A 143,445-nucleotide genomic window follows, 5' to 3' on the forward strand; every position below is an offset into this window, starting at 1 on the left:
TGCAGAAGGCCGGTCTCCATCCGCAGCCCTGTCTGGTCCCTGCTGGAAGGAGCGTTAACCCCCACTCAGGGACATGGCCCTGCGTCTCAAAAGCTAAGTATTGAGACGTTTTTTCAGGGGTCCCGGGTACTTTTATTGGGGGGACAGTATGTGCTTTAGCGTTACTGTTAATTCCGGCCGGTTCTGGGGGTTTCCCCTGAGAACCGCGCCGAACGTGGCTGCTCGTCGGCCGCATTTTAAAATCTAGGCCCCGGCTTCAGTTTGGGCCTAGTTTCGGTTTTGGCTTCTCTGCATGTTTTGCATACAGCGCCGCCCACCGCCCGACCAGCAGAGGGGAGGGCACTCCTCTCTGGGGAGATGTTCCCTCCCCTGTATTTCTTCCTGTATCTCTCTGCCCTCCGTTTTTCCCGCTCTTGGGCTTATACACGCCCCCCCTCTTTCTCCCAGCGCCATTTTCTCAGCGTTCTTACACTGGAGGGCGCTGGATGCTGCAGCTGCATACTGTTAGGAAGGCTGACGCTTCACAGGAGAGCGGTGGAATCCGGAGGGCACACAGAGAGCACGGGCTGGTAAGCCACAACCTCTGGTTGTGGACTTTTATTACACTCTCAGGCATTCTACAGGAGTGTATTCTGGCTGCAGAGCTTCCACCTCAGCAGCATGTCTGTCACTAGGAGCAAGGCTGCAAACATGTACGCTATATGCACTGCATGTAAGCTCATTCTGCCAGAGCCAAGCACATACCCACATTGTGATTCCTGTGCTAACATGTTTGTGTCTCAGCCTGGAGCCGCCTCAGGGGTCCCTCTGGCTGCTCCGGCCCAGGTGGCTGAACCCCCGGCTTGGGTAGCTTCCTTTTCACAAGCTATTTCCCAGTCTTTTGCCGACTCCATGGGGCAGCTGTCCCGGACACTGCTGTCCATGCATCAGCCCCCCTCTCAGGGTGTCTCTGCGGCTCCTAGCTCTGCAGAGCCCTCAGAGCATGTCCTAGGACCCCGTCCCCCTAAACGGAGACGCAGGGAACCTTCTCCTTCCTCGTCCCACGGCTCTGATTCACAGGCCGAGGTGCAGGGCGAGGAAGATTCGTTTACTGTGGGCTCAGACGCTGCCTCTATGTACCCCATTGACTTGTCTGAGGGTGATGCGGATGTTAGTGACTTGATTGCGTCCATTAACTCCGTACTGAACCTCAACCCACAAGAGTCAGAGGAACAACCCTCTGTGGTAGAGGTACACCAGTTTACCTCTCCTAAGAAACCTAGGAGTATGTTTTTTAACCACTCCAGCTTTCAGACCACTGTTAACAAGCCCAGGGCCTGTCCTGACAAACATTTTCCGAAGCGTAGTTCAGATGACCGTTTTCCTTTTCCACCGGAGGTGGTTAAGGACTGGGCCCAGTCCCCAAAGGTAGACCCTCCGGTGTCCAGAATCTCAGCCCGCACAGTCGTAGCTGTGGCTGATGGCACTTCTCTTAAGGATCCCACTGACCGCCAGGTTGACCTTCTGGCCAAGTCTGTATATGAGGCGGCAGGAGCCTCGTTCTCCCCGTCTTTTGCGGCAGTGTGGGCTCTTAAGGCAGTCTCTGCCTCTCTGGCGGAGATTCATTCCCTCTCCAGGGACTCTATTCCTGAGACGGATGCCTTAACTTCTCAAGCTTCGGCTTTTGCATCCTACGCCATGTCTGCCATCCTGGAGGCTTCTCACCGCACTGCGGTGGCCTCCGCTAACTCCCTCGCGATCCGCAGGATCTTGTGGCTTCGAGAGTGGAAAGCAGATGCTTCCTCTAAGAAGTACCTTGCGAGTCTCCCTTTTGCTGGGTCCCGGCTGTTTGGGGAACAGCTGGATGACATAATTAAGGAAGCTACAGGCGGGAAGAGTACTTCCCTGCCACAAGCTAAACCCAAGAAACCTGTCCAGGGCAGGAACCAATCGAGGTTTCGTTCCTTTCGTTCCTCTAACTGGTCGTCCTCTAAGCCCTCGGCCTCGTCCACTACCGCAGCCAAGGATCGTAAATCGAACTGGCGCGCAAAGCCGCGTCCTCAAAAGACCGGAGGAGCCGCTGCCACTAAGGCAGCCTCCTCGTGACTATCTAGCCGCGCCAGCAACGTCCTTGGTCGGTGGCAGGCTCTCCCACTTTGGCGACGTGTGGTTGCAACACGTCTCCGATCAGTGGGTGCGGGATATCATCTCCCACGGCTACAGGATAGAATTTTCTTCAAGCCCGCCAAACAGATTTTTTCTGTCCACCCCCCCTGCTCCAAAGCCGCCGCCTTCTCTCAGGCCGTGGCATCCCTGCAGGCCAACGGTGTAATTGTTCCGGTTCCCGCCCGGGAACGGTTCAGCGGTTTCTACTCAAACCTCTTTCTAGTCCCCAAAAAGGACGGTTCCTTCCGACCCATCCTGGATCTCAAGCTTCTCAACAAGCATGTTCAGGTGCGGCACTTTCGCATGGAATCTCTGAGATCGGTCATTGCATCAATGACCCAAGGAGATTTTCTGGCATCCATCGACATCAGAGATGCCTATCTGCATGTGCCTATTGCGGTTTCACACCAGCGTTGGCTACGCTTTGCGATCGGAGAGGAACATTTCCAATTCGTGGCTCTCCCCTTCGGCTTAGCCACGGCCCCTCGAGTATTCACCAAGGTCATGGCAGCAGTGGTTGCGGTCCTGCACCTCCAGGGGTTGGCAGTGATTCCTTACCTGGACGACCTTCTAGTCAAGGCCTCATCCAGTACAGACTGCCAGCGGAGTGTCTCTCTCACTCTCGCCACGCTAGTTCAGTTCGGGTGGCTTGTCAACCTGCCCAAGTCCACTCTGATCCCGACCCAGGTGCTTTTGTACCTAGGGATGCAATTCGAGACTCTGACGGCACTTGTCAAGTTGCCCTTAGTCAAACAGCAGTCCCTTCGTCTGGCGGTGCGCTCTCTGCTGAGGCACCGCCGTCATTCCATCAGACACCTCATGCAGGTGCTGGGTCAGATGGTGGCGTCCATGGAAGCGGTTCCCTTTGCTCAGTTCCATCTGCGTCCCCTGCAGCTGGACATTCTCCGCTGTTGGGACAAGCGGATCTCTTCCTTGCACAGGCAGGTGGCTCTGTCGTCACAGACCAGGAGCTCCCTTCAGTGGTGGCTTCGGCCCCTCTCTCTGTCTCAGGGACGCTCCTTCCTGACTCCGTCCTGGGTGATCCTCACCACGGATGCCAGCCTCTCCGGTTGGGGAGCAGTATTTCTCCATCACCGAGCACAGGGCACTTGGACTCCGTCCGAATCAGCCCTCTCGATCAATGTGCTGGAGATCAGAGCTGTGTTTCTAGCTCTCCTAGCCTTTCACCACCTGTTGGCGGGCAAGCACATTCGAGTTCAGTCGGACAACGCGACAGCGGTTGCCTACATCAATCACCAGGGCGGGACTCACAGCCGTCTGGCGATGTTGGAGGTTCAACGAATCCTCCAGTGGACGGAGGACTCCAAGTCCACCATGTCTGCAGTCCACATCCCAGGCGTGGAAAACTGGGAGGCCGATTACCTCAGCCGTCAAACCGTGGACAGCGGCGAGTGGGCCCTGCACCCGTCAGTGTTCAGATCAATCTGCCGCAAGTGGGGCACTCCGGAAGTGGACCTAATGGCATCCCGGCACAACAACAAGGTTCCGGTTTACGTGGCTCGCTCCCACGATCCTCAAGCCTTCGCAGCAGACGCACTGGTTCAAGATTGGTCTCAGTTCTGTCTGGCCTATGTGTTTCCCCCTCTAGCGCTCTTGCCCAGGGTTCTGCGCAAGATCAGAATGGAGGGCCGTCGAGTCATACTCATTGCTCCGGACTGGCCCAGGCGAGCTTGGTACCCAGACCTGCTCCGTCTGTCCGTAGAGGTGCCGTGGCATCTCCCGGACCGCCCAGACCTTCTCTCTCAAGGTCCGTTCTTCCGCCAGAATTCTGCGGCTCTCAGATTGACGGCGTGGCTCTTGAGTCCTGGATCCTAACGGCTTCAGGCATTCCCTCTGAGGTCATCTCCACCATGACTCAGGCTCGGAAGTCTTCCTCGGCCAAGATTTACCACAGGACTTGGAGGATTTTCCTGTCCTGGTGTCGCTCTTCCGACCATGCTCCTTGGCCGTTCTCCTTGCCGACCATCCTGTCTTTTCTACAGTCCGGTCTACAGCTAGGACTGTCCCTCAATTCCCTCAAGGGACAGGTGTCGGCTCTGTCGGTATTGTTCCAGCGGCGTATCGCCCGACTGGCTCAGGTGCGCACTTTCATGCAGGGCGCATCTCACATCATTCCTCCTTACCGGCGGCCCTTGGATCCCTGGGACCTTAATCTGGTCCTCACGGCCTTACAGAAACCCCCCTTTGAGCCTCTCAGGGAGGTTCCCTTGTTTCGACTTTCACAGAAAGTTGTTTTTCTAGTAGCCATAACTTCTCTCAGGAGAGTCTCTGATTTGGCTGCGCTCTCTTCGGAATCCCCCTTTTTGGTGTTTCACCAAGACAAGGTGGTTCTTCGTCCGTCTCCGGACTTTCTCCCTAAGGTGGTGTCTCCTTTCCACCTTAACCAGGACATTTCATTGCCTTCTCTTTGTCCGGCCCCTGTGCATCCCTTTGAGAAGGCGTTGCATACCTTGGATTTGGTGCGGGCGCTCCGAATCTATGTGTCACGCACCGCCGTTTTTAGGCGGTGCACCTCACTTTTTGTGCTAACCACTGGTCAGCGCAAGGGTCTCGCTGCTTCTAAACCGACCCTAGCTCGTTGGATCAGGTCGGCTATCACCGATGCCTACCAGTGTTCTCAGGTGCCTCCCCCGCCAGGGATTAAGGCGCACTCGACCAGAGCTGTCGGTGCCTCCTGGGCTTTCAGGCACCAGGCTACGGCTCAGCAGGTTTGTCAGGCTGCCACGTGGTCCAGTCTGCACACTTTTTCGAAGCACTACCAAGTGCATGCTCATGCTTCGGCAGATGCGAGCTTGGGCAGACGCATTCTTCAGGCGGCTGTCGCCCATTTGTGAAGTTAGGTTTTGCCTACTTCTCAGTTGGTTTATTCCCACCCATGGACTGCTTTGGAACGTCCCATGGTTTGGGTCTCCCATAAGGAACGATAAAGAAAAAGAGAATTTTGTTTACTTACCGTAAATTCTTTTTCTTATAGTTCCGACATGGGAGACCCAGCACCCTCCCTGTTGCCTGTTGGCAGTTTTTTTGTTCCGTGTGTTTCACCGGCTGTTGTTAGTAGTCAGAGTTACGGTTATTCCGAGTTTTACTCTATCTCTACTTATGGGTGGATGTCCTCCTTCAGCTTTTGCACTGAACTGGGTAGATTGTCATCCAGGGGGTGTATATAGCCCAGAGGGAGGAGCTACACGTTTGAGTGTAGTACTTTGTGTGTCCTCCGGAGGCAGAAGCTATACACCCATGGTTTGGGTCTCCCATGTCGGAACTATAAGAAAAAGAATTTACGGTAAGTAAACAAAATTCTCTTTTTCTTATAGTTCCGTATTGGGAGACCCAGCACCCTCCCTGTTGCCTGTTGGCAGTTTCTTGTTCCGCGTGTTATCACCGGCTGTTGTCGTGGACAGAGTCTCCGGTTGTTCCGGTTCTTGCGCTGTCTTTACTTGTGGGTGGCTATTCTCCTTCAGCTTTTGCACTAAACTGGCTAGATCTGGTTATCCAGGGGGTGTATATGCTCAGAGGGAGGAGCTACACTTTTTAGTGTAGTACTTTGTGTGTCCTCCGGAGGCAGAAGCTATACACCCAATGTCTGGGTCTCCCAATACGGAACTATAAGAAAAAGAATTTACGGTAAGTAAACAAAATTCTCATTTTCTGCATTTTTCCGGAAGATTTCCTAGAACAATGCTCAAGTTCCCAATTGACTTCCATTATACTTGGTACTCGAGTCGCACCCATCCCAGCATCCGTCCACTCGTTAAGAGTACCGTGCACCTGAGCATGATACTGCTTGCTCATAGCTAGTTATCAACTATCCTATGGATAGGCGATAATGCCTTTCACCAAACAACCTCTGTCAGTAAGATCAGCCGTCCTAAGCATTTATTATGGGCATGTAGGTCATAAAAAGGTGAATAAAATTACACCATGATATCTGCATTTCAATGTTTTATTTTAAAGAAATCCATATTTTTCTTCTGCTGAAGAAGATCCTGTCTCAATGATTCTCTTGTAAATGGTTCATAGGAGATTGTGGTTTCTGCTATACACAGCGGTGCTGATGCACTGGTGTGTATAGCATGGGCGAATACACGATCGCAACTTTAAGTCCCCAAAAGAGGACTATTAAATACAATTAAGAAAAAAAAAAAGTTTTTAAAAATATGAAAAAAATACAAACTTAAAAGCACTTCCCTTTTGCCCCATTAAAAATAAAACCATATTAAAGTATAAAATAACATGTCAGAAATGCATGATCTACCAAAATATAAAATAAATTAATCCGATCAGTAAACAACGTAAAGAGAAAATAATTAAAATGCCAGAATTACGTTTTTTTTCGGCGCCGCAACATTGCAATAACATGCAATACGAGGTGATCAAAACATTATCCCAAAACAGTAGTGCAGGACGCAAAAACAAGTCCTTACAGAGCCCCAGATTCTGGAAAATGAAAACGTTTCGGGTCACAGAAAATGGCGACACAAACAAAAACATTTTTTATTTCAAAATGTTCCGATTTTTTTTTTTTTTTTTTCCACCACTGAAATAAAAAACAAACAAACATACATGTTTAGTATCTCCACACTCGAAATGACCCCGAGAATCATATTGCCAGGTCAATTTCAACATATAGTGAACATGGTAAATAAAAGAAATGATTGTGAACTTGTAATTTTTTATTTTTTTTTGCAATTTCAAATTGCTTCAATTTTTTCCCCCCAGTTTTCCAGTACATTATATGGTAAAATGAATGGTGGTATCAAAAGTATAACTTGTCTTGGGAAAAAAAAAAACAAAACAAGGGCTCATACGGCTATATTGCCAGAAAAATAAAAAAAGGTGCGGAGGAAAAACTGAAATGGAAAATGATGTGTAGGGGTTAAATGATCCAATTCTGGCTGCATTTCGGTCACCACTAGAGGGCGCTTTCTGCATACTGTTTTACTACAGTGTTCAATGTGTAAGCAATAAGCGTAATGTCCCACAATGCTTGTATAGAAGTATCTGCTGCAGATTTTTGTGTATAGAATGTGTTTCACGTTCAAATCATAAAGATTTGACTTTTTAATAAAATATACAGTATATACAGTCATATGAAAAAGTTTGGGCACCCCTATTAATGTTAACCTTTTTTCTTTATAACAATTTGGGTTTTTGCAACAGCTATTTCAGTTTCATATATCTAATAACTGATGGACTGAGTAATATTTCTGGATTGAAATGAGGTTTATTGTACTAACAGAAAATGTGCAATCCGCATTTAAACAAAATCTGACCGGTGCAAAAGTATGGGCACCCTTATCAATTTCTTGATTTGAACACTCCTAACTACTTTTTACTGACTTACTAAAGCACTAAATTGGTTTTGTAACCTCTTTGAGCTTTGAACTTCATAGGCAGGTGTATCCAATCATGAGAAAAGGTATTTAAGGTAGCTACTTGCAAATTTGAATCTCCTATGAAGAGTGGCATCATGGGCTCCTCAAAACAACTCTCAAATGATCTGAAAACAAAGATTATTCAACATAGTTGTTCAGGGGAAGGATACAAAAAGTTGACTCAGAGATTTAAACTGTCAATTTCCACTGTGAGGAACATAGTAAGGAAATGGAAGAACACAGGTACAGTTCTTGTTAAGCCCAGAAGTGGCAGGCCAAGAAAAATATCAGAAAGGCAGAGAAGAAGAATGGTGAGAACAGTCAAGGACAATTCACAGACCACCTCCAAATACCTGCAGCATCATCTTGCTGCAGATGGTGTCAATGTGCATCGGTCAACAATACAGCGCACGTTGCACAAGGAGAAGCTGTATGGGAGAGTGATGCGAAAGAAGCAGTTTCTGCAAGCACGCCACAAACAGAGTCGCCTGAGGTATGCAAAAGCACATTTGGACAAGCCAGTTACATTTTGGAAGAAGGTCCTGTGGACTGATGAAACAAAGATTGAGTTGTTTGGTCATACAAAAAAGCGTTCTGCATGGAGGCAAAAAAACACGGCATTCCAAGAAAAGCACTTGCTATCCACAGTAAAATTTGGTGGAGGTTCCATCATGCTTTGGGGCTGTGTGGCCAATGCCTGCACCGGGAATTTTGTTAAAGTTGAGGGTCGCATGGATTCAACTCAATATCAGCAGATTCTTGACAATAATGTGCAAGAATCAGTGACGAAGTTGAAGTTACGCAGGGGATGGATATTTCAGCAAGACAATGATCGAAAATACTGCTCCAAATCTACTCAGGCATTCATGCAGAGGAACAATTACAATGTTCTGGAATGGCCATCCCAGTCCCCAGACCTGAATATCATTGAACATCTGTGGGATGATTTGAAGCGTGCTGTCCATGCTCGGCGACCATCAAACTTAACTGAACTGGAATTGTTTTGTAAACAGGAATGGTCACATATACCTTCATCCAGGAACTCATTAAAAGCTACAGGAAGCGACTAGAGGCTGTGATTTTTTGCAAAAGGAGGATCTACAAAATATTAATGTCACTTTTATGTTGAGGTGCCCATACTTTTGCACCGGTCAAATTTTGTTTAAATGCGGATTGCACATTTTCTGTTAGTACAATAAACCTCATTTCAATCCAGAAATATTACTCAGTCCATCAGTTACTAGATATATGAAACTGAAATAGCTGTAGCAAAAACCCAAATTGTTATAAAGAAAAAAGGTTAACATTAATAGGGGTGCCCAAACTTTTTCATATGACTGTATCACATCATAGAACAGTTCTGGAATATCTTGCAGGTCTTAATAGTAAAATCACGAATAATAAAATAGCCACATAATACAGACTTGACGTGTTCACACCTTGTGTGTTGCTGACTTGCCTAGGGCTGGAGACACTTCTCATCCATTGATGGATTGGCGCTCTCCTTCATTCATAGTGCGGCGACTACCAGACAGACTGGTGGAACAAGTGTCCACAAACCATCACCTTCCAGGGCTTATCAGCGCTCTAGTTTTTCTTCTTCTCGTTGTTATCTGGATTTTCCAGTCTTAAGTAAATGAAGATTAATTCTCTACGTTTGTAATATACTTTGGCCCTGATTCATCATTTGTGATTTATTGAACTCTCTTCTTTTTTGACAAAAGAACAAATTACTCCAGAAAAGTGCAGACTCTGCAATGGTGAATCATTTCAGCTTCTCACAATTGTTCAGACGTCTGCTTGCTGTCACTGAATGTGTTTATAGTCCCATACTTTTGGTAAAGCTCAAATCTATTCATGTTTGGTAATACATTTGAAAATACGGTAATTTGCCACCATCATCCTCATTATTTTTAGCTCAAAACTGCTGTATGGTAATTGTGATATCTTTGTAATGTAGAAGACCTTTTAGATGATATAGTCATCTGTATTTGACTTACCTCTTCCAACGGGTCTTCTGTGCTGACTGATCCTGCGGATGACGACATCCTGCGGATGGTGCCTATCCTCTCTATAATCACTAGTCCTGGGGATGGTGGCTAATCCTGTGGATGCGGGTGGTGACTGATCCTGCGGATGGTAATGGATCCTGCGGGTGGTGACTGATCCTGCGGATGGTGACTGATCCTGCGGATGGTGACTGATCCTCTCTATAATCACTGATCCTGCGGATGGTGACTGATCCTGCGGATGGTGACTGATCCTGCAGATGGTGACTGAATCCTGCGGGTGGTGACTGATCCTGCGGGTGGTGACTGATCCTGCGTCTGGTGATTGATCCTCTCTATAATCACTGCTCCTGTGGATGGTGACTGATCCTGCGGGTGGTGACTGATCCTGCGGATGGTGACTGATCCTGCGGATGGTGACTGATCCTGCGGATGGTGACTGATCCTGCATATGGTGATTGATCCTCTCTATAATCACTGCTCCTGTGGATGGTGACTGATCCTGCAGATGGTGACTGATCCTGCGGGTGGTGACTGATACTCTCTATAATCACTGCTCCTGTGGATGGTGACTGATCTGTGGATGGTGACTGATCCTCTCTATAATCACTGCTCCTGTGGATGGTGACTGATCTGCGGGTGGTGACTGAATCCTGCAGATGGAGACTGATCCTGCGGGTGGTGACTGATCCTGCAGGTGGTGACTGATCCTGCGGGTGGTGACTGATCCTGCGTATGGTGATTGATCCTCTCTATAATCACTGCTCCTGCGGATGGTGACTGATCCTGCGGATGGTGACTGATCCTGCAGATGGTGACTGATCCTGCAGGTGGTGACTGATCCTGCGGATGGTGACTGATCCTCTATAATCACTGCTCCTGTGGATGGTGGCTGATCCTGTGAATGGTGACTTATCCTCTCTATAATCACTGGTCCTGGGGATGGTGACTGATCCTGCGGATGTTGACTGATCCTGCGGATGGTGGCTGATCCGGTGGATGGCGACTTATACTCTCTATGATCCATGCTCATGGAACTGATTACTTATCCTGTTGATGGTGGCGATGATGATTAATGCCATGTACACACAATCCCTGTGGAAAATAAAAATCTATGATTATTCATTGTTAACATTGTCTTTAGAATGTGTTCTTTATATTGTCTTTTCGTTATATTTGCCTCTTTTATGTATTTAATATGCACTTGTTATAATGTATATAAATATTCACCTTATTTTACAAGTACACGCTATTTATTCCCTTATGCAGACTTGTATGCAACATGTAGGCAATATATTTTTTTTATATGTAGCTAATCATGTGGTATACAACCTTTTTATGTTGGTATCACTATGATTTGATTGAATATTTATACTTTATATACTCACAGTTTATATTACTGTGTACATACTCTCTATCTTAATACATTCACTTTCCAGCCAAGCAGTTTAGTGTAAGTATGCCGGGATGGCTATCATACATTGTAGGCGTAGAGGCATAACTCTCCCCACTGGTCAGGTGCCATCTAACATACTGGCATCGTGTACTGCTACACCTGGTGGAGGGACGTGACCTGCACTGTGTTAGTAGACCATATGGCCATGGGACGGATGCATTCCACACTCGTAATACACATGTTATTTTCTAGTTTGGAGATCTTTCTACAATGCCTTGAGTTTCCTTCCTAAGCTTCCTGGTGGGATTACACTGCTCTGATGAGACCTTATCCCCTGGCACAATGTGAATGAGGTTATACTGAAATATCTCTACTTTGGCTTCCCCTTTGACTTAGTTTATGAAGCAGCAAGGGGAGTAGTCCATCCATTTCCCTCTCCACCCTTCCTTCAGGGAGGAGATTGTATTAGCTGTAACTTGTCTGGGGAAACTGAACAAAATCTTTCTATCCGCTGGAGCAAAGCTGCAGCTCGGCAGTGCCAGGGAGATGCCTGTAGGTGTGAAGTGCCCCTGGCATAGCACAGCAGCATGGCGGCTGACGGCGAGGGCTAGTCACTCCACGCTCCCGGTGAGATCTGACGGCAATGGGATGCAGCGAGGCCTCCTCATTGGCTGATAGTCCGCACTTTGGAGGTAAGATTCTTTTTTTTTTTTTTTTCTCCAGTACATTTTGGCAAGTAAAGGCTTGCTTACCTGTCACAGCCAGCGATTGTGATATATAGAACACGCCGGATGATACTGTGACCGTACACACATTGTAATGCCACGTGACATTTCATTGATTACTAATTAATTTAGGTGTTTGGATTTTTTCCCATTTTTCACCAAATTACTAGTGTATTAAAATTGTTGCTTGTGTGATCCGTGGATAAAACTCAACTTTTTTGCCTATTAAAATGTTAACGAGTATAAGGACTAAAATGAATAGAATAGCAATAAGGTCATTAGTTGTGCCATAAAACACATTGTAATCAATCAATAAAGTAAATTATTATTTATTATTATAGCGCCATTAATTCCATGGCGCTTTACAAGTGAAAAAGGGTATACATAAAACTAGTACAACAATCATTAACAGTACAAAACAGACTGGTACAGGAGGAGAGAGGAAATCTTGCCCATAGGCGTTTACAGCAGTGTCAGACAGGGAGAGGATGTAAAGGGTATAGGGATAAGTAACAGTTCCCCGTGTAAGATCATGTAATTGATATGGACTAAAGGGTGAAATGAGTGGGTTCATACAGCTGTGATATTGCGTCCATGATTGGATCGTAATACTTGGCCCGACCGGCGGGTCTCCTGACCAGAACTAAAGCCTCATACGTGCCCGTAAAACAGCTTAGGTTAGGAGACATGTGCTCAGCCTTGACATGAAGTATGGCCCTCTGATCCCTAAATCTGACCGTAGGACCTTACACTCCCTAAACAGTAAGTAGATTCAATGGCTAAAGGTTTAGACACTCAGGTTCTATATGTAGGAAATGTACCGTAAAAAAATTTTTGTAGAAAAAAATCTGAGTATTCTAGCGGCAGTGTTAATAACTTATGAAATCTCATCCAAGCTCTGCAAAGAAAATCCGCACCTTAAATTAACAGATGGTGCAATTTTCAATTTCTGTGTCTGGTTTCACCCTCTGCACTGTAAATCTGTACGATATGGTTTACTATATGCTATAACGTCCCGCAAGCCACAGCCGGTCCTCTAGCAGTTCCGGTTCGGCCTGTGGACCAAGAGAGACAAAGGGCTGAAAACAGTGCATTGCAGGATGGACCATGCCCTCCGTCGCCCATGTCACCGCTATCTGCATTCTTAGGATGTGGGTAACTGTGAATACATTGTTAGAGGAGAGGCCGCCAGGTACTTCTACCAATCACCATGTGAGAAAGCAGACATGATCACATCACAGAAGTGCGTCTGTTGTGCGGACGGTCAGTGCAGTAGAGCGCTGGGAGAATGAAACCAAGGTGAGAATGGGGGGAGGATTTTTTTATTTATTTATTTTTTTTTTTTACATATGGGCATGGGTTCATACTGTATATAGGAGGTTATGTGGGGCTCATAAAGTATATACAGTGGAAATCAAAATTCAAGAATAATGTATGATAACTTGCTTTTTTTCAGAAATAATGTAATCTACATTGATCAACATTTGAAGGGTTTGGGGTTTTTTTTGTAAGGGGTACACCATGCCGCTAGAACAGTGTTTTACAAAAGATCCAAAGCTTATCACCATAAAACCTTTATGTTGCCTAAAACGTGATGATCATAATTAGAGAACAGCAATGACTGCAGCACAGAGATTATAACTAAATTTTCTGAAGGTAACAACAGTCACCAATCAGTAGGAATTATATAGTCTCTCACACTGCTCTGGTGTGATTTTGGTCCACTCCTCTTCCAATCTCTTCCACAGTTCTTTGACTATTGTGGGTTTCTTGGCCATAACTTCTGGAAAATTCTTGGTGATAAAGTTTTCTATTGGGTTTAGATCAGGACTCTGGGCCGGCCATTTCATTGTTTCAGTGTTTTTTTGTATCAAGGAACGATTTTATCCAATTTGCTGTGTCGGGGCATTGTCCTGCATGAAAATTGCTGGCTGATGAACGCAAGAAAGGAGCCACGTGTTGTTGAAGGTTCTGATACACACTTTCATTCACTCTGCCATGTAGCTGTATGAGAGGTCCAACTCCTCCTGCAGAAAGCATTCCCGAAACCACGACTCTTCCTCCACCACCTTTCACTGGCTTCTTAGCACACTTTGGGTTCAGTCTTTCCCCAGTTTGTCGACGAACATAATGCTTCCCATCAGGCCCAAATAAATTAACTTGCTTTTGTCACTAAAATGAACTGTGGAGTACTTCTCCTCTGTCCTCACTACATGCTCCTTTTGATTCTTTCTGGTAATGAGAGGTTTGGTTTCTGCAGAGTGGGCTTTCAGTCCAAATGCTCTTAAACATCGTGGCTCTGTATAATGAGACAGATCCTTACCCTGTTCAGTGCTGAACTGGCGAGCAATTCCAGCTGCAGTGTTAAAACTATTACCCATGGAGATTCTCCACATTATCCTGTACTGTCTTGCATTTTTCTTTCGAGGGTGACCAGCCTTCTTGGGGGACTTGAAAGAGTTTGTGATGTTGTAAAGATGCAATATTCCCGAAATCAGACTTGGAACGCCCAACTTCTCTTGCTATGGCTGATAGGGTCACCCCTTTGGCCATCATCTGGACAACCTGCTACCAGAGGGTTTCAGTCACTTTGTAATGGCACACCATTTTTGCAAAGTCAATGCAAGTTAGGCTGTCTGTTACATAGGGTTTGTCAAATCATTAAGGAAATTAGCACCAGGTGCCAGATTAACAGCAATACCTTGCAGGCATCTGAAAGTGTTCTCTAATTTTGATCAGTGCTCTTTTATATTTATCTCGTATACATTTTTATTATGTGCTTTACAATAAATTCAGTTTATGAAATAAGCTTAAAATACTAAGAGTTTCCTCATGTTGGGATATAATCATATAGGACGACACAATGACCGCAACATTTAGGAAATTGTGGTGTTCTCTAATTTTGATCTCCAGTGTAGGAGGCTATATGGAGCTCATAATGTATGCAGTTATTGGAGGCACAAAGTATGTAGGGGCTATGTGGGGCTCATAAAGTGTATAGGAAGCTATGTGAGGCTCAAAATGTATATGACAGGTTATTTGAGGGCTCATCATACACATAAGCTATTTGGGGGCTCATAATATGTGTGAGGCTAGATGGGTCTCATGCTGTATATAGGAGGCTATGTGGGGCTCTTAATGTATATAGGAGCATACATGGGGCTTATAGTGTATATAGGCTCATATTTAGTGTTGAGCAGACCCAGACTGGAAAAATCCGGATCTGCGCGGTTTCAGCGGTAGATCCGGGTCCGACCCGGACGCGGGATTCCGGGTGCACGATCCAGATTCGTTTTGGTTTTTTTTCCCCCTTTTTTTTTTTATCTCCCTCTCTCCTTTTCTCTCTCCCTCTCTCCGTTTCTCTCCCCCTCTCTTCGTTCCTCTCTCCCTCTCTGTTTCTCTCTCCCTCTCTCCGTTTCTCTCCCCCTCTCTTCATTTCTCTCCCCCTCTCTTCGTTTCTCTCCCCCTCTCTTCGTTTCTCTCCCCCTCTCTTCGTTTCTCTCTCCCTCTCTCCGTTTCTCTCTCCCTCTCTCCGTTTTTCTCTCATTATCTCCGTTTCGCTCTCTCGCTCTCTCTGTTTCTCTCTCTCTCTCCGTTTCTCTCTCCTCTCTCCGTCTCTCTCTCTCTCTCTCTCCGTCTCTCTCTCTCCATTTCTCTCTCTCTCTCCGTTTCTCTCTCTCCGTTTCTCTCTCTCTCTCCGTTTCTCTCTCTCCGTTTCTCTCTCTCTCTCCGTTTCTCTCTCTCTCCGTTTCTCTCTCTTTCTCTCTCTGTTTCTCTCTTTCTCTCTCTCCGATTCTCTCTCTCTCCATTTCTCTCTCACCGTTTTTCTCTCTATCTCTGTTTCTCTCTCTCTCCGTTTCTCTCTCTCTCTTTCTCTCTCTCTCTCCGTTTCTCTCTCTCTCGTTTCTCTCTCTCTCGTTTCTCTCTCTCTCGTTTCTCTCTCTCTCCGTTTCTCTCTCTCTCGTTTCTCTCTCTCCGTTTCTCTCTCTCCGTTTCTCTCTCTCTCGCGCGTTTCTCTCTCTCTCCGTTTCTCTCTTTCTCTCTCTCTCCGTTTCTCTCTCTCTCCGTTTCTCTCTCTCCGTTTCTCTCTCTCTCGCGTTTCTCTCTCTCTCCGTTTCTCTGTTTCTCTCTCTCTCTCGTTTCTCTCTCTAGTTTCTCTCTCTCTCTCTCGTTTCTCTCTCTCTCGTTTCTCTCTCTCTCCGTTTCTCTCTCTCTCCGTTTCTCTCTCTCTCCGTTTCTCTCTCTCCGTTTCTCTCTCTCTTCGGTTTCTCTCTCTCTTCGGTTTCTCTCTATCTTCGGTTTCTCTCCCTCTTCGGTTTCTCTCTCTCCCTCTTCGGTTTCTCTCTCTCTCCCTCTTCGGTTTCTCTCTCTCTCTTCGGTTTCTCTCTCTCTCTTCGGTTTCTCTCTCTCTCTCTCTTCGGTTTCTCTCTCTCGTTTCTCTCTCTCTCGTTTCTCTCTCTCTCTCGTTTCTCTCTCTCTCTCGTTTCTCTCTCTCTCTCGTTTCTCTCTCTCTCTCGTTTCTCTCTTCGGTTTCTCTCTCGTTTCTCTCTCTCTCCGTTTCTCTCTCTCTCTCCGTTTCTCTCTCTCTCTCCTTTCTCTCTCTCTCCGTTTCTCTCTGTTTCTCTCTCTCGCCGTTTCTCTCTCTCTCAGTTTCTCTCTTCGGTTTCTCTCTCTCTCTCCGTTTCTCTCTCTCTCGTTTCTCTCTCTCTCCGTTTCTCTCTCCGTTTCTCTCTCTCTCCGTTTCTCTCTCTCTCCGTTTCTCTCTCTCTCCCTCTTCGGTTTCTCTCTCTCTCCCTCTTCGGTTTCTCTCTCTCTCCCTCTTCGGTTTCTCTCTCTCTCCCTCTTCGGTTTCTCTCTCTCTCCCTCTTCGGTTTCTCTCTCTCTCTTCGGTTTCTCTCTCTCTCTTCGGTTTCTCTCTCTCTCTCTCTTCGGTTTCTCTCTCTCGTTTCTCTCTCTCTCGTTTCTCTCTCTCTCTCGTTTCTCTCTCTCTCTCGTTTCTCTCTCTCTCTCGTTTCTCTCTCTCTCTCGTTTCTCTCTCTCTCTCGTTTCTCTCTTCGGTTTCTCTCTCGTTTCTCTCTCTCTCCGTTTCTCTCTCTCTCTCCGTTTCTCTCTCTCTCTCCTTTCTCTCTCTCTCCGTTTCTCTCTGTTTCTCTCTCTCGCCGTTTCTCTCTCTCTCAGTTTCTCTCTTCGGTTTCTCTCTCTCTCTCCGTTTCTCTCTCTCTCGTTTCTCTCTCTCTCCGTTTCTCTCTCCGTTTCTCTCTCTCTCCGTTTCTCTCTCTCTCCGTTTCTCTCTCTCTCCCTCTTCGGTTTCTCTCTCTCTCCCTCTTCGGTTTCTCTCTCTCTCCCTCTTCGGTTTCTCTCTCTCTCCCTCTTCGGTTTCTCTCTCTCCCTCTTCGGTTTCTCTCTCTCCCTCTTCGGTTTCTCTCTCTCCCTCTTCGGTTTCTCTCTCAAATTCAAATTCAAATTCAAATATGCTTTATTGGCAGGACCAAAATACAATTAGTGTTGCCAAAGCAAGAGAAATACAGTAAGTGTGGTGGGAGGGGATCAGGGTTATGGGGAGTTGGGGGGCACAATTTGGGCTCTGACAGTCCATTTAGGGGTCTTAGGTTCCCCTCAGCTTATGACATGTGGTGACATATTGGGCGGCGATCTCCACCATTGATTCCTCTTCCCCCAGTAGGAAGCGGAGTTTCATGTCCTCATCCATGGATGGAAAGCCCGGGCTATGGGTGGTAAATTTCTGGAAGTGGGAGCCCCTCACTGCTGAGTATTTGTCACAGTGCAGTAGGAAATGCGTCTCGTCCTCCAGAGCCCCCTGCTGGCAGTGCTGGCACAGTCTGTTCTCTCGCAGCTTGTATGTCTGTCGGTGCCGCCCTGTTTCCACCTCTAGGCTGTGGGCACTCAGTCTGTACAGGCTCAGGGTCTGCCTGTCTTTGGGGTGGCGTAGCCTTTCCAGATATGGGGCCAGAGTGTAGTCCCTCCGCAGTGACCGGTAGATGGTGAGTTTCTGGGAGTTCTCTAATTCACTCTTCCAGTCCTCTATGTATTGCATCTTGCAGCTCTCTGAGATCTCTTTTATTTGGGCTTTTGTCAGGGGGTGTTGCTGACTTTGGCTGGACTGGCTGCCGGGGTTCCTGGCTTGCTCTGGGCTCCGGCTCAGCAGGGCTTTATGATGGTAGGAGCTGGGGTTGCTGTTCTGTGTGTGTGCCTGGTGTGATAGCGCCCTCTTGTGTATAGTGAACCATAAGGGGAATCGGCCCAGCTCTGCCCTACAGGCTATGTTTGAGGTGCTGCGATGGACTTGGAGGAGATATTTACAGAACTCCATGTGGAAGACTTCGGTAGGGCTGGAATCCCACTTTGTGTGGTCTGGGTAGGTCACTGGGCCCCATACCTCGCTGCCATATAGCAGTATAGGGGTGATGACGCTGTCAAATATCTTGAGCCAGACTCTCACAGGTGGTTTGAGGTGGTACAGTTGTCTTCTGATGGCATAGAAGGTTCTGCATGCTTTTCCTTTCAGGGCTTCTGCTGCTTGCTTGAGGCTCCCGTTATTGCTTAGCTCCAGACCGAGGTAGGTGTAGCTGCTGGTGTTCTCCAGCGTGGAGCCATTTAATGTGAAGGAGGGAGTGTTTATTTTGTTCTGGTTCCTCTTCTGAAACACCATGACTTTGGTCTTCTTTTGGTTGATGGGAAGCGCCCATGTGGTGCTGAATGTTTCCAGTACTGCCAGGCTATCTTGGAGGCCTCTTTCAGTTGGGGAGAGTAGCAGGAGGTCATCTGCGTACAGCAGGAACTTCACCTCTCGGTCATGCAGACTGAGGCCTGGAGTGGGGGAGGACTCTAGAGCTGTTGCTAGTCCATTTATATAGATGTTGAATAGAGTTGGACTCAGGCTGCAGCCCTGTCTGACCCCACGGCCCTGTCGGAAGAAAGCCGTCCTCTTTCCGTTCACCTTCACGCTGCACCGGTTCTCAGTGTATGAGCTCTTGATCACGTCGTAGGTCCTGCCACCTATTCCGCTCTCCAGGAGTTTCAGGAACAGGCCTGGATGCCACACTGAGTCAAAGGCCTTTTTGAAGTCCACGAAACATGCAAATATTTTCCCCTGTTTTTTGTCGTGGACGTGGGTCTTGATGAGGCTTTGCAGGGTGTAAATGTGGTCCGTGGTGCGGTGGTTTGGCATGAACCCAGCTTGGCTTCTGCTGAGGACGTCACCCTGGGTGAGGAAGGCGATAATCCTTTTATTAATGATGCTGTTAAACAGTTTTCCCAGAATGCTGTTAACACAGATCCCTCTGTAGTTTGCTGGGTCATATCGGTCTCCATCCTTGTAGATGGGCGTTATGAGACCTTGATTCCAGCTTTGAGGGAAGTAGCCGGCACTCAGGACGTGGGTGAATAGTTTAGCCAGTGCTGCATGAATATCTGGGGAACTGTATTTGATCATCTCTGGCAGGATGCCGTCACTGCCCGCGGCCTTCTTAGATTTTAGCAGTTTGATTCTGTCTTTTATTTCCAGCACACTGATTGGTATGTCCAGAGGATTTTGAAAGTCCTTGATTGTCTCCTCCATGTCCCTCAGTTTAGTCATTATATGCTCTTGTTCTGGGGTTAGGTCGTCTTCTGGGATATTCTTGTAGAGGCTCTTGAAGTAGCTGTGCCAGATGTTGCCATTTTGAATGTGGAGGGTACTTTGCTTGGGACTTGTACCGATATGGCTCCATGTCTCCCAGAATGAGTTATCCTGGAGGGAGTCTTCGAGCTGCTGCAGTTTGTGGGAGATGTGCTTTTGTTTTTTCTCCTTGAGGGTTCGCTTGTATTGCCTCTGTAGGGTGTCATGGACCACTCTTAGCTCCTTGTTGTCCGGGTCTCTGTGTTTTTGATTTGAGGCTATCCTTAGGGAGTTGCGCAGTGTCTTGCATTCTTTATCAAACCATTTTTGGCCTTGTTTATTTGTAGGTCTCTTGGAGTTGGTCCTTCTGAGGCCTGCTAGCTCTGCCATGGTATATAGGATGTTATTAAAGTCGTTTACTGCCAGGTTGACCCCTTGCTGGTTTGATGTATAGGATTTTGTGTGAAAGTTTACAAGCAGCTCTTTAATCTCTGTTCTGTTGGTCGTGTTGGTGTATTCAATGGCTAAATGTTTGGACCACTTGAAGGATGGTGGCAAATTGTGGAGACCGCTCAAGTGGGGCTTTTGTGTGGGTGACTTGTCCGTGGATCTCAGGTACAGCAGTGTCTGGTTGTGGTCTGACATGTGGGTGTCGGGGGTGACTATGAAGGCATTCATGTTTGCTGGGTCCATGTCTGTTATGGCATAATCCACTACACTACTGCCCGTGTGGGAGTTTAGTGTAAATCTCCCTAATGAGTCCCCCCTGGTGCGCCCGTTCAGTATATGCAGCCCCAAGCTCCGGCACAGGTTCAGCAGTTTTCTGCCGCTTTTATTCACCACTCTGTCATAGCTGTTTCTTGTTGTCTGTACTGAGTCTCTGTAGAAGGGCTCATCTCCCAGGACGTATGTGTTTCCGTCAGGTGACAGGTAGTCCTTCTCTGTACCTGTCCTGGCGTTCAGGTCTCCACAGATGAGCACCTTACCTTTGGACTGGAATTGGGCAGCCTCCCTCTGAAGTTCCTCGTAGATGTCCGGCTTATAGTATGGGGATTCTGATGGAGGGATGTAGGCTGCGCAGAGGTAGATGTCCTGCTGAGAGGTGAGGATGGAGCTGCTTATCTGCATCCAGATATGGCTTTCTCCTCTTTTTATTGCCTTGATATGTTCTTGGATCTCCTCCTTGTACCATATTAGTATGCCCCCTGAGCAGCGGCCATGTTTGGTGTTCTTGTTTTTCTGGGCGGAGACAGAAAATTCCTTGTATCCCATGGGTGCGAGAGATTCCTCCTCTGCCCGGGCCCATGTCTCCAGGAGGATCTGGATGTCAATGTTCTTTAGCCTTTGTTTGAAGTCTGGGTCATTTGTCTTGGACCCAAAAGCTGAGGCATTCAATCCTTGAATGTTCCAGCTGCTGATAACTAAGGATGTCATATTTAGTTGATATACCTTATAATACCTCTCTCTCTTCGGTTTCTCTCTGTCTCCCTCTTCGGTTTCTCTCTCTCTCCCTCTTCGGTTTCTCTCTCTCTCCCTCTTCGGTTTCTCTCTCTCTCCCTCTTCTGTTTCTCTCTCCCTCCCTCTTCGGTTTCTCTCTCCCTCTTCGGTTTCTCTCTCTCTCTCTTCTCTCTCTCTCTCTCTCGTTTCTCTCTCTCTCGTTTCTCTCTCTCTCTCTCGTTTCTCTCTCTGTCTCTCGTTTCTCTCTCTCTCTCGTTTCTCTTTCTCTCCGTTTCTCTCTTCGGTTTCTCTCTCGTTTCTCTCTCTCTCCGTTTCTCTCTCTCTGTTTCTCTCTCTCCTTTCTCTCTCTCTCTCCGTTTCTCTCTGTTTCTCTCTCTCTCCGTTTCTCTCTCTCTCCGTTTCTCTCTTCGGTTTCTCTCTCTCTCGTTTCTCTCTCTCTCATTTCTCTCTCTCTCCGTTTCTCTCTCTCTCCGTTTCTCTCTCTCGTTTCTCTCTCTCCGTTTCTCTCTTCGGTTTCTCTCTCTCTCGTTTCTCTCTCTCTCTCGTTTCTCTCTCTCTCCGTTTCTCTCTCTCTCGTTTCTCTCTCTCTCCGTTTCTCTCTCTCTCAGTTTCTCTCTCTCTCTCTCTCCGTTTCTCTCTCTCTCCGTTTCTCTCTCTCTCCGTTTCTCTCTCTCTCCGTTTCTCTCTCTCTCGTTTCTCTCTCTCTTCGGTTTCTCTCTCTCTTTGGTTTCTCTCTCTTCGGTTTCTCTCTCTCCCTCTTCGGTTTCTCTCTCTCCCTCTTCGGTTTCTCTCTCTCCCTCTTCGGTTTCTCTCTCTCCCTCTTCGGTTTCTCTCTCTCTCTCTCTTCGGTTTCTCTCTCTCTCTTCGGTTTCTCTCTCTCTCTCTCGTTTCTCTCTCGCTCTCGTTTCTCTCTCTCTCGTTTCTCGCTCTCTCTCGTTTCTCTCTCTCTCTCGTTTCGCTCTCTCTCGTTTCTCTCTCTCTCTCGTTTCTCTCTCTCTCTCTCATTTCTCTCTCTCTCGCTCTCGTTTCTCTCTAGTTTCTCTCTCGTTTCTCTCTCTCTCGTTTCTCTCTCTCGTTTCTCTCTCTCTCGTTTCTCTCTCTCTCGTTTCTCTCTCGTTTCTCTCTCGTTTCTCTCTCGTTTCTCTCTCTCTCGTTTCGCTCTCGTTTCTCTCTCTCTCTCGTTTCTCTCTCTCTCGTTTCGCTCTCTCTCTCGTTTCTCGCTCTCTCTCGTTTCGCTCTCTCTCTCGTTTCGCTCTCTCTCTCGTTTCTCGCTCATATTTCTCTCTCTCTCGTTTCTCTCTCTCTCTCGTTTCTCTCTCTCTCTCTCTCTCTCGTTTCTCTCTCTCTCGTTTCTCTTGTGACCCCTTGGGAAAATTAATTGCCCACCCCTGTGCTATAGGATTCTTATTTAAATTTTACCTGAAATACAGAATATAAAAATTGAATTTGTGGGTTACTTTCCTCTGTATAGGAACTTACAATCTAAAACCAGTAAGGAGAAGCTATAAATGGAGATCATGTTTATACAGTTTGCACAGGGAGCTAACAAACCTATCAATTACCAAGTCCCAATAACACAGATATTATTGCCATATAGTATTCGTGCATTGTTGTATTACATTTTTGACATACTGCACTATCTCTGATGACGTGAGCACATTGTATTTCCATAGTATGTGACATGTACAGGTATGCTGCTGCATAATTAGTGCCTGCTCTGAAATATACAAAGCTGAGACGTGGGGGAGATCTGCAGACATTGCTAAAGAATTATATACTTAAAAACGTAAAAAAATGTATTCTTTGGTTGTGTACATGGATATTCTTTTGCTCAGGATTTCAATTTCTGGAGGATCTGATGAGAAATGTGTATCAGAGAAAAGAACCTGGTTATGTCTATTGTGTTTGTGGAGATACTATAGAGATATAGTTTTTTTTAGCGGTCATAAAACAAATTAACCTAAAGCCAATGATCCTCATTTATCGAAACTCTTTAATAAGAAAACTTCCTTTATTGTCCACAGAAACCAATCAGAGCTCAGCTTTTGATTGAAAAAAAATAACATGAAAGAAAATGTCATAAATTCCAAAAACCTTTTAAATTAGCAAATCAACTCTTCTGAGATGTAAATTGGAGATAACTTATACCATGTATTGTCAAGCTTTCTCCAGGGCACAGCAGCCGCTCATCAGGCAGAAAGACAGAGTGGATAGCAGAGTGAGCAGCCTCTTCTGACTTAAGCGTCCGTGGTATCTCCAGTATTAGATCAGGAACACAGGGAGGAAAGTGGTGTGAGCAGCCTCTTCTAACCTCAGCATCCTTGGTATCTCCAGTATTTCATCAGAAAGACAGGATGGACAGCAGTGTGAGAAGCCTATTTTTAGCTCAGCACCATTCTTAACTCCAGTATTATAATAGAAAGACTGGATGTACAGCAGTGTAAGCAGCCTCCTCTTACTTCAGCACTCTTGATATCTCCAGTATTAAATAAGAAAGATAGGGAGGATAGCAGTATCATCAACCTCTCCTTATCCAAGTCCTCTTTGTATCTCCAATATTAGATCAGAAAGACAGGGTGGACAGCAGTGTGAACAGCCTCTTCTTACGTAAGCACTCTTGATATCTCCAGTATTAGATGAGATTGACCGGGTAGACAGCAGGATGACTTGCTGCCTCTTCCTTTCTTGACTCAACACCCTTGGTATCTCCAGTATTACATCAGAAAGACTGGATGAACAGCAGAGTGAGCAGCCTCTTCATACTTCAGCACCACTGATAACTACTGTATAAGATTAGAAAGACAGGATAGCCAACAGTCTGAGCAGCCGTTTTTTGGGGTTTTTTTTTACCTCCGTTCAGTAGTGTGAGCAGCCTCTTCTTACCTCGGCTGCACTGATCATTCCAGTATTACATCAGAAAGACATGATGGACAATCTTGTATGGGACCTCTTTTTTTATGGCAACATCTGTAGTATCTTCAATATTACATCAGAAAGACTTGGGGCACAGCAGTTGGAGCAGCCTATACTTGCTTAAAATGAAAGCTGACTTCTGGTTGCTATGGACAACAAATAAAGTTCTGCTATTAGACAGTTTAGATAAATTAGGCCCGATTACACTGAATTCCCTGAAAAGTACCAAACCCCTGAGATCCATCTTGTACTCTGTAAGCCTCGTTTATACAATGCAAAATGACGGACGTGAAGCAGTTACTCATACCAACCAATTAGATGTCTTTTTTTTTTTTTAACTAAACTAAACTGAATGTGGTTGCTATAGGCAACAACTCCACTTTTGATTTTTGTACTTGAGGGGAATAAACCAGAGCAAGGCCTGTCCATGGAATCTGAGGGTTATAACACCAGGTACTATTCATAATTCCTATGACAAGTAATAGGTTGGCACTCAAGCCTGCTTTACACGGGACGACCGATTGTGCGATTTCACAATCGATCGTACCCGCCCCCGTCGTTTTTGCGTCACGGGCAAATCGCTGCCCGTGGCGCACAAACTCGTTTAATCCCCGTCAGATGCACTTACCTTCTGGATGACCTCACTGTGGGCGACGAACGTCCACTTCCTGAAGTGGGAGGGACGTTCGGCGTCACAGCGACGTCACACAGCCACCGGCCAATAGAGGCGGAGGGGCGGAGATGAGCGGGACATAAACGTCCCGCCCACCTCCTTCCTTCCGCATAGCCGGCAGGTGCCACGGGACGGAGGTAAGCTGCTGTTTATCGTTCCCGGGGTGTCACACGGAGCGGCGTGTGCTACCCTGGGAACGATGAGCAACCGGCGCCATTTCAATTAAACGAGATTATGGAACCGAGCGACGAGTACACGACTTATGATTTGTGACCGATACTGCGTCGCTCGGAGGTGTCACAGCCCGATGTCGCAAGCGATGCCGGATGTACGTCACAAAAACCGTGACCCCGACGATCTATCGTACGATAGATCGTCTCGTGTAAAGCACCCTTTATAGTTATCTTTAATTATTGTTCATCTATTCCAAAGTCCAAAGTAACGCGTTTCGGCTTACAACATAAAGCCTTTCTCAGTTTCTCTTACACTGGTTGAGAAAAGCGTTATGTTTTAAGCCAAAACGCGTCACTTTGAAATATGGAATAAATGAACAATAATTAAAGATAATTGTGAGAGCTGATCTCTTTCTGCATTTGGGGTTGCCACCCCAGGATCCGTGCACCACAGCGAAGGAAGTTCCTGCCTGATTATCTCCATATAGCAAGTAATCGGGACAAAAATGTACTGTACAACAAGCATTTCTAGGCTGTGGATCATTGGCTATGCTGATTTACACTGTGGCTATCTGGTCCGTATATGCCCTGTGGCCGTTAGTTTGAAATGAGTGGTGATGTATAATTCACATTTGTCTTTGTGTAGGTAACGCGTCATGGAGTGATATTTCCAGCTAATAACAGGATGAGACTGAGCAGCTTCTCTTACCTATCTCTGCTTCTTGTCTGGGACTCTGGTAAGTTCTGCCATTGGAATTGTTCTCCCGGAGATCGCCCAACCTTTTCATTCAGCTCTTTACTTGAAGAATGCTGGATAAGTAAGTTGTCAAAGAACACTAACAAAACACTCTATCTTATAAAAGAAAGTCAACTTAAAAAGTAACCCAAATTGTGTAGAGGATAACACGCAGCGACGTATCTAACGATATATCGCCGGGGTCATGGATTCCGTGACGCACATCCGGCATCGTCAGCGACGCCGTTGCGTGTGACAGCAAGGAACGACCGTTAACAATGGAAAATACTCACCTTATCGTCCATCGTTGACACGTCGTTCCTTTTTAAAAAAATCGTTGATTGTGGAGGACGCAGGTTGTTCGTTGTTCCTGCGGCAGCACACATCTCTACGTGTGACACCTCAGGAACGACTAACTACAGCTTACCTTTGGCCGCCGGCAATGAGGAAGGAAGGAGGTGGGCGGGATGTTACGTCCCGCTCATCTCCCCTCCGCTTCTATTGGGCGGTCGCTTAGTGACGCCGCTGTAACGCCGCACGAACCGCCCCCTTAGAAAGGAGGCGGTTTGCCAGCAACAGCGACCTCGCTAGGCAGGTAAGTACGTGTGACGGCTCCAAACTATTTTGTGCGCCACGGGCAGCGATTTGCCTGTGACGCACAAACGACGGGGGTGGGTGCTTTCACCAGCGATACCGCTAGCGATATCGCTGCGTGTAACACCCCCTTTAGGAAGAAATATGCTGAAAAGGAGGAAGGTACTCAAGACAATTGGAGGAACAGTAATGATGAATCGGACTCCAAGCACTTCCTTGGGCAGGATCGCTGATAGTACGGTAGTAACCAGAGGCGTAACTAGATGTTCAGCTCGGGGGACAAAACATCTGAGTGGGCCCCTAACCAGGTTACAGTTACAAATGGAGACTTAGAGCTAATGTTCTTTCTGATGGGACCGTTCAGTTTTCCAGTCTTTTCTACCTGGCTCAGACCGACATGACAACTTCTCCAACCACAACTCATCTGCAGAGAATACAACAAAGATTAGAGATGAGAGGACCTGTGGAAGTTCGGTTCAGCGGGTTCATCCAGACTTTAGATAAAGTTTGGTTTAGGACCCGGACTTAACCTGAACCAAAATGGAAATCACTAATTAGGCTGGTCCGGTCTCTTTATCAGGCATGGTTTGAGGGACTTGGGAGAGACAGCAATCTGGTGAATGAACATTTGGCTGCCAGCTTTCTCCTGTCTATGGCTAGCTTTAATCCTCAGACTATGTTCACACATGGAAGGCTATGAGATTTCAGAAATCACATGCACTGAATTTGGGAACGGCATAATTTTACAAATCTCCATGTCAGCCCTTGCAGCGTTTTTTTTTCACTCATAGAAAGCAATGTGAAAGTTAGAAAGCGCTGCAAAAATTTAGCAAACAGGTTTTTCTGCATTTTTGGTGAATAAAACGAACTTTATTACAAAAAAAGCAGCAAAGAGTGGTTTATATGCAGCGTTTTTACTGCCAAAAGGAGAGTATTTGGCTGCAGACAAAAAAGGTAGCTAAAATGTCATGTGTTTAACCTTCCCAACAATGAAATCCACAACCCTGTCAGCCATTGTTGGAATTGAGTTACTTGGCTCACCAGAGGAAATGATACCGAATGTCCATCCTCCACCCATACAGAACATGTCCATGTTTACTTGCATTAGTAATGTCATCTTTACACTGTATAACGCCTGCCTGGAGCCACAGACTCAGACTGGCTGTAAGGGGAGGCTAGAGAAAAGCCGCTCACAAAGCAGGACCCTGAGAACTCTGAAACCCTTTAACCCCTATACAGGGATTTGGAATTACACAGAGCCCCAGAGATCACTTCCTGTGGTAGGCTGTAGTCCGTAGTGGTCAGGCAGGGTCAAAAACCTGGAAATGCTAAACAGGAACAGAATCGGCAGGCAAGGACGTAGTGAGGAGACAAAGCAGAGGTCAAATCCGGAACTGGCAGCAAGGTACAAAAATGACAGGCAGGAGGGTAGTCAAAAAACAAGCAAAAGTCAGCGCACAGGCATAAACATACAAACAGCACATGAACCAGGAGTACAGAACTATCTCTGGCAGTGGTCACATGACAGGAGGGGGAATAAGAAGGGTATGGTGTCTTCCCATTGGCTGCAGGTGAATGATGGCAACTTCAGCTGGAAGACACATGCCACCTACAGTCATCCAGTGGTACTGCAGGTTCTAGGGAAACCCAGCCTAGTGGATGAGCGGAGCCTGTGCTCAGCAGAGCCACGGGCACCGACTCCTCTCCCATCATCAGCACTATCCATGGTGGGAACACGGCGTCGCCTGGCGATCGAAGCAGAAGTCGCACGTGCGGACTCCGGTGGGGACATGACAACAGGTTTGGGCGGCACACCATGTGAATCTTGTAACTACTGTAGGTTCACGTCCCACCATGGCTTCTAGTTCACTTGAGCCAACAAAAAGTGCAGAAGAAAGAAATGAGACTGCACCTCCACTGTAATAAATCCACTGATAAGCAAATATGATCAATATGCAATATTTTGACTAATAACCTAGCTTTTTTTTTCATTAGCCATGACAAATGGTTGGTTGCAAAGTTCCTTTTCAATGTAACAGACTATATAGAGGGGTTCAATTCAGTAACCTAGTTTCTAAAAAGTTAGTCTTCAGCTTGAATTTTGCAGCACATTATTGTGTCTAATATGTGGGCTTAGTGGTAACATGATGAACCAATGGTAGACTCGGTGCCAGCCAAAGATATTAGAGAGTGTGTTCTCCAAATCCATGCTAGTCACAGCATTCCAATGACTACATCATCCACAGATCTCTGTAAGTGCTTTCATACTGCATTTTGTCAGTGGTCTTCGTACATCTGAACCCCCCCGCAAAACAGGATTTGGACATATGCGCTGACAGGGCCATTGTCTATAATGGTACAGACGTAGTCACCATGCACACCATTTTTGGGCATTTATGCTTATTGGAGGTGGACATCAAAACATAGTACATTACGTCTGGGTGTCCGCCTCTAGTAGGCGTATACACTCGAAAATAGAGCATGACCGAGCACATGATGACTCCCTTCTCCACCAGTCTAGTCAATGGCTCTGTCGGCCCATATGTTCGAATCCTGTTCATATGCCCCAACAGGACCACTGAATGGTGACAAAGCGCAGTGTGAAAGCGGCCTAAAATGGTATTATCCACATCCTGAACTAAAATAAAAGCTGCAACCTCCATTAATTGATCTCAGATTCCCATGATATGTCTGTGAAGGTGGTCAATATTTGTTCCATGTTTGGCCTATACTGCAATAATGAAATCTCATTCTACAAAACGCTGGTGTTGCCAAAATTATATTTGGGGGTAAATGGAAGATGATGGTTATTAAATCCAATACTACAGGTCTACAGCTTAGGATTGTAGAGAAATACAAAGTCCAGTCTTTGTTCCGCCACATACAAAAATCAAACCCCCAAAGTCAGAAAAACCTGCCAAATATATTATGTGAATGGGGGCCTCCTGATTATTCCGCCACAAAAATTATATCTCGGCATTAAGGAGCAGAAAAGTTGAATTTTAGCATTCAATTCTTTTGTTTTCAGTGGACATAGAGAAGCCACCACCTAAGTCTGGCAGTGGCTTATTCATTTCCCTCCTTTAAAAAACACACAAACTAATGCAAAGCTTTATTTGTGGGAGTTAAAACTAGTCATCGAATGGGCATGTAGCTGACCATTATATAAAGTATGTGGACATCCTTAGTCAGGAGTTATAGAGGCAACACAAGTGGCCATAACTGTTGTCTCCTAGTCAAGAGGAGATTTTTGGTTTTTTTCTAGATTTACAGGTCTATATTTTACAGTCCGTAATTCCAGTCTTTGGTCTACAAACCTGATTTAATGGCCTTGTAGGCATATAGAAAGTTGTTCATGGGCGGACATGTCGCGGTCGGCGGCGGAGACCACGTCAGGGGGGCTACTCGAGGCGCTCGGATCCGGGGTTTGTGCAGCAGCCCGTCGCCCACAACTTAATAAAGGGGTTATTTACAGGGGAGAGTTTGTCAGTGACGCCACCCGTGGGTTGCGGTGATAGATTGGTGACACCGCCGCTGCCTTGGTATGGGGCGCCCGGGGCTGATGGAGCGGGGCAGCAGGATGGTATCCCCTCCTCTGGTAGGGGAGGTGTGTTCCCGGGGCCCAGGTGTAGGTGGAGTGCAGTGCTGGGGCTCAGTCTGCAGGCTGGACCGGATGACATTGGTGTACTCACTGTTGATTGAATAAACCACACAAAGTCCAAGCGGTAAACCAAGTGCCGGATACCAGTAGCCTCCGGAGGGGTGTGCTCGGGTCCCGCACACCGGTGAACAGATCAGTGGCCCTTCCTCCTGCACTTCTAGTTTTTGTGTCTTGTTTGTTGACTAGTCCGCATGGAATGGGAAAAGTCCACTCCCGGTGTCTTTGGTGTGGGAGCTGTTGCCCGCGAGAGCTGACCCTTGGGATTTTTACAGGCACTTGTAGATGCCCTATCCCCCCCGTTGGGCTTCCGTCTCGCTCTATCTGGGCTGCTTGTGGGACAAGATCTGGAACCTTGTACCCTGTTGGTTAATTGACAAGGTGCTTGCGGCTGTCCTCGCCCTTGGGTCCAAGTACCCCGACTGTGCACGGCCTCCGAACCGGATTCCTGCTGTTGGCACCGGTCGGCTACAACCCTGTCCCGGTCCACTTAAGGTCTCCCGCGACCGGATCTCCGTCGCCTGTGGCCCTGCTCTGCCGTCTGCCACCTAGTCAGCTTAGGTAGTCCGGGAGCTACAACCCCCATCTACCACTTCACTCCTCTCACTTCCTCTGTCTCCTCTAGACTATTGTGTTCCCTCCCCTGACACCCCATGACCCCTAGGTGGGCGTCACCATCTGCCTGGCCCCACCCACTGGTGTGTCCCTATTGTCCTGGGGGGGTGACTAGACTTTTTGGCTGGTGTTTGTACCTGTGCGTGGGGTTGTGTTGGTAGGCTGAGGAGGAAGGAATCAGGCATCTGGAAGATGGATGCATTCTCCTGTGACAACCTGGTTTTGTCAGGGCGTCACAGACCTATCATTGGGGCAACCTGTGCAGCTATGTAGAAGCTCAAGAGGTTAGTGGGCCCATCACCACGTCCAAAACAGGTGGAATTGTACATTATTAGGTGCTATTGCACTGCAGAAGACCCATATACTATTCTTGCACAAGGGTCTTCTTCTGTCTGTCTGCCACCGAGGTTGTTAGTTCAGATCCAAGACAGGAATTACGTTTTTTTATATGGAATATAAAATACGAATGTGTGAATATGGCCTTAGTCATCTGAGTTTTACTAATCATTATGTTCTTTTTTTTTTCATTCAGTTTTCAGTGAGCCTGGCTATCTTCTCCTGAAACAATCTCACCACAAAGCCCTAAGTAAATCTCCTGTCTATGTGGACTTCAGTATTCAAGGCAATTACAGCTCAACAAATGTTTCAGTCACTCTTCTGGATGTAAAGAGCAACCAAATGATTACAAGTAAAGAGCTTCCGGCAAACCAGTCACAGGGTGAGCTGGAATTTGAGTGTATCCATTTCATTTCAGTCGGAATCTATCAGTTTCAAATGAACCTGGAGGCAGAAAATGATAGCTCCATTACTTTCGTGAGCAGCCTCCTAAACGTCACCTGGCCAATTTTTCACATTGACTTGAACAGGACGATCAAAGATACGCTGAGATTTTTCCAGATTGGAGTCTTCACTAATGAACAGCTATGCTCTGGATTTCCCAATCAAGAGCCCATACTTCTCCTGGAGGTTGAGCACACTCACAGCTTTCAGGAGATAGAGGAACCAAGTGCTGACAGATTCATGCTGTATAAGACATACAAGGAGGTCCTATTGTCCTCCTCTCAGTGGGTAGAGTTTGAATGTGCATCAGTACGACCTGAAGCTTTCATTACAGTATCCCTTAAAACCATGCTTTCCGAGTCGGTCATTGCTCATATGGGACCCGTTGACCTTGTAAAGACCTTTAAATATAAACTTGTTACCATGATGGAAAAAAAATGTGATACGTCTTTGGCTATTTCCATTATAGCTCCTCCATGTAATTATGCTGAAGGGAAACTAATTGTGTACAAAGAATCGCCCAGAAGCCCGGGTGAAGGTATTACTACAATAGCAGAAAGTGCTCTACAAAAAGGAGACAAGAGCTCCCACTTCAACTGCACCTTGTTTGAGATTGGGAAAAATAAATACTGCTTCGAATTTTTGGTGTCTTCTACTGACACTCTGAGCAACTCAGTACCACGAGCCAAGCAGTGCGTGGAGATTCGGAGAGAAATAGGTGAGTAAATATATTTTTGGAGTTCATACATGTAAGTGTTTTGAGAGGTGTAAGGGTTTTCCTGTAAGAAGAATGCCCAACCAGAAGAAATGGCTTAAGTGAACCTGTTAGGTGCAATATGCACCCAGAACCATGAGCAGTCCTGGGTGCATATTGCTAATCCCTACCTAGCTGTCCCTGCCTATAGTAGCATACATAGTGATCTTTAGAATAAGTATTTCTAAAGATCCTTTATAATATGCTAATGACCACTGGGACTAGTTGCAAGGGCGTTAGTTCCCTTGGCTAGTCAGTCCTCTTAGCATGTAAGCACGCTCTTGTGGGTGTGCTAACATGCTAATGAATGTACAGCATCAGGGGCTTGGTCGATCTCACTGCTCTCTGCTGCCACCGCGCCTGATGCTGGATTTCAGCTCAGTATACATGATCAGGAGTTCCGGACTTCCGGTCAGACGTACTATGAAGCTGGGTGTACGCGTCACGGCTTCAAACTGATGTAGTGCGCATGACCGGAGGTCCAGTCACATTCTGATCATGTACACTGAGCTGAAATCCATGCCTCTGACGCTGCGCATTCATTAGCTTGTTAGGACGCCCACACGGACATGCTTACATGCTAAGGGGGCCAACTAGTCAAGGGAATTAACGCCCTTGAGTCCATGGCCTCATTAATATATCATGAAATATCTTTAAAAATACGTCTCCTAAAGATCTCTTTATCTATGCTACTAGATACAGGGACGGTTAGGCAGAGATTAGCAATATGCACCCAGAACTGCTCTTGGTTCTAGGTGCATATAGGACCTGACAGGTTCCCTTTAAAATGAAGAAATAGCATAGACTCACCTATTTTCTGGTGGTGCTGCCAGTCTCTACGTAGCTGCACCTGCAGTGATGACTTGACTTTTACTATGGTTTTCACCCTTGTGTGAAATACTAGACAGCTTGTTTAGAGGACTCCTGAATAAGTTCTATGTACAAGCTTTGTATTCCTGAATCACTAAATAGTTTAGATCACTATCTGACTTTTAATCAATATTGTTTTTTCTTTAATAGAGACGTGGAGTATGTGGCAACCATGGAGCTCCTGCAGTGTGACTTGTGGTGATGGTCACAGAGAACGGTACAGAAGTTGCCTTTCATCATCACCTGTAAATGCTCAATGCAATGGGAACACAAAGGAGACATCTCTCTGCTCCCTAGAGGACTGCTTGTGTATGTCAGCTACTCTCTGCAATATTATGATTTTGCCTAGGTGGTGGGTCGGACACATAAAGGCCTATAATCTCCTGCTTGAGGTCCAAATTCTCATCCCTCAGTCAATCTGGCCCTCCATCTTCCCCCATGCTTCACTGATTGACAGCTTTGGCTTTTCTAGGGCCACCATTGTCTCGAGAAAAGCTGATCTAAATGGAGATGTGCTTGGTAGAGTTAGGCCAAAAGATTCATAGTTAATAGATTGTGGCTGCTGGATCAAAGCCTTGCAAACTGCCTCCTACCTGCTGTCATTATTGGTACCGCTTATGTTTAGTAGACACAGATCCACCCCATCGTTGTATGCTGCATACAAGCCACCATGAAAAGCCTGCTAATCCTTAGAGTTGCCAGGAAGGACAGCCTGTAGAAGGGAGTTCACCGGACTCCATGGGCTACCTACAGACACTGAACCAGAGTCTTGCAAATGTTTTTGCTCAACTCTAGGGCTTATTTCATAACATAATTTTGCCCTGATGGACTCCATTTTTAATACAGTGGATAAAAGAAGTATTGAACACTTCATCAATTTTCTAAGTAAATATATTCCTAAAGGTTCTATTGACATTAATTTCTCACCAGATGTCGGTAACCACCCATCCAATCCACACAGGCAAAGAAATCATAATGTCCATAAATTTAGGAATGTGCAATAATGGAAAATGACACAGGGAGAAAGTATTAAACACACTTATTGAAATTTATTTAATACTTCGTACAAAAGCCTTTGTTGGTAAAAACCACTTAGACACCTCCTGTATGGATAAACTAGTCACATCCATTGCTCAAGTGTGATTTTGGCCCATTCTTCCACACAATCACTCTTCAAATCGTGAAGGTTCTGTGGCTTCTTCTGTGAGCTCTGAGCTTTAGTTCCTTCCATAAATTGTCTATTGGATTCAGGTCAGGTGATTGGCTGGGTCATTCTAGTAGCTTTATTTTCTTTCTCTGAACCCAGCTGAATTTCCTTGGCTGTGTGTTTGGGATCATTCTTTTGCTGAAATGTCCACCTTTGTTTCATCTTCATCATCCTGGTAGATGGCAGCAGATTTTTATGAACAATGTCTTGGTACATTTGTCCATTCATCCTTCCTTCAACTATATGAAGTTTGCCAGTGCGTATGCAGAAAAACAGCCTCACACCATGATGTTCCCACCTCCAAACTTCACTATTGTTATGATGTTTGTGGCCTCCAAACATTGTGTATAATATTGCAACTAAAGAGTTCAACTTTGGTATCATCTTACCAGATTATATTCTCTCAGTATTTCAAAGGCTTGTCTAAATGTTGTTGAGAAAACTTTAAACGCAGCTAAATGTGCTTTTTTGTGGAGTCTTGCGTAGTGAGCGTGCATACAGGCCATGGAGGTGGAGTGCATTACTTATTGTTTTCTTTGAAACAATTGTACCTGCTGATTTCAGGTCTTTCTGTTGCTCTACACCGCTTGGACAACTCTTCTGATTCTGTTCACGCCTCTGTCTGAAATCTGAAGCACTTAGTTGTGGCCGGTTTATGGTGACATTATGTTCTTTTCAATTCTAGATTATGGCCCCCAACAGTGCTCACTAGAACCTTCAGTAGTTTAGAAATTTTTCTGTAACCAATGCGATCAGTATGTTTTACAAAAATAAGGTTGTGAAGGTCTTGAGACCGCTCACTAGTTTTACCATCATGAGATGTTTCTTGTGTGTCACCTTGGTAATGAGACACTTTTTTTTACACCATCAGTTGAACCAGCTGATATTCTCTTTCAATAATTGTCAGGATTGCTTTCTAATTAAGGATATATTTCAGCTGGTGCCTGACTTTCCAGACCTCTTTCTTTCTGCATGTGTACTATACTTATTCCCTGTCTCATTGGACATGAGTACATTTATGGACATCTGTGGTTTGATTTCTTTGCCTGTGTGGATTGGATGGGTTGTCATGACTTCAGGTGAGAAATTCATGTTATTAGAACTCTTAGAAATATAATTACTTAGAAAATTGGTGACGTGTTTAATACTTATTTCACCGGAAGTATGTTTTTGTAGTGTAGGGTTTATCAAATAAATGTATCATATTAAATGTATTCTTAAATCATATTAAAAAAAAATATATATATATATATATATATATATAAAAATATATAATATGTACGGAAAGTATTCAGACCCCTTTAAGTTTTTAACTTTGTTTCAAAAAACAGAAATGTAGAAATTTTTGCAAATTTATTAAACATGAAAAACTGAAATATCACATGGCCATAAGTATTCTGACCCTTTGCTTCAGCATTGAGTAGAAGCAACCTTTTGAGCTAGTACAGCCCTGAGTCTTCTTGGGAAGGATGCAACAAGTTTTTCACACCTGGATTTGGGGATCCTCTGCCATTCTTCCTTGCAGATCCTCCCCAGTTCTGTCAGGTTGGATGGTGAACGTTGGAGGATGCCATTTTCAGGTCTCTCCAGAGATGCTCAATTGGGTTTCGGTCAGAGCTCTGGCTGGGCCAGTCAAAAATGGTCACAGAGTTGTTTGGAGACCACTCCTTTGTTATTTTAGCTGTGTGCTTAGGGTCATTGTCTTGTTGGAAGGTGAACCTTCGGCCAAGTGTGAGGTCCAGAGCACTCTGGAAGACTTTTTTTTCCAGGATATCTCTGCACTTGGCCGCATTCATCTTTCCTTCAATTGCAACCAGTTGTCCAGGCCCTGCAGCTGAAAAACACCCCCATAGCATGATGCTGCCACCACCATGTTTCACTGTTGGGATTGTATTGGACAGGTGATAAGCAGTGCCTGGTTTTCTCCAAACATACCGCTTAGAATTTTCACCAAAATGTTCTATCTTCGTCTCATCAGACCAGAGAATCTTATTTCTCATAGTCTGGGAGTCCTTCATGTATTTTTTGCAAACTCTATGCGGACTTTGATATGTCTTGCACTGAGGAGAGGCTTCTCTCAGGCCACTCTGCAATGATAGTTGACTTTATGGAAATTTCTCCCATCTCCCTATTGCATCTCTGGAGCTCAGCCACAGTGATCTTTGGGTTCTTCTTTACCTCTCTCACCAAGGCTCTTCTCCCACTATTGCTCAGTTTGGCTGGACGGCCAGGTCTAGGAAGAGTTCTGGTGGTCTCAAACTTCTTCCATTTAAGAATTATAGAGGCCACTGTGCTCTTAGGAGCCTTCAGTACTTCAGAAATTCTTTTGTAACCTTGGCCAGATCTGTGCCTTGCCACAATTCTGTCTCTGAGCTCCTTGGGCAGTTCCTTTGACCTCATGATTCTCATTTGGTCTGACATGTACTGTGACCTTTGAGGTCTTATATAGACAGATTTCCAAATCAAGTCCTATCAGTTTAATTAAACACAGATGGACTCTAATCAAGGAGTAGAACCATCTCAAGGAGGATCACAAGGAAATGGATAACATGTGACTTAAATATGAGTGTCTGAGCAAAAAAGTCTGAATACTTATGACCATGTGTTATTTCAGTTTTTCTTGTTTAATAAATTAGCAAAAATTTCTACATTTGTTTTTTTCCTGACAAGATGGGTGCAGACTGTATATTAATGAGAAAAAAAATGAACTTTTTTGAATTTACCAAATGGCTGCAATGAAACAGAGTGGAAAAGTTAAAGGTGTCTGAATACTTTGAATACTTTCCGTACCCACTGTATGTTATTTATATATATATATATATATATATATATATATGTATATATATATATATATATATATATATATATATATGTACTGTATATTATTATGCTTTGCTTATACAGCACGATCATATTTCACAGCACATTACAGATATTCTGATCACTTTCCCAATTACTGTTAATAATCTAAATTTCTCATCTGTATTTCTTTGGAGTTTGGGGGGAACCTAACGATCCTGGAGGAAACCCAAACAATCATGGGGAGAACTTACAAAACAAATTGCAGATGTCCTTGTTGGGATTTGAACCCAGGACTTCACTGCTGCAAGGCAACTGTGCTGTTTAATTGCCATATTTGTTTTTTAAGGAAAACTCATCGGGAAATCCACTGTTGCCCTCTCCTGATTTTTTTTTTTTTTTACTTTTTTTTGTAATATTCGAAATGAGAGTAATTGTCCTAATTGTGGCTAGATGGTACAACTGTTGATAAAAACGATACATTGATATACTGTAACTTCATACAGATTTGCACAAAGAGCTTGGAAAATAATCTACTTCAAAGTACCATGGTTCTGCCATGCAGTGCAATATTGAGGGATAAAAAGTTAAGGTTTAATTAAGTGTGTACCAGAAATGGATTGCAAAGTTAGTCATACACGTACGGTAGGTCGGGGCAACACGGGGCACTTGTGTGATCCTCACATGACACTCAGCTCACGCTGTCAGTACAGCAGAGCCGAGTGTCATGCGAGTGTCCCTGCAACTGAGGTCCGATCGTGTGAGTGGATCTCAGCTGCGGGGGTAAGCCGGCTTTGAGGAGGGGCGGACCGGCACTGAGGAGGGAAGGGAGGGATTTATCTCCCTCTCTCCTCCGCTGCCAGCTATTGCGATTCTCGCTCTGCACTCGCGGTACACCGGTGTACTGCGAGTGCAGTGCGATTTTTCTCTCGCCCCATAGACTTGAATGGGTGCGAGAGAAAGAGTCTTGCATTACAATCGCAGCATGCTGCGATTGTTTTCTCGGTCCAATTAGAGCTGAGAAAATAATTGCTCATGTGTGCTGACACACAGGCTAATATTGGTCTGAGTGGAATGCGATGTTTTATCGCACTCCACGTGCACCGTTTTTCTCGCCGTGTGGCTTACGCCTTAACATGTGACTTGCTTACACATATTTTAGTTATATATGCCATGTTTGGTAATAAAATGTGCGATTTTGCTGTATATCTCATTGTGTATGGTGTCTACAGACTTATATATTTTATTTTCTTCCTTTTGTTATAGCAGTAAAACCTTCAAGCAAATCTACCACAAATACCAATGACAATCCCAAAACAAGCAACACCGTTACTATCACTGGGATTTCTCTCTGTCTTTTCATCATCTTCATCACCATTGTGATCACAGTCTGGAGGAGGTTCACTAAGGCGGGCAAGTGCAGTACGGCGGCCAGACATAGCTCTTCTCATTCAGCCAGCTGTCGTAAAAACTCTGATGAAGAAAATATCTACCAAGTGAGGGAAAGCTTCTCGGATGCAGGAGATGGTCAACAGGAAAGTATGGAGGAAGAAGTCCATATACCATTGAACTATAGGCAAAGCACCCGTGTGACTGAGGATGAAAACATGGCAGAGAATGACTGTACACAACCAAATAGTCAAAAATTAATTCCACCCATCTTTGGTTACCGTCTTGCTCAACAACAGCTGAAAGAGATGAAACAGAAGGGTCTCAAGGAGGCCACTAAAGTGTATCACGTATCTCAGAACCCAATGGCAGATACTGCAGTAGATGTTTCACTGGCTCCTCCATTGGTCCCTGAAAATGTAGACGAAATGGCAGGAAATAAGTTCAGAATACAGTCTCCATTCTTAGAAGCAAAGAACAACCATATCCGAAATGCCAGTGAGAGGCATAGCCCAAGGTCTATCTTTTCACCAACACATGGCCCAAGTCAAACACTACCTAAAATATCCCATGTTAGGAACAGTGACGCTAAAGGAAGATATGACCGAGGTTATCAAAAAAATAACTTCCGAAGAACTTGTAGTTTTCATGAAACCAAACACATTAAACCTTATAGAGAAAGAAGTCTGACATCCCTAACACCGAGGCAAACAATGGTGTATAATTCAAGGAGCAAGATGTGGGAATATTCCACAGTTGACAGAGTTAAGCATAAACCAGCAAGACTAGAGAGGAGTCCAGAAAATCTTACAAGGGGCATCTCTTTCCCTCTTGATGCTACTGCACAGTCACCAAAAAGTCAATATCTGCGACCAGGAGAGAGTAAACCGGATTTAGTATGTAGCAGGTACACTGCCGGTAAATCAAAACCAGAGAGATCAGAGCAAAACCGAATACGAAAAGGTCCTTCACCAGTGGAGAAGTCCTGGAACCAAGGTCAGGAGGCCTCTCCTTCCCCTAATGAGAATTACCAAAGGAACCCTGTCCATAGTCCAACACGTTACCGGAGGGAGAAATGTCAGAGTTTTCCATGGGGGAATGAATATTCCTTCTACGATAATTCCACTTTTAGACTTACAGATGCCGAACAACAGATGCTCGACTTACCTGGATATTTTGCCTCTAATGAAGAAGATGACACCAGTACTCTAAGCATTGAAAGACTTGTCCTCTGATTATACAGTCATGGAATAGACATTGTGATTGTTTGTATATTTTGCACATTTACAGACAGGGTTGTCATTGGTCACATTGTACTGTGGTGACCTCTCATCATCATGTTAATGGAACATTAAACATATCCCCAATATAAACAGTTTAGCAGAAATATGTCACAACATTTTTTTCCTATCCCCTTCTATCATCAAGGTATCTTCATTGCTCTAGAATAGAAGGGGTTAAAGCTGCACTGTCGCCAAAGGATGATAAAAAAATTTGTTGATTTAATGAAAGATTATTTTATTTCATAGGTCTACGCATTTCGAAGTGAGGACCTCTTCTTCAGGACCACAAAAATCTGAAAAATCAACAATATGTATGTATTTTTCTAATTTTTGTGGTCCTGAAGAAGAGGTCCTCACCTCGAAACGCGTAGACCTATGGAATAAAAATAAATTGTTGATTTAATGAAAGATTATTTGATCATCCTTTGGCGACAGTGCGGCATTATTACTTTCTACTCTCCAGTATTGAAGATATCCACATGTGGGGCTGCGGCAGCCGCCTATTATCTGTGTGCTTTATGTGTTGGTTGTGACTTTCACAACCACACTAGGTCAGTGTACAGTAACAAACTTTTATTTTAATATCTGGTAAGAAACTATTTTGCGCTCTCTTTCGCTTAGTTTTACTTCCATCATCAAGAAGCAGTGTTGGGAAGGGGCTTAACTAAAGGGCAGCACTAGGTAGACAAAAAAGTGGAGGGGGAGAGCTCCTGCTGCAGCTCGTTGACTTATCGCCGTGCACAGGTCACGGGTTCAAATCCATGTAGTGCGCATGACCGAAAGTTCGGGGTCATGCGCCCAGAGCTGAAATCCAGGACTCGGATGCGATGGCAGCAGAGAGGTGAGTGAATCATCCTCTGACGCTGCACATTCATTAGCATCTTAGCACCCCCACATGGGTGTACTAATATACTAAAGGGCCGACTATCCAAGGGAACTAACGCCCAGGGGACTAGTCCCTGTGCTCATTAGCATATCATAAAGGGTCTTTAGAAATACTCTTTCTAAAGATCTCTTTATCTATGCTGCTTGATACAGGCACTGTTAGGCAGGTAATAGCAATATGCACAGAACTGCTCGTGGTCCTGTGTACATATTGCACCTGACAGGTTTCCTTATGGTGGTGTAGATTCTTAAAGGGGAGTCATTTCGCTATAAACTCAGTATTAAACCATTCAACTGCCTTAACCAGAATCTACATAGATAATGACACATACGGGAATATGCTTAATGATTTATTTTTTAATTCCTTAATTTTGATTATTTATCACATATTTCAAATATATCGATATTATTAGTCATCTTTATTAATAACCTCTTTTTAGTGCATTACAATGTAAATCTTGCGTCCCTCTTTTGGACAATATGTTCCTGGTCATCCTCTTCTTATCCATCCATGTGCACTAGAAGCTTCCAATATTCCACAACCGGTGATAACAAAACATAGACTATTACAATGACATCAAAGTAGATCTTTTTTTAATTTCTTACAATGTGACTGTAGTAGTGCATTTAGTATATCTCAGAAGCTATGGAGTTATAGGAAACATGTCATCTGCTAATCTGAGACCAGAATAATGTGGGGGCAGAGACCCTGATTCCAGTGATGTCACTTACTGGGCTGCTTGGTATGGATTTTATAAACAGTAGATTATCACTAGTGGACTAGTAAACATGCTACTATGTAGTCCTCCATATTCACGAGCTCGGTATAATCCCACATGTACCACTGATTAGCAGCTTTCTACAAAATTCAGAGCCATTGTAGATCTACAGCTGCAAAACTATGATTTTATCCAAACAGCCCAGTAAGTAACACATCACTAGAATTGTTGTCTCTTCTCCTACGCCAAGTTGCTCTCAGTCAGGGAAGCAATAACCTAGTGGCAAATTCCCTTTTAAGAAATATTATTGTCATGATCTAAGACGGCTTTTCCCTGCTGCTGGTTACACCCAGCTATGGCCTGGTCATGTCAGGGGTTAACTTCCCTTGCCTTGTTCTGGATCCCAGGATGCTATATATTGCCTCTCTACCTATGGTTCAGTGCCAGTGACATTTCTGCCTTGCAGCGTGTGTACTGGTTCTGGTGAGTATTCCTGATCTGCTCTGCCTCCCTGCTACTGTGTCCTGACTTTGACTCTCCCCCATTCGTCTGCCTGTCCCAGTCCCTGACGTCCCGCTCCTGTCTGTTGTTTCTGTTCCCCTCTGCATACCTGATCTCCCAGCTTCTGACTCTGTTCTGTTTTCTGACTTGATATTGATCCTCCCTTTGCAGTGACATAACTCTCCTGGCTAGACCCTGACTGTTTGACTACTCTATTGCCCCCTTGTGGTTCGCCTGTTAACTATCTGCTGAAGTTACTCTGCTGTACTTCAGCTGACTTTCCCTTACAGTGTTTCTTTGTCTCTCCTTCACTACTCTGCTGCCACCTAGTGAGGATTATGCTGTACTACGTCTTACTAGCCTTTGTACAGCATGACATTTATGGTAATAAGAAGTTTTCATCTATCAACAGGACAGGGGTTAATTTTTAGATCAGTAGGGATCTGAATGCTGAGACCTCCACGATCACCAGATTGGGGCACTTTTGTCACCTGTTTCACTGTGGATAGCTGATAGCTTCCCCTGAATATTCCGTACAATTATAGGAGGCTGTAGGATTATCTAGGACCATCCTCTAGTATTAGCGCAAGTGTCTCCCATTATTCAGAAGTTAGTAGTCACATTTCAAGGAGGTTGTATTAGGTTAGGACAAAATGGCATATTTTTTTTCTACAAATGTGAATATTATTTAATACATCATCAATCCATTCATATCACTGAGTTATACAGTATATAACCCTTCATCTGGTTGTTGGCAATGGTAAATGACGGTCCACCACCATTGCTAGATGAAGGGTTGAAGCCGTCAGCTTATATCATATTTGGTGTGAATTCAAATTACGTTGATTTATAGAATACATTCCTTACATATACATTCATATTTTTGGACTGACAGGCAAAATATACATTCTGTTAAATGCCATTGACAAGTTTACACATTCATTCCATCTCCACTTCCAGTATCCAGAAAAGATGGACGCCGGATCTTCATAGTGGTGAATTTTAGAGAGTACCACAGCCCATGCCAAGTGGACCATACAATGCCATTGTCATATTGACCTGTATAATTGCCATTTTTATAATACAAGCCATTAAGGTTTGCTGTATGACACCTGTGAGAAAAAAAGGAAAAATAAGATGTAGGATGATTGTACAGCAACATGGTTATGTGTTCATAACATCTATGATCAGCTCACCTCAGCTTTACAGATTCTTCAAACCATGGCTCTAGTTTTAGGAATGCTTAACGTTTCATTTTATATATATATATATATATATATATATATATATATATATATATACTAGAAGGTGGCCCCATTCTACGCATCGGGTATTCTAGAATTTACGTATTGTGTAGTTCATGTATGATTTTCGTTATATATATATATATATATATATATATATATATATATATATATATATATGTTGTTGTGTGTAGTTACCAAGTGTTTGTGTAGGGCGCTGTACATGTTCTGGGTGTTGTCTGGGTGTGGCGGGGGGTGAGAGCGGTGTTGTTTGTGTGTTGCGTTGTCTGTAGCGTTGTGTGTGTGTTGCGTGGTTTGTGTGTGTGTGGTGTGTTTTGGGGGGAGGTATGTTTTGTGCAATGTGTGTGTTGTGCGGTATGTGCGTATATTTGTGTGTGCAGCGTTGTCTGTGTGTGGGTGTCTGTGTAGGGCAGTTGTTTGTGGTTCCCAGTGTGTGTGTGTGGTGTGTTGTGCAGTGCGCGCGCGCATGTGTGTGTTGGGGGGAGGTGTGCACTTCCCATCGTGCTCCATCCCCCATGCAACGCACTCACCATCGTGCTCCATCCCCTATGCTGCGCACCCCCCATCGTGCTCCATCTCCCATCCTGCGCACTCGTAAATGTGCTCCATCCCCCATGCTGCGCACTCCCAAACGTGCTCCATCCGCCATGCTGCGCACTCCGAAACGTGCTCCATCCGCGATGCTGCGCACTCCCAAACGTGCTCCATCCGCCATACTCCGCACTCCCCATCGTGCTCCATCCGCCATGCAGCGCACTCCCCATCGTGCTCCATCCCCCATGCTGCGCACTCCCAAACGTGCTCCATCCGCCATGCTGCGCACTCCCCATCGTGCTCCATCTCCCATGCTGCGCACTCCCAAACGTGCTCCATCCGCCATGCTGCGCACTCTCAAACGTGCTCCATCCGCCATGCTGCGCACTCCCAAACGTGCTCCATCCGCCATACTCCGCACTCCCTATCATGCTCCATCCCCCATGCAGCGCACTCCCCATCGTGCTCCATCTCTCATGCTGCGCACTCCCAAACGTGCTGCATCCGCCATGCTGCGCACTCCCAAACGTGGTCCTTCCGCCATGCTGCGCACTCCCAAACGTGCTACATCCGCCATACTCCGCACTCCCCATCGTGCTGCATCCCCCATGCTGCGCACTCAGAAATGTGCTCCATCCGCCATGCTGCGCACTCCCAAACGTGCTCCATCCCCTATGCTGCGCACCCCCCATCGTGCTCCATCTCCCATCCTGCGCACTCCCAAACGTGGTCCATCCGCCATGCTGCGCACTCCCAAACGTGCTCTATCCGCCATGCTGCGCACTCCCAAACGTGCTCCATCCGCCATGCTCCGCACTCCCAAACGTGCTCCATCCGCCATGCTCCGCACTCCCAAACGTGCTCCATCCGCCATGCTGCGCACTCCCAAACGTGCTCCATCCGCCATGCTGCGCACTCCCAAACGTGCTCCATCCGCCATGCTGCGCACTCCCAAACGTGCTCCATCCGCCATGCTGCGCACTCCCAAACGTGCTCCATCCGCCATGCTGCGCACTCCCAAACGTGCTCCATCCGCCATGCTGCGCACTCCCAAACGTGCTCCATCCGACATGCTGCGCACTCCCAAACGTGCTCCATCCGCCATGCTGCGCACTCCAAAACGTGCTCCATCCGCCATGCTGCGCCAGCATCAGCCTCTCTACCCGCAGCATCAGCCTCTCTCCTCCCAGCATCAGCCTCTCTCCCCGCAGCATCAGCCTCTCTGTCCCCAGCATCAGCCTCTCTGTCCCCAGCATCAGCCTCTCTGTCCCCGGCATCAGCCTCTCTGTCCCCAGCATCAGCCTCTCTGTCCCCAGCATCAGCCTCTCTGTCCCCAGCATCAGCCTCTCTGTCCCCAGCATCAGCCTCTCTGTCCCTAGCATCAGCCTCTCTGTCCCTAGCATCAGCCTCTCTGTCCCCAGCATCAGCCTCTCTGTCCCCAGCATCAGCCTCTCTGTCCCCAGCATCAGCCTCTCTGTCCCCAGCATCAGCCTCTCTGTCCCCAGCATCAGCCTCTCTGTCCCCAGCATCAGCCTCTCTGTCCCCAGCATCAGCCTCTCCGTCCCAGCCTTCCCCTGGATCAGCCTCTCTCATCCCAGCATCAGCCTCTCTGTCCCCAGCATCAGCCTCTCTGTCCCCAGCATCAGCCTCTCTGTCCCCAGCATCAGCCTCTCTGTCCCCAGCATCAGCCTCTCTGTCCCCAGCATCAGCCTCTCCATCCCAGCCTTCCCCTGGATCAGCCTCTCTCATCCCAGCATCAGCCTCTCTCATCCCAGCATCAGCCTCTCTGTCCCCAGCATCAGCCTCTCTGTCCCCAGCATCAGCCTCTCTGTCCCCAGCATCAGCCTCTCTGTCCCCAGCATCAGCCTCTCCATCCCAGCCTTCCCCAGGATCAGCCTCTCTCATCCCAGCATCAGCCTCTCTGTCCCCAGCATCAGCCTCTCTGTCCCCAGCATCAGCCTCTCTGTCCCCAGCATCAGCCTCTCTGTCCCCAGCATCAGCCTCTCTGTCCCCAGCATCAGCCTCTCTCATCCCAGCATCAGCCTCTCTGTCCCCAGCATCAGCCTCTCTGTCCCCAGCATCAGCCTCTCTCATCCCAGCATCAGCCTCTCTCATCCCAGCATCAGCCTCCCCATCCCAGCCTTCCCCAGGATCAGCCTCTCTCCTCCCAGCCTCCTCCAGCACGCCATGCTCCTCTGCCGACACTCACAGATCCGATCGCATACACTCACACACACCGACACACACCCGATCGCATACACTCACACACACCGACACACACCCGATCGCATACACTCACACACACCAACACACACCCGATCGCATACACTCACACACACACACATTGACTATATTGCACATACGCGCTCATACTCTCAACATCCGGAGATACCACATGCTTCTGGCCATGTGATCCTCCGGCAGGTCCTGGAAGGTCACAACAGCACAGTATCGAGGCCGAGAATCAAGCTATATCGCCGGATGCTGTGAGTGTGTGGATGCGATGTGTGTGTGTGAGGTGTTTGTGAGAGTGAGTGTGAGCTGATGTGTGTGTATGTGTGTGTGCTGTTGTGTGTGCGTGTGGATCTTCCGCCGCTGCAGGACCTTGATGTGCTGGTAACTATGCCAGCATGGTTACCAGCGCATCACATCCCCCACTCGCACGGGAGCCCACACCAGCATACGGCGGCAAGGCCAGCAATGCGAGGGTAAGTGTCGGCTGGGTTGGCGGCGTACGCTGATGTGGGCTCCCGTTGGGGAGGGGGGTTGTACAGTACTCACCTGGGAGCCGTGACCGTGTCAGTTCGGGGAATGCGCGGGGGGGGCAGAGCTAACGTCCATTGCGTGAGGGGGGCGGGGCGTGGCGTGGCCGAGTTGCCAATGCCTGCAGGGTGCCGGGGCGAGAGGCCAATCTGTGGGGGGGCGGAGCCTGGGCAAGCGGCTGGCCAATCCGTGTGGGGGCGCAGCCTGGGCGAGCGGCCAATCGGTGTGGGGGGGCGGGGCCATGGCGAGCCCAGCGGCCAATCAGCTTTGTGTCACCGTAAGGACACAATGTCACCGGAAGGACACAATTTTGAAGCATGACAGACAGACAGACAGACAGAATAAGGCAATTATATAGATATATATATATATATATATATATATATATATATATATATATATATATAATTGTGTATAGTATGGATATACAGTGCCTACAAGTAGTATTCAACCCCCTGCAGATTTAGCAGGTTTACACATTCGGAATTAACTTGGCATTGTGACATTTGGACTGTAGATCAGCCTGGAAGTGTGAAATGCACTGCAGCAAAAAAGAATGTTATTTCTTTTTTTATTTTTTTTTTTAAATTGTGAAAAGTTTATTCAGAAGGTCATTTATTATTCAACCCCTCAAACCACAAGAATTCTGTTTGGTTCCCATAAAGTATTAAGAAGTATTTCAGGCACAAAGAACAATGAGCTTCACATGTTTGGATTAATTATCTCTTTTTCCAGCCTTTTCTGACTAATTAAGACCCTCCCCAAACTTGTGAACAGCACTCATACTTGGTCAACATGGGAAAGACAAAGGAGCATTCCAAGGCCATCAGAGACAAGATCGTGGAGGGTCACAAGGCTGGCAAGGGGGTACAAAACCCTTTCCAAGGAGTTGGGCCTACCTGTCTCCACTGTTGGGAGCATCATCCGGAAGTGGAAGGCTTATGGAACTACTGTTAGCCTTCCACGGCCTGGACAGCCTTTGAAAGTTTCCACCCGTGCCGAGGCCAGGCTTGTCCGAAGAGTCAAGGCTAACCCAAGGACAACAAGGAAGGAGCTCCGGGAAGATCTCATGGCAGTGGGGACATTGGTTTCAGTCAATACCATAAGTAACGTACTCCACCGCAATGGTCTCCGTTCCAGACGAGCTCGTAAGGTACCTTTACTTTCAAAGCGTTATGTCAAGGCTCGTCTACAGTTTGCTCATGATCACTTGGAGGACCTTGAGAAAGACTGGTTCAAGGTTCTCTGGTCTGATGAGACCAAGATCGAGATCTTTGGTGCCAACCACACACGTGACGTTTGGAGACTGGATGGCACTGCATACGACCCCAAAGTACCATCCCTACAGTTAAGCATGGTGGTGGCAGCATCATGCTGTGGGGCTGTTTCTCAGCCAAGGGGTCTGGCCATCTGGTCCGCATCCATGAGAAGATGGATAGCACGGCCTACCTGGAGATTTTGGCCAAGAACCTCCGCTCCTCCATCAAGGATCTTAAGATGGGTCGTCATTTCATCTTCCAACAAGACAACGACCCAAAGCACACAGCCAAGAAAACCAAGGCCTGGTTCAAGAGGGAAAAAATCAAGGTGTTGCAGTGGCCTAGTCAGTCTCCTGACCTTAACCCAATTGAAAGCTTGTGGAAGGAGCTCAAGATTAAAGTCCACATGAGACACCCAAAGAACCTAGATAACTTGGAGAAGATCTGCATGGAGGAGTGGGCCAAGATAACTCCAGAGACCTGTGCCGGCCTGATCAGGTCTTATAAAAGACGATTATTAGCTGTAATTGCAAACAAGGGTTATTCCACAAAATATTAAACCTAGGGGTTGAATAATAATTGACCCACACTTTTATGTTGAAAATGTATTAAAATTTAACTGAGCAACATAACTTGTTGGTTTGTAAGATTTATGCATCTGTTAATAAATCCTGCTCTTGTTTGAAGTTTGCAGGCTCTAACGTATTTGCATCTTATCAAACCTGCTAAATCTGCAGGGGGTTGAATACTACTTGTAGGCACTGTACCTGTATATCAGTATATATATATTTCAGATGCCTGTGTGTGTGTATGTACAGTATATATAATATAATATATACAGTATGTATATATATATATATATATATATATATATATATATATATATATATATATACAGTATGTATGTATGTATATATATATATATATATATATATATATATATATATATATATATATATATATAACTAATAAAAAGGATCGGCACTCCTAATCTTCTGGAATGTTTTTATGTTTTTATGCTTTATTCCATCATATCATACAGGCGTAAAATAACACGTTTCGGCTAATAGTGAGCCTTTTTCACATCTATAGATTAAGTGAATGCACATACATATATATATATACATATATACACAAACAATTAGTGGATTACTTCTTTTGTGACTGACCCACCTATCTCATCTGCATATTAAATTAATTAGTTGAACAAATTTCCATATATGTTTCTCATTTCAATTAAATCAAAAACACAAATTTACTGAGATGATGGGTCAGTCACAATTACATTGGATTTTAACATCAAAGGGTTAAATTTTTCACCCTTGCTATAAAATTAAAATTCTTTAAAAGAAAAATGTGATTTATTAAAATCAAGAAATATATTTGATATGCTATGACATTATATTTGAAATATTATAGTTACATGGAAAATATATTTTGGCGTTCAGACGTTACATATGTAATTTTATAGCAAGGGTGAAAAATTTAACCTTTTGAGGCTGTTGTTCAATTATAGTTTTTTTACATGTTAAAATCCAATGTAATTGTGACTGAACCATCATCTCAGTAAATCTGTGTGTTTTTGATTTAATTGAAATGAGAAACATATATGGAAATTTCTTAAACTTGAGTGGAGGCCAGCTGATTATTAATTATTATTTATATATATATATATATATATATATATATATATATATATATACACACTGTATATTGAATGTTTTATGTTCATTTTTCATGTTATAGATGCGCCACTCTAGAATAAGAGGCTCATGAACATGAGTAGAAGGCAGATGCCCTATACAATATAGTGAATATATATATATATATATATATATAATATATGTGTCTGTATATGTGTGTAGATATATGTGTGTATGTGTATATGTATATATATATATATATATATATATATATATATATATATATATATATATATATTCAATAGCATCTTTAGAACTATATTTAGAATTGGTGACATGTTCAATATTTATTTCACCTGATGCGTGTATTATATATGTGTGTATATATATATATATATATATATATATATATATATATATATATATATAAAAAATGTGTGTGTGTGTGTATGTATGTGTATATATATATATATATATATATATATATATATATATATATATATATATATATATATATATATATATAAAATATACACAGCAGGTGAAGTGCATTTTGAACATGTCACCAATTTTCTAAGTAAATATAGTTCTACAGGTGCTATCAACATGAGTTTCTCACCAGATGTCAGTAACCACCCATCCAATCCACACAGGCAAATAAATCAATGCATAGATGTCCTTGACTTAAGTTATGTATAATAATGAGAAATTGCACAGGGAAAAGTATTGAACACGCTTACTGAAATTTAATTAACACTTTGTGCACAAGCCTTTGTTGGTGATGACTGCTTCAAAATGCCTCCTGTATGGAGAAACTAGTCGCATGCATTGCTCAGGTGTTTATTTTGGCCCATGCTTCCAAACACACTTCAAACTATATGAAATCTTATCCCATTCCATCAGTATGTTTCGCAAGAAACAAAAAGATTGCAAAGGTCTTGAGACAGCTCACTCGTTTTACCCATCATGAGTTGTTTCTTGTGTGGCATATTGGTAATGAGACATCTTTTTTTTATAGGCCAACAGTTAAACCAACTGATATTATTTTTCACTAAGTAGCAGTATTACTTTCTAATTACTGATAGATTTCAGCTGGTTTCATAACTTTCCATGGCTTTTTGCAGATGTCATTCTGCATGTGTTCAATATATTTTCCCTATGTCATTTCTCATTATTACACATAACTTAATTTCTGGATGCCTATTTATTGATTTACTTGCCTTTGTGGATTTGATAAGTTGTTACTAACATCTACTGATAATCAAAGGCTGTGGAAAAAAGTGCAATAGGGTCTTACCCCAATCATAGAATAGGTAAAGATATAAATCAAACTCTCCTATAGTGGTTGTGCCAGTCACAACCACTATGCAAGCATGTAAGAATCTGAGTCCAGGCAGCAGTCCAAAATAATGGCTGATAACAGAAAGTAGACGAAGAAAGGGTTCTTAATTCTGCGCCAAGGACTCAATGGATTCAGAAGGAGATTAATGCTTCTTTTAATAACATGCACAGGTCAACGCGTTTCAGGAGTCACAGCTCCCTTCATCAGGACAACAGGCAAGGAACATCAAATCTGTTACAATCGAGGTCTAGGTGGTTTAAAAGAGGACGAGGATGTCATCGTATGGTTTTTAAACCACTTAGAACTCTATTGTAACAGATTTGATGTTCCTTGCCTGTTGTCCTGATGAAGGGAGCTGTGACTCCTGAAATGCGTTGACCTGTGCATGTTATTAAAAGAAGCATTAATCTCCTCCTGAATCCATTGAGTCCTTGGCGCGGAATTACGAACCCTTTCTTCGTCTACTCTCTGTTATCTAACATCTACTGAAAAATTCATGTCAATAACACCTTTAGAAATATATTTAGAAAATTGGTGACATGTTCAATACTTATTTCTAGTGCTATGTGTATGACAAGCTGCTCTGTGCTAACAAAAGAATGCAAATGAAATGGTATAGATATTTTATTGCGGTATGGAATAGCACAGTGGACCTTGTTATTCATACAGGTGCAAAGTGAAAACAAATGAAGCCTATTAGCAATTTAGAGTCAAGGCAAAAAATTTGCTCTGCTTAGGTCTGACATCAAGGCTGATCCTCCATAGCAGCCGGACCAGGGCAGTCTCCACTTCTGCACCTAGCATCCTTAACTAGGTCATGGGGTGCCTTTTACTAGGCCCTATTACAGTATAAAGTTGTGGGGATCACTAAATGCTATATGCACAGAGGATGCCGGCCACAGGAATGAAGACCTCCTAGGCGTGTCTGCCACCGATCAGACTGGACGCTGGATCACGTCAGCACAAATCTTTTTGCTCAACTCTAATCTGAGTATGTTTGTACAGTGGGATATGTTGTGAGGTGTAGGTCAGATGAACCTGTCGATGTATACCTCCAACGGAGAATCATTATGTGAATATGGCCTCATTGTCATGAAACCTTTTGTTATAGGAAGCTTTAATGTTTCCTAATAATATTATTGATAATGGAATCCATCTCTCAGCCTTCTCTGTTTGGTAACTCTAGGGCTGATATCTAGAGGCCTCCATGCTCCTGAAGACCAGAGGTGTAATTTGCTGTTGGAGATTATTGCAGCATTTCTGGACCCAGAGGCTGATGAGGCATATGGTCACTCTTTCCCATGCTAGAGGTAGTATTTTAGGGCTGTTTGTTTTTTTTTTGTCCCATTGAGAACTTAAAATGTCTCTTATGTACGGTAAGTTGTGTGTGATGTAGGTATTCATACTTATGACTCTTTGGTTTCATTGGATCTGACATTATTAAGTTCTCTGAAATGTTAATGTACAAACAGCATCAAAATCTGTACAATAGAATTAATCTCTATGAAAACCATAAAATAACAGGATCATCTGTAGGAAAGTTTTACCATTTAGTTAAGTTCATATTAAAGGGGTGGTCCACGGTTGGGTTTTAATTTACTCCAAAGTGTAAAAACAACAAAATCAACCTTACATTCTACTGTCAGTGGTCTTTGTTGACTTTGCGGTAGCAGTGACATCACAAAAAGACCACATGACCGCTGCAGGCAATCACTAGGCTCATCGGTCTTGCAAATGTGATGATGTAGGAACATGAAACTTCTGAGCCAAATTATTGCAGCTTGTCAACAAATGGCAGCAGTGCTCGAGAGGCAAGTGGGTGTTTAAGGCCTAGGACACACGGCAAAAAGAAATGGTGCGAGTAGAATGCGATAAAAAAATCGCATTCCCCTCGGACCAATATTACTCTATGAGGCAGCTCCCATGAGCGATTAATTTCTCAGCCCTAATCGGACCGAGAAAAAGTCACAGCATGCTGTGAGTGGAATGCAATCCTGTTCCACTCGCACCCATGCAAGTCTATTGGGCGAGAGAAATGTTGTAACCAGTGTAACGCGAGAGCAGTGTTACTCTCGCATCAGCCGGCAACGGAGAAGATAGAGAGATAAATCCCTCCCTCTCCTCTGCAGCGTCGGCCCTCCCCTCCGCAGCTGTGATCTGATCGCACGATCGGACCATAGTCGCATGACACTCTGCTCCCGCTGCAAGCATGAGCCGAGTGTTATGCGAGTAATCCCCGTGTGGCCTCAGCCTAAGACTGATTTTAATATTTTCACATAGTGCAAGCCAATGGAATAAAAAAAGGTTAAATGTGAACAATCCCTTTAAAACCCAAAATGGAAAAGACAGGGAAGCTTTTTAAGTATATCCTTGTATGTACACCTTTTTATAGTGTATTTATGTATCAAACAAAAATTTGATTCTTTAGTAGTAGACAGAGAGGAATTACATAATGTGACATTAAAATCCCATATTATTAGCAGCTAAATCCTTAATGTGAATAGAATAAGGATGTGTCGTTGCTTACCAATTAATCAGATAGTCAGCAAAGCAATAGGTACTAAACAATTGCGGTCACAATTAAAATGTAACTTTTAATATCAATTTTTTCTATACCACACAACATAAACGGATGTAAAACCAACCAAAAATTGGAGCTAATGTTTAGGCTCCTATAATTACCCAGTTAAGGACACTGTATATCCGGTAGTAATAACCCTACCGAAATAACACCCGTTGAGACAAAAGAGAAAGCTGTCCCATATATGATGTATATGTTAGGCTGCTTTCACACATCCGGCTTTTGCAATGCGGTACAATCCGGCACTTTGCAGGAAAACCGCAACCGTTTTTTTTTGCTGCCGGTTGCGTTTTTCCTGCATAGACTTTAATTAGTGCCGCATTGTGCCGCATGGGCTTGCGTTCGGTCCGGTTTTTGCCGCATGCGGCAGATTTAGCCGATGCGGCGGCCGGATGGAACGTTCCCTGGCACGTTTTTTGCTCCGGCAAAAAAAAACGCATCGCGCCGCATCCGGCCGATGCGGCGCTTTTCCCAATGCATCCCTATGGATGCCGGATGCGGCGCGATGCGGCAAAAACCGCATACGGCCGCCGCATGCGGTTTTTGCCACTGCGCATGCTCAGTAGCATGCCGCAAGCGGCAAAAACCGGACCGGCCACATGTAAAAAACTTATGCAAAGGATGCGGTGTTTTCACCGCATCCGTTGCATAGGCTTCACAGCCGGATTGAGCCGCACTGCTCAAACCGGATGTGTGAAAGCAGCCTTAGTGATCCACAGCACAAATATACATTCAGCAGGAGTAACCCCACCAAAATAACAATAATTGAGACCAGAATGTTACTGTCTCATAAATAGTGTATACAATCTATAATCCACAGCGATAATTAACCATAATAAGGTCTTCACTGTAAAGAATGAAGCAAAAAATAGTTGTCCAGTAGCAGGGGGGGGCCAATCAGCCTCACAATACCCCTTAGCTGGCAACAATCTGACCTGATGCTTTGGGAGGTCTAAGAAAGCATCAGGTCAGATTGTATACACTATTTATGAGACAGTAACATTCTGGTCTCAATTATTGTTATTTTGGTGGGGTTACTCCTGCTGAATGTATATTTGTGCTGTGGACCACTAACATATACATCATATATGGGACAGCTTTCTCTTTTGTCTCAACAGGTGTTATTTCGGTAGGGTTATTACTACCGGATACACAGTGTCCTTAACTGGGTAATTATAGGAGCCTAAACATTAGCTCCAATTTTTGGTTGGTTTTACAACCGTTTATGTTGTGTGGTATAGAAAAATTTTAACTTAGATATTAAAAGTTACATTTTAATTGTGACCGCAATTGTTTAGTACCTATTGCTTTGCTGACTATCTAAATCTTTAATGTGATATTTGAAAACTGAATTCCAAATCCAGATTATCCTTGAAATTCTTCTAGAGCTATGTGAACGTGTTATATTTACCTGTTAAACCACCAGCCACATTTATTTTCCTTTGCGCAGTTGCCCTTGGTAAATCTGTCATTGTCATTGTCCACAGTGCTGAAGGGCATGCCTTTGAGTGAGGCGGACCACTGTTCTGCAAAGTTATTTCCTCCATCCAGGGCATCGCCAGCATTGCCGGAGTAATACCCCAACCACAGCTTGTACTTGTCCTGTAATAACAGTGAGGAGCATATACTGATCATGCGGTCATATACTAGTTGTGCTTAATTAAATGCATTCTATGATATGGACCACCTAACCTAGGATAAGTAATTAATACCAGTTTGTAGGACTCTGACACCCGACCCCCCCCAACATTAGTAGATCCCACAGCCACTGAAAGCATATGATATACGGAGCTGAAATACCAAGACTCCGTACACTGTTGTCACACAGAGTTTTGCACAAGCTTCGCCTACTGTCATGGTGGCGTCAGCCTCTGTTCAGATTGTAGATTCTGACACTCCACCCGATGGTTTCTTTGGTGTCTGGGATCAACACAGGCGGACTTGGGTATCAACTTGCTGTGTGCGGATTCATAGGCAGCCTAGTAGGAGTTAATCTCTGCTGATCTGCTTGATCCTTTGATCACGTTGTGGGGAGACCTATCACATCTGCTTTCCTCCTATTTATACTGGTGGAATCCTTCTAACTATGCCAGCTATAGTTTATTCTGTGTTGGTCTATGAAGGTGTGGTGAATGTTGTGTTTAGTGGTACTTTTTGCTTGGTGCCATTGTGGAGTGTACACCCTGTTCTGTAGCTTCCTTCCTGCTCTTGTTTTCCTTCTGAATTTCTTATTGTCCTATCCTTTGTGTGTGTGTGTGTGTGTGTGTGTGTGTGTGTGTGTGTGTGTGTGTGCGCAGTGCGACAGAGTTTTTGTTTTCCCTTGTTTGTCTTTATCTGTGTTTTCAACACACTTCTGTCCCATCCTTTTCTGGGGGAGGGGGAGGGGCAATCAGATCAGGACTGGTCAGGAGCAAGGTCAGGAAGGACACTCTGGCATCTTCACCATTAGGAGTATCCCTGAGATTAGGTTTAGCATAGGGCCTCCCTAGATTGAGGGACAGATTAGGAGCCCCGGTTCTCCGCTCTCCTTGGGTACTACAGCTCAGCTCCTATTCAACATTGATTCCCTTTTTTAAAATAAAGAAAACAAGTGACGAGAAGAAACTGTATTTTTTTCATTAGATAGATATGCTTCTTTCCTCCACTTGTCAGTCACTTTTTATCTCCTGAACTAATCAGTATTAGAAAGTGAAGAAAAGGCTCCAGCTCGAGGAAAATGTAAGTAAGAATTGCTTGTCTTAATTTCATTTCAACTCTAAAACTTGAATTTAAACAGTCAGTGAAAAATAGACAATACAGTACGTGAATGTCATCCATGTGCTGTCTGATTATTTTTCTTGAACTCATAGACTTCCATGGTCAAGTTTGGCCTGATCAATATCGTAGAAGACTCCATGCTTTTCTGTGGGGCACTTCGTGATAGGAAAACAATCGGACAAGACTATCATAGATGAGAAAAAAAAACATGAAAAGCACTTGTATGTGAAAAACTGATATCTGAGTCTTTACTGACTCCCTTTTGTCATTAGTTACAAATGCTATTTAAAATGATGATAATACCACGGTGAAAATCTGTGGAGAGTTTTGTGAGAGTGAATTATAAATTTATATTGTACTCTGAAGAGGATGGGCAACCAGTGCAATGACTGGCACAGGGTGGAGGCATAAGTGTACTGGTTGGAAAGGAATATGATCCTGGCTGCTGAATTCAGGATGGTTTGGAAAGGGGAAAGTTTAGTAAGAAGGAGAGATCCAGATAAATAATGATAACGCAGCTCAATAGCAAGTGACAAGTTCCAGCTGTCCTAGTTACAATGGCCTGTGTATCTACACATCTTAGCTGTCAGGCAATGAGTCCTTTCCCCAGACTTTACTGCAGTCATTTATATGTGGTTGTGTGGCGCCCCTGAGGCTCAGTCGCTACAGGGTACTGCATCTCCCTTAAGATGTAGTACTCATCATGGGTAATGAGAGGTTAATCGCTGGTGTTTCTCACATTCACACAACAGACACAGTTAGGTGTTTTCCCAACAGGGGGATGTACTAGGGTAGGCTGGGGGTGGCCATCACGAAGCATGGGACTTCCTGGTCACTAGGACAACCACCTGGGGGCGGGCACCACTGGGGGAACAGGGAAGGAGCATCTTCACACATAGTTACTTAGTTAGCCTTGGGCACAGCTTGGGGTGGGATGCACACTTGGGACCTCGGTCCAATCGTCTACCTCACACTTCTGGGAGCACCAAGGGATCAGCGGCTTGGAGCAGTTAGCTCAGCCCGGGTTCTCCACAGCTACATGGGATTTCAGGGTCTGCGGAGAGTGCAGGAAACACCCGCAGCCCGTTCCACATATCGGTACTGGAGGAACCCCGACCAGGAAGGAGACACAATGGGAGCAGCGGCGGTGACCTCGCATTGCTTGGGATTGGCTGGGCCCATCACAGCGGTGGACAGTAATGCAGCGACCGGGTTACCTAAAGAACTGTGAGTAAAACACCTGGAACCCGCAGAGACTGTGGCCGCCTGTTCTTGCCGGCTGCGCCGCGCTGCGCTTCGATGCCTACCATTACTACTCCCCTCATCATCCTCCCAGGGACCCGCTTCATCTGTGGGAAGCAGAAACATCTCGGCTGCTACTACCATCAGCCCCGGAGGACAGCGACAGCAGTGGCGGCTAATTCCCTGGCCGCATACCGCAGGTGGCGTCACAAAATCAAAACCTCCATTACCACCACCCCCTCCTTTATTGAACACCTCGGGGCCACCCCGTGACCTCCCCAGACCCAACATCGCCAGCCCAGTGATGAGTAACTTAATCCCTTGCCCCGTGGGTGCTACAGTTGTATATAGTGATAATGTACTGTATATATCTAATAAGTGTACATGTGTATGTGCATGCCTGGATAGTGACCATGTGCATGTAGACTATGTAATGGGTGCTGCCTCTAACCCCGGACACATACCTCTTCATTGGTAATTCTGAAGCTGTCATACATTGCATATCTTGTATTCCCCTGCCAATCCATCAGATCTATCTTCAGGGACATTTCTCCTGCACAGTGATAGAGAGGAATAATCTATCATTAGCTTTTGTAGCAACTCTGCAAGATCTGTACGGGAGATAAATAGCTAAAACATTTATACTAATGTGAAAGACTGATAATAAATGATAGCTTATAGCATCTTTGTAATAATGAATGACACAGGCGGTACATCCAGGTTAAGGGGGCACTTACTATGTTATAACTGAGATCTTTTTCCGTTATGGAATTTTACATTTATAATAAGATTCAAAGTATTAATTGTGGCAAATGTGCATTAAAAAAGGAGACTTACGGCCGTTCAGCAGGTGAAAAATGTGATCATTCCCCAACCAGTGTTCATCATTTCTTTTTTTAAAGAGGCCAAATCCTTTTTTATACTCCTGCCAATTCCTAGGTAGTAGAGGGAGGCAGATGAGGTATAATCAGAAGTTATAAGCTCTTCTATAAAATATTCTAAAGTACCATAACAGGTAGAGTAGTGTTCTACATTATTATTATTATTTTTTATTATTATAGTGCCATTTATTCCATGGCGCTTTGCAAGTGAAAACGGGTATACATACAAACTAGTACAATACTCATACACAATAGAAGGTACAGACTGATACAGGAGGAGAGAGGACCCTGCCCGCGAGGAATCACAGTCTACAGGGAATAGGTGAGGGCACAATAGGTGAGGACAGAGCTGGTTGCGCAGTGGTCTACTGGACTGAGGGTTATTGTAGGTTGTGGGCTTGTCGGAAGAGATGGGTCTTCAGGTTCCTCTTGAAGGTTTCCATGATAGGTGAGAGTCTGATATGCTGGGGTAGAGCGTTCCAAAGAATGAGGGAGATGCGGGAGAAATCTTGGATGCGATTGTGGCAAGAGGAGATAAGAGAGGAATAGGGAAGGAGATCTTGTGAGGATCAGAGGTTGCATTCAGGTATGTACCGGGAGACTAGGTCACAGATGTAAGGAGGAGACAGGTTGTGGATGGCTTTGTATGTCATGGTTAATGTTTTGAAATGGAGTCTTTGCCAATCTCTTCACCACCTTTCCATGGCATATCATGGCGAGGCTGGGGAATAGCAGGGGGAGTAGTCAGGCAGCAAAGTTTAGTATAGATTGGAGGGTTGCAAGAATGTTGGAAGGGAGGCCAGAGATCAGTAGGTTGCAGTAGTCCAGGCAGTAAAAGATGAGGGCATGTGTGAAGCCCCACAGGTGTTGTGTCGGCGCATTACCTTCAGGGACTCCACGTGGATAAACAGTCTGGTAACAGGTAGGGAACCTTCTCTTTAGGATTTTCGTGACGCCACTCTCGGTATTGCGGTCAGGGTGACCGCCACTGCAGATTAAGGGGTGCCTGGGGCTGATGGTGGGTGCAGTCAGTTGTAGTGGCCTCCCGAGAGTGAGGCAAGCCCCAGGGTCCTGTGTAAGTGTGTGGAACCACAAGGCGCAGAATGACTCAAACACAGTCCAGGCAGTCTTTCAGGGCTTTTACTCACAGTTGATGGCAGGGTGAGTAACCCGGGCGTAGCTGGGATGAACCAGGCTGGAACCAGGTATCCTTCCGGCTGGCTGATGAGGGTGACTACCAACTCTTCTTCCTAGTCCTTTGTGTTTTGGGGTGACCCCTACTTGAGGCCCTGCTGGGGTCGCCCAGGGAAGTTGCTGCTGCCTGTTCTCCCCTCGTTATGGCCCGTTTGCTTGTAGCCTGGACCAGGTCACTCCGGCTGCTTGCCTCCTGTGAACTATGGGCCCTCTCTTTGCTACGTGGCTGCGGACTCTGTGGTGGTATGGTGTGGGTCTGATGTGCCCCCACCGGCAGGTTTGGCAGGAGAAAATTGGATGAATCTCTGCACTGGGACCTGGTACCTCCCTGGCAGTCCCCTTACTCTGCCACCTCTTTGCTCTCTCTAGCCTTGGGTGGATTTCGGGTGGCACTACCAGCTGACCAATCTCCCCCGTCGGTAGTCACTGCGTGTACGTTGTCAGATTGTGCCAGACTCCAGGGTCTGCTGCATGGGACTGCTCTCCCTGAGCTGCACTCACTAACGGGCTCACTACTCCTCCTCTCCTGTTCTTGTCTACGCAACCTAGCAACCAGGCTCTCTACCACACCCCTTGAGTGGACATGGAGGCCCCGCCCCCTCCTGGATTCCCCAGGGGTCCTCCCAAAGGTAGATGTGCGAGACCTGATTACTAGGCGCCTGTGTAGTCACACCTCGGCCAGCCTTCTGGATTACCTGTATTGTACTGCCCCCAGCATGGGTGCAGTACTCAGTGGTGCCTGACCAAGTCAGGGGCGCTACACATGCTCTAGTGTTTTTGCTATCTCCGCAGTTATGTATCATATGAATGTCCTTACTCGCTTACTTTAATAGCTCATTATAATCAGTTTTGCAAAGTTCAACTGTCCTACCATTCGGTGTAGGTCAGAATGGATGGACCCCGACCAATTAACAACTGATCACTTATTCTGTGGATTAGTGATAACTAGTTTTAACCCTAGAACCCTTTTAAGAATATTGGATACATTTCTATAATCAATAAAATTTAATTATAATGGGCATTACTAAGCTACTTTAAAGCATTATTCTTAATATGTCTCTTAAAGGGAATCTGTCACCAGGTTTTTGCCACCTAATCTGACAGCAGCATAATTTATAGACAGAGACCCTGATTCCAGTGATGTGTCACTTACTTGGCTGCTTAGTGTAGTTTTGATAATATCAGCTTAATCAGCACATTATCATTACAGGACTACTTGGCGTTCTGCAGGTTGTCCAGCATATTCATGAGCTCTGTACATCTGCTAGATCTGCAGCAGAGAAAACACTAATTTTATCAAAATGACAGCAAACATCTCAGTAAGTGGCACATCACTGGAATGTGTCTTTACATTATGCTGCTCTCAGATGAGCTAGCAAATATCTGGTGACAGATTCCCTTTCATAAGTGCTCCTGAGGATTCAGATTGGACCAGCGTCACTCCACTGGTCCGCAATGTGCGCTCTCCAAATGTGCAAGCACAAGCAACTTTGCCTCCACGTCATTGGGACAGCACAGGTGCAATGGAGCCAGTCGGAGGCAGGAATCTTGCTATCTTGGTGAGAAAACCATTTTAACGTTTCATTTTTAGTGGCATCACTAAGCTGCCTTAAAGGAAATCTGTTACCAGGTTTTTGATATGTAATCTGAGAGCAGTAAATTGTAGGATTAGAGACCCCGATTACAGGAATGTGCCACTTACTGGGCTGTGTTTTGCTTTTTTTAATGCAATCATTGCTTATCAGCAGGTTATTATCATTACAGGACAAATTGTCACATGCAGAGTAGTCCAACCCTGCCGCCAGTACTGATTAGCAGCTCTCTGTCACTATACAATGTACACAGAAAGTTGTGGTGTAGGCAGGGTTATACATTGCTCAAAAAGTGAATTCTGCTAGATCCGCAGCAGATAAAACTGTGACTTTATCATAACTGTTACACCAAGTATAGTAAGTGATGCATCACTGGAGTCAGGGTCTCTGTCCCTTCCTGATGGTGCTGTCAGATTACATAGCAAAAACCTGATGACTTATTCCCTTTAAAATATCCCCTGCAAATCTGTGTAGAGGTTAGGAGCGAAGTACAGCGAACTCCTCCAGTGGAGGCTATAGGCAACCAAACTTTTATCATTTATCTCTGTATGGCTGTAGGATGGAAAGCAAAGGATCTGCACCTCTGAATATATGAGTAGAAAATGGTAGACCTATTTGGAACCTTCCCCTCCCAATCATTAGGTTTTAACTGCAGTCACATAATATACAGTACAAGCATATAGTCATCAAATAAAATACACAAGTCTCATATATTCATTCATTCATTCTCGCCTGGATTATCGTAACTCTACTAATTGGTCTCCCTGTTACTAAACTCTCCCCTCTCCAATCCATTCTGAATTCCGCAGCCAGGATCATTTTCCTCTGCAGCCGCTTCACTGATGCCTCTGCTCTGTGCCAGTCATTGCACTGGTTGCCTATCCACTACAGAATCCAACATAAACTTATCACTCTCACTCACAAAGCTCTCCACGGTTCTGCACCACCCTACATCTCCTCCCTCATCTCTGTCTATCACCCCACCTGTGCCCTCCGCTCTGCTAATGACTTAAGACTGACATCCTCAACAATTCGAACCTCTCACTCCCGTCTTCAAGATTTCTCACGAGCTGCGCCTATGCTCTGGAACACACTACCAAGAGCAATCCGATTAATTTCCAACATCCACACCTTTAAGCAGGCCCTAAAAACGCATTTCTTTAGACTCGCCTATCACCTCACCGCCCTCATCTAATCTAGTCCCTTTCTGCCCTTCCTAAAATTTACTTCCAGTTCTCGTCCCCTGTACCTGTATAAATTCTCACCGACGGGTTCATGCAGCTGCTTTTGAATCCCCTATTAAATCGATGGCTGGACCATATATGACAAGCTTTTCTCCCCTCCATTCACCTTTTGTGTCTCCCCTATTTCCTCATAGACTGTAGCTTACGAGCAGGGCCCTCACTCCTCCTGGTATCTTAATTTTGTTATTTTGTAATGTCTCATGTTGTCTGTACATGTCCCCTCTGAATTGTAAAGCACTGCGGAATATGTTGGCGCTATAGAAATAAAAATTATTATTATATATGCAACGTTTCCATAGATTTGACTATTTACCTGTTAAAACTGACTTTTCCATTGCTGCGCCGCTGGATTACTGTCCATCCTCCGCCATCGGACATGTCACAATACACTGTGAATGGCTCGGTTTGGGGGCCTGGTTGCACACGATAGTAGCCGCTTTGCTTTTTACCACTTTCAAAAATAGCTGAGCAATCTGTAGGGAGCATTAATCATATGATGCCATGCTGTAGAAGCCGGTCAGACAAAGAAGATTCTGAATGCGCATTAGGCCTCATTCATACATCACAAGTTTTGATCAGTGTTTTATCAGTATTTGTTGTCAAAACCAGGGTCATCTCCAAAACACAGAACAGGGCTCAATCTTTCAATTATGCAAAAATATTGAGGTGTGAATGAGGTCTAATGTGGATTTTCTCATCGGATAATGCATTAGGTGACCCCATAATAGTCAATAATGTGTCCTGGTCATGACTAAAAGGGAATCTGTCAGCAGCTTTTTGCTATGTAATCTGAGGACAGCATACTGCAGGGGTTAAACACTGAATTCAGCTATATGTCAATTATTATGCAGTATGCTGTTGGTTACTTACAATGAAGGTTTTATCACCAGGTGATTATCACTGCCTGGACTACAGGGTGCACGGCTGCTAGTCTGGCCATGTCCTTCCTGTAATAAGCAGCTCACTGTCAATGGACAATGCCCATAGAAAGATGTGGTGTGGGAGGGGTTAACTTTCTGAGCTGTGCTACTTGATATGTCGCGGGCGGAGGAGGGGACGCCGCGCTCTCCCACTGCTCGGGTCCGGCTGCCGCTGCGGCTGCTGCGGCCTGCTGCTGCTGCTCGGTGGCTCGAGCGATGGGCCGGATCCCGGGGACTCGAGCGGCGCTCCTCGCCCGTGAGTGAAAGGGGATAGGTTGTTGGGATAGTTTATTGTCCGTGACGCCACCCACGGTTGTGGTGATTAAGTGGACACCACCGCTGCTCTTTCTGGGGAGCCCGGGAGTGATGGTATGGAGCAGCCAGTTGTTGGTTTGCCCCTCCGTGGGTATTGGTTTTGGTGGTCCCGGGGCCCAGTGATGGGGTTGGTATGGTGGACAGGCGGGTATGGGGCCTGCGGAGGTGCAGGGGCAGCGCTGTGCCGCATGGCACGGAGGTACTCACTCAGCCAGTAAACATGACACAGTTCTCGGTAAACAAACGGCTGGTTGGACGGGTCCCTCGGACGGTTACGGTGCTGATGTTCCATGCAGTTAGCAATGACTGTCTCTTCCCTGCACCTATGTAAAGTCTTTTTGGTAGCGATGGGTTCCCACCGGTTACCCGCTCCCTGACCTGGACATGAGCCGGAGGAGCCCCTCTCTTGCCCGCAGGCGCTGGCCCTGGGAAACTGGTGCCTTGGCGGTGGCGGTGTCTCCCCTTAACGGTCGGACTGTTGCCTTCAATCGGGACTTGGTTGTTAGGAGACAGAGGTCCCCTTCACTGACGGATTTGGCAAATTATGGCGACTCCTAGCCTTGCCGGGATCCGAAAGGCCCCTGCCCTGGTGCTGACTGTTCTTCGTATACCACTCCGGTCCCGCTGGGTCACCACCCATCCGCGGTCCTTCCGGCAACCTCCAAGCTGTCCCCCTGCAGACTATCACCGCCGTCTGCTGACCTTGCTGTCTCAGTCTGGGGCACACACCCGGACCAACTTCAGGCTTTCTTAACTGTTCCTTTTCTGTCACCACTCTTACTGTCCTCCTTTACCACTTCACTGTTTACTCCTTCACTTCCCTAGCTTAACTGCCTGGTTTTCCCGCCTCCAGGGCTGTGAACTCCTCGGTGGGCGGAGCCAACCACCTGGCCCACCCCCTGGTGTGGACATCAGCCCCTGGAGGAAGGCAACAAGGATTTTAGGTTAGCCTTGGTGTTCCTGCAGGGAATGTGGGGTGCATGTGATGTTGTGACCTGTGACCCCTGGCTTGCCCAGGGCGTCACAGATACATCTTACATAGTTAAATAGTTACATAGGATGAAAAAAGACCTAGGTCCATCTAGTTCAACCTTCCTCCACCAGTTCTACATTTTGTCCCTAAGTCATTTATAACCAACAATGTTTTGTGTACTGAGGAAATCATCCAGCCCTTTTATGAAAGCTGTTATAGTATCTGCCATTACTACCTCTTGTGGTAGGGCATTCCACAGTCTGACTGCTCTAACTGTAAAGAACCCTCTCCTATTTAGCTGTCGGAATCGCTTTTCTTCCACTCGCAGTGAGTGCCCCCTGGTCCTTAGTATTGTCTTTGGAAGGAATAAGTCATGTTCCAGTCCTTTATATTGACCACACATGTATTTATACATATAAATGAGATCTCCTCTGAGACGTCTTTTTTCTAAGCTAAACATATCTAACTTTTTCAACCTGTCATCATGTGGGCGGCCTCCATTCCTTGTAATAATCTAGTTACCGCCTTTGAACTCACCTTAACTTCTGAATGTCCTTTTTAAAATGTGGAGCCCAAAACTGGATCCCGTATTCCAGATGTGGCCTTACAAGTGATTTATAGAGGGGTAACAATACGTTGGGATCACTGTGATCTATTCTCTTTTTATACACCCTAAAATCTTGTTTGCTTTAGCAGCTGCTGCCTGACATTGAGTGCTGCTGCTCAGCTTATTTGTAATGAGAATACCCAAGTCCACTTCAGAAAGTTAGAAAGGAATCCAGGGCACTGCTCCACACGTTTGTTCAACTGCTATATAGTCAAAGTTCATGGCAAACAGGCAAGAATCGGTGCTGCTCTGGGGTGCTCATTATGGAAAAGAATGGTGGTGTATGTAATTTTTTGTCCATGTGGACATTTCTACATTGGAAAAACTATAAGGCAGCTCTTTATAAGATTCAGGGAGCACAGAAATTCGATTGCAAGTGGTGTAGGGGCAACGAGATTAATCATATAAAAGAAAGACACAATGCTGACTGTAATGTTTTATCTTTTGCTGGTTTAGAATTAGTGGAACCTGTGGCTAGGGGTGGAGACACCCATAAAATGCTGCTCAGAAAAGAGGCAGAACATATTATGAGATATAATGCCACAGGTCCACTAGGACTAAATGATACAAATGATTTGTGTTTTTTTAGGATAGACTTGTATATGAAAAAAGTACAATTACTACTGTTAAACTGTTGCTACTCCTTTAAGATTTTGGTGATATATTGTTTTTAATATATTTTAATTATGTGACATCAATCACATGTTCTATGTGTTTAAAACGGACATGATGTCATACGCTCTCAGACCAGCTGAAGCACTGAGTGAAAGTGCGAAACGGCCGTCGTCTGACGTGTCTGGTGGTGCGCTCCCTCCCCGCCAGCCCCCCCACACATGTAACATTCACGTTTGAATAAACAACCTTCTGCACAGCAAAAACTGGTGAGTGCCATTCCTCTACAAGTTCATAGAATACCCAAGTCCTTCTCCTGTTCTGTAGTCCCGAGTTTTCTTCCATTTAATGTATACGCAGCTATAGGATTACTCCGTCCTAGGTGCATTACTTTACATTTATCAACATTAAATCCATTTGCTCAGTATCTGCCCATTATGACATCTTATCCAGATCTTTTTGTAATATTGTACTATCAAGGTCAATTTTCAATATCCTACATAGTTTGGTGTCGTCAGCAAAGACTGACACTTTACTATCAATCCCATCCACAAGATCATTAATAAAGAAGTTTAAAAAGAATCGGTCCTAGCACAGATCTGATTCTGTCACAACTGCTGCACCCACTAAACTAAGTGATGCATCATTGGATTCAGGGTCTCTTTGCCTGCATTATGCTGTTCTCAGATGAGGTAGAAAAAAAACTACTGACAGATTCCCTTTAAAGGGGCATAAATCGTGACTGTATCCTGAGCATGCAGCGTTGTATTAATTCCCAGAGAATGTAGACACAAATCCAGGTGTGGGCGACAGATATAGAGACAGATATAGATACAGATACATACACACCTGCATCACGGACAATGAGATTCCCGTCTGTTGGAGGAATCTGGACGCTGTCAGTTCTGCTTTTAGCCAAATTGCTCTTATAATATTTGCTCCTTACAGAGTGATAGTTGTTTTCTCTGAGATCTTTCAGTTGAAGTCTTCCCAACTCCAGCTTGTTTTCCAAGACTTGGATCTGGTGGAGAAGTTTTGCATTGTCCATGCGGCAGACATCTATGTCCTTCCCAAAGAACGAGAAATAACAATAATGCATTTATTTACAGAAGACTGACCTGACTGAGTAACAATAGAATTTCCTATAAAATAACAATTCTTATACCTCTTATATCTCAGCTTCCCTTTATCAATAGGGCAGATCCCTGCAAATGGCCACTGAGAATTTAGTGCTGCGTCAGAGGACACAAATAAATGGTTACAGCCCATTGGTCAATATTTTCATATATTTCCAGGAGGAATAGGAGAGGAACAGTTGCCCAAAAAATTGATGCCCCAGAATTGTTATTTCACAGGGAATAGATGGAACATAAAAATATTGGTATTCCCCGTGAAATTACAATTCTGGAGCATCTTTACATAGAAATCTGCATTTTGCCAATCCTCTGTTATTCCTCCTGGAAATGTAAATTGACACTGGATACAAATCTGATTTTTTTTTTCCTTATTCTGAACATCCTATTGGAAAAACTACAGACAGCCAATATGTTTTTACTTATGGAAAAATTGCAAATCAAATTATATGTATGAAAGGTGATATATGCCTATAAACTAATATAGACAGATATGGAGACATCAGCAGAAATGACCGAACTGAATACTATGAATTGCATCCCCAACTTCACATATAGGAGTCTCCATCCGTGCATTTATAAATCATTGCTGACCTTTGCAATCTAATGTAGGAATATATAGGAATTATATTCTTAGAATGTATATGTAACCCTATAGAATGTATAGGATCCTCTTCCCTCTGTACCAGTTTGTCTATTGTAATTTGTATATGTATGCTTTATGTAACCCCTTCTCATGTACAGCACCATGGAATTAATGGTGCTCTATAAATAAATATTATTATTAATAATAATAATAATAATGATGATAATAATATACTTGATACACTTTCAAACTCAAAGGTCGAAAAAATTAGAAACTATAGGCCACTTTACACACAACGCCATCGCTAGCGATGTCGTTGCTGATCGCACTCGCCCCCGTCATTTGTGCGTCACATGCAAATCGCTGCCCGTGGCGCACAACATCATTAGTCCCCGTCACCATACTTACCTGCCTAGCGATGTCGCTGTGGCCGGCGAACAGCGTCTTTTCTAAGGGGGCGGTTCGTGCGGCGTCACTGCAACATCACAAGGCAGGTGTCCAATAGAAGCGGAGGGGTGGAGAGTGCCGCATGAAGGACACGCCCACCTCGTTGCCGGAGGACGCAGGAACGCTGTTGTTCGTTGTTCCTCGGGTGTCACACGTAGCGATGTGTGCTGCCTCAGGAACGACGAACAACCTGCGTCCAAAAGCAGCAACGATATTTGAGATTAGAACGACGTGTCAACGATCAACGATGGGGTGAGTATTTTTGATCGTTAGCGGTCGCTGGTACATGTCACATGCAACGACGTCGCTAACGAGGCCGGATGTGCGTCACGAATTCCGTGACCCCAACGACATCTCGTTAGTGATGTCGTTGCGTGTAAAGTGGCCTTATGACTTATCTATAATTTTTTTTCACAAATTACTGCAAAGGTTCTTTGTACAATGATCTAGGAAAAATGATATATTAACAAATACAATACAAATTTTATACCATGCAGATACAGCAGTGTCCACTAGATGTCACTATGTCTCTACACTTTACCGGTTGCTGTAGTTGAGCCATAAATTAATACAAGTATAATATTGGGCCATGTTCAGACCTGATGGGATTACCTGCAAATTATAGAACAATATACAGTATGTTCAAAACCAACATGAAATGGAATGAATCTGTGTATATATATATATATATATATATATATATATATATATATATATATATATATATATATATAATATAGAAAATGCTGCTGGAAAAACCTACATGAGGAATCGGGCTCAAGCTATGTTCACATGATGGTATTTCCATTCCAAGTGCTGTCCGTGGAAAAAACTGATCAATATTATTCAGTAGGGTGAGACGACCATCTTTATACACGTCAGTGATACTTCTTGTATACAAAAAAGATTTGCGTTTCATCGGTATATCTGACCAGAGTTTGATCAGTGTCAGTTTTTACCATCACAATTGCATCAATTTTTCTCAGATGAAAACAATAACTGATGAATATTTCTTAATCTTCTTCTATCAAACTGTCCGTGAAAAACATACCACCACAGATGGTATCCGATCGGGTGCTGCCCGATTTTGTCTCTGATCCATAGACTTGCATTTCTGAGTTGGATTCGAAACTCGAATCAATATCAGACAAGTCTCCACAAATTTTTACGGTCTACTCCGACTGAGTAAAAGATTGGACAACTGACTAAAGGGTGCTTTACACGCTGCGGCATCGCTAACGATATATCGTCGGGGTCACGTCGTTAGTGACGCACATCCGGCGCCGTTAGCGACATCGCAGCGTGTGACACCAAGGAGCGACGATCAACAAGCACAAAAACATCAAAAATCATTGCTCGTTGACACGTCGCTCCTTTCCCAAATATCGTTGCTACCACAGGTACGATGTTGTTCGTCGTTCCTGTGGCAGCACACATCGCTGTGTGTGAGACCGCAGGAGCGACGAACAGCTCCTTACCTGCGTCCACTGGCAATGAGGAAGGAAGGAGGTGGGCAGCATGTTACGGCCGCTCATCTCCGCCCCTCCTCTGCTATTGGACGGCTGCCATGTGACGTCGATGTGACGCCGCACGAACCGCCCCCCTTAGAAAGGAGGCGGATCGCCGGCCAGAGCGACGTCGCAGGGAAGGTAAGTCCGTGTGACGGGTGTTAGCAATGTTGTGCGCCACAGGGCAGCAATTTGCCTGTGACGCACAATTGACAGGGGCAGTGTGTAAAGTACCCTTTACCCTAAAAATTAAACCTTGATGTCTGAAAGAGCACTTAGATACAAATTCCATCCCCCCCAAAAATGTGTCATCTGCAGAAAACAAAATTTACAAGACCAGAAATAGTTTCCTATGTTAATAATGGTAGTGTATCTGTAAAAATCAGATGCTATAATGCTATACAGTTGATCTCTGTGGGTTCAGATCCCCCTCCCATAGACTTGAATAGGTGAGTGTCATCTGAAATACAGAATAGACTAGTGCATACTGCCATTTGTTTCACAGATTTATCTGAACAGCTCTATTAAAGACAATCTGTCAGCAGGTTTTTGCTACCTCATCTGAGAGCAGTATAATGTAGAGAAAGAGATCCTGAATCCAACGATGTATCACTTAGTATACTGGGTACAGCAGTTATGACACAACCTGAGTTCTTAGGCTATGTGCGCACGTTGCGTATTTACATGCAGTTACGCTGCGATCTGCACCGCAGCGTAACTGCATGCGTCCTGCGTCCCCTGCATAATCTATGAAGATTATGCAGGAGACGTGCGCACGTGGCGTATTAGAGCGCAGCGCTTCGGCTGCTGCCCGAAGCGCGCGTTCTAAGAAGTGACATGTCACTTCTTTCCTGCGCTCTGACTGCAGCCCCTGCTCTGTCTATGGGAGGGGCTGCAGTCAGAGCGCATGAAATCGGCTTTTTTTTTTTTCATTCCGGATTCTTTCTGCAGCGATTTGAAGCGCACGTGTGCTGTTCAAATCGCTGCAGAAATTTCTGCAGGGACAGAACGCTACGTGTGCACATAGCCTTAGGCTGGTTTCACACTACGTCTTTTTAACATCCGTTGAAAACGTTTTTTTAACGGAAGTACGGATCCTGTGCAAATCCGTTTTGTGTTTAATGCATTTTCAATGGACTCACGTCCACTTCCGTTTGCATTCGTTTGCGTCCGTTAGACGCAGGATCCGTCATTTTGCGTTAATTTAACATGTTTCAAAAACGCAACATGTAGCGTTTTTTGGCTTTGTCAAATTAACGTATGTCACAGGATCCTTGACATTGCACCGCGAGCTGCAATGCATGTCAATGAGTGCTGGATCCTGCCTACCAAAAGTCGTTCAGTTGCGTTATAACAGGATCCTGATTCTGTACTGAGCATGCCCGGTACAGGGTCTCTCTCTCTCTCTCTCTCTCTCTCTCTCTCTCTCTCTCAAATTCAAATTCAAATTCAAATATGCTTTATTGGCAGGACCAAAATGCAGTTAGTGTTGCCAAAGCAAGAGTAATACAGTAAGTAAGGTGGGAGGGGATCAGGGTTATGGGGAGTTGGGAGGCACAATTTGGGCTCTGACAGTCCATTTAGGGGTCTTAGGTTCCCCTCAGCTTATGACATGTGGTGACATATTGGGCGGCGATCTCCACCATTGATTCCTCTTCCCCCAGTAGGTTGCGGAGTTTCATGTCCTCATCCATGGATGGAAAGCCCGGGCTATGGGTGGTAAATTTCTGGAAGTGGGAGGCCCTCACTGCTGAGTATTTGTCACAGTGCAGTAGGAAATGCGTCTCGTCCTCCAGAGCCCCCTGCTGGCAGTGCTGGCACAGTCTGTTCTCTCGCGGCTTGTATGTCTGTCGGTGCCGCCCTGTTTCCACCTCTAGGCTGTGGGCACTCAGTCTGTACAGACTCAGGGTCTGCCTGTCTTTGGGGTGGCGTAGCCTTTCCAGATATGGGGCCAGAGTGTAGTCCCTCCGCAGTGACCGGTAGATGGTGAGTTTCTGGGAGTTCTCTAATTCACTCTTCCAGTCCTCTATGTATTGCATCTTGCGGCTCTCTGAGATCTCTTTTATTTGGGCTTTTGTCAGGGTGTGTTGCTGACTTTGGTTGCCGCAGTTCTTGGCTTGCTCTGGGCTCCGGCTCAGCAGGGCTTTATGATGGTAGGAGCTGGGGTTGCTGTTCTGTATGTGCGCCTGGTGTGATAGCGCCCTCTTGTGTATAGTGAACCATAAGGGGAATCGGCCCAGCTCTGCCCGACAGGCTATGTTTGAGGTGCTGCGATGGACTTGGAGGAGATATTTACAGAACTCCATGTGGAAGACTTCGGTAGGGCTGGAATTCCACTTTGTGTGGTCTGGGTAGGTCACTGGGCCCCATACCTCGCTGCCATATAGCAGTATAGGGGTGATGACGCTGTCAAATATCTTGAGCCAGACTCTCACAGGTGGTTTGAGGTGGTACAGTTGTCTTCTGATGGCGTAGAAGGTTCTGCATGCTTTTCCTTTCAGGGCTTCTGCTGCTTGCTTGAGGCTCCCGTTATTGCTTAGCTCCAGACCGAGGTAGGTATAGCTGCTGGTTTTCTCCAGCGTGGAGCCATTTAATGTGAAGGAGGGAGTGTTTATTTTGTTCTGGTTCCTCTTCTGAAACACCATGACTTTGGTCTTCTTTTGGTTGATGGGAAGCGCCCATGTGGTGCTGAATGTTTCCAGTACTGCCAGGCTATCTTGGAGGCCTCTTTCAGTTGGGGAGAGTAGCAGGAGGTCATCTGCGTACAGCAGGAACTTCACCTCTCGGTCATGCAGACTGAGGCCTGGAGTGGGGGAGGACTCTAGAGCTGTTGCTAGTCCATTTATATAGATGTTGAATAGAGTTGGACTCAGGCTGCAGCCCTGTCTGACCCCACGGCCCTGTCGGAAGAAAGCCGTCCTCTTTCCGTTCACCTTCACGCTGCACCGGTTCTCAGTGTATGAGCTCTTGATCACGTCGTAGGTCCTGCCACCTATTCCGCTCTCCAGAAGTTTCAGGAACAGGCCTGGATGCCACACTGAGTCAAAGGCCTTTTTGAAGTCCACGAAACATGCAAATATTTTCCCCTGTTTTTTGTCGTGGACGTGGGTCTTGATGAGGCTTTGCAGGGTGTAAATGTGGTCCGTGGTGCGGTGGTTTGGCATGAACCCAGCTTGGCTTCTGCTGAGGACGTCACCCTGGGTGAGGAAGGCGATAATCCTTTTATTAATGATGCTGTTAAACAGTTTTCCCAGAATGCTGTTGACACAGATCCCTCTGTAGTTTGCTGGGTCATATCGGTCTCCATCCTTGTAGATGGGCGTTATGAGACCTTGATTCCAGCTTTGAGGGAAGTAGCCGGCAGTCAGGACGTGGGTGAATAGTTTAGCCAGTGCTGCATGAATATCTGGGGAACTGTATTTGATCATCTCTGGCAGGATGCCATCACTGCCCGCGGCCTTCTTACATTTTAGCAGTTTGATTCTGTCTTTTATTTCCAGCACACTGATTGGTATGTCCAGAGGATTTTGAAAGTCCTTGATTGTCTCCTCCATGTCCCTCAGTTTGGTCATTATATGCTCTTGTTCTGGGGTTAGGTCGTCTTCTGGGATATTCTTGTAGAGGCCCTTGAAGTAGCTGTGCCAGATGTTGCCATTTTGAATGTGGAGGGTGCTTTGCTTGGGACTTGTACCGATATGGCTCCATGTCTCCCAGAATGAGTTGTCCTGGAGGGAGTCTTCGAGCTGCTGCAGTTTGTGGGAGATGTGCTTTTGTTTTTTCTCCTTGAGGGTTCGCTTGTATTGCCTCTGTAGGGTGTCATGGACCACTCTTAGCTCCTTGTTGTCCGGGTCTCTGTGTTTTTGATTTGAGGCTACCCTTAGGGAGTTGCGCAGTGCCTTGCATTCTTTATCAAACCATTTTTGGCCTTGTTTATTTGTAGGTCTCTTGGAGTTGGTCCTTCTGAGGCCTGCTAGCTCTGCCATGGTATATAGGATGTTATTAAAGTCGTTTACTGCCAGGTTGACCCCTTGCTGGTTTGATGTATAGGGTTTTGTGTGAAAGTTTACAAGCAGCTCTTTAATCTCTGTTCTGTTGGTCGTGTTGGTGTATTCAATGGCTAACTGTTTGGACCACTTGAAGGATGGTGGCAAATTGTGGAGACCGCTCAAGTGGGGCTTTTTGGGGCTTTTGTCTTTTCTCTCTCTCTCTCTCTCTCGCTCTCGCTCTCGCTCTCGCTCTCGCTCTCGCTCTCGCTCTCGCTCTCGCTCTCGCTCTCTCTCGCTCTCGCTCTCGCTCTCGCTCTCGCTCTCGCTCTCGCTCTCTCTCGCTCTCTCTCGCTCTCTCTCGCTCTCTCTCGCTCTCTCTCGCTCTCACTCGCTCTCTCTCTCTCGCTCTGCTATGTGCACGCAGCCCGGCTCTGCTATGTGCACGCAGCCCGGCTCTGCTATGTGCACGCAGCCCGGCTCTGCTATGTGCACGCAGCCCGGCTCTGCTATGTGCACGCAGCCCGGCTCTGCTATGTGCACGCAGCCCGGCTCCTAGCAGCTGTAGACACTCGTAACCAAGGTAAATATCGGGTATCCAAGGCCGATGTTTACCTTGGTTACCAGCGTATGCAGCTGTCAGAAGCCTCCTCCCAGTCTAGCTCCCCTCAATCCCGATCACATGACTCCTTTGCCCGCCCCTAACATCCAGTGCAGGATCCTGCAAAATAACATATGCGTTTGCATACGTTATTTGCTGTAAAAGCAGGATCCGTACTTCCGCTAAAAAAACGTTTTCAGCGGATGTTAAAAAGACGTAGTGTGAAACTAGCCTTAGATGTAGCATTTGGCAGAGCTCAAAAAGCTAATCCTGCCCTCACCACAGCTCTCTGTGTACATTGTCTGTTGACAGTGAGCTGCTTATCAGATGAGGGGGCATGGTTGAGCAACTTGGTATGATAATGTCCTAGTGATAAAACCTTCATTGCAAGTTAACAGTACAACAGCTTAATAAATGACACAATCCTGATATCTGTGTTTCACCCCTATCTTCTGCTGTCTTCAGATTACATGGCAAAAACCTACTGACAGATTCCCTTTAACCCCTTCACCCCTGGGCGAATTTCCATTTTTCCGTTTCCTTTCCCCTCCCCTTCATTCTTCCGAGAACCATAGCTTTTTTAATTTTCCGTCAGTCTTGCCATGAGGGCTTATTTTTTGCGGAATGAGTTGTACTTTTGAATAAACCATCACTTTTACCATGTAGTGTAGTGGAAATGGCAAAAAAATTCCAAGTGCGAAAAAAATTGCAAAAAAAAAAGTGCGACTGCCCGATGTCTCAGGTTTCTGTGAGCTCATAGATACCAAACATGTATAGGTTCACTTTTATTTAAGGGGTTAAAAAAAATTCAGATGCTTGTGTCAAAAAGTGGCGCACTTTTTGCACCATTTTCCGCGACCTTTAGCGTTCTCATTTTTTGGGATATGGGGCTCACTGACTGCTTACTTTTTGAGTCTCAAGCTGACGTTTTTAATGGAACCATTTTTGCGCATATGCTACTGCTACGTTTTCGCCTGTTATTGCATTTTGCGCAAAATTTGCGGCAACCAAAAAACGTAATTTTGGTATTTGGAATTTTTTTGCTGCTACACCATTTACTGATCAGATTAATTGTTTTTATATTTTGATAGAGCGGGCATTTCTGAACTCTGTGATACCAAATGTATAAACCTTTTAATTTTCAATGGAGAGAATGGAGGGTGATTTGAACTTTTAGGCTTTTTGTTTTTCTTTTTAATTTTTTAAAACGTTTTTATTTTTTTATTTTACTAGTTCCTCTAGGGGACTATAAGGATCAGCAGTCTCATCGCTGATTCAGCATGATTGCATCACGGGGCCTCCGATGGTGGCGGGGAAAGTTGATTTGCTGCCATGGCCATTGAAATTTCACTGCCACATTTTGATAGGGTGATCTAAGGTGTTAAAAGGCGCGGGTGGATTTCGGATCCACCCTTGCCTGATAGCCGCACATGTCTGCTATTCAAAGCCTCAGACATGTGCAGTGATCGCTGCTAGCTCACCACAGCACCCGGTGGCGATCATCCCTTCATGATTTAGGACGTACCTAAATATCCTCAGTCGTGAAGGGGTTAAAGAGAATCTGTCACCAGGTTTTTGTTACCTCATCTGAGAGGAGCATAATGTAAGGAAAGAGATCCTGAATCCAACGATGTATCATTTAGTATACTGGGTGCAGCAGTTATGAGACATCCGAGTTTTTAGATGTAGCATGTAGCAGAGCTCACAAAGCTAACCCCACCCACACCACAGCTCTCTGTGTACATTGTCTATCGACAGTGAGCTACTTATCAGATGAGGGGGCGTGTTTGAACAACTTGGTATGATAATATCTTCTTGGTATGATAAAACCTTAATTGTAAATAAGCAACAGTACTACAGCTTAATAAATGACACAATCCTGACATCTGTGTTTCAACCCCTGTCTTCTGCTGTCTTCAAATTACATAGCAAAAACCTGCTGACAGATTCCCTTTAAATAACATTGGACCAAATGCTGCCCAAGTGATTTTTTTTTATTTATTTATTTTTTTAAAGCATGGACCGCACTCACACCAAAAATATGTTGTGGGAAAGTGCAGATTGTATCTTTTCCGGGGAGGAACGCTCACATCATGGAGTCTTGAGGCATTATACTTCCTCCTTTATACCACTATTGACCCTGTTCATCTATCAAGTTACTCCTGATGAACTCAGCAGGGGGGAAATGCATTGAGTGCTTTGGGATGAGTACCAACATATGTTAAATAAAGGCCGCTTTACACGCTACGACATTGCTAGCGATGTCGAGCGCTAAAGCATCCGTCCCCATAGTACATGCAATATCGTGTGATCGCTGATGTAGCGAACATTATTGCTACGGCAGTGTCACACGCACATACCTGCTCTGCGACGTCGCTGTGACCGGCGAACCGCCTCCTTTCTAAGGGGGCAGTTCGTTCAGCATCACAGTGACGTCACAGCAGCATCACTGAACCGCCGCCCAATAGAAGCGGAGGGGCGGAGATGAGCGGGACGTAACATCCCGCCCACCTCCTTCATTCCGCATTGCGGGCGGAAGCAGGTAAGGTGAGGTTCCTCGTTCCTGCGGCGTCACACATAGCGATATGTGCTGCCGCAGGAGCGATGAACTACTTCATACACCGAGCAGCAGCGATATTCGAGAATAGGGGGCATGTCACCGATGAGTGATTTTGACCGTTTTTGCAAAATCGCTCATAGGTGTCACACGCAAAGACATCGCTAAAGCGACCGGATGTGCATCACAAATTCCGTGACCCGAACGAGATCGCTTGAGCGATGTCGCAGCGTGTAAAGCGGCCTTAAAAGTCTATTATGGCACTATTAGGTGCTATTTTTGCATATGCTAATTTAGTACTTAGTGATTGAAACTTAGAATTGCCAAATAAGTGTCTATTTTTGGTACAGTACTTGGCCCCATTGTGTGCTATTTATGTGTACACAGGGACTATTTTGTGCTAGTAAGTACAGTCATATGAACAAATTTGGGCACCCCTATTAATGTTAACCTTTTTTCTTTATAACAATTTGGGTTTTTGCAACAGCTATTTCAGTTTCATATATCTAATAACTGATGGACTGAGTAATATTTCTGGATTGAAATGAGGTTTATTGTACTAACAGAAAATGTACAATCCGGATTTAAACTAAATTTGACCGGTGCAAAAGTATGGGCACTCTTATCAATTTCTTGATTTGAACACTCCTAACTACTTTTTACTGACTTACTAAAGCACTAAATTGCTTTTGTAACCTCATTGAACTTTGAACTTCATAGGCAGGTGTATCCAATCATGAGAAAAGGTATTTAAGGTGGCCACTTGCAAGTTGTTCTTCTATTTGAATCTCCTATGAAGAGTGGCATCATGGGCTCCTCAAAACAACTCTCAAATGATCTGAAAACAAAGATTATTCAACATAGTTGTTCAGGGGAAGGATACAAAAAGTTGTCTCAGAGATTTAAACTGTCAGTTTCCACTGTGAGGAACATAGTAAGGAAATGGAAGAACACAGGTACAGTTCTTGTTAAGCCCAGAAGTGGCAGGCCAAGAAAAATATCAGAAAGGCAGAGAAGAAGAATGGTGAGAACAGTCAAGGACAATCCACAGACCACCTCCAAAGACCTGCAGCATCATCTTGCTGCAGATGGTGTCAATGTTCATCGGTCAACAATACAGCGCACGTTGCACAAGGAGAAGCTGTATGGGAGAGTGATGCGAAAGAAGCCGCTTCTGCAAGCACGCCACAAACAGAGTCACCTGAGGTATGCAAAAGCACATTTGAACAAGCCAGTTACATTTTGGAAGAAGATCCTGTGGACTGATGAAACAAAGATTGAGTTGTTTGGTCATACAAAAAGGCGTTCTGCATGGAGGCAAAAAAACACGGCATTCTAAGAAAAGCACTTGCTACCCACAGTACAGTTTGGTGGAGGTTCCATCATGCTTTGGGGCTGTGTGACCAATGCCGGCACCGGGAATCTTGTTAAAGTTGAGGGTCGCATGGGTTCAACTCAGTATCAGCAGATTCTTGACAATAGTGTGCAAGAATCAGTGACGAAGTTGAAGTTACGCAGGGGATGGATATTTCAGCAAGACAATGATCCAAAACACCGCTCCAAACCTACTCAGGCATTCATGCAGAGGAACAATTACAATGTTCTGGAATGGCCATCCCAGTCCCCAGACCTGAATATCATTGAACATCTGTGGGATGATTTGAAGCGTGCTGTCCATGCTCGGCGACCATCAAACTTAACTGAACTGGAATTGTTCTGTAAACAGGAATGGTCAAATATACCTTCATCCAGGATCCAGGAACTCATTAAAAGCTACAGGAAGCGACTAGAGGCTGTTATTTTTGCAAAAGGAGGATCTACAAAATATTAATGTCACTTTTATGTTGAGGTGCCCATACTTTTGCACCGGTCAAATTTAGTTTAAATGCGGATTGCACATTTTCTGTTAGTACAATAAACCTCATTTCAATCCAGAAATATTACTCAGTCCATCAGTTATTAGATATATGAAACTGAAATAGCTGCTGCAAAAACCCAAATTGTTATAAAGAAAAAAGGTTAACATTAATAGGGGTGCCCAAACGTTTTCATATGACTGTATGTCTAGGCGATAAATCACCATATAGCATTGGTAGCTATTGTGGAGCATTACTATTTGTTAATGTCTATGGTTGGCTGGTCACAGGTCATTTCTGATACAACCACTTCTATATGGAGTACTGGTCACAGGATGCATGGTTTAGTGAAATGTATATTTTGTGAGCCACTCTGCTAATGTTTGCTGAGTTGTAAGTTCTATAATCAGGATGTGATCCAGCTACCATCTGTACTGCCTGAGGGGACAAAAATTACCTCTAAGAGTTATATGACCAAATTAATGAGCATAAAATATTATCCCTCCTACATTATTATATATTTATATTTGTATTGTCATAAGCAGTTTTTGCACTACTTTGGTTGCGGTTTTTGCACATTATTGTGTTTTTTTGCACATGCTATTTTTTACACATGCAGTAAGGGATGGTAGTATACACATTTTTCTCTAATTATCCCCTTTCTTCCATAAGAGTGACCAACAGGACCCCTAGGGAGCGCCGTCGTGGAACGAGGGCACCAATCTCAATCCTAGGGTGTAACAATTCCGTTGGTAGGTAGAAATTCTGGGAGGACAAGTGTAGGTTATAACAGGGCGCCCCTCTCCCTACGATGTGCTGCATGTCATTTGTTTGTAATCACTTTTTGTGTTTTTCTTCCTGTATTAGCCCTTCCTGGCATTGATCCAGTTTTACCATCATCTATAAAAAGTTATATTTTAGCGTTTGATAATGTGCAGTGGCCATGGCTGGAAACAGTCCTAGATAATATGGGCTTCAGGGGAGCATTCAGAACATTTATAGGTATACTATATGCAAACCCTCAGGCAAGAGTGGCGACACCCGGATTTTTGTCACGACCCTTCTCTTTGACCAAAGGGACGAGACAGGGGTGCCCGCTGTCTCCTCTCTTGTTCAATCTAGCCATTGAGCCATTATCAAAACTGATCAATGGAGGAGACTGCTTTGAGGGCATTAACATTGGAATGGAAAAAGTACATTCAGCTCTATTCGCGGACGATATCATATTATTCATGAATAGACCACAGAATGACCTTTTAAAAACAATACAACAGATAGAGAGATTTGGGTCTATGGCAGGTTTTAAATTGAACAAGACAAAATGTGAAATACTGTTTCTGAATGAGCGAACCATGTCATCCCTGAAAACCTATGGAATAGGCGATAACATATGTGGGATACCGATAGCAAAAACCCACCTTAAATACCTGGGGATCCAGATGGGACGCCAGCCTGCCTCCATTTATGAATTAAACTTCAAACCGGTGATACAGAAGATAGAACGAGAGCTAAAGATGTGGGAGGGGCTGCCGCTATCCCTGCTAGGTATAAGATGTGGGAGGGGCTGCCGCTATCCCTGCTAGGTATAAGATGTGGGAGGGGCTGCCGCTATCCCTGCTAGGTATAAGATGTGGGAGGGGCTGCCGCTATCCCTGCTAGGTAGAAACCACCTCTTAAAAATGATGAGTTTCTCCAAGCTGTTATACCCGATGCAGACTATCCCTATATTATTAAAGCATGCGGATGTAAATAGACTGAATAAAGCATTTACAAGCTTCCTATTGAAGAGAAAAAGACCAAGAATTAGGGCGGAAAAACTAATGCGACCACTGGAAAAGGGAGGAATCAAGATGCCAAATGTGAGAGGCTACAACCTTGCATGCTTGATGAGGCACGTAATAGACTGGCTGAGGAAGACAAATAGCTATTCTAACATAAAATTGGAAAGTGAGTACTGTAGACCATGGGACTTGGGGGCAATATTACACACGTCATTGGCCAATATTCCGAGGAAAATTAAGCACTCCCTGGTATGTAGAGATACGATAATGGCGTGGAAAGCAGTGAGGAAAAAGTTTAACCTGTCCTGGCGAATCTCCAAATACTTAAATATCTGGAATTTTCCGGAATTCCCAGCAGGGAGGGAAAACAAACTATTTCTAGAATGGAGAAATAAGGGGATCGGTGGGGTGAAAGATCTGCTCCATGAAACGGAACATAGGTGGTTGACCCTTGAGGAGTTGGTGAACAGGTACGGGCTTTCTCCATTCCAAATCATACAATACAAACAGGTGGAAAAGGGAATAATGGGACTATTGAGGGATGTTAGAAAAGAACAGGTAATGAATGAAATGGACCAATTTATAATGAAGGATAAACAGGAGATTACTATCTCCTCCCTGTACAAAGATCTGAGAACAGCACTGGTACCACTGCACTCGGACCAGGTCTGGGGAGCATGGGCACGACAACTAAAAGATACAGAGGCAGGGGAAAAGATACAGCAGGGATGGATGAGGATGAGGAAGGAGGTGATTAATGAGGGCTGGAGGGACACACAGTTTAGATTAATGCACAGAGCAATTTATGGTTTTAACATCCCCACCAAGCATAGTATCATAGTATCATAGTTTTTAAGGTTGAAGGGAGACTCTAAGTCCATCTAGTTCAACCCGTAGCCTAACATGTTGATCCAGAGGAAGGCAAAAAAACTCCCAATGTGGCAAACAAGTTCCAATGGGGAAAAAATTTCCTTCCTGACTCCACATCCGGCAATCAGACTAGTTCCCTGGATCAATACCCTGTCATAAAATCTAATATACATAACTGGTAATATTAAATTTTTCAAGAAAGGCATCCAGGCTCTGCTTAAATGTTAGTAGTGAATCACTCATTACAACATCATGCGGCAGAGAGTTCCATAGTCTCACTGCTCGTACAGTAAAGAATCCTCGTCTGTGATTATGATTAAACCTTCTTTCCTCAAGACGTAGCGGATGCCCCCGTGTTCCAGTCGCAGGCCTAGGTGTAAAAAGATCTTTGGAAAGGTCTCTGTACTGTCCCCTCATATATTTATACATTGTGATTAGATCCCCCCTAAGCCTTCGTTTTTCCAAACTAAATAACCCCAAGTTTAATAACCTGTCTTGGTATTGCAGCCCCCCCATTCCTCTAATAATCTTGGTCGCTCTTCTCTGCACCCTCTCCAGTTCAGCTATGTCCTTCTTATATATCGGTGACCAGAATTGTACACAGTATTCTAAGTGCGGTCGCACTAGTGACTTGTACAGAGGTAGAACTATATTTTTTTCATGAACACTTATACCTCTTTTAATACATCCCATTATTTTATTAGCCCTGGCAGCAGTTGCCTGACACTGTCCACTAAAGTGAAGCTTACCATCCACCCATACACCCAAGTCTTTTTCTGTGTCTGTTTTACCCAGTGTTCTACAATTAAGTACATAATCATAAATGTTATTTCCTCTACCCAAGTGCATGACCTTACATTTATCTACATTAAACTTCAATTGCCACTTCTCAGCCCAATCCTCCAATTTACATAAATCTCCCTGTAATATAAAATTATCCTCCTCTGTATTGATTACCCTGCAGAGTTTAGTATCATCTGCAAATATTGAAATTCTACTCCGCATGCCCCCAACAAGGTCATTTATAAATATGTTGAAAAGAAGCGGGCCCAATACTGACCCCTGTGGTACCCCACTATGAACTGAGACCCAGTCCGAGTACGTACCATTAATAACCACCCTTTGTTTCCTATCACTGAGCCAGTTTTTAACCCAGTTACACATATTTTCCCCTATCCCCATTATTCTCATTTTATGTACCAACCTTTTGTGTGGCACCGTATCAAAAGCTTTTGAAAAGTCCATATACACAACATCCACTGCATTTCCCTGGTCCAGGCTTGAACTTACCTCTTCATAGAAGCTGATCAAATTAGTTTGACAGGATCGATCCCTCATAAACCCAAGCAGACGATGAATAAAATAGAACATTGCCCCAAATGTAAACAGCCGAAAACGGACTTATACCACGGGATTTGGCAGTGCTCAGAAAGTCAGAAATTTTAGGGAAAAATGAAGACACTTATAGAAAAAGTATGGCAAGTGGAAATGGAACTAGACCCATTGCTATGGATTTTCCACCACAGGACTAAAGAAAAGGAAGGAGGAGGAGATACACGGGGACCAAGATTCCAAGACTCTTTCATAATATTGCTATGATAGGGAAAAAGGCCCTACTATGCAGATGGCTCGAGGAATCTGTTCCATCAGAGGAGGAGGTGGTCAATCAGATTAAAAAGCTGCTCAATATTGAACAGTTGGAAGCCGAAAGAAATAAGGACGAACTAACGGGAAACTTTTTTAAAAAATGGAAGAGATTTATAGTACAACAGTATGGAGTTGCAGAAATACGGAAAGTGGTATCTCCTTTCACTAATACGGAATGGTATCTACTGGGAGACTTGCAAGGCACATTGGGAAAGCTGAAAATACACACGCAGTAGAGACACGACAGTAGGGCGAGACGAGGGTTTCAGAGAAATAGGGCTTCAAACGGGAATCAGAATATAGAGGAGCTGTGTGTTCTTTCGCGACTTATACCTGGTGTTCTGTGTATTAAAAATGTTGGGGGGGATAAAGTGGGAATAAAAGTGGGTGGGTTAAGACAAGGGTGGGTAAATTGGTAAGGTGAATTTATTCTTGTTCAAATGTTAGATATATTGTAATAATTCTGAAAAGTGCAATAAAATTTGTCTTTAAAAAAAAAAAGTTATATTTTATTTTTTATATATTTCGGTGAATAATAATATATTATTGCACATCGTTTAATTTGGTGACCAGTAAGTGTCTAGCATTTGGCAGATACCCATGTTGAAACTAAACAGACCGTATTATTGATGCAGGGATACATATGACTGTTTTAATGTCTGCCATGAGATAAATACAATTTGCAACAAAACTGATGGTGGTTCTGGTGCTGTATTTCTCTAGTGATGGTACGTCTGGTGAAATTTTCATGTACTGATGGTGGTTTTTGTGTTGTATTCCTGTACTGATGATGTAATCATGTAGTAATGGTTGTTCTGGGGCTATATTTATGCACTATTGATGGCTCTGGAAATGTATTCATGTAGTGATGATGGTTCTCGTGCTATATTCACACTCCAGAACCATCATCAGTACATGAATACAATACCAAAATCATCTTCAGTACATAAATAGAGTACTACAACCACCAATAGTACATAAATACAGCATCAGAATTAGTAAATAAAAAGGTCACCGAAACTACATTCAGTAAATTAATACATCACAAGAACCACAATCAGTATATAAATACAACACCAGTACCATCACCAGTACATGTATATATCATATACATCACTACAAACCCCACTATTACATGCATACATCACCAGAATCACCATTAGTACATTATTGCTGAACCTCACTAGAACCTCAATCAGAACATGAAAAAACCATGATAATTACCGTCAGTAAATAAAAATAACAGTACCATCATCAGTACATATGTATGTTATCAGAACCACCAGTAGTACATGAATACATCACAAAGATAAGAATAGCAATCAGTTGTAATGTTAAGTCAGTCCCATCCATTTACATTTGAATCTCATGAACTTACAACTCTCAGTATGTCTTTAACAATGGTAAGGAGATTCTGGGAGTTGTTGTTATCAGCAATTATGAGACTGCAGACTATATAGGAACCACAGTACAGATGAGAGGTAATCAGTATCAACAAGCAAACATGTACATCCAGGCATCTTACACATGACATCTTCTCTAAGTCGTTCCTTTCTTTTCATCTACATCCTGTCCAGATGCCATTTTGGCTTTCTCTTCAGATTCCTTCTTCTCCGGTCTTTTGCAGCACATCCCCACATGGTGGTCTTAAAAATAGGAGTGTTTTTAAATTGCCCTCAACATAACATAATCTGTTCATAGCTGCAGAGCGAGAGGGCAAGCCCCAAGGACAAGAGGGATCCTGTGGGGTGGACATCCAGGGCACACAGCACTTTGCTCGCAGGGGTGCAGATCCCAGAACAGACACGGACTTCAAGCCCTCTGTTATCTCTGCCAAGCGGGTGGGTTTCCAGGACTCATCTGCCACCCTTTAACGTCTGAGGCATCAGCAGCAAAGTGGGGACCTAGTCATAGACATAGTCCCTTAAATAGTCCAAGCTGCTTGCGGCAGGACCCAGACACCAGGAGGACCTCCAAGTGCCCCACGTCAGGGAGGACCAACATACATAGGAGTGCACAGGTGGAGAATGGCACCAGGTTGGCAGCCACAGCCATCAGGACAAGGGCGCACCTGGAATCCAGTACATCTCAGGGCAAACCAGTGAGTAAACACCATCAAACTGCTCTCCTTGTCTGGACTGCTTCATTGCCGCGCGCCTCCACATTAACCTTTCACCTACCCCTGGGGAAAAGCCCTGCTTGCGGAGGGCTCCACCATCTACATTGCCCCCATCCATCATCCCCAGTGGGAACCTGCAGTGGCGGCCCCATCATCCCTGGCCACAAACCGCGAGTGTTGTAGTCGGACTTTTATTTTTCATTTAAAAACTGTTCGGTGCCCCCGGGTCCGGGACCCCTCAAGCCACGGACTGCCCAGATCCGAGCAGCTCGGCTGCCCCGGGGCGCGACATGCCCAGGCCGCAGCCAGGGCCACATGTGTCCCCATAGCCAGCTCCTTTTATGTCTGCACAGCCAGCCTCTTATATGTCTCCAAAGTCAGTCTCTCATATGTACCCACAGCCAGCCCCTCATATGATCCCACACCCATCCCCTCATATGTGCCCACAGCCAGTCCCTATTATGTCCCCACAGCCACAAGCATCCCTACGAATGTCTACACAGCCAGCCCTCATCTGTCCCAACAGCCAGATCCACGTATGTCCCCCCCCCAGCCAGCGCCTCTTATGTCTCCACAGCTAGCCCCTCGTATGTCCCCACAGCCAGCCCCTCATGTCTCTACAAACAGCCCCCCATGTCTCTACAAACAGCCCCTCATGTGAAGTCCCTCATGATTTGGGAAATATAAAAAAAAACAAAAACAAAAAGAAAACTTATACTCAGTGGATGGCTCGATGACGTCACTGCATCGAACCATCTGATGACCCCTGTGTGTGACGTCTCCAAGAAGGTGTACACCGAATGTGTCCTGCATTCTGCTGGAGTTCTCAGTGGAGCAGGGAGCTGATTACAGCTCCTCTGCTCCTGTCCTACGCGGCGCTCACAAAAATTGTATTTGCATATTATAGACGCAAATACATCTGAGTGCAGGGAAGGAGCGATGGCCGCGGGGAGTAGGCAGAGAGAGGGATGAGCAGTGACTGACTGACATCGCTCACTGTGCATGTACTTCTAATGTGACGACCAGGGATTTCTGACCATCTCTAGCCCAAAAATGGAGCAGGCGGAATTCCCACGACTGTAGCAATAGTTGAATATGTCATGTCAGGATTAGGCAAAGATGTCTTCATTAGAGGTCAGTTTTCACCTTTCCACAGAGGCATGGTTATCCTCCAATTTATTTGTTTTACTCACTTACATAGCACTATTGTAGCACCCTTGAACCCTTCAGGGTGCTACAAAGTTGTGCATCCCTACCAGGATGCAGGGCCTACCCCCTTAGGGACCCAGAACCCCAGTGCTGGTAACATCAAAAACCCAAGTAATCCCAGTTTTTCCCAACATTCCCCCATACAATGGTACTTAGCCAGGGTGGGACCAATGGCTGGCCGCCTAAAGGTGGAGCCACTCCAGTCCACTAGTTGACCAGGTGGGAGGGGCAGACTGTGGAGAGTAGTCAGAACAGAGTTGACAGTGGAGTGTGAAGGTGTGACTGAGCAATGTCCTGACTCAGGTTTAAGGGTGACCTGGTACCCAGGAGAAGTGGTTGCTGGTGGAGTACTCCCGGAACTACGCACTGACGGGGTATAGGACCCTAGGAGAGGAAAGAGCTTCAACCTGTTAACACCTGCACAGCAAAGGGGACCATCAAGGACCTTGCTAACCCTAAATAATGCAAAGACTCAGTAGCAACGGGAGAACCAGGGACACGACCAGAGACTCCAACCCCACAGGGTTCACACTACCGTCAGGCGGACAGAAGTGGACAAACCACAGAACGGGGACCCCCGGTGTTCTATACCACAGGGAATAAATTACCAGAGACAGGTGCAGGGGAAGAAGGTACCAGAGAACCAGACTGGCACTGGGACGAAGGGGACCTGGAGGCGAAACCAGCCGGCCTCGGGCAACCAGTTAACATCTAAAGTGAGTAAACCAGTTGCACTGAATACCTGTCTGGACTCCTTCTTCTGACGTCCATTGCACCATACACCCGCTGGGGCAAAACCCTACTTGCGGAGGGACTACCATACTAGCTGCAATACCACCAGCCCCAGTAGTGACATTCTGCAGCGGCAGTTCCCTATACATAGATGCAACACCGCAAGTGGCGTCCCAAATAAACTTTATTCACCAATCTCCTGTAAATATTCCCATTACAAAAAGGGCCCAGGGCACGGAACCGGATAACGGCCACCATCATGACATTCCCAAGACAGACACTGCCCGGAACAGAGTATTCCATATCCCTGGGTGCTACACTATAAATTCAACAGTGCTTTACAGATGTGATCATCACTGTCCCCATTGGGGCTCACAATCTAAAGTCCCTATCAGTCTTTGTAGTGTGGGAGGAAACCGGAGAACTCAGAGAAAACTCACGCAAACACGAAGAGAACATAAAAACCCCTTGCAGATGTTGTCCTTGGTGGTATGCTGCAATTTTATTTCTTTTTTTGCTGGTGTAGACAATTGTTCATGTGAATTGGGGAATTTACTATGGTGGGTCTTAAAATGTGGTCTTATGAATGAAGTTGTATGATATATTCCATTTTACCTACTGTTTGTCTCTTATGTTATGCAAATATTTATGTGCAGCAAATATTACTTAAGAGTCAGTGATGCCAGTGATCTCAAGGTTAATTGACACCTGGATTACGCTGGATTAATTTGTGACGCCCTGGGCAGGCCAGGGGTCACAGGTCACAACACCACCACACCCTACACCCCAGATAGGTACACCAAAGCTAATCAAAAATCCTTGTTGCCTTCCTCCAGGGGCTGATGTCCACACCAGGGGGTGGGCCAGGCGGTTGGCTCCGCCCACCGAGGAGTTCACAGCCCTGGAGGCGGGAAAACCAGGCAGATCAGTCTAGTCAGAGTCTGAAGTGAGAGTGAAGTGGTAGAGGAGCAAGTCAGAGGAGTAAAGTGGAAGAGACAGTAACAGTTAAGAAAGCCTGAAGTTAGTCCGGGTGTGTGCCCCGGACTGAGACAGCAAGGTCAGCAGACGGCGGTGACTGTCTGCAGGAGAGGCTGCTTGGAGGTTGCCGGAAGGACCGTGGATGGGTGGTGGCCCGGCGGTACCGGAGCGGTATACGAAGAGCAGTCAGCACCATTGGCAGGGGCCTTTCAGATCCCGGCAAGGCTAGGAGTCACCGTGAATTTGCCAAATCCATTAGTGAAGGGGACCTCTGGGTCTCCCAACAACCAAGTCCCGATTGCAGGCAACAGTCCGACCGTTAGAGAGAGACACCGCCACCGCCAGGGCACCAGTTTCTCAGGGCCAGCGCCTGCGGGCAAAGTAGGGCTCCTCTGGCCCATAACCAAGTCGGGGAGTGGGTTACCGGTGGGAACCCATCGCTACCATCATCATCTTAGGTGCAGGAAAAGGGACCGTCACCGTCAACTACTGGGGAAAAGCAACTGCAGCCGTCGGTGGGAACCGTCTTTCCAGCCGTGTGTTTTACCGAGAACTGTGTCCCCGTCTCAGGCTGAGTGAGTATTACAGTGCCGTGAGGCACAGCGCTGCCCCGCGTCCCTGCACCCCGCCAAGCCCTGCATCGGCCCTGCCATCCAGCATCCCCCAAATCATCACTGGGCCCCGGGACAACTACTCCCCTACCCACGGAGGGGAGAACTAACAACTTTGATGCTCCCTGTCACCGCTCCCGGGATCCCCATACAGAGCAGCGGTGGTGTCCATACAATCACCACAACCGTGGGTGGCGTCACGGACAATAAACTATCCCAAAAACCAATCCCCTTTCACTCACGGGCGAGGAGCGCTGCTCGAGTCCCCGGGATCCGGCCCATCGCTCGAGCCACCGAGCAGAAGCAGGCCGCAGCCGCAGTGGCAGCCGGACCCGAGCAGTGGGAGAGCGCGACGTCCCCTCCTCCGCCCGCGACAACTTGGCGTCACGAACAGGATCTTACCGCTCTGCCGTTGGGTAGAGGTGCGCCTTCTTACTGCCGGAGGTGTCCGGCCGGAAAATTTCAGAAGCCGCCATCTTTGGCGCGAAAAGTTCCCGCTCGAGCGTCTTCTCGAGTAGCGGAGGCGCGAAGGCCAAGACCCCGCCCCGATAGAGGAGGGGCCGGAAAGAGGCTAAGGGGGACGGAAACAAGATGTCTGCGCCCGACGGAGCCGCTGGAGGAGCGGTGGTCGCAGCGGCAGTGGCACCTGTGGATGGGAATGGGCCTGCCCAGGTCCCGGCCGTGCTGGCAGAAGGTGCCGCGGCCCCCGCTCTCGCTCAGGTGATGCCGTTCTCCTTGCCCTATGCGCCCGGAGCTACCTGGCTACCACAGTATGACGGGAAACCTGATGCTTTACAGGTCTTCCGGAAAAAGCTTAATCCGTTGCTAGAACTGTACCCCTTGACTGATAAGCAACGTGCAGCGGTAGTGCTAGGCCAGCTAACCGGCGCGGCTGAGTAGGAGGCGGAGACCTGGGCCGAGGGGGACCGGTTCTCTGTAGCCACCATCTTTGAGAAGCTACAGACTACCTTTGAGACCCGTACCGAAGCTGAGCTGAGGATGCAGTTTTACCAGTGCCGGCAACGGTCTGTGGATAGTGTGGCGCCCCTGACTTGGTCAGGCACCACAGAGTATTGCACCCATGCGGGGACAATGCTTCCAGGTAATCTCCAAAAGCCAGGATGAGGTGCACACACAAACACATAGTGACCAGGTCTCCCACACCACTAGAAGGGACCCTTGGGTAACCAGTAGGGGTTAACTTTCAATTCCCAGCAAGGGGTGTGTTCTGAGGCTGGTTGCTAGGGAGTCGGGAGCTGGAGGTTGAAGTGTGTGGAAGGGAGCAGAGGGTCTCTGGTGTCAGCCAGGTCCTGAGGAGTGCAGTAGCTGAAAGCGGGGGAGAAAGGGTACCGTGGGTCGGCCTGAAAGACATCCAGAGAGAGGGGTGGCTGAGTACGGAGATCCTGGTATCCGAGCACGCAAGGGGAAACAGATCCCCAGTACAGGCAGCAAATCATCCAGAGCTGCTTAACCTACAGGTGGGGGGTACTTTATGCCCTCACCACTACTACACAGAGCTCGAGCCAAGCAGCAATCACCAGGCCCATAAGGGGACAGGGCCAGAAGCTATCCCACCAAGGCCACGCTGCCGGCAGACGGGCCAGAGAGAGGGGAGCAGGGTAGTAACAGCTTCCCTGGAGGAGTCCTACCACGCTTCAAGCAAGGGATCCTCCCAAACAAAAAGAGTGCAAGGAGGGCGAGCGGACAGCTACCCTCAGAACGGCCTCCTGGAATTCCTGGTTCCACCTGGTTATCACAGTGTCGCCTGGGCATCTCACCGTGACCTCTAAACAGTGAGTAAACACGTTAAAAGACTTCTTGGACTGTGTTTGAGTCATTCTGCGACCTGTGGTCCCACACACTTACACAGGGGCCTGGGGCTTGCCTCACTCTCAGGAGGCTATTACAACTGACTGCACCCACCATCAGCCCCAGGCATCCCTTAACCTGCAGTGGTGGTCCTCACTGACCGCAATTCTGAGAGTGGCGTCACGACAAATCCCAAAACGAAGGTTCCCTACCTGTGACCAGACCGTCTCATCCCGTGGAGTCCCTAAGGGTAATACACTGCTGCACCGCACCTGTAGGGCTTCACATATCTGGCGTCACGAACAGGATTCAGGACTAGACCTGTTCAGACAGGTGACCGTGCGCCTCAGAGGTCCGACCGCAAAAATTGAACCGCCGCCATATTGCCATCTTCAAAAGCGCGCGCTGCAGCCCGCGCGAGGGAGAAGAGCACCGCCCACGAAGAGGTGTGGCCGCCCCAGAATCCCCACAATTCGGAGAGCGTTCTGACCCAGGAAGTGAAAAGGGAGCGCGCAGATTCTTGAAGAAAAATGGACGCTGCGGGAGGTAATGCCCCTGGTCAGGGCGACGCAGCCCAAGCGATGCCACCCCCCGTCGCGCTGGACGCAGCAGCGCCTGGTGCCGGTGCCGCGGTCGCAGCTGCGCCGGCCGAAATCTCCCCCATAATGCCAGTTTCCTTACTGTATGTCCCAGGAGCGCAATGGCTGCCCCAATACGCCGGTAAAATAGACACGCTGACCGGGTTTAAGAAGAAGATCAACACCCTGCTAGACATGCACGCGATGACTGGTAAGCAGAGGGCCGCTGTGGTGCTGGGACAATTGACTGAAGCAGCAGAATTGGAGGCTGAGTCCTGGACCAATGATGACCGGGGCTCTGTTGAGACCATCTTTGTCAAACTAGCAGCTGCTTTTGAACACCGCACAGAGGGAGAGCTGAGGACGGACTTCTATAACTGCCGTCAGAAGCCTCAAGATAGCATAAGAGACTATGCCCTCAGGCTGCAGGCTGCACTACGGGCTCTCAAGCTGGTGGACCCTGTCAGTGATCAGGAAGGAAACCGGATGATGAAGGAACAATTCTTGCGGGGCCTGCGCTCTCCTGAGGATGGGAAGCAGATGAAGCTGTGGTCCCTGGAACACCCTGACGTGGACTTTGCCATTCTGAAAGATAGGGCAGTAAAAGCACTCCAACCTCCTGTGGACACAGACCCCGTCGCACCAGCATGGCCTGCCAGTTCCACGGCTGCAGGAGCGGAATCCTCCTTGCAGGCCCTGATAACTGCAAAAGGACTCAACGCGCCAGCAGAGACCATAAATACACTATCCTCCCAGGTGCAACAGCTCACTAAGGACGTCGCGCAAATCCTGAAAGCAATGCAGTTGCCCTCAGAAACCAAAGTCCCTCATCGGATCCTGCTAGCTGACAGCCCAGAGGACGTCCCTTGGATGCGGAGGAGAAGAGGTCCTACAACCCGAGGCAGGAGCAGTGATCGCTATGACTCATCTGGACAACCCATCTGTCGTTGTTGCCAGGAGGCAGGTCACTATGCAAGGGCTTGCCCTTTAAACGAGCCAAACCTGGGGCCGAGGGCCAGTCCTCAGGATTAAGAAGATCAGGCCCAGGTCGCTGCCGTGATCAGTACGTGGGTGGACGTCCTGTCCTGTCCATCGTCCTGGATGGGATCCCTACCCCGGCATTATTGGACACCGGCTCTCAGGTAACCACGATCCCGTATGTCCTTTATCGTAGGTTTTGGTCGGACGACGATCTCCGACCACCGGACCCCTCCCTCACCATCTATGCTGCCAACGGACAACCTATAGACCAGATTGGGGTCAAAGAGGTAACCATAAAGGTGGGAAGGCAGGAAAAGAAGGGTCAAGGACTGATTGTTGTGGACACTGATATTAGAGAAAGGAACCCGCAAATGATTTTAGGCACTAATGTCATAGAAAATTGCCTAGGGGAAGTGTTGTTGTTGCTTCACCAGATTGTTGAAGGTGCTGAGGGCGGGTCGCAAAGAGCCTTGCAAAAGGAGATCCGAATCATTCTGAGGAAGCAACAGGTAAAACAGACTGGCGGTGAGATTGGTAGTGTACGGGTGATGGATGCTAACCCCATTGTGATACCCCCACGGAGTGAAATGATGATGTGGTGTAGAGCAGCGGTAGGTCTCAGAGGACAGGACTACCAGGCTGTACTAGAGCCCACTCATTCAGACCACTGGCCCACGATTCTGACAGCCAGGGGGGTAGTTGATGTACACAAGGGACGAGTGCCTGTACGAGTGTTGAACTGTGGGGAGGAGGAAGCCAGACTACCAAGGTACGCTACCATAGCCAAACTGTTTACATGCTCAAATGACGCTATAACACCTGTAGGTCCCCTGACCCAAGCTGACTCAAAAGAGGACGAGACCTCCCAAAAGCAGTTAGAGGACTGGTGCCAGAAACTCCACGTGGGGACTGACTCTACACCCGCCTACCAGAAACATGGGGTTTACAGGGTCGTGCAGGAATACGAGCAGGTCTTTAGTAAGAACCCACTAGACTTTGGTAGGATCAAAGGGGTGCAACATCACATACCCACAGGCAGTCATCCTCCCATTAAGGAAAGACATAGGCCTATTCCACCAGCCCACTACCAGCGCACGAAGGACATGCTGAAGGACATGAAGGAGGCAGGAGTCATAAGGGACAGTTGCAGCCCCTGGGCAGCCCCCCTGGTCCTGGTGAGGAAGAAGGATGGCACGATGAGGATGTGTGTGGATTACAGACGGATAAATCAGATAACACACAAGGATGCCTACCCTTTGCCAAGGATAGAGGAATCCCTCGCTGCCTTGAAGACCTCTAACTACTTTTCTACCCTAGATCTTACTAGTGGCTACTGGCAAGTATCTGTAGCAGAGGAAGATCGGGAGAAGACGGCCTTCACCACCCCAATGGGCCTCTGTGAGTTCAACAGCATGCCATTTGGACTCTGCAATGCCCCCGGGACCTTCCAGAGGCTTATGGAATGCTGCCTAGGGCACCTCAACTTTGAAACCGTCCTGCTATACCTGGATGATGTCATCGTGTACTCCAAGACCTACGAGGACCACCTGAAACACCTGGCTGAAGTCTTTGAAGCGCTATCCCGATATGGAATGAAGCTGAAACCATCCAAGTGCCATTTACTGAAGCCAAAGGTCCAGTACCTAGGTCACGTGGTCAGTGCAGAAGGAGTAGCACCGGACCCGGAAAAGGTCACAGTCATCCAGGAATGGCCCACACCTACTACCGTCCGGGAGTTACGTCAGTTCCTTGGCTTGGTAGGCTACTACAGAAGGTTCATCAAGGGCTACACGAAAATGGCAGCGCCTTTGCAAGAGCTCCTGGTAGGCCACCCAAAGAAGAAAGGAAAGATCTCCGGCCCGCCATTTCACTGGGGAGAAGCAGAAGAACACTCCTTCAAACAAATGAAAGGGGCCTTGACGGGTGAAGAGATCCTAGCCTACCCTGACTACAGTCTACCATTCGTACTGTATACAGATGCCAGTAATGTGGGACTGGGAGCAGTGCTTTCACAGGTGCAGGAAGGCAAAGAGCGTGTGATTGCTTACGCCAGCAGGAAGCTCAGGCCTACTGAAAGAAACCCAGAAAATTATAGCTCATTTAAGCTAGAGTTCCTGGCCATGGTATGGGCTATCACAGAGCGGTTCAAGCACTACCTGGCAGCCACCAAATTCACTGTCTTCACGGACAACAACCCCCTGACCCACTTGGATACTGCTAAATTGGGTGCCATGGAGCAGCGTTGGGTAGCCCGACTGGCGAATTATGACTTTACTGTCAAGTATCGAGCTGGCCGCAAGAACGGCAACGCAGATGCTCTGTCCAGGATGCCTCACCTAGCAGACGAGGGTGAAGATGTAGATGATCTTGAAGAGATTGAGCTGCCAGCGTTCCATCGCCATGGAGCAAGACAGTGTCGGCAGTTGCGTGCCAACCGCCAAGAGGTGACCCTGAACCCACTACCTCACTACAACTGGAAGGAGACCCAGGAAAATGATCCAGCGGTCGGCTTGGTAAAGAAACTGATCAACCAGCCTGGCGCCAGCCTTGACAAAGGAGCCCCACCTGAGGCACAGTACCTATGGAAGGAGAGGGGTCGATTATTCATCTATCAAGACAAACTTTACAGGAGCATCATTGACCCGAGGACGCATGAGAAGGTGTGGCAAGTGATTGTACCACAGAAGGATACGAGGATGGTGCTAGAAGCCTATCACAATGGTGCAGGCCACTTTGGTTGGAAGAAACTGGAGGCCCTACTTAAAGTAAGATTCTACTGGGTGGGCATGAGATCTGCCCTAGAGAAGTGGTGTCGAAACTGCGGGCCCTGCAATCTTAGAAGAAAAGACCAACACAGCCAGAGAGCACCACTCCAGCCAATCCAAACTAAACGCCCCCTGGAGATCGTGGCCCTGGACCATGTAAAGTTGGCACCCAGCAGACAAGGCTACAACTACGCTCTCACTATGGTTGACCACTACTCCAGATTCCTGGTGGTAGTACCAGTCAAGGACTTGACCGGTCAGACTGCAGCCAAAGCTTTCCAGACACATTTCTGTCGACCACATGGCTATCCAGATCAAGTGCTCACTGACCAAGGACCAGCCTTTGAAGCTGAAGTGTTTAAGGAGTTTTGTAACCTTTACGGCTGCAAGAAGATCCGTACCACGCCTTACCATCCTCAGACCAATGGCATGTGTGAGAAGATGAACCACATCATTCTCGACCTTCTGAAGACTCTCCCACTAGAAGAACGAAGTCGGTGGCCGGAAAAACTGCCCGATCTAGTGGACATGTATAACAACATCCCTGTGAGTTCCACGAACTGCACACCGGCATACCTGATGAGGGCCAGACCAGGGAGATTGCCAGTAGATCTGGAAATGGGAGTTGAGACCCCTGAAGACCATCTACAAGGTGCTGATTGGGATTCCAACCGCCAAGCCCAATACAAGAAAGTACAAGAGTGTGTGGAGCGAAGCCTGACTCAGCAGCGTGAGAAACAAGAAAAGGCCTACAATCGAAAAGCACCTGCTGTTACGTTGATGCCAGGAGATATAGTTCTCAAGAGAAAGAGAAGACATCATCAACTTGACAATCACTGGGAAGAAGAACCCTATACTGTGTTACCATCGACGCTTAGCAGTGAAAAGACATGCCTTATCAGCAAAGATGGAGGAAAAACAACAGCTGTCGTTTCTAGAGATCGCCTAAAGAAATGTCCTGAACAACTAAGAATCCCTGAAGAAATTCCCAACCCTTTGCCAGTTCAAGAACCAAAAGAAAAGATGATCCATACTGTACTTGGAGATTTTCCAGCGAGTTGGCCTCAATACAATGGAGCAGTAGTTATTCCAGTTATTACATTCCCTCAATCTAGAGAAGTAAGAGACCCAGAAGAACCTGTTCAGAGCCTGGAAGAGCCAAATGTAGCTGAAGTAGAAGACCATGCACTGGTATCAATACCTAGTACACCCATTATTCACATTGAGACACATACATCGGGTGGGAGGATACAACCTCAGACAGATGACAGCATAGTACTGCGTAGATCAACCCGCAGCAACTTTGGTCAGCTCCCATTACGCTATAGAGAAAGTACAGTTTAGTTCAAAGTGACGGTATGAAATGTAATGTTTAACCTGTTTACAGTTAAGTAACGTTTAAGTGAAATGTGCCCACAAGGACTATTGTGAGACCTCTTTAAAATGTTTTCTTTGCACTAGTTCATGTGCATTTTAAAAAAAAAAAAAAAAAAATGGACCACCGGTTATGAACTGGCTTTAACCACAAACTCTTGCATTGTAAAAAAATTACCTCCTTGGTACCAACCACAGAGTCTGCCTGTTGAGGGGCATGGCTCTGCACCAACAAGGGGGCACGCCTGTTTATGGGGCCTGCCCTCCAACACTCGGAAGTGGGTACGCCTGTTTATGGGGCCTACCTTACACCACTCTCCTCAGGAGAGGAAGATTGGAGGAAAGGTCTGGGGAATGTGATGGCCCAGCCCTGGTCACCAAAAGGACCGGCGACCTACCTCCTGGAGGTTTTTGGGGTGGGGTTCGGACATGTGGGTGGTTGGTGGTGGAATGGTACCTGGTATGTTTAAAAGTAAATAATTGCCCCTGTGTGGGAAAAGTTTGTATTTACCTTTTTTCTCTTGTCTTTGCAGCCCGAGGACGTGCTGATGATAACTAAGGGGGAATGTGGCGCCCCTGACTTGGTCAGGCACCACAGAGTATTGCACCCATGCGGGGACAATGCTTCCAGGTAATCTCCAAAGGCCAGGATGAGGTGCACACACAAACACATAGTGACCAGGTCTCCCACACCACTAGAAGGGACCCTTGGGTAACCAGTAGGGGTTAACTTTCAATTCCCAGCAAGGGGTGTGTTCTGAGGCTGGTTGCTAGGGAGTCGGGAGCTGGAGGTTGAAGTGTGTGGAAGGGAGCAGAGGGTCTCTGGTGTCAGCCAGGTCCTGAGGAGTGCAGTAGCTGAAAGCGGGGGAGAAAGGGTACCGTGGGTCGGCCTGAAAGACATCCAGAGAGAGGGGTGGCTGAGTACGGAGATCCTGGTATCCGAGCACGCAAGGGGAAACAGATCCCCAGTACAGGCAGCAAATCATCCAGAGCTGCTTAACCTACAGGTGGGGGGTACTTTATGCCCTCACCACTACTACACAGAGCTCGAGCCAAGCAGCAATCACCAGGCCCATAAGGGGACAGGGCCAGAAGCTATCCCACCAAGGCCACGCTGCCGGCAGACGGGCCAGAGAGAGGGGAGCAGGGTAGTAACAGCTTCCCTGGAGGAGTCCTACCACGCTTCAAGCAAGGGATCCTCCCAAACAAAAAGAGTGCAAGGAGGGCGAGCGGACAGCTACCCTCAGAACGGCCTCCTGGAATTCCTGGTTCCACCTGGTTATCACAGTGTCGCCTGGGCATCTCACCGTGACCTCTAAACAGTGAGTAAACACGTTAAAAGACTTCTTGGACTGTGTTTGAGTCATTCTGCGACCTGTGGTCCCACACACTTACACAGGGGCCTGGGGCTTGCCTCACTCTCAGGAGGCTATTACAACTGACTGCACCCACCATCAGCCCCAGGCATCCCTTAACCTGCAGTGGTGGTCCTCACTGACCGCAATTCTGAGAGTGGCGTCACGACAAATCCCAAAACGAAGGTTCCCTACCTGTGACCAGACCGTCTCATCCCGTGGAGTCCCTAAGGGTAATACACTGCTGCACCGCACCTGTAGGGCTTCACAATAGCATTCGGGACTATGCTTTACGTCTGCAAACCACCCTCCGCACACTAAAGCGGGTGGACACTATCAATGAGGCGGACAGCAACAAGATGTTAATAGAGCAATTTGTGCAGGGGATGAGGTCCCCTGAGGATCGCAAACAACTCCGGCTGTGGGCCCTGGAACACCCTGATGTGGACTTTGCTGTGTTAAAGGAACGGGCCATTAAAGCTCTGCAACCCCCAGCTTCAGAAATCTTGGAGCCAGCCCCGTGGCCCATTGAAACGGCCCCCATCGTGGTGGCCCCTGCCCTACCAACCTCTCCAATGCCTACAGCCCCAAGCAGCACGATGGAAGAACTGGCAGCCCAGGTCCGCCGCATGGACGGAGACCTCGCCAAGATCCTCGCTGCACTCCAACCTTTGACTAGATCCCAGCCTCCAGCAAAGATACAGCTTGCCGACAGCCCTGAGGATGTTCCCTGGATGCAGCGGAGAAGTGCTAACAACTCGCGGAGCAGACCTCCAACCTGCTACAAGTGCAGTAAGCCTGGTCATTACCTCCGACAGTGCCCGTTAAACGAGCAACCCCTGGGGCCACGGGCCAATCCTCAGGAGTAGAACCCCGTGGCCCCCCAGACTGGCGGGACCGGTATATCGGGGCCCGGCCCATCATCCCCGTGGCTGTGGACGGCATACCGGTGATGGCTCTCTTGGACACTGGATCACAGGTAACCACCATACCATACACATTGTATCAGCGGTATTGGGGGACAGACGAGCTGGCACCCCCAGATACTAGTATAACACTGATTGCTGCTAATGGACTCCCATTGACCCAAGTGGGGTATAAACAAGTGGCTATGACAGTGGGACGAGCTGAACTGCAACACCAGGGTATGATTGTGATCATGAATGAGCCCAGTGATCATAACCCGAAGATAGTGCTAGGAACTAATGTGATGGAGCACTGTATGGGTGATGTGTTGGCCCTACTGCAGCAGCTGGCCGCCACGGCGGCGGGGAGCCGACAGAGAGCTGTGCAGCGTGAGATCCGAGCCTTGATGTACCGCCAGCATGTAAACTCAACAGGAGGAGAGATTGGTGGAGTGAGAGTGATGGATGTTGCTCCGTTGATTGTGCCCCCTAGGAGTGAGATGATGATTTGGTGTAGGGCAGCAGTAGGGCCTCAGGGGCGTGACTACCCTGCCATGATGGAGCCCATGCCCTCCGAGCACTGGCCCACTGTAATGGCCGCCCGAGGGGTGGTAGACGTAAAGAAGGGTAGAGTGCCCGTGAGGGTACTGAACTGCGGGGAGGAAGAAGTCAGGCTTCCACGGTATGCCACCCTTGCCAAACTGCTTACCCTGGATCCCCACACCATCCACGAGGCAACTCCCCCAGCTTCCCCACCTACTACCAGTACTCCCCCGCCCCAAGGGGAGGTGAATGAGTGGCACCAACAGCTACACGTGGGCACTGACGATACCCCTACCCATCACAAAGCAGGGGTGTACAGGGTGGTGCGGGAGTATGAGCAAGTTTTCAGCAAACATCCACTAGACTTTGGGCAGATCAAAGGGGTCCAACACCACATCCCCACCGGTGAGCACCCCCCTATCAAAGAGAGGTACAGGCCTATCCCCCCTGCGCATTACCAGTGTGCCAAAGATATGTTGAGGAACATGAAAGAGGCAGGGGTTATTCGGGACAGCTGTAGTCCCTGGGTCGCTCCGTTGGTACTGGTCAAGAAGAAGGATGGCACCATGCGGATGTGTGTGGACTACCGGAAGATTAATCAGATCACGCATAAAGATGCCTACCCACTGCCCCGTATTGAAGAGTCTTTGGCCGCCCTGAGAACCGCAAATTACTTCTCTACCCTTGACCTCACCAGTGGGTACTGGCAAGTGGCAGTGGCCCCGGAGGACCGGGAGAAAACCACCTTCACCACCCTGATGGGGCTCTGTGAAATTCAATAGTATGCCGTTTGGGCTGTGCAATGCCCCTGGAACCTTCCAAAGGCTGATGGAGTGCTGTCTGGGACATCTAAACTTCGAGACCGTCCTGTTATACCTGGATGATGTGATCGTGTACTCTCAGACGTATGAAGCCCATCTGGAGCACCTAGCCGAGGTGTTCGCGTCCCTTGCCAAATACGGGATGAAGTTGAAGCCCTCTAAGTGTCACCTGCTGAAACCCAGAGTGCAGTACCTGGGGCACGTGGTGAGTGCGGAAGGTGTCGCCCCCGACCCTGAGAAGATCACTGCCATCCAGGACTGGCCAAGACCAACCACCGTGAGAGAAGTAAGGCAGTTTTTGGGTCTGGTGGGATACTACCGACGCTTCATCAAGGGGTACACGAAGATGGCTGCCCCCATGCAAGACCTCCTCGTGGGACAGACCAAAGGTGGTAGACCCATCGGAGCTCCACTGGTGTGGGAGGACAGGCATGAGGAATCCTTCCGCCTGCTGAAAGCGGCCTTGACTGGAGAAGACGTCCTAGCGTACCCTGACTATGGCTGCCCATTCATCCTCTACACAGACGCCAGCAATGTGGGTTTGGGGGCGGTCCTGTCCCAGGTCCAGGACGGAAAGGAGAAAGTGATTGCCTATGCTAGCCGAAAACTCCGGCCGACTGAAAGGAACCCTGAGAACTACAGCTCCTTCAAGCTCGAGCTCCTGGCACTGGTATGGGCTATCACCGAGAGGTTCCGCCACTACTTGGCCGCAACAAAATTCACCGCTTTCACGGATAACAATCCATTGACTCATCTGGACACGGCCAAGTTGGGCGCGTTGGAGCAGCGGTGGGTGGCCAGACTATCCAACTATGACTTCACAATCAAATACAGGGCCGGTCGTGTCAACATTAATGCTGATGCACTCTCTCGGATGCCCCACTTGTCAGAAGGAGGGTGCGAGGATGATGACCTTGAAGAGATTGAGTTGCCTGCATTTCACCAGCCACCAACTGAGAAGATACATGTCCACCAACAACGGGTGAACCTGGATCCGCTGCCCAGTCAGGCGTGGCAGGAAGCTCAAAATCAGGTGCCCGCTGTCCGCCTAGTCTAGACCCTGGTGGAGCAAGGTGCTGCTGGGATGGACCCTGTCGCCCCAGCTGAAGCCCAACGCTTGTGGAAGGAACGGACCCGGCTGTACCTACATCAAGGGAAGTTGTACCGTGAGCTGATCAACCCGAAGACTCATGAGAAAATCCGCCAGTTGGTTATTCCCCAAGCTGATGTACCCACTGTTCTGCAGGCGTACCATGATGGTGCCGGACACTTCGGATGGAAGAAGCTGGAGATGCTGTTGAGGGAGCGGTTCTATTGGAGTGGGATGCGGGAGTCTGTGGAGGCCTGGTGTCGAGAGTGCGGTCCTTGTACGCTGAGGAGCAAGGACGAAGCTAGCCAGAAGGCGCCCCTACGCCCGATCATTACACATCAACCGCTGGAGCTGGTCGCCTTAGACCATGTAAAGCTCACCCCCAGCCGAAGTGGGTACACTTACGCTCTGACCATAGTAGATCATTACTCCCGTTTCATGGTGGTTGTCCCGGTCAAGGTCAAAGACCTAACCGGCCGTACCGCCGCTAGAGCGTTCCAAGCTTACTTCTGTCGACCCCATGGATACCCTGAGAAGGTGCTTACTGACCAAGGCCCAGCCTTTGAAGCAGAAGTGTTCCATGAGTTCTGTCAGCTGTACGGCTGCAAGAAGATCCGGACCACGCCTTACCATGCCCAGACCAACGGTATGTGTGAGAAGATGAACCATTTGGTCCTTGGCCTCCTCAAGACGTTGCCGCTGGAAGAGCGGAACCTGTGGCCGGAGAAGCTGCCCGACTTGGTCGATATGTACAACAATATCCCGTCTAGCTCAACGAAGTGCACCCCAGCATATTTGATGAGGGCTCGGCCCGGCCGACTGCCGGTGGACCTGGAAATGGAACTGGAAGCCCCAAAGACACTCCCCTCGACGGCTGAATGGGACACCCGGCGGAGGGTGCAGTACCGACAGATTTAGGAGTATGTGGAGAAGAATTTAAGTCGGAGTCGAGAACAACAGGAGCGGCGCTTCAATCAGAAGGCGTCTGCAGCCCCTTTCCAGCCTGGAGATGTGGTGTTAAAGCGGAAGAGGAAGACCCACAAGCTGGATGATCAATGGGAGCAAACCCCATACGTCATACAGCCCACAGGATGGGAAGATGGGAAGGCCTACCAGATCAGTCGTGACCAAGGGGGCACTTTGGCCACGGTTTCTCGGGACCATCTGAAGAGGTGCCCACCAGCATTGAGGGCGACGCCTGAAGTACCAGTTCCTCCACCAGCAGAGAAGGCAAAAGAGGTGATCCACACTGTGATGGGTGACTTCCCAGCAGATTGGCCTACACAGAACGGCGCGGTGATTCTTCCAGTGATACTGTTCCCACAACCTGTGGATGAAGAAGTGATGGAGGCGGTCAACCGTGAGCCAGAACCCGTGCCAGTGCCCAGGGATGAACCTGCGCCCAGCTCCCCTATGCCTCCGCCTGCCCCACACGATAGCAGGGAGGAGGAACTGATTGTTCCCTCCGCCCCACTGCCTAGCCCCACTGACACCGGACCCCGGAGGTCCACCCGTCCCAACCTAGGTAGGCCCTGTGACGTAGCGACCACCAACGTGGTAAATGGTCACTATATGTCACAGCGGAGAAGGTATCTGCGATATCTAGACGAAAAAGGTTGCTATGGGACTTGTAGTCCACAAAGGCTTCTTGCTACACATAAGGGTCAGGTTCCCTTTAATAATCCCAAGGTGCTCTGCAGGGCTGAGATTCACAGACCTCCACCTGTGGGTGTGGCTCGAGGGGTTAAAGCAATCCAGTCTCAGAACCTGGGAGGAGTGTGTCTAGGGCAGTCTAGTTAGAGACTAGCTCTAGACTTCCAGCGTGTGTGCTGGGAGAGAGTGAGAGCAGAGCCGAGAGCTCTGCATGGAGCAACCTGTGTGGAGGCCGAGCACAGGACTCCGATATTAAGTCTGAGACAAGACTGAGGTGAGTGCAGCCAGACCAGGGCTGTAGGGCCGAACCTCTCCTGGAGGAGACACAGACCCAGTGGTCTGCAGAGGGCCCTGGGGCCGAGAAGGAACCTCAGCTAGAGGTGTCTGCTACCAGGTGCCTGAAAGTGAGGAAAGTGGTTAAACGTCCACTATGAACTTGTAATAGAGTCTGCTCTGTAAGCTGCAGAGCCGGAAGCCTGGAAAAGCTCCAGGCCTGCGTGGAACGATTATAAGTTTGTGGACCCTCCTGGAACAGCCAAACGGGGCATCGTAAGACCGTCTCCTACGGCAAGGGGTGCCTGTGTGACGGGGACCCGTATGGACGGTGCATAACCCGGCTGTGTTCCGGGTGAATTTACATCTACAGCGAGGACAATAAAGCTGTTTGGATCGGACTATTTGAGTCACGGCGTCTTTGTAGTCCTGGGGGACCCCCACCCCGCTACAGCCCCCACTTAGGTACAGGGAAACCGTTCTTTAAAAAGGGGGGGGGGGAAGAAAGTATGTGTGTTTAAAAGTTCTGAAAGTTTTGCCAAAGAATGAAAATAAATGATTACCGAACAGTAGCCTGATTAACCGTGATTGAAACCGGCCGTTGCCGGCACCGTTGTCCTCGTGGGGACCCTTCAAAAGGTTGCATAGGGACAAGCCCGTGAACTTGCAGGGCAACCACAAACGTTAAGTGGCTTGTAAATAAAATATGTTTGTTGCAGTTAACCGTTACCCGCCTCCGGAGAGGCAGGTTGGAGGGAGGGCCCGCAGTGGAGCAGGCTGGGGCCCAGCCACCACAGGAACCGGTGGCTACCCTCTGGAGGGGAAGGACAGATCCCGCTCGGGTAACTGGTTCAGGACTGGGGTCAAGGGGTGCTGCCTGGGTTTTAGGGGCAGCATCAGGGCCAGGTTACTCGGGTGGGAGAGAGCGGCAGCCGCAACCGTTTAAAATGTTAGTAACGTTTAAGAAATGAACCTCCCGCTGTGGGATGATGTTTTTCTAACTGTTCAAATGTTTACCTTTTTCAGAAAATATAACCGGTATTGGACGGTCTGCATTTTGCTAAGGGGGAATGTGACGCCCTGGGCAGGCCAGGGGTCACAGGTCACAACACCACCACACCCTACACCCCAGATAGGTACACCAAAGCTAATCAAAAATCCTTGTTGCCTTCCTCCAGGGGCTGATGTCCACACCAGGGGGTGGGCCAGGCGGTTGGCTCCGCCCACCGAGGAGTTCACAGCCCTGGAGTCGGGAAAACCAGGCAGATCAGTCTAGTCAGAGTCTGAAGTGAGAGTGAAGTGGTAGAGGAGCAAGTCAGAGGAGTAAAGTGGAAGAGACAGTAACAGTTAAGAAAGCCTGAAGTTAGTCCGGGTGTGTGCCCCGGACTGAGACAGCAAGGTCAGCAGACGGCGGTGACTGTCTGCAGGAGAGGCTGCTTGGAGGTTGCCGGAAGGACCATGGATGGGTGGTGGCCCGGCGGTACCGGAGTGATATACGAAGAGCAGTCAGCACCATTGGCAGGGGCCTTTCGGATCCCGGCAAGGCTAGGAGTCGCCGTGAATTTGCCAAATCCGTTAGTGAAGGGGACCTCTGGGTCTCCCAACAACCAAGTCCCGATTGAAGGCAACAGTCCGACCGTTAGAGAGAGACACCGCCACCGCCAGGGCACCAGTTTCTCAGGGCCAGCGCCTGCGGGCAAAGTAGGGCTCCTCCGGCCCATAACCAAGTCGGGGAGCGGGTTACCGGTGGGAACCCATCGCTACCATCATCATCTTAGGTGCAGGAAAAGGGACCGTCACCGTCAACTACTGGGGAAAAGCAACTGCAGCCGTCGGTGGGAACCGTCTTTCCAGCCGTGTGTTTTACCGAGAACTGTGTCCCCGTCTCAGGCTGAGTGAGTACCACAGTGCCGTGAGGCACAGCGCTGCCCCCGCGTCCCTGCACCCCGCCAAGCCCTGCACCGGCCCTGCCATCCAGCATCCCCCAAATCATCACTGGGCCCCGGGACAACTACCCCCCTACCCACGGAGGGGAGAACTAACAACTTTGATGCTCCCTGTCACCGCTCCCGGGATCCCCATACAGAGCAGCGGTGGTGTCCATACAATCACCACAACCGTGGGTGGCGTCACGGACAATAAACTATCCCAAAAACCAATCCCCTTTCACTCACGGGCGAGGAGCGCCGCTCAAGTCCCCGGGATCCGGCCCATCGCTCGAGCCACCGAGCAGCAGCAGGCCACAGTCGCAGCGGCAGCCGGACCCGAGCAGTGGGAGAGCGCGGCGTCCCCTCCTCCGCCCGCGACAACTTCCTCTCTTCTTGGCAAATATGGTGATAGGTGAAGGAGCCAATAAAATGGAAGAGGCCCCGTGATGACGGTGATGTTTACCGAGGCACATCTTCTTATTAGTGTGCAATACTATAACACCGTATTCACAGATGTCATCAGGGAAGAAAAGTCTGGGCTTTTTAATTCCAGTGTTTGTGCGAACTTTTACTAAAGGATGAAAAATATAGACAATCAAAAGCAGGAACAAACAATAAAATCTATAGTCCATCGGTGAAGAGTGCAGATATTCAGTGAATGCAAATTAAAAACTCAGCTTACCTGGAGCCTTGGTGCAGACAGACCATGCTGTGGGAGAAGAAGGGCAAGAATCAGCCACATTGTTGACATCTATTCCTTTAAGAAACTCCTGAAGGTTTCGGGTTGTCACTGTGAAGGACATTTTAGAGTAATGTATTAGGTTGATGTAGAGGCTTAATAATAGTGGGTGCAGGGGTTACAATTACTCCCTAGAGCCTAGAAGGAAACAAAAGGCACTTTTGACTCATTTTAGAAGACCAATTAGGACCCGTGATAGTTGGGGTCTCTGATGGAGATTTTGTATCGGAGCCCAGAAGCTTCATATTAAACCACTGGGTTGATTAATCTAATATATAAAGCTGTGTGTGTGTGTGTGTGTGTGTGTGTGTCCGGGATTGGCATCTGCACCGTCGCAGCTACAGCCACAAAATTTTGCACACTCACACTTCTGGACCCCGAGAGCATCATAGGCTGTTTTGAGGGGAAATTTTAACCCCGCGCTTTACAGTTATTCACCAAAAAACCTGCCTCCATTAAAACGAATGGAGCTGGGAGCCACAGTGCAGCCAGAACTTCAGAAGAATGCGCAGCCACGCCCTTATATGGAATGTTGGCGTGTCACAATGCAGCCAGGGAAAGAGACAGACACAGACAGGGAAAGAGGCAGACACAGACAGGCTAAGAAACATAGGCAGGGTAAGAGACAGACACAAAGAGACAGACACAGACAAAGATACAGACTGACAGGGACAGAGAGGGAAAGAGAGAGACAGATTAAGAGACAGACACAGACAGGTAAAGAGACAGACATAAAGACAGACACAGGGAAAGAGACAGACATGGAAAGAGAGGGAAAGAGACAGTGAAAGAGACAGACAGGGAAAGAGAGGTAAAGAGACAGACAGGGAAAGAGACACAGGGAAAGTGACAGAGATAGACAGACAGGGAAAGAGATAGATAGACAGACAGGGAAATAGACAGAGACAGTCAGAGACAGACAGGGAAAGAGACAGACAGACAAAGAGATATATAGAGAGAGACAGAGAGATATATACAGAGGGGGAGACAGACAGAGAATGGGAGAGAAACAGAGAGACAGTTACTATCATACAGAGAAGACTGTCAATCATTAAATAGGACCTTCCACTGGACTCATGCATACAAACAAACCAAGGATTTCAATAAATGAATACAAGTATTACTGAAACTTTGCAAACAAAAATATATAATCTAATCAGCTCCTCCTGCTCTATAACATTCTGCCTGCAGATCAGATACCATTTTCAGCATAACATGTTCCATTTAAGAAGCAGAATTCAATGAGTTCTTTTATAGCTAATCGGAACATATATAATGCAGTGGGAAAATTAAGAGAATCCGTCAGCAGGTTTTTGCTATGTAAGCTGAGAACATCATGATGTAGGGGTTAAAAACAAAAAACGACTATGCATCTCTTATCTGTGTGTGTTCTATTGTTTACTTAAATTAATGGCTTCATTACCCTATGATTAACATTGCAGGACTAGGAGTTCATGTGCAGAGAAGTCCAACATGCTATTTGCTGTGAGTGACACCTCACAGTAAATGTACAATCACTATAGAGAGCTTGGTGTTAGTGGGACAGCTCCCTGGGCTCAGCTATATGCTGAAAAAAATAGTTCTTTGATTATGCGAGAAAGGCTGCACCCAGAAATCTATGTGATGCACCATTGGATTCGGGATCTCTTTGCCTACATTATGTTGCTGTCAGATGAGGTAGCAAAAAGCTACTGACCGATTAACTTTAAGACATTAGATAAGTCATTCAAACTCTCCAATTTCTACAGGATGGGTTGACTGGATGTTTACGCATACACCAAAAATTAAGAAAGCATTATACAATGCTATAAGATAACTAAAGAAGGAATTCCAGTCCCATGCTACTCCTTAACTGTAGAGGTGACATGTCAACAACACTGAGGCGAATGATTGACTGCAGCATTCACATTAACTAAGCAACACCAAGGAAGGGACTAAAATGGGGAAATGCCAGCAGAGGTTGATTTGGTAACTCCTTTGGTTATCATATAGCAATCCAGTACTTTTTTAACAGATAGATGAAGTTTTATATACACTATGTGCACAATTATGGACTGATGAGATGAGGGTGACTGGTCGGACCAGATGGATGGGCACGGGGCTGGATCAGAAATGGGCACAGAGCTCCACTACGACACAGACGCCAGCGAGGTGGAGGTGGGGTACTACTACGGGCTGGTATTAATTATACAGATGAGCTAGTTGGACCATTTCAGGTTGAAGATGGACTCAATCAACTCCCAGACCTACTGCTAGTTTTTAGATGACACTTTTTTCAAGCAGTGATGCAGGTAAAAGACTGCATCTGTCAAGAAAACCATGATTTTTATGTAAGTCTCCACTGCTCAGCTACTAGTAAACGCTTTAAAGATGAAAGAACAATGACCCGGCCCTTTCTTCACCTGCCCTAAACCCTACTGATAACATTTGGTCCTTACCTAAACAGGAGATTTAAGGTACCGTCACACTAAGCAACATCGCTAGCAACCTCGCTGCTGAGGCACAACTTGCTAGCAATGTTGCTGTGTGTGACATCCAGCAACAACCTGGCTCCTGCTGTGAGGTCGCTGGTTGTTGCTGAATGTCCTGGACCATTTTTTAGTTGTTGCTCTCCCGCTGTGAAGCACACATCGCTGTGTGTGACAGCGACAGAGCAACAACTAAATGTGCAGGCAGCAGGAGCCGGCTTCTGCAGATGTCGCGGGCGGAGGAGGGGACGCCGCGCTCTCCCACTGCTCGGGTCCGGCTGGCACTGCGGCTGCTGCGGCCTGCCGCTGCTCGGTGGCTCGAGCGATGGGCCGGATCCCGGGGACTCGAGCGGCGCTCCTCGCCCGTGAGTGAAAGGGGGTTTTTGGGTGTGGGGATTGTTTATTGTCCGTGACGCCACCGCTGCTCTGTATGGGAATCCCGGGAAAGATGGTATGGAGCAGCCAGTTGTTGTATTGCCCCTCCGTAGGTAGGGGTTGGTGATCCCGGGGCCCAGTGATGAGGTGGGTGATGCAGGGCTTGGTGGGTGCAGGGACGCGGGGGCAGCGCTGTGCCTTGCGGCACTGTGGTACTCACTCAGCCTGAGACGATGACAGAGTTCTCGGTAAAACACACGGCTGGAAAGACGGTTCCCACGGACGGCTGCACTTGCTTTCCCCAGTAGGTGACGGTGACGGTCCCTCTGTCCTGCACCTATGATGATAATGGTTGCGATGGTTTCCCACCGGTAACCCGCTCCCCGGCTTGGATATGGGCCGGAGGAGCCCTACTTTGCCCGCAGGCGCTGGCCCTGGGAAACTGGTGCCCTGGCGGTGGCGGTGTCTCCCCTTCACTGTCGGACAGTTGCCTTCAATCGGGACTTGGTTGTTAGGAGACAGACGTCCCCTTCACTGACGGATTTGGCAAATTATGGCGACTCCCAGCCTTGCCGGGATCCGAAAGGCCCCTGCCCTGGTGCTGACTGTTCTTCATATACTGCTCCAGACCGCCGGGTCACTACCCGTCTGCGGTCCTTCCAGCAACCTCCGAGCAGTCCCCCTGCAGACTATCACCGCCGTCTGCTGACCTTGCTGTCACTGTCCGGGGCACACACCCGGACCAACTTCAGGCTTTACAACTGTCACTTCAGCTTCTCTCTTTAGCTCCACTACTACTTCCTTCTACTTTCCTCCCCTGGCTTGAACCGCCTGGTTCTCCCGCCTCCAGGGCTGTGCACTCCTCGGTGGGCGGAGCCAACCGCCTGGCCCACCCCCTGGTGTGAACATCAGCCCCTGGAGGAAGGCAACAAGGATTTTGGGTTGCTTAGATGTTCCTAACTGGGGTGTAGGGTGTGGTGTTGGTGTGACCTGTGACCCCTGGCTTGCCCAGGGCGTCACATTCCCCCTTAGCAAAATGCAGACCGTCCGCGGGCTGCCCGTCTAACACCGGTTTTATTTTCTGAAAAATACATGAAAAGGTAAAACGGTAAACATTACAACTTATTACATCATCCCACATCGGGAGGTTCAGTTCTTAAACGTTGCAAACGGTTTACGGTTACGGTCTCCGCTCTCTCCCACCCAAGCAACCTGGCCCTGATGCTGCCCCTAAAACCCAGGCAGCACCCCTTGACCCAAGTCCTGCACCAAGTCACCCGAGCGGGATCTGTCCTTCCCCTCCAGAGGGTAGCCACCGGTTCCTGTGGTGGCTGGGTCCCAGCCTGCTCTGCTGAGGGCCCTCCCTCCAACCTGCCTCTCCGGAGGCGGCAACTGCGGAAACGGTAACGGTAAAACAACTTATTTACATGCCACTAACGTTTGTGGTTGCCCTGCAAGTTCACGGGCTTGTCCATGGAAAGTTCTCCATGCAACTTTTTAAACGGTCCCCACGGGGACAACGGTGCCGGCTACGGCCGGTTTCCAAATCACGGTGAATCAGGTGACTCCATCAGTTGATCACTTTCATTGCAAACTTTTTCAAACAAAACTTTTAAACAGGTGGTCCCAACGGGGACTGGACAACGGTGCTCCGCTGCCCTACTCCGGATTTTCAGCTTCATCCGAGGGAGGGGGTGCAGAACTCACTCGGCTCTCCTGGCTGCCCCTCAGTTTGGCATCTAGGGCGAACCACCCCCTCTCTCCGCAGTGCCGGGTATACTGTACAATGTCGCCCGGTATCAGGTTACGACCGGGATGCTCCTCAGGCAGGTGGGCATTCACATCCCGCCGGGCTATAAACACTTCGGCCTCCAGGCCCGGTTAATATATAAACCCATAGCCCCGGCGGACATCAAACCGCCTCACCTGCCCTTCGTACAGCGGCCCCCGGACACGGAACGTTGCCTGACGGAGACTCTCCTTCTCTCTGATTGCATGGGCCACCAGCTCCGCTCTCTTCCTCTCCCTCTCACCGATCTCCAGGCCCAGCGGTACCGGCTCCCTGTCCCAATACGGCGCTGCTGCGAGCTCCGGCGCACGGGTCGGGCCCCGCAAGACCTGTTGGATATTGCCCACTGCTGGTACTCTGGGCGACAGGTCCTGCGGTGACGTGGCCTTAGACGCTGCCTTGCATCGGCAACCCGGCACAACCTCAGCCGAGGTGTGGGGGATGGGCACAGGGGCTTTCCGCAGCTGGGCCTCCGGCTCGGAGCGGGTCATCGGCTCCGGCTCGGGGACTTCCTCGGAAGACGTCTCCGGTGCGGTTTTCGGAGCCTTCCAGGGCAACACCTCCGGTCGACTACGGGCTCCGGCTGCAGGTCGGCCCGCCTGGGTGGGGATGCGGGGTATTGCTACCGGTTGCGGTGGTAGCGGGCCTAGTGGCGGGGTCACGGCTTCCAAGACAGGTGGCGAGGGAGGCAGCGGGGGGAGAGGGCTTGGACCGGGTCCCGCAGCCGCGATGACCGGCCCTTCAAGGGCATCGGGGCGTGGGTCACTCACCCTCCCTTTCTCCGCTTCCTCCTCGCGTCTCCGCACGGTCGCTATAACGTCCGCCATGTCGGTCTCCCACTCCTCCATGAGGAGCTGCATCTTAACCTGCAGCCGTTGGTAGAGCTGCGCGGTCCGGATCTCCACCCACGCCGCGGTTCCAGGCACGGGGGCTACGGTGTCGCGGGACGGCATCCACATGCTGCTGGCGGCTTCTCCCAGGAAAAGGATGTCCGCAGAGTCCTGGCGTCCCTGCTTTTATAGCTGCTCTCACATGCAGCCAGCCGCCATCGCGTCCCCCTTAGCTTCTTTCCCGGCCACTCCTCTATTGGGGCGGGGTTTTGGCCTTCGCGCCTCTGCTACTCGAGAAGACGCTCGAGCGGGAACTTTTCGCGCCAAAGATGGCGACTTCTGAAATTTTTCAGCCGGATACCTCCGGCGGTCACAAGGCGCACCTCTACCCAACGGCAGAGCGGTAAGATCCTGTTCGTGACGCCAAGTTGTCGCGGGCAGAGGAGGGGACGCCGCGCTCTCCCACTGCTCGGGTCCGGCTGGCACTGCGGCTGCTGCGGCCTGCCGCTGCTCGGTGGCTCGAGCGATGGGCCGGATCCCGGGGACTCGAGCGGCGCTCCTCGCCCGTGAGTGAAAGGGGGTTTTTGGGTGTGGGGATTGTTTATTGTCCGTGACGCCACCCACGGTTGTGGTGATTTGTTGACACCACCGCTGCTCTGTATGGGAATCTCGGGAAAGATAGTATGGAGCAGCCAGTTGTTGTATTGCCCCTCCGTGGGTAGGGGTTGGTGATCCCGGGGCCCAGTGATGAGGTGGGTGATGCAGGGCTTGGTGGGTGCAGGGACGCGGGGGCAGCGCTGTGCCTTGCGGCACTGTGGTACTCACTCAGCCTGAGACGATGACACAGTTCTCGGTAAAACACACGGCTGGAAAGACGGTTCCCACGGACGGCTGCACTTGCTTTCCCCAGTAGGTGACGGTGACGGTCCCTCTGTCCTGCACCTATGATGATAATGGTTGCGATGGGTTCCCACCGGTAACCCGCTCCCCGGCTTGGATATGGGCCGGAGGAGCCCTACTTTGCCCGCAGGCGCTGGCCCTGGGAAACTGGTGCCCTGGCGGTGGCGGTGTCTCCCCTTCACGGTCGGACTGTTGCCTTCAATCGGGACTTGGTTGTTAGGAGACAGACGTCCCCTTCACTGACGGATTTGGCAAATTATGGCGACTCCCAGCCTTGCCGGGATCCGAAAGGCCCCTGCCCTGGTGCTGACTGTTCTTCGTATACTGCTCCAGACCGCCGGGTCACTACCCGTCCGCGGTCCTTCCAGCAACCTCCGAGCAGTCCCCCTGCAGACTATCACCGCCGTCTGCTGACCTTGCTGTCACTGTCCGGGGCACACACCCGGACCAACTTCAGGCTTTACAACTGTCACTTCAGCTTCTCTCTTTAGCTCCACTACTACTTCCTTCTACTTTCCTCCCCTGGCTTGAACCGCCTGGTTCTCCCGCCTCCAGGGCTGTGCACTCCTCGGTGGGCGGAGCCAACCACCTGGCCCACCCCCTGGTGTGAACATCAGCCCCTGGAGGAAGGCAACAAGGATTTTGGGTTGCTTAGATGTTCCTAACTGGGGTGTAGGGTGTGGTGGTGGTGTGACCTGTGACCCCTGGCTTGCCCAGGGCGTCACACAGACGCTGGTAACCAATGTAAATATCGGGTAACCAAGGAGCTCTTACCTTGGTTACCCGATATTTACCTTCGTTACCAGCGTCCGCCGCTCTCAGCTGTCAGTGCCGGCTCCCTGCTCCCTGCACATGTAGCTGGAGTACACATTGGGTAATTAACCCGATGTGTACTGTGGCTAGGAGTGCATGGAACAGGGAGCCGGCACCGGCAGTGTGAGAGCGGCGGACGTTGGTAGCGAAGGTAAATATCGGGTAACCAAAGGAAGGGCTTCTTGGTTACCCGATGTTTACCGTGGTTACCAGCGTCTGCAGAAGCCGGCTCCCTGCTGCCTGCACACGTAGCAGAGTACACATTGGGTAATTAACCCGATGTGTACTGTGGCTAGGTGTGCAGGGAGCCAGCGCTAAGCGGTGCGCGCTGGTAACCAAGGTAAATATCGGGTTGGTTACCCGATATTTACCTTAGTTACCAAGTGCAGCATGCTTCCACATGTAGCGACGCTCCAGCGATCCCTGCCAGGTCAGGTTGCTGGTGGGATCGCTGGAGCGTCGCTTAGTGTGACATCTCACCAGCGACCTCCTAGCAACTTACCAGCGATCCCCATCAGGTTGTATCATTGTTGGGATCGCTGGTAAGTTGTTTAGGCCTTTAGGGTGAAGGAAAACGGTCACATCTCTGAACAGCGTCTTGGAGGCTAAGGTTGGTCAACAGATTAAGAAAGGGGCAGACTAAAGGTTTATGACAGTTATTGAAGAGAAGGATGCCAATGTTGGTGGTTGATATTTGTTTTTAAAGGTCTTAAGTGTATTTTTGTACATTATGAGTTGTTTGGTTATTATTCTCACTGTAGCAGATGAAAATACACAATTGAGATGGGAAAATTTACATTTTTTATTTAATTGCATAATAATTCTGCACACATAGATATTTTCTTAAAGGGAACCTATCAAGTGTAATATGCACTCAGAACCACAAGCAGTTCTGGGTGTATATTGCTATTCCCTGCCTAACTGTCCCTGTATACACTAGCATAGATAAAGAGGTCTTTAGAAAAAGTATTTCTAAATATCCTTTATGATATGCTAATGAGCGCAGGGACTAGTTGCAAGGGTGTTATATCCCCCGAGTAGTCCGCCCTCTTAGCATGTTAGCACACCCACAGTGTTAACATGCTATTTAATGCCCATTGCCCAGCGTCATCGGCAGTGATGCACGTGCCTGTGTCCGTTGTCAGTACAACAGATGCTGGGTTTACGCTCAGTGCTCATGATCAGAAGTAATCTTACTTCCGGTCGTGCGTACTATGAAGCTGGGTGTACATGTCTAGTGCGCATGACCGGAAGTGCGGAGACTTCTCATTATGTTTACTGAGATTAAACCCAGTGACTGAAAGGCGGTGACAATGGACACAGGTACGCGTGTCACCGCCGATGACACTCGACAATAAGCATTGAATAGTATGTTAACATGCTAAGAGGGTGGACTAGTCGGGGGAAATGGCATCCTTGCGACTAGTCGCTGCCCTCATTAGCATATCACAAAGGATCTTTAGTAATACTTTTTCTATAGATCCCTTTATCTATGTTACTAGATACAGGGACTGTTAGGCAGGGATTAGCAATATACACCCAGAACTGCTCGTGGTATGTGATATGTGCATATTGCACCTGACAGGTTCCCTTTAAGAAAGAAAATACTTCACTTCTTCGTTTTTAAATATTCAGGTTCCAGGTTTAGTAACCTTCTGAATTAAACGACAGCTCTGTAGTTGTTCAGTAATAAAACTAATCATCAACAATTCAAATTGCCTAATAATTCTGCACCCAGTGTATTCTGTTGATTGTGTAACTTCTTATGTCTCAAAGGACAACTACTATACTGATCTCTAAGACAAATTAGCTTTGTAATATCCTATCAAATAAGTGTGGCACTGTACCTCGCCTCATCACTCACTGACCATCGTGTTGCACTTCTGAAGATAATGTAATACTTGGCAATGGACTACAAAACTGGTACCATTTGCATGGGGAAAAAATTGTTTATGGCCATAGACTTTGCTGTCGCAATAATGATACACTTAATGGAAACAGCATTTGAGGTCGTCAACCCTGGTGTAGCCGAGGAAATAGATTTTCTAATATAAAGTGATATTGCCATGAATGATAGGAATTTAAACCTATTGCCGCTAGTCCATGTTAAATTTATACAGTGGTGGGAAACTTCTGGCCCTTGGCAGATTCCTGGGCATCATCTTTAATTTTTCTGTAGAGTGCGTCCATGCAGATCTAGAGATGCGAAAGGCAGTAGTCGAAGGTGAGGGAGTGACTCTTGACGCCTCGACACGCTGCGGGAAATACCTGGTCCTGGCTGGGTGTGTGGACTTTTACCATGCAGGATGCATACTGCTGCTAACGCTCGGGTCCGGCGCTGCGGCTGCTGCTCGGTGGCTCGAGCGGTGGTCCGGATCCGGGGACTCGAGCGGCGCTCCTCGCCCGTGAGTGAAAAGGGGGGTGGTTTGTTTGGGGATTTAGTCCGTGACGCCACCCACGGGTTGTGGTGAAGATGGGCACCACCGCTGCTGGTGACGGGGATCCTGGGAGCGATGGTAGGGAGCAGCTGGGATGTTGTTTTCCCCCTCCGTGGGTAGGGGTTGGTGGTCCCGGGGCCCGGTGGTGTGACAGGGAGGCAGGGTTGGTGAGCTGCAGGGTTGCAGGGACAGAGCGGTGCGGTGCCGGATGGCACTGGTGTACTCACTCAGCAACAGATGCACAAAGTCTCCGGTAAACCAAACGGCTGGATGGACGGGTCCCGCAGCCGGCTGCAGTGTCTCTCCCCGGACAGGTGATGTTGGCTGTCTTTCTCTGCACCTTTGTGTACTGTGTTGACTCCACTGGCTTCCCAACGGTAGTCCGCTCCCCGGCGTATAGGTGCCGGAGGAGCCCGTTTTGCCCGCAGGCGCTGGCCCTTGGATCTCTAGCCGGTGGCGGTGGCTGTATATCCTCACAGTGCGGACGGTTGCCTTCAATCGGGACTTGGTTGTTAGGAAACCCCTGGGGTTCCTGTCACACTCGGATTTGACTATTGACGGCGGCTCCAAGCCTGGTCGGGGTCCGATGGTCCTGCCTGTGTTTGCTTAGCTTCACTCCGCTCCCCGGTTCGGTACCGGTGGGCCACCGCCCAACCCCGGTCCTTACGGCTTTGCAGAGTTACACCAACTCCTGCAGACGGCCACCACCGTCTGCCAACCTTGCTGTCAGTGCCTGGGCTCCTACCCAGACACTTGCAGTACGTGACCTCTCACTTTCACCTCCTAGACTCAATTTTCTGCTTTCCCGCCTCCAGGCCTGTGAACTCCTCGGTGGGTTGGGCCAGCCGCCTGGCTCCGCCCCACCTGGTGTGGACATCAGACCCTGGAGGAAGGCAAGAAGGGTTTTTGTCTGACTAATGTAACTGTCTTGTGGGTGGGTGTGTGTGTGTGTTTTGTCTGTGGCTACCTGGCTAGTCCAGGGTGCCACACTAACACCGGCTGGCCAGGATCGGATGATGACTCATACACACAAGGAGATGAATTGTTCACTTTAAACCATAATTCTTTACTGTACTGTTCATTCTTTCTAATATTTACGTTCCAGATAGCGGTCACATATCTTCCAGCACATTACAGAATCACTTACCATTAACAAACACAGTTCAACTTCCCTCTAGGTTGCATCCAATCTGACTGGGCCAGTGAGTCTCAGCGCATGCAGTCCAGCGTTACATCACATACCATGACCATCAACTTCCTTGCCTGCAGTTCCATGTCCAGTCTCCTTAGTGGTCCCATATTGACTGGAGTAAAGCTTTGCACACCGGGACTCATTTGGTTGACTATGTTCACATGCCAGTTGAGGTTAACCCAGTACCTTGACGATTAAGGGGCTGGCCACTAGAGTCCTGCACCAGTAGCAGTCACATATACCTTGATGGTTAAGAGGCCTGGATATAAAGATTCTGTTGCCTGGCTTGTATGGTCTGGGGCCATTCTGTTCGAGGATCGGTCTCTAGTTAAAATGCTGTTGACACTCTCTGTCTGTGGCCACACTCGAGCTTCACACTATCTTTCCTTCTGTCTCCTGTTCTCCATTGCCACAAACCACCCACAGTATGCGACCTTCATGACCGGCCAGCTATACATCTGTCACGTTCACTCACTAGGCCTTCACCGACTCTTTCTAAAATGAATCGTCAATTTAGCTCTCAGTTAAACCCTTCAAGGATAGGCTAATCCCAACACCTAACTGTTTGTGGCCCTGCAGTTTGTTGCTTAACCTCTCACACAGTTCTAGTACAAACATTGTAATACATTTCTTTACCAACACTTAACGCTATCTTATTCTATAGTCTGGCAACCACACACCATGTTCCAAATTATTATGCAAATTATATTTTTCTCTGATTTTCCTAAATGGTCGGTGCAGATGACAGTCAGTCTAATAAAAGTCATCACCCGTTAGAGTATACATCGAATTTTATTGAAGAAACCTCCCAATGATAACAGTATAATCTTCAAAATAAAAAAAACTCAAAATGCACTGTTCCAAATTAATAGGCACCGTAGAGTTTCTAAACGTTTTATATGTTTTAAATAACTGAAAAATACTCATTTGTGGAATTTGCAGCATTAGGAGGTCACATTCACTGAAATAAACAGCTATTTAAATCCAAAACATCCTAACAGGCCGAGTTACATATTAACATAAGAACCCTTCTTTGATAACACCTCCACAATTCTTGCATCACTGAACTTGTGAGTTTTTGGAGAGTTTCTGCTTGAATTTCTTTGCATGATGTCAGAATAGCCTCACAGAGCTGCTGTTCTGATGTGCACTGCCTCCCACCCTCATCGATCTTTTGCTTGATGATACTCCAAAGCTTCTCTGTAGGGTTGAGGTCAGGGGAAGATGGTGGCCACACCATGAGTTTATCTCTTTTTATGCCCATAGCAGCCAATGACACAGAGGTATTATTTGCAGCATGAGATGGGGCATTGTCATGCATGAAGATAATTTTGCTCCTGAATGCACGTTTCTGCTTTTTGTACCATGGAAGAGTGTTGTCAGTCAGAAACTCTATATACTTTGCAGAGGTTATTTTCACACCTTCAGGAAACTTAAAGGTGCCTACCAGATGTCTCTCCATGATTCCGGCCCAAAACATGACTCCTCCACCTCCTTGCTGATGTTGCAGCCTTGTTGGAACACGGTGGCCATCCACCAACCATCCACTACTCCATCCATCTGGACCATCCAGGGTTGCTCGACACTCATCAGTAAATAAAACTGTTTGAAAATTAGTCTTCATGAATGTCTGGGCCCACTACAACCGTTTCTGCTTGTGAGCACTGGTTAGGAGTGGCCGAATAGTAGGTTTATGCACCACAGCAAGCCTTTGAAGGATCCTACACCTTTAGGTTCGGCGGACTCCAGAAGCACCAGCAGCTTCAAATATCTGTTTGCTGGTTTATAATGGCTTTTTAGCAGCTGCTCTCTTAATCCGATGAAATTGCCTGGCAGACACCTGTCTCATTCTGCCTTTATAAGCACGAACACGTATGTGCTCAGAATCAGCCACAAATCTCTTCACAGATGATCACGCTTAAGTTTACGTGAAATATCTAATATTTTCATACCTTGTCCAAGGCATTGCATTATTTGATACTTTTCGGAAGCAGGGAGTGTGCCGCCCCCACGTCAGCAGCCGGGGGTCATGCGGCCACTCGAATTAAGAGGGTATTTACAGAGGATGGTGTATCTAAATTTCGTGACACCACCCGTGGTGTGTGGTAAGGTGGAGTACCACCGCTGCAGTTGAGGAGTACCCGGTGGCGATGGAGTGGGCAGCAAGGTGTTTAACCCCTCCCCCGGAAGGTGATGCCCTGGGACTCGGTGATGGTGACTGGGATGTGCCGTTGGGGAGGTAAGGGTCACTTGCGTACTCGCTCAGTCCATAAAGCTGACACCGACAACTTAGTAAACCAAAGTTCTGGACACCGCTGCCGCTGAGGGGGAGCACGTTTTGGGTCCCGTTTCTGCTGGTGTTGCCTGATGATCTGTGACCTTTCCCTTGGCACCTTGTTCTCTTCTTAGTTGGCCCTTATAGCTTGAAACTAATCGGGTCCCACTCCCCAGTGTGGCTAACCGAGGGAGCTTGCTTTCAGGGTTCACACTTCTTGGGATTTTCTGGTCCGTTTTACTGGAGAAAGTCCTATCCCCCTCGTTGCGCTAGTACCCCAATTTTGGAGCGGGTGGAGAGCAGATCTTGAAGGCTCCGTTCTCATCGGGTGAATTGTCAGGTTGCCTGAAGCTACTCCCTGACCTAGGGTCCACGTACCCCATCGTGCCCTGGCCCCAGCCCGGTGATTGTACAAGGCTCCCGGCTGTCCTCCACGACAATACCGTGCCCCTTGTCATGATCCCCTGCGACCGGGGGTCCAGCTCCTACCAGGCCCAGACCAACGTCTGCTACCTAGTACTTCCAAGGAGCCCAGCTCCTGACCTCCTCTCTCCTTCACTTCCAACACTCCACTGGCCTACTCCTGACACTCCTGATCTCCCCTTAACCAATCGTCCAAGTGGGCGACCCTATTCCACTCAGGCCATCCACTGGTTTGTCTGGTGGGTGTGGTGCAGATTGTTCTTAGGATTTTGATTGGCTTGTTTTGGCAACACCATAGGTTAGGGACCCGTAACCAAGGAGGAAGTGGATATTGCATAGAAGGGCAGATTACACAATACCCTGTGACAACCTGATAGGCCAGGGCGTCACAAGAGATCCTTTTTATTTCCCATGTTACTTGAAAACTGTGGCCTGCTTAATATTGTGGAACATCCAGTTTCCTTTTATTGAGCTTACCTGACAAACTAATTATCACAGGTATCTGAGATTGATTTCAGTGATTCAAAAAACCCTAATACACAATACCATCAATGAGTTTCATTGAAAAAAAAAAAAATAATCGCTATGACACTTAAATCCAATTTGCATAATAATTTGTAACATGGTGTATATAATACTATTCATCACACCTTACATAATCACATCCTACATTATATATTACAATATTTGCAAAAGGTAAACGACATAATTCACATGACACAACAATGCAATTGGTATCTTCAGAGGTAGAAATGCGATTTCCTTAGCCCACCACTCTTACACAGCATTCACTAATAAATGCCACAGTGCACACAGTGCTGGATTATGGGCAGTGCCAGTGTTGGTATACTCTTTAGGGGTGGAGTTAGTGCACTTTGTGCTTTTACCTATGGGATGTTTTCAGTAGTCACAGTGTCTCCTATGTGACGTATACAGTAGTCTCTGTGTCTCCTATGTACATACATACTGCAGTTTTGGTGTCTCCTATGTTATGTATTCTGCAGTCTCAGTGTTTCTTATGTGATCTATATACAGCATTATCAGTGTATCCTATGTGATGCATGCAGCACTTTCAGTGCATCCTACTTGATGTATAAAGCAAAGTCTTGGTGTCTCCTGTGTGATGTATATACAGCAGTCTCTGTGTCTCATTTGTGATATGTATACAACAGACCTCCCATTGATTGAGTTTTATAAATGTTATATGAGCAGTAATAAATTTCCAACTTTCAGGAGGCAAACATTGAAATATATATCTGTTTTTGGAACAACCTACTGCTGTGATCAGTTCTTTATAAAACTTATCACAAAGAGTTGACAGTGCTCAACACTGACCAACACAATCCTGTAAAAGCTTTAGCAAGTATCAACATCATCAATACCATATAACACCACACACCTCACCACAGAGATGCAATTCCAGCTATCTCATTAGGGGTGAGTCTATTAAATACTTGACCAATTATAGCAGTGCAATATTTAAGTTGGTAGATTTGTACAGCCCGCGAATGATGTTATAAATAGCCAGGTTCCCCATCCCTGGATTATTAGAAAACCTAAGGAACCCAATATTGGAAAAGTACATTGAAATTTGATAAACCCTGACTATAGGATGCACAGTCCAAAACTTGTAGGTTGTGAACAGAAAAGTCTGAATCATGGATTCCCTACAGGGATTTTTACATCCTGTAAAAGAGAAGCAATGACTGGCTCAGGCGTTTTACAGATCTATAGTGAGAAGAATAACTTTGGGAAAACTGTTATACAAATACAAATAAAGAGAATAGAAATAAAACATAAGAGGCCATTATGGCACTTACCTTGTGTATTCTAGGATCCTGGAGCATTAGACCACAGAAAATGGATAAAATCAATAAAAACAGCGAATCTTGCAACATTTGGTAATAATAACAGCCAGATTGCATCAGTATGCAGCCAGATGTTTTCTATTATAGAAAATCTGGAGCCAGAAAAGTCAACTTTTAGGCTAAGTCTTACAAGGAAGTTTTATATAGTGCATTATTACATTTCCTGATATTTATCACATATTTGTGATTGAGAGAATTACTGTAGGATGGTAGGGAACATTATACAACTTGGAGAATGTATCCTGTTGTACTGGACTTCTATATAGTTAGAAACAGTGAAATTAGACATGACAATAAAGCGGGCTTTACACGCAACGACATCGCTAACGAGATGTCGTTGGGGTTACGGAATTCGTGACGCACATCCGTCCTTGTTAGCGACGTCGTTGCGTGTGGAACGCACGAATGACCTTTCTTTAACGATCAAAATTACTTACCTAATCGCTAATTGTTGACACGTCATTCTAATCCCAATTATCGTTGCTGCTGCAGGTATGATATTGTTCGTCGTTCCTGCGGCAGCACACATTGCTATGTGTGACACTGCAGGAACGAGGAACATCACCGTACCTGCGGCCGCCTGCAATGAGGAAGGAAGGAGGTGGGCGGGATGTTCGGCCAGCTCATCTCCGCCCCTCCGTTTCTATTGGGCGGCCGCTTAGTGACGCCATTGTGATGCCGCACGAACCTCCCCCTTAGAAAGGAGGTGGTTCGCCGGCCACAGCGACGTCGCTAGGCAGGTAAGTATAGTGTGACGGCTCCTAGCGATGTTGTGCGCCACGGGCATTGATTTGCCCGTGACGCACAACCGACGGGGGCGGCTGTAAAGCCCGCTTTAGGCTTTGTAGCGTGTCTTGGATTGGATCCTTATTCTTTATCCCAACATATCTGCATAATGCTCTGTAATTCCTGTGTCACTGCTCTTACAAGCTGGATCCTCTCTTGTTACTGTTACAACTCTAATTCCACAAAATGTTTAGACGCTGTGTAAAATGTAAAGAAAACAAGAATGTAATGATTTGGAAATCTCTTAACGTGACCAGGTTTTCCCAATATAAACTACAGCCACTACCCATGACTGCTCTATTACCTCAGCCGTTTGATTTCTATGTAAGCTCCCAACTCCCTCTGCATATGTTAAAAAATACCATATATTCTAAAGCATAAGGCACGGTTCGGTCCGATGGGTGTCTTGTGTTTTTTTTCTTGGCGCCTCCTGAATCCCTGTAGCTGCTGTCTTCCTTGCTTGATTAATGTGGCGGATGCGTCCTACGTCATCCACAGATTGACTCAAGTCTTGTATCTGCATAGTTGATAGGTTCCCTTTAAAGTTTTATCACATAGAAAAGAATCCCTTAAGCAACACAATCCAGAAAAGTGACTACCGGGGTTCCACGAGGAGTAAGGGAAGCCCCAGCGAGAGCCGCAACAAACAGGGTATATCGGGGAAATGATACAATGGTGGGCCCTGGCGCTAGGGAAACGGGAGTGTGGTCACCTCCTGCACTCAACTGAAGCTGATCCCTGCACTCCCTATTGTCATTTCTTCCGGTTCATTCACCTTGTTGCCAATCACGTGCCTAGGCCCTAGATTGCCCTGAACTCACACTGGCTAGTGAGAAGGCTGGTGAGAGTACTAGTCTCACCACTGCAATAATTTAACACAAGGGAAGGAAGACAGACAGGGGGAAATACACAAAAGACGAATAATTCAAGTAACTCCAATGCAGCTAACACCACAGCTGCAGTTACCACAAAATGTCAGCTTGTATCAGAGACCGGCTGCTTCCAAAGTGGACAGCTTAATTATGAGAATCTATAATGTGACTGTTTATAGCAAAGGCGTGTGGTCACAAAGAGCTGCACCTAGGATTAAGGCTCCAAAGGACAGCCAGGTAGGAAAGAGTCCTTAACCCCTACAGCACCAAAACAAAGCAAAAAACATTTAAACATAAGATGTAGACCTGTGTACAATAAGGCTTGCTAGAGGTTACCCCAGCATGGGGAACACCCATGATAGTTACCATCTTCTCTTGGCTAAAGCATTTAAAAATGACTGAGTCAATATAGAAAACTGTTCTATGGGTAAGATAGATCACAACTTGTAATTCTTTATGGAAACCACAGGCAGCATATCCTACAGGGTAAGATGAGAGAGACCATCCAACTTGTTATCAGTGAACAAGTCAAAATCATGCATCTCTGATTATGCAGTTGCATAAGTGTTTATGGCATGGACAGTTTACACATGGTTAGCACTGCAGTATTGCAGCGTTGGGGTCCTGGGTTCAAATCCCACCAAGGACAACATATGCAAGGACTTTGTATTTTCTTCCTGTATTTGTGTGGGTTTTCTCCGGGTTCTCCACTCCGGTTTCCTCCCACACTCCAAAGACTGATAGGAAATTTAGATTGTAAGCCCCAATGGGGACAGTGTTGCCAATGCATGTAAAGCACTGTGGAAGTAATAGCACTATGAAGTGAATAAATATTATTTTATTATTAGCTTGAAAGGCACTATTAATGCTTAGCATTATATAGAGTTTTTAGAACAACATGTGCTCCATCCAGACAATGTCTATTTCGGGGAAGGCCATGTATATTTCTGCTAAAAAAAAATAAAACACACATACTACATTTATCACAACAGCGTGGTTTCTCAGAAGAGTTCGGGCAATGATCCAGCTGCATGCAATCCAAACCATTTACCAACAGAAAACATTTGGTGCATTATAAAACAAAAAAATCTGCCAAACAAGTCCCAGGACTTTTGGCAAGCCAGAATCCTACATCAGACAAGAGTGGGATATCATTCTTCTCCTAAAACTCCAGGAATTGGTCTCCTGATTCTCAGATATTTACACCAGTAACATTAAAGGCCTTTTACACACTGCAACATCGCTAGCGATATCGCTGTAACGTCACCGGTTTTGTGACGTAATAGCGACCTCCCCAGCGACATTACAGTGTGTGACATGCATCAGCAACATGGCCCCCGCTGTGATGTCGCTGATCACTACAAATCGTTCAGGAACATTTTTTGGTCCTTTGTTTCCTGCTGCGCAGCATGTATCGGTGTGTTTGACACCGTTATAACGACATCGTTAGCGACTTACAAGCCAGCCCATAGCCGTGCTATAGCGTTCTCTTTCCCGCCCCCTTACCTCTGATTGGTGGTCGCTGTTGCGTTCTGATTGGGCTAATCCCCAACCTCTCCTGCCTGCCAATCCCTTCACTGGCTTCCCAGTTCAAAACCCTAACCATGACCTACAAAGCCATCCACAACCTTTCTCCTCCTTACATCTGTAACCTAGTCTCTCGGTACTTACCCACGTGTAACCTTTGATCCTCACAAGATCTCCTCTACTCCCCTTTCATCTTCTCTTCCCACCATCGCATCCAAGATTTCTCCTGTGCCTCCCCCATACTCTGAAACTCTCTGCCACAACATATCAGACTCTTGCCTACCTTGAAAAGCTTCAAAAGGAACCTGAATACCCACCTCTTCCGACAAGCCAACAACCTACAATAACCCTCAGACCAGTACACCACTGCACAACCAGCTCTTCCCTCACCTACTGTATCCTCACCCATCCTCTGTAGACTGTGAGCCGACAAACCTACAATCTGCAGTAGCCGTCAGTCCGCTATAGCACCGCACGACCATCTCTACCCTCTCCTACTGTATCCTCATCTATCCCTTGTAGACTGTGAGCCCTCGTGGGCAGGGTCCTCTCTCCTCCTGTACCTGTCTGTGCCTTGTTGTGTTTATGATTATTGTACTTGTTCCTACTATGTATACCCTTTCACATGTAAAGCGCCATGGAATAAATGGTGCTATAATAATAAATAATAATAATAGTACCGTAGATAGTCTTATATTATATAGTTTGTACATTTATTATTGTGCATTAGTCATGTCTTGTGTAATTTATTAGATCCAAGTAAAATGTCCACTCCACTCTGGGATGTGTACATTTGGTGTTTGAGTTTCAGTCACTTAGCATGTCTATTACTATACGTCTTTTCAAGTAAATCATATAGCCACCATAAAGGTGAAGTTGTTTCCTCCTTGAAACCAAATGAAATGGAAACAAATGTAATGACTGTGCGATTCCAGACGTAATACTAGAACCTCAGGAAGTGGGATGATGTGTAATGTCCTCCATATTCTAAAGTCCAGGCCACATCAATTGGGTCTTTGGTGAATTATGTATTTTAGTGTATTCATTGTGGCTTTACACTTGATGTACTCCATTGACTATAAGTCCATGTGCACACGACGATTATTTGGTGAGTTTTTTACCTCAGTATTTGAAATCAGGAGTGAAACAATCAGAGGAAAAGTATAATAGAAACACGGGCACCACTTCTGTATTTATGACCCACTCCTGGTTTTGGCTACAAATGCTGAGATAAAAAACTCACTAAATACTCAAGTTGTGCACGTGGCCTAATAGGCCTCATCAGGTTTTTTTACTGCATAAAAAGCTCATTTTATGGGGTATATAAAGTTACTTGAGCTGTGACGACAGAACGTCAGGGCGTACAGGTAGGCTTTTGCAAAAAGGGTTAAGACTATGTTCACCTTTGAATACCATTTTACAATTAATCTATAAATTTAATCTACTTATATAGTTGAGTAATGGTTTTGATACCGTAGTTAGTAAAAGTTTGTAGAAGAGCCCAGAGCTGCATTCATAATTCTGCTGGTATCCATTTGAACAGTTGACAACCTTGGCATCAGACTCATTTTTAATGTGCGCTCACACTAGGGTATAAAAAAAAAATCAATCCTATTTTCATTCAGAAAAGTTGGACAATTTTTTTCTCAGTGGTCACCCGTGTGCTGTCTGGTTTGTTTTTTCTCAGCAGCTATTATTCATGTACAGTCAATTACAGGACCATTTACAGTGTTTTATGCTCCAATGGTAATGTATCTGTAAAAAACAGATGCCACTAGGTAGGTTCATTTTTTTCGCACCTATAGATTTGAATAGGTGAGTCTCATCCGATTTTTCGTTAAATTGGGGAAATCCGGCACTCTATTAACCCCCAGAAAATACTCAAGTCGAATTTATGCTGTGATAATTTTATTGATCAAAATCGATGCAATTGCTGTATATTGAAGTGTCCACAGAGGTCGACGTTTCGGCCAGCAGGCCTTCGTCAGACTGGACTTGTGTTTATCTAGATACAAAATAATATACTGTCACGGCCGGGCGGTCGGGCAGACCCAGGAGGTGGATCCACTGGACCGAACTCGAAGATGGTGGTAGGGAGTCCGGCAGCTGAAACACTGATGGGCAGCAGAACAGTCCGTGCAAGTGAAGGCAGCGGAGGAGTCCCTGGGACCACGGTGTCACAGGTGGTAGTCCTGGTGACGTAGCTCAGGTTCGGAAGCCGAGATGATATCAGGCGGGGTCCGGAACCTCAGGAGCGAGATGACGGGTCACCGCAGGGATCCGAGATGGTACGGACTGTCAGATGGCAGACGGACAGTGTGCGGGGTTCAGGATACGGCAGACTGGATGGCGAGGCAGGTACGGCTCTACAAAGAGAGATAGGTGAGTACAGGCACATAAACACCAGGAGACCTGACTCCTAGCTCAGGGAACACGAAGATCAGGCCCCGCCCCCTTGGACACTAACCCCCTTTATACCCAGTACCTGTTCAACCTCATTTCCTGTTAATGGACGCTGGCCCTTTAAGAAAGGGTCAGTGACCGCGCGCGCGCCCTAACGCGCATGCGCGCCGCCCGGGTGCCAGAAGCCAGGGAAGGAGGCTGAGAGGAGGACGCAGGAGAGCCGGCCAGGTCCTGGGAAGCCGTCGGGCGCCGGGATCGGGGACCAGGGGGCCTGGGACGGACGGAATCCGGGGGCTGAGGAGCGGGCAGCGTGGCAGGTGAGCCGGGGAGCGGGGGTGAGGACCCGGGGAGCGTGACAGTACCCCCCCCCCCACGCCCCCCACCCCGCAAGCGGGACATGAAGGCACGGATAAGAGGAGTGCCCACGTTCTCCCTGGGCTCCCAAGACCTATCCTCAGGACCATACCCCTCCCAGTCCACCAGGAAGAACTGCCGACCTCGTACGGTCTTCATGGCCACGATATCCCTTACCGCATAGATGTCGTCATCGGCAATAGGTGGAGGGGCCGGACTGGCAGCATCGGAGAAGGGACCAAGGATAACCGGCTTGAGCAGGGAGACGTGGAATGAGTTGGGTATCCTCATCGTGGCCGGGAGCTGTAGCTTGTAGGAAACCTCATTGATCTTGCTGAGGACTTTAAACGGCCCAATGTAGCGAGGACCCAGCTTGTATGACGGTATCTTCAGGCGGACGTACTGGGAAGCAAGCCAGACGAGGTCTCCAGGAGAGAAACACGGAGGGTCCAGACGTCTCTTGTCGGCGTGTCTTTTCATCCGCAGGGAAGCACGCCCAAGGGACGATTTGACAGAGTCCCAAATGTTTGCAAAGTCACGGGCTACTGTATCTGCAGCAGGGACATCCGAAGAGGGGGAGACAGGCAATGGGATGGAAGGCTGAAGCCCGTAAACAACATGGAAGGGAGAGCTGGAGGACGACTCACTGAAGTGGTGGTTGTGGGAGAATTCAGCCCAAGGTAGAAGGGCGGACCAGTCGTCATGATGGGCATTGACGTAGTGACGTAAGAAAGAGGTCAAGATTTGATTGACCCTCTCTACCTGGCCATTAGACTGAGGATGGTATGCAGATGAAAAGTCCAGAGTCACTCCCAGATGGTTACAGAGAGCCCTCCAGAAGCGGGAAGTGAACTGAGTTCCTCTGTCTGATACGATGTGTAAGGGAAAGCCATGCAAGCGGAAGATGTGTTGTATATAGGCGTCCGCGAGTTCCTGAGCAGAGGGCAGTCCAGCCATAGGGACGAAATGGGCCATTTTAGAGAACCGATCCACCACGACCCATATGACTGTGTGTCCGGATGACAATGGCAAGTCCGTAATAAAGTCCATAGCTATGTGTTGCCACGGGGCTGAGGGTATCGGTAGAGGCAGAAGACGGCCATAGGGCAGGTGTTTGGGCGACTTGTTCCTGGCACAAGAGGAGCAGGCAGAGACAAAGGCGGCGACGTCAGTGCGAAGGGATGGCCACCAGTAATGGCGTACAATCGCACCCCATGTTCTCTTCTGGCCTGCATGGCCGGCTGTTTTTGAGGCATGACCCCAGTGTAACACTTTTAGCCTGTCGGTCTCCGAGACATAGGTCTTCCCGGGTGGTATTTGGGCCAGAGTGACGGGAGCCACCGGAACAATCTTGCTAGGAGGGATGATAGGTTGGGTAGTCTCTTCCTCCTGCTCCATGGACATGAGGGACCTAGACAAGGCATCGGCGCGTACGTTCTTGTCCGCGGGTCGGAAGTGGAGCTGGAAGTCAAACCTGGCAAAGAATAAGGACCACCTGGCTTGCCGTGGGTTCAGTCGCTGAGCGGACCGCAGGTATTCCAGGTTCTTGTGGTCCGTGTAGATGGTCACGGGGTACACTGCTCCTTCCAGGAGGTAGCGCCACTCCTCCAGAGCTAGTTTGACCGCCAATAATTCTCGGTCACCGATGGTGTAATTCCGTTCTGGTGCTGAGAAGCTCTTAGAAAAGAAACCGCAAGTCACCATCTTCCCGGAGGAGGATTTTTGCATGAGCACTGCTCCGGCTCCTGAGGAGGAGGCATCCACCTCCAAGGTGAACTGGCGGTTTAACTCCGGTCGGTGGAGTACAGGAGAGGAGGCGAAAGCTCGCTTCAAAGAGCAAAACGCGGCGTCGGCCGCAGGTGACCAGTCCTTTGGTTTAGCCTCCTTTTTGGTCAAAGCGGAGAGAGGGGCAGTCAGGGCGGAGAAGTGCGGGATAAACTGGCGGTAGTAGTTGGCGAATCCCAGGAACCGTTGGATTGCCTTCAGTCCAGAAGGAGGAGGCCAGTTGAGTATGGAGGAGACCTTCTTTGGATCCATCTGCAACCCAGTACCCGAGATGATGTATCCCAGGAAAGGAAGAGAAGACTGCTCAAAGACGCACTTCTCATATTTGGCGTAGAGACGATTCTCTCTCAGTCTTTGTAGGACCAGCTTTACGTTCTCTCTGTGGGTCTGGAGGTCCGGAGAGAAGACAAGGATGTCATCCAGATAAACTACTACACAGAGGTAGAGGAGGTCCCGGAAAATGTCGTTCACCAGTTCTTGGAATACGGCAGGAGCGTTACACAGACCGAAGGGCATCACGCAGTATTCGTAGTGCCCATCGCGAGTATTAAATGCGGTCTTCCATTCGTCCCCAGAGCGGATACGAACTAGGTTGTAGGCACCCCGAAGATCCAGTTTGGTGAACACACGGGCTCCTCTGAGCCGGTCGAACAATTCGGGGATGAGCGGTAGGGGGTACTTGTTTTTTATGGTGATCTGATTCAAGCCCCGGTAGTCAATGCATGGGCGTAGGTCACCCTCTTTCTTCTTAACGAAGAAGAAGCCTGCTCCCGCAGGAGAGGAGGATCTCCGGATGAATCCCTTTGCCAGGCTTTCCGTGATGTATGTGGACATGGCCCTGGTTTCCGCTGGAGACAACGGATATATCCGTCCTCGAGGTGGTGTTGTTCCTGGGAGCAGGTCGATGGCGCAATCGTAGGGACGGTGTGGCGGAAGTACCTCAGACTCCTTCTTGTCAAAAACGTCCGCGAAGGACCAATAGGCCGAGGGCAGTTCCGGTAGGTTCTCTGGAGCCGGGGGACGTCGGATTGGTTGTAGGGACTTAAGACATCTCTCATGACAGGCAGAGCCCCAACGAGTGATTTCGCCAGTACCCCAGCTGACTGATGGTTCGTGTGTCCGCAACCAAGGAAGTCCCAGCAGGATTTGATGGGACATGTGTGGAAGGACGTAGAGAGCGATGTTCTCGGTGTGCAGAGCACCTATACGCAATTCCACCGGCTTGGTGATCCAGGAGATGGTATCAGAGAGGGGTCTCCCATCCACCGAGGCAATCATTAGGGGCTTATCGAGTGGAGTAACAGGCAGCTGGTACTTGTCCACCGTGGCCTGCTGGATAAAATTGCCTGCTGCTCCGGAGTCGAGGTATGCCTCAGCCGTGAAGCGCGTCTCTCCTGTTGACACTTGTACCGTCCACATAACTGGGTCTGAGAGAGTCCCAGCACCTAGGGTGGCCTCTCCTACCAACCCTAGGCTTTGGAGTTTCCCGGCCTTTCCGGACAGGAGCGTAAGAGATGTGTGCCCTCTCCGCAGTAAAAGCAGAGGCCTTTGGCGAGCCGCTCTGCTCTACGTTGGTCAGACTGTCGTACTCGGTCAACCTGCATGGGCTCGTGGACAGGAATCCCAGCTGTTGATGAGTGAGGCACAGAGGACTTCTGTGGAGGAGGGGAGTGCCGTACTGCACGTCTCTCACGATACAGCTCTTTGGAGCGTTCCTGGAAACGAATGTCCACTCGAGTGGCTAGGGCAATCAGGGCATCTAGGGTGGAGGGCACGTCACGACCCGCCAACTCATCCTTGATGCGACTCGAGAGTCCTTCCCAGAAGGCGGCTGTCAGGGCCTCATTATTCCACCCGAGTTCAGAAGCCAAAGTACGGAAACGGATGGCATATTGGCCCACCGTCAGTGTTCCTTGACGTAGGCGGAGGAGGGATGAAGCAGACGCAGAGGCGCGTCCCGGCTCGTCGAAGGTGCTGCGAAAGGCCTGGAGGAACTCTTGAAGGTTCTTGGTCATGGGGTCCTCCTTCTCCCACAAGGGGTTCATCCACGCCAGCGCCTCGCCCTCCAGATGAGACATTATAAAGGCGACCTTGGCTTGGTCAGAGGCGAACAGATGTGGCAGCTGCGTGAAATGAAGGGAACACTGGTTTATGAAGCCCCTGCAGGTCTTGGGATCTCCAGCATAACGAGGTGGTGACGCCAAACGGAGACGGGAAGCATCTGAAGAGGCTGCCACTGGTGCGGGAGCCATGGCTTGCCTAGCTGGGGACCTGGGTGCCGCAGGCGTCATTGATGCTTGTAACGTGTACAGGCGGGTGTCCACGGAGGTCATAAATTGCAACATGCGGGTCTGGACTTCATGCTGACGTTGGAGTTCCTCTTGCAAGGCCGCTAGTGCTGCAGCGGGATCCATGGCCTGATCTTACTGTCACGGCCGGGCGGTCGGGCAGACCCAGGAGGTGGATCCACTGGACCGAACTCGAAGATGGTGGTAGGGAGTCCGGCAGCTGAAGCACTGATGGGCAGCAGAACAGTCCGTGCAAGTGAAGGCAGCGGAGGAGTCCCTGGGACCACGGTGTCACAGGTGGTAGTCCTGGTGACGTAGCTCAGGTTCGGAAGCCGAGATGATATCAGGCGGGGTCCGGAACCTCAGGAGCGAGATGACGGGTCACCGCAGGGATCCGAGATGGTACGGACTGTCAGATGGCAGACGGACAGTGTGCGGGGTTCAGGATACGGCAGACTGGATGGCGAGGCAGGTACGGCTCTACAAAGAGAGATAGGTGAGTACAGGCACATAAACACCAGGAGACCTGACTCCTAGCTCAGGGAACACGAAGATCAGGCCCCGCCCCCTTGGACACTAACCCCCTTTATACCCAGTACCTGTTCAACCTCATTTCCTGTTAATGGACGCTGGCCCTTTAAGAAAGGGTCAGTGACCGCGCGCGCGCCCTAACGCGCATGCGCGCCGCCCGGGTGCCAGAAGCCAGGGAAGGAGGCTGAGAGGAGGACGCAGGAGAGCCGGCCAGGTCCTGGGAAGCCGTCGGGCGCCGGGATCGGGGACCAGGGGGCCTGGGACGGACGGAATCCGGGGGCTGAGGAGCGGGCAGCGTGGCAGGTGAGCCGGGGAGCGGGGGTGAGGACCCGGGGAGCGTGACATATACATACAATCATGATCCAACATTTTGTAACAACGTCATTGAATATACATTTTTTCTTTATCAGAATTATTTGACAAAATATATACAAAGAGATGAAACTACAAAATGGATAGAGACAATATTGTTTCCTTAGTATAGTGTATCTTATAACAGGTAGATGAAATAACATAATTACATAATATGAGTAAAAAAAGAGGTAATTCTCAATGATGAACTGGATTTTGGTTGCTAGACCTGCACAACAAATGGAAATCGGTGAGTATGCGAACGTAATAAAGTGAAGGCTGCCAGAGTATGATAATAGAGAAGATAATAGAGTAGAACAACAAGAGAGCCAGATACATAAAAGAAATTGTAATAAAACTTGCCATAAAAGTATATGGAAGTCCAAAAGATGATCCGCTACCGTATGTAAATCAGGCTATAGAAAGAAGTCTGTGAAACCGGAAATATATAAAGGACTTCATATTAGATGTGGGGATATATAATGTGTAGAAAAGGGACGTCAGGTTATAGTATGTGATAAATTGAATAGTACTACCTCATGTAGATCACGCCTTAGTGTCCTTATAGTGGTATGATGCCAAGAAAAACACAGTAGAAATTTATATATATATATATATATATATATAATATATATATATATATATATACATGTATACACACACACACACACACACACACACACACACACACACACACACACACACACACACACACACCGTACAGACCTTCTCATTGAAAGAGTTCTCTTTATTTTCATGACTCTGAAAATTGTAGATTCACATTGAAGGCATCAGAACTATGAATTAACACATGTGGAATGAAATACTTAACAAAAAAGTGTGAAACAACTGAAAATATGTCTTATATTTTAGGTTCTTCAAAGTAGCCACCTTCTGCTTTGATTACTGCTTTGCACACTCTTGGCATTCTCTTGATGAGCTTCAAGAGGCAATCACCGGAAATGGTCTTCCTACAGTCTTGAAAGAGTTCCCAGAGATGCTTAGCACTTGTTGGCCCTTTTGCCTTCACTCTGCGGTCCAGCTCACCCCAAACCATCTCGATTGGGTTCAGGTCTGGTGACTGTGGAGGCCAGGTCATCTAGCATAGCACCCCATCCCTCTCCTTCTTAGTCAAATAGCCCTTACACAGCCTTGAGTTGTGTTTGGGGTCATTGTCCTGTTGAAAAATAAATGATGGTCCAACTAAACACAAACTGGATGGAATAGCACGCCACTGCAAGACGCTGTGGTAGCCATGCTGGTTAAGTATGCCTTCAATTCTGAATAAATCCCCAACAGTGTCACCAGCAAAGCACCCCCACACCATCACACCTCTTCCATGCTTTACGGTGGGAACCAGGCATGTAGAGTCCATCCGTTCACCTTTTCTGCGTCGCACAAAGACACGGTGGTTGGATCCAAAGATCTCAAATTTGGACTCATCAGACCAAAGCACAGATTTCTACTGGTCTAATGTCCATTCCTTGTGTCCTTTAGCCCAAATAAGTCTCTTCTGCTTGTTGCCTGTCATTAGCAGTGGTTTCCTAGCAGCTATTTTACCATGAAGGCCTACTGTACAAAGTCTCCTCTTAACAGTTGTTCTAGAGATGTTTCTTCTGCTAGAACTCTGTGTAGCATTGACCTGGTCTCTAATCTGAGCTGCTGTTAACCTGCGATTTCGAGGCTGGTGACTTGGATAAACTTATTCTCCGCAGCAGAGGTGACTCTTGGTCTTTCTTTCCTGGGGCGGTCCTCATGTGAGCCAGTTTCTTTTTCACATTTGATGGTTTTTGCCACTGCACTTGTGGACACTTTCAAAGTTTTCCCAATTTTTTGGACTGACTGACCTTCATTTCTTAAAGTAATGATGGCTGCTCGTTTTTCTTTACTTAGCTGCTTTTTTCTTGCCATAATACAAATTCTAACAGTCTATTCAGTAGGACTATCAGCTGTGTATCCGCCAGACTTCTACACAACTGATGATCCCAACCCCATTTATAAGGCAAGAAATCCCACTTATTAAACCTGACAGGGCACACCTGGGAAGTGAAAACCATTTCCGGTGACTACCTCTTGAAGCTCATCAAGAAAATGGCAAGAGTGTGCAAAGCAGTAATCAAAGCAAAAGGTGGCTACTTTGAAGAACCTAGAATATAAGACATATTTTCAGTTGTTTCACACTTTTTTGTTAAGCATTTCATTCTACATGTGTTAATTCAATATTTTGATGCCTGAAATGTGAATCTACAATTTTCAGAGTCATGAAAATAAAGAAAACTCTGTGAATGAGAAGGTGTGTCCAATATATATATATGTATATATATATATATATATATATATATATATATATATATATAAATATGGGTATATATACACCTAGAAACATGTAAACTACACCTTAGTGTCCTTATCATGGTATAAGGCCAAGAAAAAACTATGGTAAAAAATATATAAATGGGTATATATGCCTAGATGCATGTATTACTTAAATAGTGAAAATAATAGTACTAGATCAGGACCTCTGAATGGGAATCCAATCTACTGGACGATTTTCCATGGAATCATCAAGGAATTTTTAATGTATTATGCAAATAATCTGTATGTAGTATATCACCGTAGTCTTTACATGTGGGGGGCTCTCTATATCTTTGGGGACTACTCTGAGGCAGATTAGCTTTTCTAATATTTCTCTCTGTAAGAATATTTAGTTCTCCGGCTGTGTCGAGGCGACCAGGTCATCGTAGGCACGTCCCACGGCTACTTCTAGTTGTGTGTCAGTATTAGGTCTGCAGACCGTTAAGGTTCCAGCCACTCTGGTTATTTTTTGGGTTTCCGAGTTTTTGTCCTCTTTCTGATCCTCCTCGATCACTGAATCATAACAGATGACTACTGGTCAATGGAACGTGGAAATGGGAACTACAAGGTGCAATATAATGTGATACACCTAAGAAAGTGCAATTAACGTTGTAAGCAGGAAACTGGTCAATAGAGGGTGAGGCATCAGGATAACATAATAGCTGGTGCTCTATATAAACATAATTAGGAATTCTGTAAAAAAAGGAAAACGTGAGTCAGATTGGAATTAAAAATACTGACATAATATTTATACAATATTAGGGGGGTCCTACTCTATATTTAATATTTCCATTGTGCCATGTGGCCTCCTAAATTCATTAAAAGCAGAACCATATTGAAGCAACACATATACCTGTAACATTTCAGAAACCGCTTCCATGTTTACAAAGAGAGGCAACTGCGAATAAATTCAGCTCAGGTCCCAGCATGTGCAGTGAACGCCATGCACACCAGGACAATGTCAGAACTGGCCCTCACAGTGCCAGACAAGGGTCCATGAATAAACGCGGACGAGGCCCAAGTAAATGGTGCTAAATTTATAAAGACTGTGGAAAACGTGAGGTGGTTGAGTGTGAACAGCCACCAATATTTAATTTTGATAGAAACAGAAGGAATTTGCAAACCAAACCAGGCGTGCACGGCATGGTGGGGGTCAGCCATCGAACCAATAAACAACAGAAAGGGGGGGAGTCAGCATGTGTTGCTTCAATATGGTTCTGCTCATAATGTAATTAGGAGGCTACATGGCACAATGGAAATATTAAATATAGAGTAGTACTATTGAGATTTGCCGTGATGTGGCAGGGGCAACTCAAAAAATTGATCAATTGTTTGCTAAAAATCTCATTTTGCATTATAGAACAGTTGGAATAATTTGTGACTTTACACTTTTAATTGTCAGCATGCCATTCTGAAGCAGTGCTCTCCCCCCCCCCCCTTTCTGTCTTTCCGATAATCACCACAAACCACATACACACAATCAGTGCCCTTCCACTGGGACTGAGTTAGGGTAGGGTCCTGGGGGTGGCCATCACAAGGAATGGGACTTCCTGCCCACTAGTTCAGCAACCTGGGGGGGTGGAGCTAGACATGGGGGAGTAAGGTGACACAGACACACATAAACAGTTGGACTTAGACAAGGGACAAGTGAGAAAGGGTCGCTGAGGAGAGGGCTGCGCCATAGCTCCCTCAGGACTGAGCGCAGAACACAGGGTGCAGAGCCCTAGGCTGGGTGGGTACTGCAAGTCCCACCAGCAGAATCCGCAGGGCAGGAGATTTCAAGTCTTCTGGCCGACAAAGTATCCAGGGCACAGCAGCATACTAGAGCCAGGAGCCATGGCCAAAGAGCAGCACCATTAAAAGACTTGCGCTGCCTAACATACGGGCGAGAACTGAAGCCAATACAAGGCAGATAGTCCCAGTGAAATTTCAAGCAACAGGAATCCACACCACATGCGCAAGAAGGAAGTTTCTGGCCTCCGAACTATCCGGGATCAACTGGGGCCCATGACAGCGAATCTCCTCAGGCCACAGGTGGTGACATCTCAATGAGTAAAGAGCTTTGACTGCAATCTCCATGTCGTTCCATCACTGCCGGCGTTGTCGCCCCTACGCCCTGGCGCCATCATAGACTACCACTCTCATCATCCCTGGGCCTAGTTCTGCCTGTGAGGAGCTGTACCAACCGAGCTGCGCTTCCATCTGCCCCAGGGAATACCTCACGCAGCGGCGGCCCCTATATTGGCTGCATACCACAGGTGGTGTTGTACCGCCCCGCGCTCGGCTGCAGCCGAGCCGCTGGGATCCAGGCTCGTTGGTGGGTGGCTCGAGCGTCTCCGGACCCGGGGTCACTTCGCTCTGAAAGGGTGCTGGCGCTACTTAGGGGGGTGGTAGGTAGGTATACGGCCGGAGCCGTGTTTAAGTTCGTGACGCCACCCACGGGGTGTGGTGAAGGTGGACACCACCGCTGCGGTTACTTGGCACCCGGGGCAGATGGTGATGCAGCAAGGTGTTAACCCCTGCGTGGGCAGGGGTGGTGGCCCCGGGACCCGTTGGGGAGAGCTGGGTGGTGCAGGGCGGTGCGCGGCTGGATGCCACTGTTGTACTCACTGTTATTGACACACACAAGTCTCTGGTAAACAAAGTTGATGGTGGTCGGTGCCCGCAGCCAGCTGCGTCTGGTCCCCCACCTGGTTCGGTGGTCTTTGCCTTTCTCCTGCACCGTGTAGTGTATGTGTAGACTGCCTGTGCTTCAGTAACGGGAGTCCGCTACCCGGCTGTGTGTATGTCGGGAGAGCCCGTTTGCCTGCAGACGCTGGCTCGTGGGATCTCTCTGCCTGTGCGGTGGCTTTCTATCCCCCTCGGTGGACTGTTGTCTCCAGTCGGGCCTTGGGAGGGAAAGTACCTATTGTCCAGACCGCAATCAGTCAATTAACTCAGTCCAGTGGGTTCTGGACCTCGTTTCAGGGTCTGAGCACCCCCCTGTGTGCTCCGGTTTCCAGTCGGTTCCCCGGGTCGGTACCCTGTCCCGGTCCACCACGGTTCCACCGGACCGTCTTCCCGGCTCCTGAAGGCTAGGCCACGATCTGCCTCCTAGCCAAAGGTGCCCGGGCTCCAACCCCGGCACCTGTCAGACTCCTTCACTCCTCACTCACTACTCAACTCTCAACAACTACTGTGTGTTTCCTGCCTCAGGCCCTCTTAACTCCTCGGTGGGCATGGCCAACCACCTGGCTCCGCCCCCCTGGTGTGTCCCTCAAGCACTGAGGGAGGTGACTAGGGTTTATGGTTTGGCTGGTGTTACCTAGTGAGGGACTGGTGTTGTGTGGGGTGCTATCTGTGACTACCTGGCTAGTCCAGGGCGTCACTCTCCCCCTTGGTTAACTACAGACCGTCCACGGGCTGTCCGACCACCACCGTTTATTTTCTTTTGTAACTGCAAAAGATAAAAGAGAACATGTATACAAGTATATCAACATATTTACAAGTACGAAAACTTTTGTTTCTTCCCTTGACGGGAGGCATTTTGCTTAAACGTTGCAAACATATAAAAACATTTTTATTAACCGTGAACGGGACGGAACCGGGTCCTTTTAGTTGCCCACCCAAGCAAACCTGAACCTTGATGCTGCCTCTCAAAAACAGGTCAGCACCCCTTTTCCCCAGTCCAGGAATCGGGTTCGTGTGTTGCCCATACGGACCGGGTACAAAGTTCCATACCCGGCAGTCTCTCAGAGGCCCCACGTCCAGGGGACCCCTGACCCGTAGGGTTGTCACCGGTTGCAATGGTGACGGGACCCCGGCCTCCTCTGCCGCAGGCCCTTCCTCCAACCAGCCTCCCCAGGGGCTGCAGGACCTGAAAGGTTGGTCCGGGATTATTTACAAGCCCAAAAGTTTTTGGGTGGCCAGCAAGTTCTCAGCCTTGTTCATGGTAAAACGGGGTAAACAACGGAAATCAAAGAAAGTCCCAACGGGGACGGGCAGTATGGTAGCCGTAAACCGCTACCTTTTTAACAGGCTTCGAATCAGGTGAGAGTCTCGGGTGATTGGCATTCATTCACACACATATGTACATAATCAACATGTTGCATCCCTAGATGGCAGTTTCCCTGTACCTAAGCGGAGGCTGACCTAGGTTAGGGCGCGTGGACCTTCTGGGTCCAATACTTTCAGGTGGAGGCAATGTGGGAGAGGGGACGACCGGTCCCTCTTCCCGAGTGTCAGGTATGGCGGGTAGAGACCTGCGGGGGCGTGGTGTAGGTGCATCCCGAGGCGCTTGCTCGGGTGGTTCGCTGGCGGGAATCTCCGGCTCCATTTCTTCCACGGGTTGTGGGAACATTATTACAGGAACAATCACCGCGCCATTCTGCATAGGCCAATCAGCTGGAAAGTCACCCATCACTGTATGGATCACCCCTCTTTTCTCCTCCACGCTTGGCGTGGGCACGGGGACCTCTTCTACCAGTCTCTGGGGACCCGGGCATCTCTTCAGGTGGTCCCTGGAAACAGTGGCCATAGTTTTCCCCTAGTCGCGACTAATCAGGTAGGTCTTCTTCTTCTCCCATCCAGTTGGCTGTATGACGTAGGGGGTCCTTTCCCACTGATCGTCGAGCTTATGTGTTCTCCTTTTGCGCTTCAGCACTACATCCCTGGGTCCAAAAGGGGCAGCCTGAGCCCTCTTGTTGAAGCGCTGCTCTTGCTTTTCTCGATTTTGACGCAGATTCCTTTCCACGTACTCTTGGATCCGTCGGTACTGTGCCTGTCGCTTGATATCCCAGTTGCCAGTGGGAGAAAGAGTTTCGGGCACTTCTATGTCCAGTTCTAGATCTACCGGCAGCCGCCCCGGCCGGGCTCTCATCAGGTACGCGGGGGTGCACTTGGTGGAGCTGCAGGGGATGTTATTGTACATGTCTACCAAATCAGGCAGTTTCTCTGGCCACAGATTCCGTTCTTCCAGGGGTAATGTCTTGAGGAGGTTAAGGACCAGATGGTTCATTTTCTCGCACATCCCATTAGTTTGGGCAAGGTAGGGCGTGGTCCGGATCTTCTTGCACCCGTACAAGTGGCAGAACTCCTGGAACACCTCTGCTTCAAAGGCCGGGCCCTGATCTGTTAGCACCTTCTCGTGGTAGCCATGCGGCCGGCAAAATTAGGTCTGGAAAGCTCTGGCTGCGGTGCGGCCCGTCAAGTCTTTAACGGGAACAACCACCATGAATCTTGAGTAGTGGTCTACAATGGTCAGGGCATAGGTGTACCCACTTTGGCTGGGCGTGAGCTTGACTTGTTCCAAGGCGACCAACTCTAGCGACTGGTAGGTGAAAATCGGCTATATTGGGGCCTTCTGGCTGGCTTTGTCCCATCTTCTCAGCGTACAGGGACCACACTCTCAGCACCAGGCCTCCACGGACTTTCGCATCCCACTCCAGTAAAACCGCTCCCTCAGCAGCATCTCCAGCTTCTTCCAGCCAAAATGTCCTGCGCCATCATGATAGGCCTGCAGGACCCTGGGTACGCATACCTGGGGCACCACCAGATGGCGAACTTTCTCATGGGTCTTCGGGTTGATCAACCCCCTATACAGCTTCTCTTGATGCAGGTACAGACGGTCTCTCTCTTTCCACAACCGCTGAGCTTCAGAGGGGGCTGTGGGGTCCATCCTGGAAGAGCCCTGGGCAATCATCGATTTGACCAGCTGAACTGCAGGCTCCTGATCCTGGGCTTCTTGCCACCCCTGGCTGGGCAGCGGGGTCAAGGTTCGCCTGCTGTTGGCTAAAGCAGGGCTTCTCACCCCGTGGCCGATGGAATGCGGGTAGCTCGATCTCCTCCAGGCTGTCTTCCTCCATCCCTTCATCAGGCAAGTGTGGCATCCGGGACAGCGCATCCGCGTTGGTGTTCTTGCGGCCAGCCCTGTACTTGATGGTGAAGTCGTAATTGGAAAGTCGAGCCATCCACCGCTGCTCCAGGGCGCCCAGCTTAGCCTTATCCAGATGTGTTAACGGGTTGTTGTCAGTGAACTTCGCCGCCGCAAAGTAATGTTTGAATCTTTCTGCTATCGCCCACACGAGGGCCAAGAACTTGAGCTTGAAGGAGCTGTAATTCTCGGGGTTCCTCTCTGTTGGCCGGAGCTTCCTGCTGGCATAGGCGATCCCCTTCTCCTTTCCATCTTGTACTTGGACCGCACCCAGGCCCACATTGCTGGCGTCAGTGTAAGGGGCACTTTGCACACTACGACATCGCAGGCCGATGCTGCGATGCCGAGTGCGATAGTGCCCGCCCCCGTCGCAGCAGCGATATGTGGTGATAGCTGGCGTAGCGAAAGTTATCGCTATGCCAGCTTCACACACACACTCACCTGCCGTGCGACGTCCCTGTGGCCGGCGACCCGCCTCCTTGTTAAGGGGGCGGGTCGTGCGGCGTCACTGCGACGTCACACGGCAGCCGGCCAATAAGAGCGGAGGGGCGGAGATGAGCAGGATGTAAACATCCTGCCCACCTCCTTCCTTCCGCATATCCTACGGAAGCCGCAGTGAGGCCGGTAGGAGACGTTCCTCGCTCCTGCGACTTCACACACAGCGATGTGTGCTGCCGCAGGAGCGAGGAACAACATCGGACCGTCGCGTCAGCGTAATCATGGATTACGCCGACGCTGCACCGATGATACGATTACGACGCTTTTGCGGTCGTTAATCGTATCATCCAGCCTTTACACACTGCGATGTGCCATGCGATGCCGGAAGTGCGTCATTTTCAATTTGACCCCACCGACATCGCACCTGCGATGTCGCAGTGTGCAAAGTGCCCCTAAAGGATAAACGGGAGGCCGTAATCAGGATAAGCTAAGATTTCTTCCCTTGTCAGGGCCGACTTCAGCTGTTGGAAGGACTCCTCGTGTTTCTCACCCCAGACAAACGGGGGTCCAGGAGATCTAACATTCTTGGTCTGTCCCACGAGGACGTCTTGCATGGGCGCGGCCATCTTCGTGTACCCCTTGATAAAACGGCGATAGTAGCCCACCAGGCCCAGGAACTGCCTCACCTCCTTCACCGTGGTTGGTTGCGGCCAGCTCTGGATAGCGGTAAACGTCTCAGGATCCAGGGCTACACCTTCCGCACTCACAACGTGCCTGAGGTACTGCACTTTGGGTTTCAACAGATGGCACTTAGAGGGTTTTAACTTCATCCCGTACTTGGCGAGCCCCGCAAAAACTTCTGCCAGGTGCTCCAGGTGGGCTTCATAAGTTTTGGAATACACAATCATGTCGTTCAAGTACAGCAGAACAGTCTCGAAGTTGAGATGCCCCAAACAGCACTCCATGAGTCTCTGGAAGGTCCCCGGGGCATTGCACAGCCCGAACGGCATACTGTTGAACTCGCAGAGTCCCATGGGGGTAGCAAACGCAGTCTTCTCGCGGTCTTCCCGTGCAACCGCCACCTGCCAGTAACCACTAGTAAGGTCAAGGGTAGAGAAATAATTAGCAGTCTTCAGCGCAGCGAGCGACTCTTCAATGCGGGGAAGAGGGTAGGCATCTTTATGCGTTATCTGGTTGATCTTCCGGTAATCCACACACATTCTCATGGTACCATCCTTCTTCCTCACTAGCACCAATGGCGCTGCCCAAGGACTACAACTATCCCGGATGACCCCTGCCTCCTTCATGTTCCTCAACATGTCTTTGGCGCACTGGTAGTGTGCAGGTGGCATTGGCCTGTACCTCTCTTTAATGGGTGGATGCATACCCGTGGGGATATGGTGTTGAACCCCTTTAACTCTCCCAAAATCTAGCGGGTGCTTGTTGAAAACCTGCCCGTACTCCTGCACTACCCTGTATATCCCTTCCTTGTGGTGCATGGGTGTAGCCTCGGTGCCGACATGCAACTCCCGGCACCACTCCTCTAATTGTTCGGGTGGAAGGTCACTGCCTGAGTGTGGTGTAGTGGCTGTGGGGGTTGTTTCGTGGATAGCATGTGCGTCTACGGTGAACAACTTGGCTATGGTGGCTTAGCGGGGGAGCCTGACCTCTTTCTCTCCACAATTTAGCACTCTCAAGGGCACTCTCCTCTTTTTGACATCAATAACCCCCCTGGCTGCCATTACTGTGGGCCAAAGCTCCGAAGGCAAGGGCTCTACCATTGCCGGGTAATCCTGTCCTTGGGGTCTTACTGCTGCCCTACACCAAATCATCATCTCACTCCGCGGCGGCACCGCCAAAGGTGCGGCGTCCATCACCCGCACACCACCAATCTCTCCACCTGTCATGTTCACCTGCTGTCACTGCAGGAGGGCACGGATCTCACGCTGTAGTGCCCTCTGCCGACCCCCTCCCGCAGTGGCAGACAATTGTTGCAACAGGCTCAACACCTCCCCCATGCAGTACTCAATCACATTGGTCCCGAGGACCACCTTTGGGTTACGGTCGCTGGAATCATTCAGCACCACAATCATCCCTTGACGTCTCAGCTCTGTTCGTCCCACAGTCAGGGTCACCTCCTTGAACCCCACCTGGATCATAGGGAGCCCTCGTCCGGAGGGGCAAGTTCACTATCAGCCCAATATCGCTTGTACAATGAGTAAAGCATAGTCGTTGATGGTCGGGACACCATCCACCGTAATTGGCAATTTGTAAGCTAAATATCTCATTTTTATATACTTTCAATAGTAATGCAGTACCAATATTCCTATATTCAATGTTTCCATATTTTAGCTATTCTGAGTGCTGCTGTATATACTTTTGTAATTTTATTGAATTTTTTTAGCAAACCCCTGTTCACACCTGTTCATTGAAATAATATCTTTTTTTGCATTGCACTCGTCTGAGTTATACGCCAGTGTGAGTGAGCCCTCAGGCCAGGTTCAGATGAACGTCTGGAAACTCAGCAGATTTTCATCCAGCATAATATGGATGATTTTCTTCCATCCGGGTGTCATCCGTGTGTTCATTTTTGACATCCAGAGGACATCTGTTATACAAAAATAGTAATTAAAACTTACAAGACCAAATACAGTTTCCTATGTTAATAATTGCAATGTATCAAAAAACCACATGTAATACGGATGATCTGTATAGAATCTGGATGGGTTTTTTTCCGCAACCCTAGGCTTGAATAGGTAACTCTCATACAAAAAAATGGAAGAGGTGCATATTGGAATTTTCCCACTTGGACACTCACCTGAGCAGCCCTTTTTGGATAACATTGGTTCTTGTGCTGTCTATCTGGTGAGTATTTGTTGAATTTTTCATGCAAAAAAAAGCCTCATCTTATAGTTCCACCAAAGTGTATGGGAAACTGAATTATAATGTAATTGTAGATGTTTAGATGCTTCCTGCTCTTTACCTCTTCCCCAATAAATATTTCCTTCCCAACCTTTCTCTTTCCCTTCCTCTTCTCCCTTATGTTTCAGCTTCTTATGTGTTAAATGTTTATGTACAATATGAGTAAGTAACTAGGTTATGGCAAGCTTTTAATTGTTATTTATGGTAATGTACTGTATTGTATTGTACTGTATTGTACGGTATATACCCTTATGTTCAAATTATCCTATAAAAATATTTTAAACACACAAAGTGTATCGGATTTATATAAGGCCCCCTTCACACGCGCGTGTCTCCGGTACGTGCTAGGTCCGTGCCCGCATGTACCGGAGACAAGGGCGCACGTAAACCCATGAAAATCAATGGGTTTATGTGCACGCACGTGTGCAGCCATTGGCCCGTGCCTCCGTGTGGAGCAGACGTGTGTCCGTGTGCTCCACACGGATGCATGTCCGTTTTTCTCCAGCAGCACGGGTGTCACACGGCCCGCACCCGTACCACACGGATGTAGTGTGGATGTGGACCCGTGTGACACGTGCCGGAAAAATACACGCGTCAGAGAAAAAAAAAATGTTTAGTCACCCTCTCCTGCCCTCCTGTCTCTGCCACTGCTGTCACTTGCTGCCGACCGCCGCTCATTATGCTCATTGAATATTCACTTCACTGCGGCTGGCAGCTGCAGCAGCGGGGAGACAGCAGGGCTGGAGACCGAAGATCAGCACCACGGACAGCGATGCCAGGGACAGGTGAGTTGAAAGTTCCGTTCTCCGTGTGTTATCACGGATAACACACGGAGAATACACGTAGTGCCATAAACACGGCTCACGGAGGGGAAAACGCACCTTTGACACGTCCGTGAAACACGTGCGTGATTTTCACGGACGTGTGAAGGGGGCCTAAGGCTGGATTCATACGCTGGTATGGCATTTGATGCGAGTGGCTGTGCTGCCAGCATGAGCCGAGTGTCATGCATCTGTGACCCGATCCTGTGATCAGATCACAGCTGCGGAGGAGAGGGCGGGATTAATCTTCCCATCTACTCCATTGTCAGCTGATTCGA

At 47.5% G+C, this 143,445-nt stretch overlaps 2 protein-coding genes across 3 annotated transcripts; one reads left to right on the forward strand and one right to left on the reverse strand.

Annotated features, from left to right (window-relative positions):
- The first annotated feature begins 11,424 nt into the window (after window positions 1–11,424).
- Window positions 11,425–39,296, forward strand: THSD1 (thrombospondin type 1 domain containing 1). Of its 2 annotated transcripts, none has more exons than XM_075334586.1 (5): window positions 11,425–11,638; window positions 25,153–25,243; window positions 30,642–31,607; window positions 32,664–32,822; window positions 37,786–39,296. In XM_075334586.1, exons 2-5 carry the CDS (start codon window positions 25,192–25,194, stop codon window positions 39,141–39,143), a joined length of 2,535 nt encoding a protein of 844 aa, XP_075190701.1. In that variant the 5' UTR covers window positions 11,425–11,638; window positions 25,153–25,191; the 3' UTR covers window positions 39,144–39,296. The 2 variants fall into 2 exon arrangements, with proteins under 2 accessions (XP_075190701.1, XP_075190702.1); XM_075334587.1 differs by having other exon boundaries at window positions 37,789–39,296.
- Window positions 39,297–40,421: 1,125 nt separating this feature from the next.
- On the reverse strand, window positions 40,422–119,863 carry LOC142292152 (fibrinogen-like protein 1). Its single transcript, XM_075337305.1, has 8 exons — window positions 119,776–119,863; window positions 104,396–104,503; window positions 65,870–66,086; window positions 61,907–62,066; window positions 57,520–57,617; window positions 57,147–57,235; window positions 54,095–54,285; window positions 40,422–42,408 (listed from the first exon to the last, which is right to left on the reverse strand). The coding sequence occupies exons 2-8, from the start codon at window positions 104,462–104,464 to the stop codon at window positions 42,228–42,230; spliced, it is 1,005 nt and encodes a 334-aa protein (XP_075193420.1). The 5' UTR covers window positions 104,465–104,503; window positions 119,776–119,863; the 3' UTR covers window positions 40,422–42,227.
- Between the last annotated feature and the right edge of the window lie 23,582 nt (window positions 119,864–143,445).

The sequence above is a fragment of the Anomaloglossus baeobatrachus genome, chromosome 2 (assembly GCF_048569485.1).
Source record: "Anomaloglossus baeobatrachus isolate aAnoBae1 chromosome 2, aAnoBae1.hap1, whole genome shotgun sequence".
NCBI classification, from domain to species: Eukaryota; Metazoa; Chordata; class Amphibia; order Anura; family Aromobatidae; genus Anomaloglossus; species Anomaloglossus baeobatrachus.

What these genes read in the sequence shown, in the direction of transcription:
- LOC142292152 (XM_075337305.1), bottom strand. Translation starts at nt 104,464, where the DNA reads ATGTCAACAATGTGGCTGATTCTTGCCCTTCTTCTCCCACAGCATGGT. An exon ending in TGTCTGCACCAAGGCTCCAG is followed by an intron (nt 66,087 to 104,395) that starts GTAAGCTGAGTT and finishes TTCTTTGGGAAG; the next exon opens with GACATAGATGTCTGCCGCAT. An exon ending in TGTGGCTGGTGGTTTAACAG is followed by an intron (nt 42,409 to 54,094) that starts GTAAATATAACA and finishes TTTTTCTCACAG; the next exon opens with GTGTCATACAGCAAACCTTA.
- THSD1 (XM_075334586.1), top strand. Translation starts at nt 25,192, where the DNA reads ATGAGACTGAGCAGCTTCTCTTACCTATCTCTGCTTCTTGTCTGGGAC. An exon ending in GCTTCTTGTCTGGGACTCTG is followed by an intron (nt 25,244 to 30,641) that starts GTAAGTTCTGCC and finishes TTTTTCATTCAG; the next exon opens with TTTTCAGTGAGCCTGGCTAT. An exon ending in CTCCCTAGAGGACTGCTTGT is followed by an intron (nt 32,823 to 37,785) that starts GTATGTCAGCTA and finishes CTTTTGTTATAG; the next exon opens with CAGTAAAACCTTCAAGCAAA.